General features: G+C 36.9%; 1 protein-coding gene across 1 annotated transcript; it reads right to left on the reverse strand.

The window, feature by feature from the left end:
- Nucleotides 1-16,829: 16,829 nt before the first annotated feature.
- ZPLD1 (zona pellucida like domain containing 1) lies at nucleotides 16,830-78,203 on the reverse strand. Its single transcript, XM_036243721.1, has 11 exons — nucleotides 78,056-78,203; nucleotides 55,336-55,449; nucleotides 40,625-40,845; nucleotides 37,930-38,111; nucleotides 35,700-35,772; nucleotides 31,593-31,690; nucleotides 30,110-30,190; nucleotides 25,191-25,362; nucleotides 23,881-23,989; nucleotides 17,582-17,611; nucleotides 16,830-17,064 (listed from the first exon to the last, which is right to left on the reverse strand). The coding sequence occupies exons 2-11, from the start codon at nucleotides 55,439-55,441 to the stop codon at nucleotides 16,889-16,891; spliced, it is 1,248 nt and encodes a 415-aa protein (XP_036099614.1). The 5' UTR covers nucleotides 55,442-55,449; nucleotides 78,056-78,203; the 3' UTR covers nucleotides 16,830-16,888.
- Between the last annotated feature and the right edge of the window lie 65,976 nt (nucleotides 78,204-144,179).

The following is a 144,179-nucleotide window of genomic DNA, read 5'->3' on the forward strand; positions in this document are numbered from 1 at the left end:
ATTTATGTAAGGCAAACTTAGAACAAATATAGAGGAGAACACCTTTCTGAAGTGTTGAAGAACAGGGTGTTGGTGGAAGATGAGGGCAAATATTGGAAGTTATGGTTATAAAGAGAGACAATGATCCACTTTTTAGAGTATTGTCCATCATGCTGAAGTGCACTGAAAAGCATTTGAGGAAAGGATTAATCTAAAGACATACTATGAAAGGCATCTCTGGTGGCATTGTTGAGAATGGACTGTGATGTGTAGTGACTAATGGCAGTTGCCAGTTAATTACTAGAGCTCTGGTAAATTTCAATAAAATGTTAAAAATAACTAATAATTCTATGGTGTGTTACAATTTACCAAGTTCTTTCACACATTTTTGCATTTAAATTCTTCCTGATATAATGCAGGAAGGCAGGAATAAAATACAGCTCAGATGTGAGGTGTTTTAGAGATATTTTAGATTCTGAGGGATCTGACCACTGCTTGAATGTAGACAATGTGAAAACTGTCAAAGGACTTCATCTGAGTTGAGAGTTACACACCATCATCACCACCACCAATATATGTCGGACAGGTGAAGTTTCAGGCCCTGTGCTGAGAATTTATATTAGATGACCTTATTTAATCCAGTCTACAACTGTCTGTAGTCACTCCATTTTATAGATGAGAAAACTGAGGCTATAGAGATATTAAGAAATCTGTCCAAGGTCATATAGCTAGCAAGTGACAGAATCAAGACTTATTCGAATCTGAAGCGGTCAATCAACATCAGCATGCAGTACCTTCTTTAATACTGGTTACTGACAGGCAGAGAAGCAAATTCTTTGTTTATATCTGCGTGTTTTATGTAAGATATGTAAATCTTATAAAAAATTTAATTTGCCTTTTTTAGGTTAGTCATGATTTGATTCAAGGATACACAATACTTTCTTTTAAAGTATGAACCAGGAACCTGTCAGATTTGATTATAATGGCAACAGATCCCATTTAAAGAAACCTGGCAATCTCTTGCTTCACTAGAATTTGATTAAAAGGGTGTACAAATAACGGGAAGGCTTTTCTGCCAAGATCATGTAGCATCTTTATAGAGTCACCTTCACTGTTAGACACCACTTCCTTCAAAAATCCTCAAGCCCCCGGTGAAAAAATTTGTTGCCTTTTACTGCCTAGTCACATATGACACTATTTGCATTCCCAAAGTTTTCATATGCAGTCACAAAGTTATTTCCAACACTCCTGACTTTTGGCTCACCTGTAGAAACTATTGTGGGTTTCTTCTGGAACCCAGTTTAAACCCTTCTGTCCAGTGGGGCCATTTAGAAAGTTATTGCTTCAATGCTCTAAGTGGGCCCTTGGTGGTATGAACCAATTAATGACTTGTCCAGAAATACTTCCTAATAGCTTACATCAAGAATAAGAACAAGGCTTTAAAATGCTAAATGTTGTACAGCAAACTTTTATATGTGTAAAGGTGTACACTTCTGATGGATTTTTTGTGATTTTTTACAGATGCCTTGCTTGATCTCACAGGCCACCTAGTGAGGAATTCTTTTTCTCTGTGTAGTTCAATTATATTCTTGAGAGAAATCGTCTACGCAAAAAAGTGTCTAAAGGCGCAGAGTCATACTATTATGAGCATTTCGTATTTCTAGTTAAAATGATAGTCAACAGTCACAAGTATTAAAGAAATACTGAGCATCTTTTTTCAAAAAGTAAATATTATTATGCTTCTAATTTCCTCTTTCCCTTGTATTGGTGTGTTACTCATTTTGTTCATAAATATGTTGTGGAGTAAGAGAGGAAATAAACAACAGTCTGTGTTAAAACTATTTCTTTCCAGAAAGAGTACAAGCAGCAGTGGTGGGGAGCCTATTTAAAAAGTATTGTCTCTTTGGTTAAGCAGGAAATGAATTTGCTACAAAGGGTTCGAACCCACTTTGATAGAATTGAAGGTAATTAAAATCTAATGGTAGAATCTAACCATTTAAATTGCAATTTAAATTGGTCAAATAGGATTGAAAGCAGAACACTTGACAACCTTAAAATGGGACTCTAAGAGATTCAGTGTGTGCACGTGAAATATTTGCTTACTCTAAATTGAAATGAACATTGCATGGATAAAATGAAATCGTTTCAAAATTTATATGACTTCTCATTTGTATAAAAAGATGGTTGTGAGGATTTGCATCTTACACTATGTAATGACAAAGAACAACTGGCATAAAATTAAAAGCTTTCAATAACAAACAAAAGATGATTAGGAATTTGCTGTTTATGAGCTCTTATTATTCCAGCATGTACAGTTTACTGTACAGAGTCTGGAGATGGGAGTTCTAAATGATCAGATTACATGTATTGCTGATTTACCCTAAGGCTGCATGGGTAAGCTTCCCAGTTCTTCTCTCCCTGAGTCTGGAAAAGGTGAAGTTGCAATGCATGTTTTTATATGCAATTATACTTTTTTAATTAAAATATTGATATAGTAGTTTGATGCATGAAGTAGAAGAAATGTTGTTTGCATTTTTTCAGGAAATTAACAAAGTGCAGCTATAAGAAATCTAATGGAAGTTTAGAGAGATTATGACTCACAGAAGTAAATGAAGGTCTCCCAACGTTTTTCCCACTGATCAGTAATTCCCACTGCTTTGCGGTACCTAAGGCCCTGGTATGATGTAATTTATGGCCAACCACCAGATGTCCCGTGCGGCTGACGCACACCTCTGCATCTGTCAGACTGCCTTTTGTTCCAGATGACCAGGGAGAGATTTCCAGGCCTCACTGGACAAATAAAATCTAAATGCCTGAACAAGGCCATGGATTGTAATTCACTGAAAGAATAAAGTACTACTAATAAAAGACAGATGGGGTAAAATCAATTTTTATTTCCTATTTCAGTAGTGTTCTTTTAAATTGGAGTTGTTTTCTAATTAAGGATTTTTTTTTATCCTCACCCGAGGACATTCTTCCATTTTTTTGTTTAGATAGCCTGGGAAGGAGAGAAAGGAAGAGAGAGAGAGAAAAACATTGATGTGAAAGGGACACATCGAGTGTCTCTCTGGACCACTGAGCCAAACTGGCCAGGGCAAGGATTTTTTGTTGTTGTTGTAATGCATTTATACATACAACCTTCCCCACCCCACACACATACCTGCACTTTTTAAGAACTTGAGCTTCTTGTGTTTCATTTATAATATAAGACTCGACCACTACATAACACAACCATATAACCTTGAGGGAAATAATTATCCCAAAATAGACACACAGGTAAAAAAAAAAAAGTTCCAATAGAAATGAAAAAAACCTGGTCTCTTTCCATTAGCTGTGTTGAAATCATAGACAAGCAGATGTTCATTAAAGATAGTGCATTTATATATTTTCCCATAGAAACAATATTTCCCATAGAAATATAAAACTTTGTTCTTGACAAGAGACTTGGCATAAAAGTAAACCTAGATTAGGCCAATGGTGTCATAAAAATAAGCATAAAATTTTTCCATATATTTAATAGTAAAATTATGCTCAGAGTCCAGTAAAATGAGTATAAATATCCTGTACACATTGATTATATAAGAGGGCACTTAATGTTGTAAAGTGCACATTCTACACATAAATAAGGTTGTGATATACTATAAATTAAAACTATTTAAAGTTAATATGCTAGCTATAATAATAATTAAATATTTAAATAACAACATTTTTGCTTGCCTTCTTAGAAATTTTGTGATTTAAATGGCCTGGATCTCAAATTTCTGTCTGGGAAAGTTTGAAATGACTCTTTTTCTCTTTGAGAGATTATATCTTAACCTAATGATCCAAGCTGTAAGATGCTAGATTGCTCAGCAGAATATATCATAAGAGAGGTAAGCTGAGAGTAGCATGGATAAGGACCCACATGCACTGGATCCCCTGAGGGTGGCCAACCATCTAAAATGGAAAATGAAACCTCAGACTGACTTAGACATGGTCTGCGCTGGTATAAAACTTCATGGGGGGAAAAGTGATGGACGAGGCCGAAAGAGGAAACTCCCAGCAACAGCTCATGATTCTAGTTTATAGTAGAATAGACCTGTAGCAAATGATAGGAATAGAGACAAAGAAAAGGGCTACGCAGGCTGTCAGAAAAGGGGAGAACAAGTCAGGAATGAAAATGAAAGTCCAGTCATGAGAGGTGACAAACTACAGGCAGGGGTGTAGCCTGATGAACTCACTGACATCCAGAGAATTCCCAATAGGTCTTAGAAGTAGCAAGACAAATTTAAGACCCTATCATCACTGCTGATGGAGAAGGGGCTCCTAACATTGGTGGGTTCATGTTCATTGTAATTTAACCTAGTTATAAATAACTAGAAAGGAGCAAAGGGAAGGCTCAATGATATAGGCATGCCATTTGTCCAGCTTTGCTAGGAAGCTGCAGTTTAGACCCATGCCCAGTAAGATCTGGGTGAAATGGGAAAGGTGCTGGCTTGTCACTCACACCTGGAAATAGGTCATTGGCCAGAGTAGGCACGCCACTGCAAGTAGGGGAAGATGTGAGATAGTTAAGCTCCCAAACAAAGGAATTTGCTCTCTCTGGGTTTGCACTCCTGGCTTGTGGGACTCACGCTCCTGCACTCCTGTATTTACCCACTTGGCTCATGACCATGTGGACCACACACAATGGGCTAATGGACTGTAACTAGCCTAATGCTGTACTGGACCCAGCTCCTCCATGGAATGGAAACTTTGGACACTGGCTTTGCTTCTAGCTCTACAAAATCCCCAGCTGCACATCTTCCAACACTGGATTAAGGGAAATGGGACTTTGGAAACCAAGATATATAATTCCATGCAAATAAAGCTTTCTACCACATCTCATCCTCCCGTGGGGGCCTCCAGAAATACTTATTTCAGTGGCACCCCAAGAATCCCATTTCCACTAGCAACAGACAAAGACCATCCACACATTTCTACTATAACAGTTCCAAACTGGATCCTCAGTGACCTGCAGTTCTACAGCAGGGAGCAGGTAGGGACCCACACTTCCCCCAACACAGACATTCAAATGTCATTCAATGCTCAAAAGCCAAGTTCTTGTTTCTAGAGATCAGTCTTGGTGGTAAATATTTTTTTTTCCAACAAATAACCTTGATAATAACAACATATTTAAAGCAGTATCTAGAGCTTTAATTTAAGCTTTTGCAGAAGAGAAAAACCTTGTGAATTTGGTCTTCTTATTCATTTCTTAGTTGTTAAATCGTTTGTTTTGCCCTGGCCAGTTTGGCTCAGCGGTTAGAGCGTCGGCCTGCGGTCCGGAGAGACCCGGGTTCGGTTCCCGCTAAGGGCACGTACTTCGGTTGCAGTTTGTCCCCGGCCCTGGTTGGTCGAGCGGGTGGCAGCCACTCGATGTGTCCCTTCACGTCGATGTTTCTCTCTCTCTCTCCCTTCCTCTCTCTCCCTCCCACTCTATCTGTACAAAAAAATGGAAAAATATCCTCGGGTGAGGATAAAAAAAAAAAAAAAAAAAAATCGTTTGTTTTTCTCCCTCTTCTCATCTAAGAGCACTGAGGCTGCCAAAGAAAACACGAATGCAAGGCTGGGGAGTGTGTTTGGAAAGGAGGAGCGGTAGCTAGCTGTGCTGCTCTACCTTGAGGCTATGCGATCTGGGAGGTGTTTATGGTCTGATGATAGGTATATGGCCTTGAAACTTTGCATTTCAGTTTTGGGAATCTCATTTATTATTTCATTGTATTTAAAACATTCTAACATAGATATGGAGGGAATTATTATCCTTGTTTTAGAGATTAGGAAACTAATGGGGAGAAGTAGTAAGTGGCAAATGCAATTCTCTGCGTTAAAACCTTCAGGCAGGATCTGTGCTCAATTTCACATAGTAGATTCTCAAAACTGTTTGCTCAATGAGTGAATTAAAAGATTTTCTCCACAAAATTTCTGTGTTTAAGGCACAAGGAAGAAAAGTAGGTTACAACAGGGAAGTTGAAGAATGAGAATAATAGTAATAGCTAACATTAATTGCATGCTTACTATATGTCAGTCATTGGATAAGTCATTCATACTCATTTATTCCTTGGAACAACTTGTAAAAGTAGGTTGTGTTACTTTAACTTTGTACACATGAGGAAACCACAGGATGGGTTTTGGCACTGGGATTCAAACCCAGATAGGCTGACACCACAACTCATGCTCTTAGTCTCCCACCATCCTATATAAAAACAAGTTAAGAAGATAGAAGGCATAATAAAGGCAAGGAGCAGCTGCAATAGTAAGGGGAAATCAGGCAAGGAGGGAGATCTAATATTACTGAGTGCCAGGACTTTACATGGATTATCGCGAGTCCTCAAATTAACCCGAAAGGTTGTTATGAGAATCTTCACTTCATAGATAAGGAAATTTAAGTTCAAAGAAGCTAAATGACTTTCTCCACGTCAAACAGTTAACAAATGACAGAACTGTGATTCAAATCAAGTCTGTCTGATTCCAATGCACATATTGTTTTTCTATTTCACAATATTGCCAGAGACAGGCTCAGTCTCTGTTCCTAAGGAATGTAATATAGAAGAGTGGAGGAATTCTGATATGTGTATGTCTTGACCAGAGAACAGTCTCCATCTGAAAAGTTCAATTAGTGCCTCCAGAGAATAAATAAGGAACCTTGACAGGAAGAGTACACACCTTCCCAGGCAGGTCAGCTGGATCTCTGATGATCAATAAGTGAAAGTATAATCAATCAGGTTAAAACACTGTACAGATTGATTTCATAATGGAGGTGTACATCCAGTTCTAAACACCAGATAGTCTGGCTCTTCCTTTCTATTTTAGGATAGAGAGGTGATGACACCTGTCTATGGGGATCTCTTTTCAGCTCTCTGGAATCATCATAAATTTATTCCAGAGCAGTGGTTCTCGAACTTTAATATGCAGCAGAATCAACCATAGCTCTTGCTAAATAGAAAATATGCTCCCTTCCTTAGAGTTTCTGATGGAGTAGTTCTGGATTGGCTTCTGAGAAATTTCATTTCTCAACAATTCCCAGGTAAGATTGATGGTGCTGGTCAGGGGACCTATATTTTTGTTATTGCCATAATTAGCTAGCTAATATTAAACAGGAAGAGAAGAAAGGGAATGCCAGACATTATAAGCATGGTCATCTAGGCAGCTTCACCAGAAAGCTGCAACATTACCCTCTACAGGGAACCACCATTCTATTTCCTGAAAGTTGCTGGGTGAAGGGGTCCAACAAAGGGGAAGATGGGTACATGTGCAGTGAAGTGGGGTTATGTAGGGAAGGAGCTTGCTTGTCAGTCTAACCTAGGAACAAAGATTATTGACTGGGAGGGTGGACCCCAAGGCAAGCCTGCAAAAATGTGGGAATACACAATCCCCAGACAAAGAATTCTCTCTCTCTTGCCCACTCTAGTGCTCCCTTGCACTCTCTTGCTCCGTGATTCCCACTCACTCATGTGCTAGCCCACCATGTAGCCTTAACAGCCCCCTGGTCCATGGCCATGCAGATACCACCTGCAATGGACTGCAGCTGGGGCCACAAGCTAAGCAGCCAGATGCTGGACTATTCTTTGATACGGAACTCTGGGCAGAGGCTTTAATTCTAGCTTTGCTGAAGACAAGGCTCACTGAGATGAAAGGAAATGGGATCTTGGAAGGGAACCGCCTTAATGTTACATCATCAATAAAGCTTTCCACTATACCTCATCCTTCCATTGGAGCCCTAGGATATTATTTACCCTGTGGCACCCCAAGAACTCCACTTTCACTGGTAACAGTTGGGGACACAGAGGGCACCACACTGATAACACTTTGAGAACTATATTGCAAGTTTCCAATTCCTTTTCTCTTTACTCCAGACCGGTGTTGGCTATAGTATGATTATGTTACCAGAGAGTTGAATTTTTCTGTCATTAGTGTGAGTGGGGTTCTTGGGGTGCCACTGGAATAAGCATTTCCAGAAGCCCCCACAGGGGAATAAGATGTGGTAAAAGGCTTTATTTTTGTGGAGTTATATTTCTTGGTTTGCAAAGTCCCAGTCTCTTAGTTCAGTCCTAGAAGAGGTATAGCTGGGGTTTCAGTAGCGCTAGAAACAGGGCCAGTATCCAGAGTTTATGTTCCGTTGTGGAATTAGGTCAGGCAGAACATCAGGCTAGATTCAGTTCATTAGTCCATTGTGTGCGTCTCACATGGCCATGAGCCTCGTGGGCAAATGCAGAGTGTGGGAGCCCCACAAGCTAGGAGTCAGACACTAGCAGCAAGATAAATTTCTTTGTTCAGGGGTTAAGTATCTCAGATTTTACACCTTTGCAGTGGCTATGCCTATTCTGGCTAGTTACCTCTTTTTAGGTGTGAATGACAGGCAAGCATCTTCCCATGTCATCCAAACCTTACTGGGCATGCATCTAACCTGCCTTTGTGCAGTCTCTCCTCCACCGATCTAGGGGGAGTAGACCTGGAGAGAGTTAACTGCAGCTTCCTGGCAAAGCTGCATAAATGGTATGCCTATATTTTCTGGTCTCCCTTTTACTTCTTTTCTGTTATTTCATAACTAGGTTATTAGAACAGTATCAATTCCAGCTCTCAAGAATGAGCAATCTGCTTTATAAGAAAAGTATTCAATTCCTTGACTTTAAGTAAGGTTCCAGGAAGCTCTAAGTACTGGTTTGCAGAGTTTATGCATTTCATAGTGAGTTCCATATTTTCCCTGAGCCTAGAAAACTTAGACATAAGTGAAAACTAAGATAAAAGTTAAAAACAATCATTCCTATACCTTTGCAATTTATGCACAGGTCCTCAAAACTCAATTCTGTCCTACACGGTTTAGATTCCTTGGGGTAGCCTTGCATAATCAATATAATGTAGAAAGGTTCACCTAATCAATAATGTAGGACTTGTTCACTTTTCTGCCAATAATCAGATAGAAATAAGGTTTTGCAAGTGACTTTTAAAAAGTAATTCTCATAGCTTCACGGTAAGCCTTAGACTTTCATAGTTGTCATATCTCAGCTGGGGAAAACTAAGAACGTCTGTCTCATCTTGACAGTTCCTTCAGAACAATTATTTAATGTAAGCATTATTTAAATGTGAGAGTGGAATAAATATATCTTGGTGTGGTTTTTAAAATTTAGTCTTAACATCTTATCTTGCATCTACATTTAAAACAGCACAGTATTCTCTTCTTCTTGACTTCCACTGAGAGCACAGAGTTTAGTTATTGGGGGGTGTCATTTAAACTGAAGAGCAAAAGATATACATTGAGGTGCTATTCTTGGCTTGGTTATTTCCTTAATCCTATGTGAAGAGAGAAAAATGTTGATTTTGAGGCAAAACGTGATTTCTTTTGAACTACACAGTTGACAATTTAGGAAAAACCGCATGCCTTTCAAGGCATTATTTCAAACCCTGTTGGTATGTATTTAGTTACTTTCACTGGTTGCCATTTTGAAGAAAGATCCATTTTTGAGGAAAAACTTAATTCAAAAAGGTAAATGAATTCATGGAGGAAGCTGCTGGAGCCTTTTCCCTCAGACCCTCAGGAATTCGGACCTGAGAGTTCTGTGTCCAGTGGAGTCCTGGATACCCAACCTAAGGAATACTTAACAGGTAAAGGAAGGAACATGAAGAGACAACAAAGCAATTGTCATGGTTCTGACAGGGAGATGGGGTGAGCTAAGAATGCCTGGAAAATAGTTACTTATTTACTTCAAAATATGGGAAGTGTTGGACTGAGGGGGTAATCTGAATCTTTTTTACATGCTATTTCTCTCAAGAATAGTCAGGCAATGGCATTATAGTCATTCTGAAAATTGCCTTTATGTACAAATAGCATTAATTACATGCAGCTTTTCTGAGCTCTAAAGAGCAAAAGAAAAACAGAGTATTTGTAAAATAAAAAAATAACACTGGCATGGATGTTTTTTCCCTCGGGGTGAGAAAAAAAAAAAGCCTGGATATTGTTTTCAAACATTCCAGCCATCAACCCCAGAGAGCATGGGCAAACATAATTTCATTGTTGGCATAAGAAGATGCTGATGCTTTTTAACCATTTCCCGGAGCATAAACTCATTTTCAGTGTGAGCCTGGCTGTGTGACCATAACAAAAGCTAGCGATGTGAGAAAAGCAAATGCACGAATGAAAAACAATGAATCAGATAGCTCATTTATTGCCGCCAATAGAAGCCAGAGTTTCCAAAACTGCTTAGTATTTGCCTTGTATAATCCAAAGTACATTGCCGACCATTTGCATGTTAGAATTGTTTAGGAATAAACAAAGCAGTTACATTTTCACTATCTTTGAGAAAAGTTTGGATTTTATTTTCTCTCTCTCTTTGCGTATATGCTTATTAGATTAGGAACAAAGGAATTTTTTCAGTAGATGAAATTACATAAAGTTGAGAATTGATGCAATTATCTCAATAATACAAATAAAACACTTCTCAACTTCTACATTGCCAGACCACTAAAATTGCTTTCTGGTTTAAATTATCTGGATTTTTTTTTTAAAAGGAGAAAATGCTAGGCAGTAGTATAAAAAGACTAATATTAAAATCAATTATTTTTCCGTGACCAAAGCTATTATTTCTATCAATTTTCCTCCTGGTCTTTTTTCTGTGTGTTCTCATATTGTACACTCATTTCTATATCCTGCATTTTTCTTTTCTTATTACAGTATAAGCCTTTTCTCATTTGGCAAAGGTTCTTAAAACTGATTTGCAGCATCTAAATATTATTATTATATCACAGAAAAATACCACAATACATCTAAGAAGTCTGCATTTGGGAACATTTAAGTGGCATTCAATACTTTTTTGTTAGAAAATAATTCAATGATAAGCATCCTTGTACATTAATCAACGTATCTAACATTTTAAGACTGTGATTAATGATGACACTACTTGAGATCATCTTCTCTGAGGATCGCTGGCCACATGGACACCCACAATGATCTTTCCCAGACACCCTTGCTGGTAGCATGACTATGTGACTAAGTTTTTGCCAGTAGAATATGAGACAGAGTGTCCTGGGCATCTTCCAGGGAAGTTCCTTAGACATTGATGGTCTGCACCCTTTACTTCTATTTTTAGAACTTTTTCCAGTTTGGACCACAGGACAAGGCTACAGTCCAGGGATGGTGGAGTGTGAAATAAGAGAAATTCTCTTTATGTGTCTATCGACAAACTGGAAAGAAAGCATTAAAGTCTTAATACACCTTTTCAAGAGACATAGTGAATCACCTTCGTTCCATTTGTATTTCGAGAGTGAGGGCTATGCAGAAAAAAAAAAAAAAAAATTGATTTATTTTCATTGGATTTAAGAAAGATTCCTGGGTCCAATTTCTCTCTCAATGGGCACTCTGCATCATTCCCTGCCATCTCATTTTAGCAACAACAAAACATATGTAGCTTTTAAAAAACAAATCAGTCCAATTCCCAAGTAGTAAATAACTTCTAAAAAGTACTATATTTCCTCTAGGGTCATTTTTCATTTTAGTCAATTGCTCACTACGGTAAAAAAAAAAAAAGTTACAAACTACAAACAAGAGGAGAAATAGCTTCAAGGCCTGTACGACTGTGAGTTGTGTGAAATTGTCAACACGGCTCCCCCAGGATGTCCTTTCAGGGTTAGAGGTTTACTCAGGAAGGATCCCGCTGTGGGCACTGCTAATACAGCTGTGCTCCCCATGAAAACGAACCTCCAAATTTAAGCCACGTTGCCTTTGAGTAAACCTTCGCATAATGATGACACTTCTCTTTTCAACATGGAAGATGAAAAGAAAAGCTTAGGTAATCATATTGGCGCTTATATTAAAACAGAGAATATCCAGATACAGAGGCAAAAAGGAATTGGAGGTTTGAATTGAGCAGATAACAATATGAGCTCTCAATTCCACCTTGCTGAGAATACAAAGCATTTTACAAATGAAGTTTACTGAGCAGGAATTTCCAAATATTATATCTAGTACGCATGAGTAGAAAACCCCCAAACCAGTTTCCTCCTTGCTATCTCAGTAAAAAGTGGCATTCATCCAGGCCATTTTAGTTCTCCTGTGTTCTTCAAATTTGCAGAGACTGATGTGTTTACCAATAAGCTACTAGGCAAGATATTTTCACAAACACGAAAATATAATTGATGTTTACTCAGTTTACACTTCTTTTGAGCTTCTGGGGGAGACAGACCACCATCATGAGAAGTATGGGCAACAGCTACCAAAGATTCTACTTTTGTCTCCGACCAGCGGGCGTGTTCCCATGCCTCTCCTCCCATGTCCAGCACTTGCCTTTTTGCATTTGCTCCCTATTATCTCTGCTTCGCTATTCCACCTTCTTTGCTGCTCTGGCCTGTTGTCACTGCTGATATCATCACTCATCTGCTCCAAAGGCTACCCTGCAGAATGCCAGATGCAGGACCATCGGCACTTGGATGCCAGTCTTCCTGCCCTGTTTCTCCTGACCATGTGCGATAATTTGGTGTCACTTGGGAGCTCATCACTGCACATGGGCTTATGCCCATCTTTTCTCTACTTGATCCATATTGTCTGCTAATATAAAAGAGGACCCTCTGCTCATAAGCCCCTACCTCCAGACCTTCCATATTTCAAAATCATTTTAATTGTAGACTGTCAAACTTTTAAGTTATTCTTTCCCTTACTATTATTACAGGTTGATTAGGACTTGGTTTTCAGCAGTGTGATCCATACTGATAGCATGTTTACAAGTTTACCAGCTGTGATGGTTCCTTTTGTGTCAGTTTGACTGGGCCATGGGCTGCCCAGACATTTGGTCAAACAATATTCTGGGTGCGTCCGTAGGGTTTTTCTGGATGACACTAACATTTGAATAAATGAGTAAAGTCGATCTCCCTCCCTAATGTGGGTGGAATCCCACGCCACTTAATCAGCTGAAAGCCTGAATAGAACAAAAAGGCTGACCCTCCCATGACTGAGAAGAAAATCCTCCTGCCTGACTGCCTCTCAGGCTGGGACCCAGGTTTATTCCGGTGCTGGACTCAGAAACAAGGGCTCTCTTTGGGTCTTGAGCCTGCTGGGTTTCTAATCAGAAATATACCAGCAGCTCTCCTGGGTCTTGATTACTGCAGAACATGAGACTTGTCAGCCTCTCTAATCATGTGAGCCAGTTCCTTAAAATAAATCTCTTTATGTACATCCTATTAGCTCTTTTTCTCTAGAAAATCCTGCCTAACATGCCAGCTAACTCCGCTATTTGTTTTGTTTACTACCCAAGTATGTTTCTTTTTTCTTCTAAATTACAAATTTGGATTGTTTTATATTAAATGCCTCCTCACTAGTAATCATTGAGGAATCTCATTCTCAAAAGTAATTGATCTCTGAACAGCTTGCCTTTTTTCTTATAAATATGGAATGAAAGCAAATGTGTGTTGCCCGACCAGCCCCCACTGTCATGATAGAAGGCTCTCCGTCTGGTTCCAATGCTCTCCGCCAAGTGCTCTGGGAACCCCTCAGACTGTGCCTCATGTGTTCACAAGCAAGTGTCGCCCCTGGACTTCTTCTCCTGCTCATTTCTCACTTCTAGAAGCTTACTGCCTTACATTTTCCACAGCTTGCAATGCCCCTTCAAGAACTACCGTGTCTATGGTGTTCCCAAAGCTAACTGCCAGTTCGTGAGGACCCAGAGTAGCACTCACGTCCGTAAGATTGCATTCTCCAAGTTAGAAAAAGGATTTCTCCTCAACTCCATGTCACATCCCAAAGAAGGATGAGAGCTCCGCCTCGATGAAACTGTCATGAGTGACTATGCCACTGTAGGTGGACGCTAAGCTCCTTGTATATTCAGATTTGACTTTCTCCTCAAATTTTTAAAAACCACAGTCTCAGTTTTAGTCGGAGCTCAGAGTCAAGGTAAAGTGTACTGTTTTCTCTGCCTCTGTTGATCTCACAGATATGTCTCCTAACCCAGGACCATAACCAGGTAGCTCAACATGGAGAGGATGAGTTTCATCAGCTGCATTCAGAGACCACTGGCCTTCCCTGCTGCGTTAGGCAGCTTATTTTTAATTTGATCTTCCTTAATGCTTGTGAAAGAATAAGGATAATTGTATTTTTTTTTAAAAGTCACTATTTTGCCCTGGCCAGTTTGGTTCATTGGTTAGAGTGTCAGCCTGAGGTCCAGAGACACCCGGGTTCGGTTCCCGCTAAGGGCACGTACTTCGGTTGTGGTTTGTCCCCAGTCCTGGTTTGGTTATGCGAGTGGCAGCCACTCCATGTGTCCCTTTCACATCAATGTTTTTCTCTCTCTCCCTCCCACTATATCTGAGCAAAAAAATGGAAAAATGTCCTCAAATGAGGATAAAAAATAAAATAAAAATAAAAAGTCACTATTTTAATGATATTTATTCACAGTTATTTTATTAAATAATCATCTTTTACATATCATCATACCTTACCCCTGAAGTGCAAAAAACAGTCTGAGGTATTAAAACTGAAGAAACATTTGCACATATTTTGTAAGGTTTTCACACTATACTAACCAGAATATTCAATATAACTAAATACTACATAGAACTGCAGATTTGTAAGAAGAAAACTATGTAGAACAAATCTGCTTTGTCTCATTATAGCTTTGATTCTCCCCTTATGCTGAAAGGGTGGCAAAAAATAATGAGATTTAAGTTGCTTGCAAAATGATATGTCTGTTATTCAGTTTTATAATATGGTAGATGTAAGTTAAAAGGTCAATAGTTGAAACAGCAGCCATCCCAAAAGCACAAAAATCAAATTGACAAACTAGTTTCAATAATATTATGTCCTATTCATAGGATTTAATCCTCGGATCAATGGCAATTCAATTGTCATAAAGTATCTGAAATAGATTTTCCAGAATATTTCAATATAGTCTACATATATGTAGGGACACATAGTAGCATGGTCCATATTTTTCTTTTTGTACAATTTTTCCCTTTAAATTAGAAAATGCATTTGTTAACACAGATAAAATTCAGAATGTTCACATCAAAGTTATTGTTAAGTAACACAGAGATTTGCTTTCTAAGTGGTAGGTCTTTTTGCAGTGAAGAAATCACCCAGAGACTTTCCAGATCCCAGGTCACTCTGACTGTGTCTACACTTTGAAAGAGAAAGTTGAGGCAATTATATAGCTAAATATTGTAACATAAACACTTCCTTCTGAACTATTCAGGCAAATTGGAGAAAAAGTGCTTTTTGATTTGATAATTGAACCAAATCTAAAATTGCATAGTGATTTGCATGCAGTATAGTAAGTTAAGTACTAAATAATGGGTCACAAATGTTAACTAGAAATTAGTTTTTACAACTATTTTTATAGTTACCACAGCGCTTCTAGGTCCTGGTGTTTGTCATTGAATTGTTTTGTATGTTCAATTATGTAGATAGCTTGAACAAATAAAAGGCTGTGTGTGTGCATGCGTGCGTGTGTGTGTGTAAGAACAGAGCTTGCTTAAAACTTGGCTTTTTAAACTTTTTTGCAAAATGGATAAAGGATCAAATGCTTCTTGCAGCTTATTATTAGAGGAAAATACTGTTTACTCCATGGCGATTATGACAGCTTCAAGAAGACACCTTAAAAAGAAAGCCTCCTCCACACTATTTGCTTTGCCTGCAACAGAAATTTGTAAGAAAAGAAACATTTTCTTCATGGAGACTCTAGCAAAGTTCTGCAAAACTCACTTAACCTGTTTCCTCTCTGTTCTTGGGGGAAGAAAAGGAACTTGGATGGTTAAAAACCCACACAGAAACACTATGCTTACATTAGCGGACTATGTCCTTTTCCCACAACTTCAGTTTGCTTTCCCATGTAATGACACTTGAATTAAGAATAATTTTTTCAATTGCCTCACTGCTGGAAGGCACAGCTGCTGGAGGAGAGTCCACTGTGCTGATTCGAACCAGAAGGAGAAACTGATCACAGCCCAAAGAAAATGATCGAGGGTCACTTAGTATCTTTCGGAGGTTAATAACTATTTTTACTGTTTGCTCAGAAATGGTTGCTCCAGGACATTTCCTCCCAATTAGGAGGACAAGATGAAGAAATTCAGCAAAGAACAAACAAAAAACAAAAAACGCATAGACACAGAGAAGAGTAGGTGATTACCAGAGGGAAGGGGCATGGGATGGAGGTAGAAGGGGGTAAAGGGTGGAATAAATGGTAATAGAAGAAGACTTGACTTGGGGCATTATTGACATAATACAATATACAGATGATGTATTATAGATTGTACACCTGAATCCTATATAATTTTATTAACCAATGTCACTCCAGTAAATTCAATACATTTTTTAAAAGATACATTTCCTAGGAGTTTATATATATATATAAAATGAATGTCATCAGACATGGAATTCAGCCCAAAATGCAGGAGGTCATAGAAAGAGTAGTTAAATCTCAGCTGTCTAAACCGGCCAATCCAATTAAAGCATATCCTTCGGTGAAATTAGCTGGAATAAAACAAAAAGCAACTTTCATTTTAGAACTGCAACTCTAAATGCATAGCATTGAGTTTTCATACTTATGGGAGGAAATGTAACAAAGTCTATTTTTTCTATTCCTATCTTTTATGTCTATAACCAATAATCGTAAGAAAATTGAAATAAAATAAAATATGACTTATCCTGCAGGATCTAAGTCCTGAAGAGTGTTTGCTTATTGTCAGTATAATCATTGATACCACACAAATAGGGCTGACCACATCCATAAGAGACAACAGCAATGTTATCAGAATTCTTTCTCTAGCATCATGCTGCAGAGCTACACTGTGAAATCTACCAAACCTACAAATATCAAGGGCTGGCTCACATTTGTTTCAGATGGAACACTGACTGCAGTCACACATGGTAGAGTCCGTCAGTGAGCCTTCTCTCCAAAGCAACGACCTGTTGCAGTCAGTCAAAGACTGGGTTTCTTACGCCATTCAACACCAAACTAGTGGATGCCTTCCTGTGTAGAAGGGCCAGTGAGCATAGGAGGAGGGAAAAGCTCATGACTCCCAGAATGACCATTCCTGAAATCAGTGCGCTGGTGACTGCATTTAGCTGGAAAGGAGGTTCATTCGGAGAACCTGCAAGTAAAAAAAAAAAAAAAAAAACAGTGGAAAGGTCCAATATCAGATTTATTTTACGTTACCCCAACATTATATATATACACACACATATATATGTATATATATATATATATGTGTGTGTGTGAGTGTATATATATATAAATATATATATATATATATACAAAACATCTGTCATCAGTATCTTATAGAATAACAGCATGACAATGGGCCATGCAACAATCTATATGACTATGTTTCAATCCAATAACCAAAGGAGTATATGTAGTTTAGAAGCCTGGTAGCTCTGAGGCAGCCACAAAATCAAAAGAGCCACCTATAAAATCCTATAAACATTGACCAACAGGTCACATATGAATTTAGAAATCCTCAGTGAACTGTTATTTAAAATATAACAAACTTGTAAAAGCAGAACTCGGTGCATTAAGCTGATTACAGATTTGCAACTGATCACCAATAATAACTTAAAAATTAAAAAATTTATACTTTTAGTTTCAATGTATGTTAATTATCTTACCAAGCTGTGAATTGTTGGTTGGAGTCTCATCTGGAAAAGGGAGAAAGGAAAAAAAAAAAAAAGAGCAATATTGTGTCTCCAAATATTTATCTCCGTTGATTATAATTCTATAACTACTTTTTACCAACATGTCTCCTCATCTTCACCCACAAGCTCCACCAGGAAAGCAATAATAAAAATCGTCCTAAACCATTCTGTTTTCCCATTTTCCATTCCACATGTGTGAAATTTCATCATCTATCTTTTCCCCAAGCCCAGACCCTGCCACTGCCCTGGGCATACAAATATGATCACAAAATATACCGAGCTGTATTTCCTTCTGCAGGCTTTGCTTCATCATTATCTCTTTAGTCCTGTTAGTGGGGACAGTGATTGTTAACAGCTTTTACATCTTTTATAACCCTATATGCGGCCATTTGTTATTCTGTTATAGAGAAATATTCATTATTTAGTGCCACTCTATTTTAAGTGTTGCCAATTTGCCCATTGTAATCAGCAAAAACATCCTTTTAAGTTCCAAGAAGATAAATCCACACTTAATAACTATGAAAGGGAAACATGATATCAGGAGCTCAAGTGTAGTTTTATTTGCATTTGAAAAGCAAAAGATTGAAGGTGTTGATTTTTCACTTTTTCCTGGCAAACATAATAATCAATGCAATGAACACATTCCCTTGGCTTCATGCTTTTTGTGACCCATTAAATAATTATATAGCAATTAACCCTTGAGCTTGTACAGTGAGTGAACTTCATATTTGTGTTTAAATATGTGGGTATGTACGCATCTGTGAATGTTTGCTATTTGAACCATAAAATGAGTGCAGTTGACTGATGTTGGAGAATAAATATTAGGACGATTAATGTGTATTAGTGCCTTACAGTTTACAAAGTGCTGTTTCATACGTTACCACATTTAATCCTCATAATAGCCATATGGTTTAGATATGATTTCTACCCCCACTTTACAGATGAAGAAACTTCCATCTGTCACAGCCTCTTTGATAATGTAAACATGTGTTTAAAGAAAAGCTCAGTTTCAGCATTCTTTTTCTAAAATAATATAAACTAGCCAAGTATGAAAAACATTTTTAGTTATAGAGATGAATCTCTCAAACTAAAAAACTCCAAGATAGGCATCTGAAACCGTTGATGGGAGAACTTGGTGAGATATTTATAAAACATCCAATGCCATTTCTTTTCGGACATGTGAGTTTTGGCAGGAATGATGGTTCTGCTGCTTGATCCCTGAAGTGCAATGCCCAGAATTAATAGGGTGTGCATTCACAGGAATCTTTAGAATGGCGTGGTGCATGGCTATAGGACAAAAAGAAAAACAGCTCCAATTTTCCTTTTAAGGCACCCTTAGGAAAATCCTAACCTCCAACCAGCACCATTTTATAGACACTTTCTTCTCATGGAAAGAGATGGGATGAAGGAACTGTGATTAATTCATCCGAAGGATCCGTGTGACCCTTTCCCAAGGCAAGCTACCTCCCTGGAACATGAGGAGAATATATTATACTCTGGAATTCTTTTCTAACAGTAATTCTTTGTTTAGACATCAAACTCATTGGCTTGAAATATGTTTCTATTAAAGAGTAGAAAGCTCTTTCTTCCTATGAGCCCCAAATTAGGCAAAGGTACCCCAACTATTTTCTGCATCCTGAGGTTAATAAAAAAAAGTCAGAATATCCCCTCCTCTCCCACGTTATCTTCAACACTTCTGTAAGAACAATATCCCAGGTGTCACCCATGAGGACTCGGCTGTGAACAAAATCTTGGTGTGGGGACACAGTGCCAAACAAGCCATACCAGCTCCAGGTTCCAGGACTCTGAAACTGAAAGCATCCCATCTTTGGCAGATGGCTGAACTCAAAGCATGTAATACTCAAATAGTGTTTGGAATTGTATTTGATAGTGGATAAAAATGGAGAGAATAAGTTTATCTGGTTGCTATTTCTGGTGTCCTATAATATTAGTATCATAACAATTTAAAAAATAAATAAATGCACTGTTGAGCTCCAAAAGAGGAGGTAGACATCTTCCAGGAGACTTTTTCACCACATATTTCTGTTTTTCTCTCACGCCCATTTGTTCTTAACAGAGATATAATGCCAAAAGAAACCTTCTAATTAGAATATTAAACTTCATGGGCCAAAACACCAACCAGAAAGAATATATGCACCCTTTTGTTCACAGCAGGACTATTTTTTTCCTTCCTTCCTTCCTTCCTTCCTTCCTTCCTTCCTTCCTTCCTTCCTTCCTTCCTTCCTTCCTTCCTTCCTTCCTTCCTTCCTTTCTTCTTTCATTTTATTTTTGTTACAAATGTTTCTCCATTTTTACCCCATTGACACCCTCCTCCCCATCTCCCGCCTGTCACGTCCCCGGCTTTGTTGTCCATGTCCATTTTTATGCATATATGCATATAAGTTCTGTGGTTTATCTCTTCCCACCCCCCACCACCCCCTCTTCTGAGGGTTGTCAGTCTGTACCCTACTTCCGTGTTTCTGGGTCTACCCTATTCCTCAGACTGTTATATTGATTATATTCCATATATAAGTGAGATCATGTGGTATTTGTCTTTTTCTCACAGCAGAACTATTTACAATAGCTAAGATCTAGAAACAGCCCAAGTGCCCATCAGTAGATGAATGGATAAAAAAGCTGTGGTACATGTACACAATGGAATACTATGCAGCTTAAAAAAAAAAGGGGAGGATCTAATACTCTTTGAGACAGCATGGAGGGAAGAGTATTATGCTAAGCGAAATAAGCCAGTCAGAAAAAGACAAATATCACATAATCTCACTTACACATAGAATAAAATGAACAAAATAAACTGATGAATAAAATAGAACCAGAGGCATGGATGCATGGAACAGACTGAAGAATCTCAAAGGGAAGAGGGGCAGGGTGGGGCAGGAAGAAATTAATCAAAGAACATGGACACAGACAATAGGGTGAAGGCCTGGGGCAGTACAGGAACCTGGAGGAGGAGGCAATGGAATACTCTCAATGATAAAGATATATATATATATATATATATATATATATATATATATAAAACCCACTAAGTTAGCTGAGTACCAATAGGAAAAAAGTGGTAGCAATACTACCATAGTTATTCCAAAGTCAGAAGTGGCAGATAAATTGTCATTCTCTGCTTTTCTCTTATATAAGTAGTCAAAATAAATGGGAAAAAAAGAACATTAGTACAAAGATATGTGCAAAATGAGTATTCTTCTTTCTTAGCACAAACTTTTTAAAAATCTTCAATTACCTATGTGATAAAATGAACCAAATATTTCAAGTTCAGATCCTCTAAACTTTTTACTTTCCACCCTCCTATGTTTGTTCAGTCTATCTCTACCTTTGAACTCTGAGATCTTTGATGGCAAAGACTGTGGCTTATTCTATCTTGCATTCCAAGTTTCTGCCAAGTGCCTGTCCCATGTAGAGGCTAAATAATGTCTCATAAAACTCAATGATGCTAGTTGAACAAGAGCTTGGCTTGGACCTCTCCATTGGAATTTTATGTGTAAACAAACGGTTAGTTACCATCATTTTTCAGTGTTGATACCTTTAAATTTTCAGAATTTTACCCCATGATGAGCAATGCCCTACCAAATAGTTTTAGTATTTAGGAATTCAAAAGAAGAACACTTCAGGAATGTTGTCGGTTTTGAATTTTGAGGATGTGAATATTTTCCTAAATCCACACAAAAATATGATTTGACAATGTTGGGTAAAAATAACGAGAATGGATTTGATCTAATTAAAACACAGAACAAAACATTTCTGAGGTTTAACATCTTATTAAACTTGACCTAAGCCAAAATATCTGGGGAAAGGAGTGGTTCAATGAATAAACAAAGCAAAATTTTCCAGTATCAGAGAGATCTGAACAGAGCAACTCAAGCCTGAAATTGGACTTCTCTCTATAAAATCAACCATAGGACCTGGAGAGATAAATTCTAGCTAACCTAAGGTAAAAATAAAGTAAGACTAAGGAAAGAAGGTAGCGTTGGTCATAAGCAGGACATTAAGTTTATATTGAATTTGCCTGTGGATAGATATGGCTTGATTTCTGAGTTCTGTGTTTATATGGAATTTAAAATATTATTTTGCATGGATATTATAGTAAACATTGTTATATATGATCCTCTACACAGTGAGGACACTGTGATCACCAAAAAACAAGAAACCTCATACTGCTACTTATCTAAATTATAAAAAATAAATCCACAGAGAGTGAGAGAGGACGGAAGGGGGTCTGTAAGGTTTGAACATGATTCTTTGTGGGCTTTGCCAGCGGAGAGGCCAAGGTGACTAAGAGATCACCTTAGTGTGCTGGGGGAATAAATGTCACCTTTGAGGTAGAAACAAGTTGAAATTGAAAAGGAAGAAATCCAGCCATCACATCAGTGACATTGTGATTAAAGGCATTAGCTCATTGAGATTTTAACATAGATATTTTGGGCGACTAAATATGATGTGGGTGAAAGCTACAAACCTGTATAGCTGGTTAGCTATTTAGAAAGTTCTACCTTGGTAATCTTTTTAGGATTTGGGAGATCTTAGACATTTTGGTCTTTTTAAAAATTGTCTTACACTAGAAAATTATGTAAAATGTATAATATTTAAATTCAAGAAATGAAAAATAAATAAATAAATTCCGTTTCATCCGGGTAAAGAAGAAAGCAAGGAGGATAATAGGAGGAAGAGCCATCTACTCAACATGAATAGAGAGATGTCTCTTTCAAGTTTCTTTTTCTACAGCAAACTGACACTAGACATGTTCTGTAGAAACCAAACCTTTCTATTGTGCCTACCCCAAAGCCTTCCTAATAACTGGCAACAAGAGCTGAGTTTCCATGCAGTGCGATGTTATAAGCTATTTCAAACAGCTGGTTAGAGATAAGACTCGAGCCTTTTACAAACCACAAACCAGTCATTTTCAAACCATTCAAAACATACCAAACCCTCTGGGATGTATGGACTAAGTTTGAAATTTTATATTTAATACATTTCTGCATTATTTAAAAGGCCTACTAGTTTGTTTTTAAATAATGCTTTCTCTATACAAACACAGAGGAGTGTATAATTAATTAAAATAATTGCCTGGATTTTTCAGACCCAAACCACTTAACACTTAATTACCTAATTCAGGAAAAACTTTCTTTTCACTGTGGGATGGAAGGCATAAAAGAAAAGGTAAAGATAATCTAATTAAAACACAACAATAGACTTATAACTAATATAAATTAGAGAAAAAATTATTAGAATGTAATTCAAATCAGAATTCTGCTTTTTAAGACAAATTTAGAACTATAGAGTTGGAAAGAACCTGTATGTCTTTTTCAAGACCTTTATTTTTAAAACGAAGAAACATTTGCCCAAAGAAGTGAAGTAAAATCTCAAGTCACAGAACTTGTTAGGACCAAAGCTGGAGCGACCCGGTTTTTGTTTTTGTTTTTTTAATTTGCTTTGTTTTATTCTGGATGTCTCTGGTTTCATGCTGATGTAAAGTAATATCACTTGAAAGAAAGAGAGAGAGATGGAGGGGCATGCATACACAAATACTGTATTTGTATACATGAGAGTATGTGTGTATGAACAGTTGTGTCCATTAGATTCATGAGTATGAATGAGTCCACTGAATGGTGGTATCTAATAATCAGGATCCTGGGCGGAAACAAATAGTACTCAAACTGGGCAATTTAAGGAGAATTTAATAGAACTGTTAATAAATATGCAGGAAATTCACAAAAGAAAGTTGAGTTATCTGGGCTACGGGTGAAGGTGAAGGGGAGGGTCCAGAGCTGAGAGACCAGCTCTATAGAGAGAGGTATCTGGCAGGAGCTGTGTAGACTTTACTTCTATTCTCTGACAGTGCCACCTGTTTATTGGCCAAGCCCAACCAGACACTAGATGTCAAGGCTGCCTATGGACCAAGTCCACATAGGCCAGTCTTCAGGGGCAGAGAGCGGAGTGGGGAAAGGTGGAGTGGATCAGGAGGGGCAAATGAAACTGTCTAGGATGGTATACTTGGGGTGTGTGTGTGTGTGTGTGTGTGTGTGTGTGTATCTAAAAAAGGGAAATGTGAGAAAGACAAAATTACCCTTTGTGTAAGTTGAGTAAACAGAAAACTACTGTGAAATTAAAGTTGTTTAGCAGTTTATCTTGTCTTACAGTTAATTAGTGCTCTTTAGGAACCACTTTGAGTTCTCCTTAGAAGCCAAGTAACAAGCCATTTTGGAACTGTCTATTACTACACCCAAAAGGAGGGGTGCTCTTACCACTCCGCGTAATGATGGGCCCCGCAGAGAGGATGGCATTTCCAGAGGTGCTCTGGGGGCTCCAAGTAGTCCTCCTCCCCACATCTCTCCTTTCTCTGTGGCTGCAAATCTGAGGAGTTAATGAAAACAAATGAAATTCCACACCGGCACAAAATTGTTTTTTTTTATGGCCATTTGGAAAGCAGATTCTTTTGGAAGAGATACCACATGTTTAATTTTATTCATTTACTTCTGTGCATTTATTTAATTACTTTACATATAACTGCTACTGTGTTTCTTATTCTGGCTTGAGCCACATTTCTTATTTCCTCCCATTATAATAGTGCATTGCCTCGTTAACTTACATAGCTCCGTGGCTCTCCTGAAAAAGAGCTGTGTTTATCAAACTTTTCCTCTTTTATTTCTCTCAAGCCTTCAATAAATCTTTCCCTGAAACGCTGGTCAGCACAGAGCCAAGGTAACGTGGACCTTCCCTTTAACCCCATCTGATACAGCCAGTTGGGACTCAACTAATCGATAACAATAAAGAAATGCATGAAATTAAACATAAATATAAACATAGTAAAGTCATTTCAAATTAAAAGAACGTGCCTGCATTTTCTTCAGGTTAATATTGATGTGACCCTAGAAGGTCTGTCAGCAATACCATTTTTTTTATTCACCAATATTTTATATGATGGCTTTAGGCACTTCAGAGTCACACCTTTTATTGCTTTTCATTTTTAACCCAAGGAGTTTCCGGGCGTCTGGCCCCATTCCCCCTTCCTGGTGCCGGCCTTGCCCTCTCCTCAGGTTCCCCACTATCTTAGCAAAGAGTGGAAGTTCCCTAGTTCCTCTGCTTAAGTGCCTGTGACTTCGACCGTCCTTTGGCACAGAGTGAGTCTCACACTCTTGATTTTGTCTTTTTGGGGTTCATCCATCTTTAGGCACAGCTCAAGGTTCATTTCTTCCACCAATCCTCCCAGCATCTCCTGCTTCAACTCTCTCACAATGACGAGCACTGCCCCTTACCACAGCCCCTATCTACGCCTGCCTTGGTGCCAGGCCATTTTTGTCGGGTTTCATTCTTTCCGTGACTATTCCCTGCTCCTAAAGGATGAGTTAACTGAATTCATGCATGCGTATCTGTTTCTCGTATAACGCTTGGCACAAAGTAGGCTTTCAGTAGATCTCTACTGGATGGATGAATAAGTCCTCCTTCATTGACCTGATGACAGCCACTCTCGCGATAGAAATTAGAGCCTAGCACTTGATAACCTTTCAGCTTAGATCTATTTGACATTTTAGAATCAAGTCGCTCAGAAACATACTGGCATCAGGAAGGGGCAGTCATCAGCTCTGCAGAGCTTGGTAACGCAGTGCAGGAAGACGGTGGACATTTTCTGATTCTTGTGTTTCACAAATCGGAATACTTCGAAGGAGAACCGGCCCTGCTGGCTTCTGCCATTTTCGATGACGGTGGTCTGAGGGTCTTTGTCACAGCTGCGTTTTAGGGAATGTGAAAACAGGATATTATTGGAAATGACCAGCCTGCTGGGGCTTGTAAATACATTTCTGTAGTATTAAGAGTACCCCGCTACCTTAAGAGCTAACCAAGTCACGCCATGGGACAGACATTTAGTAAGAGAATAAGCTAACTCAACAGATATGACGAGAATGACCTAGATCATAAAACCTAAATAGATCAGTTTCTGATTATAATATTACTGTCAAATTTTATAGGTGATTTTACGTGGTAAAAATCCAAAGAGTGTACATGTACAGAGTGAAATGTCTTCTCTGTTCTGTGCTCCTGTCCACACCTTTCCACATCCACATACAAACCTGCCAGAGGTGACCCCACTTGCATTGCATCCTCCCAGGGAATGTGCAAATAGAAGCATAAGCAATATATTCTTATTGCTCCCTCCTTCTTGAACTAATGATAGCAGAGCCTATATATTTTTGTACCTTGCCTTTTTAAAAATTGGCAATGTGTCATAAGAGATCTTTCCATATCAGTATTTCGAGAGCCTCTTCATTCTGTGTCCACAGCTGTGTGGCTTTCCATTGTGCACATGTGGCAGAGTTAATTTAGTTCCCTAGTTATGTACCTGTGAATACTTTGCTTTTTACAAACAAAGTAAATAATGGGTAGCCTTATAATACAGCATTTTGAACATGTGCAGGGTATCTATGCACTACATTTGTGAGATCATTTGATGGAGTTTGCCACATTGCTCTCTATAAATATTGTTACATTTCTTTTACTTCCTCAGTAATGTATGAAAAAAAGTCTTTATTTTCCTTCAGAGCTACATCAACAAAGCCTATGGAAAAATGTTTGGATTGTTCTCTATTTGATAGGAAAAACAATCACCATATAATTTTAATTTGCATTTTTATATACATTATAACAATTTGGTGTTTCTTAATCTGAAAACTGCTTATGTCCTTTGCCAGATTTCAATTGCTGGCCTTTCCTTTCTGATTTCTATGAGTTTTTTTTTTTTTTTTTTTTATTTTAGGAAGAGGAAAGCCTTGCTTGTTATATAAGTTGCATATTGTTGTACTTTGTTGTTTGTCTTTGGACATTCTTCAGTGTGTGTGTGTGTGTGTGTGTGTGTGTGTTTAATATTTTATTTTATGGTGTCTAGTATTTGGGCTGAGGACAGATATTCCTTACTCCAAAGGTTTAAAGATATTTTGTATATTAATATGTTTCTTCTACACTTTTAATGCTATAGTTTTTACACTGAAATTAATAATCTGTGTAAAGTTTATTATGGTGTATTGAGTGTGTTGAATGGTTATTGAGTAGACTATAGATCCAGTGCTATCTTTTCGTACGGTGATCTGTTATCCAGCATTATTTTAAGAATCTGTTTACCTCACTGGTTTGTGATAGCACAGTCTACCATACGGTAAATTCCCACATATTTTGGATCTATTTCTCAGCTTTTATTCTAAATTTTTGTCTATGTGTCTAGTCTTGCATGTGCCTAGTAACACATTTATTTAATAATTTTGGAGCTTTTATTAGCTATGGTATATAGTAGGCCCATACCTTCCTTATTTCCATATGTTGTTGTTTTTTATGAAGTTGTCCTTTACCCCTTTTTTCTTGATTTGAGTAGCTTGTGTTTCTCTATTTTGTTTTTTCAAAGAATTTACTTGTTCTATAATTTTTGCAAAATGTTGAGTCATATTTCCATTTCTAATCCAAGTGTTTTTTAAGAGTTTTAAACTTCCAGGTGGTGGTGACTTTCTGTTTTCTGATATTCTTTTAAACTACTAGCTATCAATATATGGCTTATTTTTATATCATTTAGATCTTCTATATCCTTACTTAATTCTTGTCCATTAGAACTAAGTTTCCAGAGAGAGGGTAGTTAATTTCTCATTTTTATTATATTTCTGACTATTTTTTTTTTTTAGTTCCCCTAGTTTCCACTTTACGTAAGATTTGATATTATCCAAGGCATCCTTTTACTATATTGATATAAGTTTCTTTTAATTTATGAAAGTATTCCTGAATTATAATTTAAAATATTTGTTCTATTCTGTTATTTTGGTTTCTTTTGGGGGGATCCTGATCATGCATATTATACATGTAGTAGATTCTTTCTGCCACCTTTTAATTTTATGGGTTCTATTCTAATCCTTTTTATCCTTGCCTTTATATTAATTTCTTTTTACTTGCATTTCTTATTTTTATCTTCTCTGCCACACACTGTGCTTTCTGCTGGTCTATTCTCCTTTGCATGCCTTCTAATCATGTTCTGTTTCATCTAAAATTCTTCTCATTCCCTTTTCACATTCTTATGGCCTTACCTTTTACTGTCCCAACATACCTGAGTTCTTATAATTGTATCTTCACAGCTATAATTACTTTTTTTTTTTTTTTTTGGTATGTGCCCTTAGCGGGAACCAATTCCCGGACTCTCTTCTGCAGGCTGACGCTCCAACCGCTGAGCCAAACCAGCCAGGGTTTACTTTTTAAATTGTAAAACAAAATTATGGTTGGGATGCTTAATTACAAATCTACGTTGTTTCATGGCAACATTTAAAAATATTTTTTACTTTAATCCTCACCCAGGATTTGTTGAAAAAGAGAAAGGGGTAGGGAGAGAGAGAAATGTGAGAAACACTGATTGGTTGCCTCCGGTATGCGCCTCGGCTGGGGATCCAACCCAAAACCTTTTGGTGTACGGGATGATGCTCCAACCAACTGAACCACCCGGCCAGGGCCTGGCAACATTTTCCCCGGTGGGTTTAATTCATCTTTAAAAAATTTTTCTGCCACTTTCCACATTTTTCTTGTAGTGTACAGGAATGCTACCAGAAATGCATTTATGCATTTATCTGTTCACTGTTAATATCTGAAAGAGTTGGATTTCCCTAGACTTGTTTTTTTCCAGAGACTCCTAGGGCAATGTGGAATGTTAATTACCTTCCTCAAGGGTTTCCTCAATTCAGGGGCTCCCTCCTGTTTTACAATTGCAGGCAAGATTTTTTGAAATAATGTAATTGTGCAGCTGAGTTTTCTCTGCCACTCTGAACTTACATGAGGCTATGAGCCCTGTGTTTCCCAGGTTCATTCACAAGCCTAGCCCACATTTTTATGTAGTCTTAACTGATTTTATCAACACTAACACATATTTGGGACTTTCTTTTCTCCTAGTTTTACTAAAAATGGCATTTGAGGGACTTCTTTTAGTTACACATTTCACTCTTCTATAGTTTCCAGAAAGAAACTCAGTGGCTCAGTGGTTGAGCGTCGGCCTGTGGAGCAGAGACTCCCGGGTTCGGTTCCCGCTAGGGGCATGTACCACCGGGGGGAAAAAAAGAAAACGGAAAAGATTGAGAACTATGCTGGAGCCATAGTCATACCAGATAGAAATCAGATAACTGTATTCTGCATTATCGATTTGTGATTCTTATAGACAATTTGGAAAAAGAAGAATGTCAAAAGAAAATTATCCACAATTTCATCATGCATAAATAACCACTGTGAACCTTTGTATGTAACACAAATGAGATCAGGTATATACGCAAGTATATATGCTGATTCTTTCACTTCATATTTAACACATTAAAAATTTAAGAACTATATATTTCCAGTATAGAACATTTGGAAGGGAGAAAATAAAATAGAGCCAACCATTTTTTTTTTTAATTTTGTAAATAATTACATGACTGCAGTGCCTGTGTGAGCCCCCAATTTATTGGTTCTCCATAATTCACCTAGCCATTGCCTTATTGCTGAACATCCAGTTTGTCCCCATGTTTTACTATTTTAAATAGTACTGATAGACCAGAAAATTCTAAATATTTTAGAATATTCATCCTAATTTATAAATATGGAATCAAAGAACATAAAATCTTTTAAGGCTTTTGATAGATTTTCTAAAAAATGTTGCCCAATTAACATTTCCAATGATACAATATGAGTATCAGTTTGACCATACCCTCTGAACATCATCTTAACCTTGATTAGACAATAAAACATATTCTTTTGGCTTCCCATCATGTTACTCCCATCACATGTCAATAAGCAGCAGTGATCTGAGCCAACTGCACTTTATAAGCATGATTAGAAGCCATTGCTTGACTCTCAAGTCTGTTCTACTGTCAGATAAAAATGCTGAAAGGGAACTGAGATGATTGAGTGTATTTATGATCAATGTCCCCTTTCCCCAAATGTAGATTATATTCACTCTATCACTGTCTATTGGGGAATGAAGTTGAAGTTATTGGCTCTAATAAAAAAGGAGTGGTAGGCTATTTTATACTTTCATATTAAATACTGACAAATGAAGAAAAGCATTTTGGGGTTTAAATTATCTGGACCATTACTTTAATTTTACTCTCCTTTTGACTTGCAATGAGACAGTCTAGCTGTGGATAGATACATAGTGCCCTCCCACTGCCTTTCTTATTGACAACAGCCTAGCCATGCTTTTGCTAAGACAGTGAACTATTCTCATATGTCCTAAACACGAATAAAACATCTTTGATGAACCTAACTTACTTGCAACTCTCAATCAACAATAGCCTTGTCAGCATTTTGTGTTGAAAACTGTTCTCAACTTTTATACCTCCAGCTTTATACAAACTAAAAGTTTAAAATGTAAAAATTTACATTTAAAACCATAAAAGTACCCTATAATTTATTTATCTGACTTATATTTTCCAATTCAGTTACTACTATTGAGTCTATGCTATCAATGCAGGACTAGACACCTACCTAAGGAAGAGATCATACCGAATATCATCATTTGGGTTCCCTGATGGGGTCGTGTAGCAATAATCCATTAAGACATTCCATCTGCGGGAAGAGGCAAGCATAATCTAGAGTCAGAACTCCTTTGGGGTATTCGTTACTAATCTAAGGCAAGTAAATAGTGACAAGTGTCTTACCCCATGGAATATAGTTTTTTATTAGTTATTTGCAGAGGGTTCTTGCTGATGAAAACATTCTACTAAACTCAAAGGTGTTTTAAAAGCTGCAATAAATTGTCATCTTACATTAAATGGCATTAAGGCTAATATAATACCACATACACACAGATTGTGTACAAGGCAACCGAACGGTCAAAGCCTGAGGAACCAAAACCCAAAACTCAGCCACATAGATGCTTCTAAGTTCACTGAGAAAAATGGCTTTTTGTTTCTAGAAGTTACTGTCTCTACCAGATGACAAAGGATGTTATACCACACACAGCAAAGGAGTTTGGTGCATAAATTATACACTCAATTATACCATAAATTATACAATCTAAATGAATAAGTGGGGGTGGGGTGGGAGTGGGAGCCCATATCGATACTGTGTTAGGTAGAAGGAAGCCATGAGGCAGAGACACAGCCCCCCTCCACAAGGCCAGATCGTGCCCATGTTCATACATTACTTCATTCCAACTCTGTGTCATAAAAATTACCAGTCCCTGGGAATGAATGCCAGTAAAATTGAATAAAAACCTGCATTTACTAATACTATTTTTTAAAAATCACATATATACAAGAATAGAAATACCAAAAAGCAGAGAGGGAGAAGCTAAAGTAGAACCAAACTTCTAGAGTATAATAATCTCTTCAGGATACAAAGTTTAAGTAACAATATGTGAGAAACCCAAAATAAACCATTTACATATATTTTAAGCCATATTACAATTTTTTTAGATCAGGATTAAGTCTTTAGTTTTTGAATTCCCTTTCAATTTTTATCATTCTGAATTTTACAAGTGTCATATGAAAATTGAATGATTTTGGTTTTTTGTGGGGTTTCTTGCAGACATGTTCCTGGGGTTGTTTTATATAAATTTGGCCCAGATTCTTGAAAGAGTTCTTTGGTTTTTTAAATAAACTTTTCACTGTATAGTAACAGACAAATAGAAAAGTGCACAAATAATGTGTTCACAAAATGACTACATCTGATTAATCATCTTTCTGAAGAAAACGTAGAACATTCTGGCATCCCAGATCCGCCACCCCCTCTTCCAGTCACCACCCCTCCTTCTTTATGAGAAGACTTGTTATTTTCCAATTAATGACATAGCATGAGTGTCACCCTTTAATCTTTGTAATTTGTTATTTCTGTTTATTAGCATGATTAAATGTCATGGCAAGGACAGTGGTTTTAACATTAAAAATGAATGAGCTAACTTTCTGATTCATGAGGTTTTAGGCAGCCAGAATGTTCTAACCAACAAAAGATACGAGTTGGAAAGTACCTGCCATCCAGATTGGTGGCTTGTACAGCTGCAAATACTTTGGTTTTTAAAGGTAATCCTATACTTGGGATAATTAACTGCTGACTGTAGGTTGAATCCTAATGATGAAAAAATAAACAGTCCATCATTGCCTTTCCAACAACAGCATATTTACCATTTAAAACAGTAATGTCATTAAAAAAAAAAAAAGAGGGGCAAATCAACATAAATACCAAACCAACTCCAAAAAGTACCTAATCTTCTAGATCTTGTCAAAACAGTTCTAAATCAAATCCAAGTAACAAATTCATTTCTATACATAAATCTTTTTTCCCAGTTTACCTTATATGATGGTGAATGTTCAGTGTAGTATTTGAATTATACTGAATTGTTAATAGTCAATGATTACTATTTTGTTTGTTTCATATTCAATTGTCAATATTCAGTTTACTTAAATTAATATTCCATTTATTTAAAAAGTTTATCTAAATATATTGATTTAAGTATATCTGTTTTATTGTAAGCCCTTTGCCATGAGAGTTGAATGTCTTTATATATACACTTGAAAATATTTACCCCAAAATCACATTTATGGCAATTTGAAATTATCAAATTTAATGAAAAACAGAGACCAACATGTTCTCTGAGTTGCCAAAATATATGCCATAGAGTTCCTGAACCAAACTCTTTGGTGGTTACTTATGGAAGGACACCTCAGGACTTCATGCTACTTTGTAGTCTTAGTTGAGGCCAGTTCTAGAGGACTATTTATATTCCTGATGCAAAATAAATTAAAGCAGCAGACTAACAATTGAGAAGTTACCTCTTTAACTTGTTAATAAAAGAGGAAAAATACTTGTGGAATGCAAAAAAATAAAAAATAAAAATAAAAATCTCCTACAAATGTAAGCTGTTAAATCATTTAGTCTGGAGGCAAATTGTTTTCCCCAAATTCAGTAACTCTGAAGATATTGCTATTTGGCAGCAAAGGGACATATTTAATATTCATTATGAAATCTCAAAGTCATCAAACAAGGTAAAATACAGAGCATATGTTTTGGAATGCTAGAAAGAAAGCAACTTTTAATTTTAAAAATTACAACACTAATAGTTTGTACGCTTCACTTTTGAAAAAATTGCAATCATGTAGAATATTTCATTCCCAAATAAGCCTGATAAATAAATAATTATGTGTTGTTCTTATTTTCCATATTTCCATAATAAATGACAATAGCCCCTTTAGCCATTTCTAATAGGTAGCATTTTTATTTAATTATATTTCTGATCCCTTTTCCAACTTCTTCAGGAAATCCACACTTCATTAACTATACAGCACTTTCCTCTTACACTTGAATCAATATTGTCGAGAAGAAACTTACTTCTCTGTAATTATTATACTTCAAAGTTATTTGCAAATGATGTGACTCAGTTGTGGTTTAACCATGAATCATCACATTTTTCCTCCTAAAATGGCTTCTAAAGGTAATTCTTTGACTTTATTTTAGATAGTTGCCTTTACTCTTGTTAGTACAATATTGTCCCTAACATAAGTTATATTTATTTTAGATTTTTTCTTCAATTTTTGAAAACATTTATAATGACCATAACTTTATTTCAGACTTGCTGTTTTTGTATCTGCTTGGAAGACACTGATTTGGGTACAATTCAAATTCACAGTATCCTTCTCACTTTTCATTTTTGCAGAGAAAACTGATATATTTATATTTCACAAAAATAAGGCCACAGTTCAATCAAAGTAAGCCACATATATGGGAATAGCATAGTCTATACAGTCATTACTTTTATAAATAAATTTTCCTAAGTACACTTACTGAATCCCAGAACACACAGAAATAAACAATTGCACTGAATCCAAATTGGGTAGGTACAACATTCCTCTCCAAATGACTATTCAGAGAATAAGAGCAGTAGGTACATAACACAACTGTTCATCATTCCTAAGGGTTAGAAGTGAGAAACTGCATGTGAAATAGGAAGACAAGGCCCCTCATGGTTGTGAAATAATATTTAATCTGAAATGCTACAATAAAATTATACTTGGGTAGCAAATATTAGTGATCCAAACAAATAAAACATATAATTTTGGTAAATTAGTGAAAGCATACCAAAAATTTTTTCTATTATAAGTACTAGCTTTTCTATGCCTTTTAATGTGGCCAAATACTATGATGGTACTGTGTTTACAAAAAAAAAGTAGTTTGGGGCAGTAAAATGCCTTTGTAATGATGGACATATGCCATAGACATTGGTCAAAACTCACAGAACATGCTATAGACATTTGTCAAAACCCACAAAACACAGAACATTAAGAATGAACCTAAATGTAAATGATGGACTGCCGTCAATAATATATAAATATTGGTTTATCAACTGTAACTAGTATACCCCCAAATAATTGAAGAACTTGGGTACAGGCAGAGGAGGTCTGGGGGAATTCTCTGTACTTTCAGATGAATTTTTCAGTAAACCTAAATCTGCTCTAAAAAATAAAGTCTATTAACTTTAAAAAAAATTAGTTTGTGTGGAAATGGTTGAATTATATTAAATAACTGGTGAGGAAATGACTTTTAAAATTCAATTGAATTTTCATTCTACCGTTAGCAATACTTTTATTGTACTCTGATTAAAAATGAAAAGTATTTGACACTACTTATTTCATTGATAGTCTGATGTCCAACAATTTGTTACCTTTTACCATAGAATTAAAATCTTAAGGTTATCATTAAACTATAAGTTTTTGTTTAGCGTTAAGTTTCTAGAACCTCTGAAGGATTATGTCTAGTTAGCAACAGGACAGTTACATTATTTCTAATGATAAAGGAAAGACCTTAACAGTAAAGTTCTCCTTAAATTATCACTTCTGAATTTTGATTTTTTGCTTTCCCAGTGAGATAACAGTTTAACTTTACAGAAAAATAACATCAGTAAACATCATGTGGGTATATTTTTCACTTTTTTTAAGGAATTGTCATCTTGTTTCACTCAGTTATAACGACATGGCACCCACACCAGTCACCTTGACTCAGGGAGCTTACACATATAAATCAACAAATAGAAACTTTTCAGTGTAAAAATATTGCTCAAAACAATGATAAACATCCAGTCATATTGGGGCAAGAATATTGGCACGTATTTGCTGAGGTTGTAGAACCAAGTAACTTGGCAGCTTCTTATGTAAGAAAGATTAGAAACGACAGAAATTCATAACAACAAAAGCGGTCTTCATTCCATAACATTTTAATTTGTTGTTTAGAACTCTGTAGTGTCAGACTACAAACTTATAAACATGATTTTTTAAAATGCCTTTCGAAAATGTCCTACTACAATATTTATAGCTCATTATTTTCAAAGCATAAAGCACTGACTTTTAAATCAGTTGCGTGAATTATAACTCAGTGCCATGATGACATGAATAATAATGTAAAAATCAGATTCATAATTTACAAAAATGTTGGTTGATAGATTAAAAAATTGATATTTAAATCAGGCATTTAAAATGTATGAATAAAAATTTTTAATCAACACAAAAATATCATTTAGAGGATTAATGTTAGAGCTATAAATAGAAATCCACATTTTTTTTCACATTTTGTTGCCACTGTTGATATTTACATGACAAAAGTTGAGAAAATACTATGCCGTCAACCCAAATTATTTCAAATCTGAGAGAACTGACATCCATCAAAAGCATATTAAAGAGATTAACACATTCATCAACAAACATGTCTTCAAGAGAATATTATTTAGACTTTTCCCACTTTTTAATCACAAAATTATTATTCTCCAAATCTTGACCCTGGCTATGGCTACACACACACATACACACATAAATAAACACATACATTCAAAAGTAGATAGACACTTGGAATAACTATTCACAATCACATTTATGAAATAAACTTAAGTCATTTATCAACTTTTAGGAAATAAAGTTTTTATTACACCTTTATCGCTAAGACATATGAAAATGGTAGAAAAGATGGATAAATGGTACCCAAGTATAACAAGGTTAACGTGGTTTTCAGTAGGTTTTTATATAAAAGCCATTCATATAAATGGTTTTTCAGAATGGTGAAAGAAAATCACATCCTTCACCCATCAACTTACGTTATAAAGAAGCAGGTTCAAAGTGCTGACAAATGTACCATTGTTTTCTCTCACAGAAATAGCAGCTGAGGACCTAAAACAGAGTTGGGGGGGCGTGGGTGGGGGAAAAGCATTGATGAGATTTTGAACAAAGTTTTAGCTATACCTTAATGTTAAATTTAAGGCACTAAAATTCTTGAGTAAGTCTAACATACTTTTTTTTATTAATTTTGTTTTTCTTTTATTGATTTTAGAGAGAGAGGGAGGGAGGGGGAGAGAGAGATAGAAACATCAATGAGAAAACAACGATTGGCCTCGTCCTGCATGCCCCTCACTGGGGATCGGGCCCACACCCTGGGCATGTGGCCTGACCAGGAATCAAACTGGCGACCTCTTGGTGCAGGATCGACGCTCAACCACTGAACCACACTGGCTGGGCAAACCTGACATACTTTTAAGTAGGCCTGGAGTGAGCATAGGGTTTAAGTTACTACAGATAGATAATCCAATAACAAGAGCAGCTAAGTAAAGACAAACTGTTTTTATGATACTTTATTTATAAAAGCATCCTTTTTCCATTTTGCATTACCTATCTGAGACTTTTTGCAGAAAAACACCATTCCAAAAGAATTTGAATCTGATACAAATACATTTTTATTAATTCTATTAAAATAAAACTTTCATGAGATTAGGGGTTTTGTTTTACTTTGTTCACTGCTAGAACATTGCACGGTACATATAGGCATATAATAAATATTTATAAAGTAATTCAATGACTGTCCATGCATAGTGGTGTGGATTCACTATTATTTGTTAAAACTGAGTGAAAGAAGAATGACAATTTCTGATCTTAAAGAAAGTGAAAAATATACCCACATGGCGTTTAATGATATCATTATTTTCTGTGAAATTATACTGTTCTCTCACTGGAAAAGCAGAAAATCAAAATTCAGAAGTAAGAATTTGAGGAAAACTTTTCTTTATCATTAGAAATAATGTAATCATCCTGTTGCTAACCAAACATAACTCTTCAAAGAGTTTCTGGAAGTTTAATGCTAAACAAAAGCTTGCAGTTTAATGATAACCTTAAGATTTTAATTCTACAGTAAAAGGTAACACATTGTTAGATACCAGACTATCAGTGAAATAGGTAGTGCCAAAATACTTTCCATTTTTAATCAGTTTGCAATAAAAGTATTACTAATGGTTGAATAAAAATTTAATTGAATATATTTTGATAACAAGATAAATTGAAGGTATATGTTTGGTGGGGAGATGTGGGGTATGTACAGTAAGAGAATGTGACATCCCAATGACCTGCTTTTCCCCCCACCTATATCCTTTAGACTCAAGGCCTTTTTTTTTTTAGTTTTTCATATTGAAAACTTGTTTTTGACTAAGGTGTTCATCATCACTGTGCAATTAAAATCAGCTGTAAAAATTTTTTATCTGAAGCAAAATGTGCTCTTCATGTTTCCCTGTAACTAAGATTAAACAACAATTATTCCTTTGTGATAGCTAACCCTGGAACTAGAGAGGGAAAGTTTTTACTTGATCACCCCATGTTGTCACAAGTATTTGACAAGTCCAGATGATTATGTCGTGATAAGGATACAATCCTGTTTTGGAATATGTGCTTTGGGAATAATGAATGAATATAACCATAAAAAAAGGCAATGACCTCAGTCTATGTCTGGAGCTCTTTTGCTTTGGGTAATGCACCTTTCTTTGGGTATCATCAGCACCGGGGCAGGTGACCCCTCAACAGGAGGCATCGAGACCCCAGATTCTGAGATAGCAGAATACAACGAGAGCGCATGGCAGAGACTGAAGCCAAGCAGGACCCAACAATGAAATGACTGAATGTTCTACACACTGGAAATAGGATGGGCCTTTCTGGACTGCATAAGCACCCAGAGTTTATAGGTTCCTGGGCAATGCTGAGGGGTGGAAGGTAATCCAAGGCAGATACCTTATTAGTTTGAGCCAGTTTAATTTGGGGGAAAATATATATAATAAATATATAAAATGTATAATATCTATCATATCTCATGAGCTGTTGATATGGTCATAACAATTTGGATAGATGCTAGATAGATAAGACTTTATAGGCTTCCCATTACATTAGTTTGGCTACTCTTAATAAATTCTTCTAAATAAATCCTTGTACATCTTTTATAAGTTCTTAAGGAAAAGAAATGACTCAAACATAAAGACAATCCAAGACAACAAGAATAAAATGAAAACTTACGAAGCAAGCTGTGTATTATTAACCAGGTATTCCAATGGATAACTACAACTAAATTTGTAAAGAAGCCCAGGCAGATAGCTGATGATTGTTGGTGGATCTGGAGTATCAATATATCCTGAAATATTTCCTATTTGCACTGAAGTTGTATTTCCATATGCACTGGCTCCGGGAACAGTGGATACCTGTGGAATGGTAGACTGAGTTCATTACAGAGCTATATATAAATCATGGCATTTCATGTGCAAAATGAAACATTAGACCAGATCATTTCTAGGGTCTGTTTCCACTATGACATATCATGATTTAGAGATTAAACCTATATAATGCTATCTTTCAGTGATTATATGTTTTGTCTAAATGAACCTTTATAGTTACCAAAGACAGTGTATCAACAAAAAAGAAGAGAGATTATATTTTCAGAGCACTATAACAAGTAATTAAAAATGTTCATGATAATTCCAAATTCTGTGGTGTGGTTTACAAGATGCCTATTAACCTTATCTTGTTTTCCATGTTAGTTTCCTCTCTCCAGGCTCCCAGCCCTAAGGCCCTAATTGCTCTGGCGGTGCCTGTCTCCATCATAGCACAGTGAGGGTGAGGCCCAAAATAAATTCTGAAGAAATGACTTAAGGTCATAAATTTTCTGAGAGCTGATCTTAGTTGGTTTTCTCTGTGGTGCAGGGAGTTTTCCATCTTCTTCCAGGGCAACAGTTCACACGTGGGTTTCAGAAGGATGATGAACTCCCAAAAGTTATGTAAAAGTATTGACCATGTGTGTATTTTCCTGGGACTGATGAGCTTTCACTAAATTGTATTCTCCAATCCCACTAAAAGTGAAGAGCTACCATTATAGGAATAATCAATAATGTTCTTGACCTTCATAATACCATAGAAGAATATAGCTTTTCTCACTATGTCAAATTCTCACATGACACTCAACAAATACTTTCAGCCGATATTATGGAGACCTGTAATACTTAATTTTGAGCAACAGAATAAAATGTATGCATGAACCTAGGAGTACATGGGCAAAGCTGAGGCAATTATCTAGCTAACTCATGAAGAGAGCCAGAAACATTATGAATGAAAATATTTTGATTCTAATTCAGTGATTTAGTAGTCTACTTAATTTTTCTCATGTAGGATTATCCTTCGAACAGACTCCAATGCTGGTGACATCTAAGACAAAAACAGAAAACAAGTAGATCTTCCTCTCCTCTCACCATTTACCTAACTGCTAGCTAAACATACCAGTTCTGTCTGTGAAACACACACACACACACACACACACACACACACACACACACACACACTTTGCCTGGCAATCTACCTGAACTGTTTTGTAGGTAGCAGAGCAAGACTTAAATCCAGAGTAGAAAGCTCAGTGAGGGAAAGGCCTTAGGGTGTGGTGGGAGGGGAGGAAGAGCTGTTGCCCTCCACATGCCCCCTCCCCCCCGAAAACAGACATGTAATAATCAACCTGCATTACTGCTCCCTAGGCCACTTCATAAATTCTCTGCACACAACTCAGAGAGATGACTAAGTGTTGTTAATAAAGAGTCAGCAATACTCAAGCTGCAGGCTTTGAATGGTCATGGACACAATATTCTAACTGAGCCCTGAAAAGAGATAAAGAAATCTCATTTTCCTGTAGCCCTCTCTCACTAAGTCTTAAAATCTCTGCCCTTAGAATAAGGAGGTCTACCTTCCCCTTATTCCCAAACAATGATTCATAAAGAGGAAAAACCAATTTCCCTTTCCTCACTAGGCTAAATAGCCATGCTCATTATAGGTCCTTTTTGTCTTTGATAGAATTTATCAATGAGATTTTACTTAAACAAGCAAAATGAAAAATAGTACTAAATGAATTTCGGTGTAACACTCCCCAGATCATAACATTTTTACTTCAGTTAATTTTAATTCCCAAGAGAGTCAATGGCTTATTCAATTCTATTTTTGGTGTTCAATGCTTAAATAAGTAAATGAATAGCATAGACTGGTAGTTCTCATTCAGGATGGAAATATTTGAAGAGATGTTTTGATATTCTCAATGACTAGAAAGAGTGCTACTGGGATTTCATGGGTAAGATTGGGAATGATAAGCATTTTGAAATTCAAAGGACAGTCCCAGACAATGAAGAATTTTACACTGGATATGCTGACAGCCCTCTTTTACAAAACACTGGTGTGAATTATTCAATGTTAAACATAAAACCTAGACAATTCTAAGTTTCCTCTTCTATATTTCATCTTTCTTTCTGAACGAGGTCACTAAGAGGCAATAGGCCAAGTGATTTATTGCTAAACTCACTGGAACAAACAATTTTTGTATGATAAGATGCTTCCATAAAAAACATGAAGAACGTAGCTAATGACAAACCGTAGAGAAATATTCATCAATGTCACTCACACAAAATAATGTTGCTTAGAGCAGCACAGCCCATCTCAGGCCCCTCAACTGCCCAGCTACAATAAAGAAAACCATTTCTGGAAAAATAAAATTGTATGTTTGGGAGCAGAAGCCTCAAGCAGGCAAAGGAAAATGATTTGTTCATTTTTATTGGAATTTTTTTCTTGAAAGATAGATTGAACTTCTGATTATTTCATGAAATTGGGAGTTTTTTTTTTTTTTTTCTTTTTTCTTTTTTTTCAGTTATGACCTCAAACGTAGCACACTATTTCACAAGAATCTTACCACCAAGTTATTGCCACAGCCCTCCAAGGTGCTGAGATTGATGATGAAAATAACCACCGCGGGGAAGGTGTTGTTATTGATGAACCCCCTGCAGTGGGAATCCCCGTGCCTTCCGTTCAGGGCAAGATCTGTTTCAGAATAACCGGAGAAAAGTACTGTGCAAAAATTAATCTTCATTGTAATGGCCTGCACCCCACAGTAGACACTGATGTCTCTTTCAGCTAAAATAAAAATACATTAAAAAAACAAATGTAAGTCACAAAAGCACAAGAGGAAATAAGAATTACTTTAACATCCCTCATGTATTTATTTGCCCCCTCACTCTGTTTAACTCATTCTTGTATTTGAATACACCATAATCCAATGCAAAAGGCATTAAGAAAAATAATTGGGAAAAAGAGTCTTTGATTTAGTTATTTAGATCTTTAGGTATAGAGATTATAGTTCATCTCTTTTACCTATATAGTAGATATGCATTAAATGTTAATGAAGTATTATCAAATGATTAGAGACTTGAGGAGAAAAAAATCAGATTACTGAGGAAATTCAGAACTAAAGTAAATGAATTATTCAGATCTCCTGTCTAGAGGCTCACCACAAATGATGCATGTTCCCAGGGTAAGGAAAAAGTGGTTAAAATCCGCCCTAAGCCAAAATTGTTGGGCACTTTGCTATTTTGTAACTTAGCTTATCCGGGATGTAGAAACAAAAGCCATCCATTAGAATTCCATTTTGTTTTACCTATATTAAATCACACTGGAGAAAGAAAATGAAAAACAGTATGCTGATATGGCACACACACAAAAAAGAAAAATGCGTAGACTACTCTAAGAAAAGTTTGCCAATCACTCTGCCTCAATAAGAGGAACTAGGAATGGAAATATTAAACACCATTTGCACGATTTCCATGACTGTGGGTTAACAGTGACAGGACCCATTCTAGGTCTGTAGAAGTAAGTGTGTACACGCGTGTGCACACACACACAAGCAAATTAAAAAATATTTTTGGTAAATGATAGGATGTTCACCTAAGCAAATGTAAATGTTATTCAGGGCTTTTTGGCATATAATTAATTTTCATAGATACTTCAATTCTAATATGAGGGTAGAAGTATCCAAAGGCATAGTTCTTTGGCGTATTCATTCTCTACACTGTTTTCATTTATTTATTTTTCTACTCACTGGCAAAGTGCATACTATTTGAAGTATCTGAATAAGTTAGTATGGAGACTTCTATGTTTGATTATGATTTTAAACTCATTGCAAAACAAAATATTTTTCATGGCCAAGAGGCAATATTAGGCTAGTTATTATGGGAAATTCCAAGCAATATTCCCCTTTAGGTAGAGAAATAAAATGAATTCATTAAGAAATACACTTTACTAACAAAGAAAATAATGAGTACCATTCTCAGTTGAGAGAGCGCCTCTATTAGCTTTCAGTAACATTAACTGTTTAAATGCAGCCACGGCTTTTAAATAATGCTCTTGACTAGAAGAGCAGAATTAATTTTAACAAAGGTTTATTGGGTGCCTACCAACTTCAAAAAGTATCTTAAATCTATTGGTTTTTCTCCATCCTCATGCTATTCCTTAGTGCATGCTACCACCACCCTTTCTCCTGGAATATTAACTCCCTAGCTGCTGCCTTTATTTCCATTTCTTGACCCTTCTTGTTAGGACAGCTGTTAATACATGACTCCAATCAAGTCACCTCTCTGTTCAGATCTTCAGTAATTACTCACTTGGGCCAAAAGTCCAAGTCTTGCACCAGGTCCTCAAGCCTCTCCGGGATCTGCCCCCTGTGGGCCTCTGCATCCTCACCTCTCTCACTATCCCCTTGCTCCCTATGTTCATTTCGCTGAACTCCTTCCAATTGTTTAAAAGCATCACTCTAGTGATAGAAGCCAGAATAATGGTTACCTCCTGGGGTGGAACTGTCTAGAACAAAAGAAAAATGTATGGGGTAATAAAAATATTCTCTATCTTAACCTGGGTAGCAATATGTGTGTGTGTGTGTGTGTGTGTGTGTGTGTGTGTTAAAATTTCCAGATGTACATCTTATTGTATGTAAAGTATTCCTCAACACTCCATAGTGAGCATTTTTAAAAGCCTAATAATACAGGTTTTACGCACAAGGTCATCAGTCGGTGCTCTTTCGTCTGCTTGGGACTCTCCTGTCCCCAGTCTTTGTCTAAGAAAATTCTATTCTTCCTTCAGGCCTCAGATTTCATTATCCTTTTCCCATTGGCTTCCATTATTTCCAACTATATTATGCCCTTATGTTGTAATCAGTTATATTGCCTTTGAATCATATATGTATTTGTACATTTGTCTTTTCATTAAACTGGAAGTGCTGGGAAGCAGGAAGCTATGATATTCATCAATGTACTCCGGGCGGTGTTTAATTAGTTAATTAGACTGCACTGAGGGTTTACAGTGTAGTGGTCCTTGCTGTCAAGTAGATCATAGTCCATAAGGGGAGAGAGACGTGACCCACGTCATCAGAACGACTGGGCAGAGAACTAGGGGTGGCACAGAAAGTGAACCTCACCCAGACCTGCTGGTTAGAAAGAGCTTTCTAGAGAAGAAGGGCATTGAGCTGAATTTTGAAGTATCAATAGGAGTTAGCTACACAGAGTAAACATTTTATAACATGGAGGGGACAGTGTAAATAAACACACACGTATGATATATGCTCAGACTGGTTGGGAGCTGGACAGTTCCGATTTCATTAGGATGTAAAATGCAAAAGAAGAAATGGCAGGAAATGAGGGCAAGTGGTAATCACACATGTAAGAACACAGGAAACCTCTGTGTATAAAACGATCTCTGTAAAGTAACAAAATATCTTCCTGAATGTCACATCAAATTCTCAGCTACTAGAGGGTTCATTAAGAACTCTCTTTATGCTCTGCGAAGTAGAGAACAGTATTATTATTATTTGGCATATCATAAATGTTTCGAAGTGAATACATTTCATTCAATGTATTATGAAAGAGAACTATCATTCTTCTTAGCTTAAAGCAGATGAAGACTGTAGTTTCCTCACCTTTGTTTGAGAGGAATTCATTGATGTTTACAAGAGCTTTACAAATGGCAGTGATCACTTTGTCCAGATGTACAGCTCCCTTCTCTTGTCTGGTTTATAACTGAAGACTTGTAAGCCCTGCAGTGGAACTGGATTTGCTACAAGCTGATCTCACTCTGAGATTTGACAACAAATGAAAGGCTTTTTGCAGTGTAAGAAAAGAGATCTGTTCAAATCCATCCAAACCCAGTTTTCTAAAGACTTTTGACTGTCCCTTCCAAGGAACACATTTTTTTCCTGGTCGTTTCATTCAACACAATATTTTTATTTGTGAGGCTCTGAGGGGGAAATAAATGTTACTTCAGGTTGCCAATGGGCAATTTCTGACAAAGGTAGAAGATATAGATATAGATATAAATATAGATATAGATGATATAGATATAGATATAGATATAGATATAGATAGATATAGATATAGATATAGATACTGAATAACAGTTGCTCTCGATAACACTTTTTTTGAGACTTCTTATTATTCAATCCCTGGTCAGAGTTTGTCTCAGATTTCCTGAAATTATCAAATTTTTAATATCCTGTCACACTGCCAACCACCTATCTGTGTATAAAAGTGTGTTCTGGTTTGGGGTTCATAGAAAATGGTTACCATTTAAACAGGAGTCAAGAGAGGATGGATCCAATTTTTAAAAAGATCACCTGCTTCTTTATCCACAATAGAATTCCATTCCTAAAACACCTAATTACACCTTTCCTCCTACACGCAATTACTGACAATATATTTGCAGCTTATCATTCACATATCCAACAAGTATGTCTCACTTTGTTCTTTTTCTCAACAACTGTATATTCAACTGGCTGAAAGCTAATGGCATCGAAATGAGGCTGAGTCTGCCCAGCTTGTGACAGACTGAGTGACTTTCACCTCATGTCAAACTGTTACGTTTGAGAACACGTACTTTCACTAGTGTCAGAATATGTATTTTAACATCTTTTCATCATTACCTGGAATAACAAGGGCACAGATCAATGCTATTATTTAAATAATTTGCACACACAAATTCTGCAACACAAAGAAACATGGCAACACTCTGGAATTGGGCTGTTGGCTTATACTTAGCCTTGCAATGCAGGGGCTCAAAACATCCTTCACCCATGATATAATAAAGTAAAAAACTGAATGATAGCAATTCTGAAGGTCAGCATACAACATAAAAGAGAAAAAAGGTGGGTTGCACAGGAACACATAAAGTCAGTGCCATCAGCTTTATACAAACTGGAGGTTTTTGGCTCTATTTATTATCAAGATCTAAACTACATGCTACTTCATGTCAACAACACATTCAAACAAAGTATGTATCACATACACATTATGCATCAGTCTCTGTGCCAGACTCTGAAGGTAAAGACATTAACAAGACTCCTTTCCTTTAAGGACCTTATGGTTGAATAGAGGAGACAGAAGAAAACCAGACAAGTATAATGCAGCCTGATAGTGATGAGAACAGAAGTTTGCACACCGTGTTATATACAACCATGTCTTGGTAGGGCCGAGGTGCTTGTAAAGAATTGTTGGGAAAAAATAAAATACTTCTAACTGGCTAAATTTTGTAAGAAATTGAATAAATGCTGGCATAGAGAGAAAGGAATGTTAAAGTGATACTCAGGTTTCTAGTCTTAGTGACTGAGTGAATTATTCCCTGAAATAAGGAATACAGGAAGGAAAAAGATGAGCTCAATGTTTGAGAGGCTGAGGTACATATGGGACATTCAAGCAGAAATATACAGCAGGTAGTGGGAAATAGAAGCCTAATATTTGGAGGATAGAAAAGAGTAAAAAATATAAATTTGAGAATTGCCAAATACTTAACATGTCAATAATAAGCAATAATAACAGGTGAACTACCCATGAGAGCATTCAGATGAGAAGAGAAATAGGCTGAGAACAAAATAATAATATCTACGTTGTTCTTTAGTGAGACTTTCCCTCATTTCCTCGATGGAATTAGTTAGTTCTCTCATGTTCTTTCCCTCATCACTTTAGGTGCGAATCTGCTATATTGCTTACATTATATATCTAGGAATGGATATTTACTTTCTCACTAAATTATGAACTCACTGAAAGCTCTGGGTTTCCCCAGAGTGACAAAGAAATACTCAGCAAATGTTTATTAAAATATACTCGATTCATTTATTTCCCAAACAGCATGCATGGTTTCTAACTTTTTAATATTAAATTCCAAGATTTACAATTAATAGGGATTTGTCTGGACTGTTCATCCAGAGCTTGTATTTCCTGTCTGTACTCTGCCAACTGCCTGAGATGGTTCCTGTTTTCAGAGTTCTAGATGAAAATTAAATTTTTCATGTCAGGTATTTTCTGACTTCTAATTTAAAAAAAAAATTAATCCATTAAATTATATGCATGTAACAGATTTTCATTATTTGTTTAGGTACTTAACATTTCTAAATATATTAGTCTTAGAGAGTAATCTCTAAGAGTCTTCCCTTATTATTAATGAGTTTTTTTAAAAAGAAAATCAGCCCTGGCTGGTTTGACTCAGCGGTTAGAGCATCGGCCTGCGGTCCAGAGAGACTCGAGTTAAGTTCCCGCTAAGGGCACGTACCTCGGTTGCAGTTTGTCCTCAGCCCTGGTTGGTCGAGCAGGTGGCAGCCACTCAATGTGTACCTTTCACATCAATGTTTCTCTCTCTTTCTCTCTCTCTCTCCCCCACTCTATCTGAACAAAAAATGGAAAAATGTCCTCTGGTGAGGAAAAAAAGAAAGAAAATCATTTCCCTTTAATAGTGATAGATTTGCTAATTCTTATTGACATTAATAGGAAGCAAGTACACGACAGTCCCTGAGGCTGGCATATGCACTGCGACTAGGTAGTGACACAGAGTTAGCGAATGGTCAGGAGTAGCATGTCTAACTAGCACTTATTCCACTGTACTGTGCACGTGTTTGACCAGAGAGTCTTATTAAAATGCAGATTCTGATTCAGCAGATCTGTGTGGGGCCTGGTTTGTGCATTCCTCACAGGCTCCCAGGCGATACCAATGTTGCAAGTCTTCTATTTAACCAGTTGAGCTCCTTAATCACAACTATATATTTTGACTGGGCGGAAGCTTACCCTTAGGTAGATTGTGTCTGGTGGGATGAAACACTCCCACCAAATATCATGCTTGCAAGAGGAAGAACTTTGCATGAATAAGGGACAGGAGGGAGAGGGAGAGAATGAATGAATCGTGAAGTAGACGGACTTGGGTCATCCGACTTCCTTCCTTGTCTGAGAACTAACTGGTGTTTGAATCTCAGTAAAAAAAGATTCATGTGAAAAAAACCGTTGTGAAACTGAGCCCAGATGAGTCTAACCTGGAGCTCAGGTGGCGATGTGTGAAACAAAATTGGGAATAGGATTGGTCTTCTCCCACCCTCACCCTTACACCATTCCACAAACCATAGCAGTTTAATAACTGTCGGAACAAGACAGTCCACCTCGAATGGCAGCTGTGCCCTGGGAACTCTGAAACTACAGCAGGAAAATCTGGGGAGGGGACGGGTGAGTCTATTGTGAGCAGATGAAGGCTCTGTGTGTACAGATGTAGGTGTTCCCATTAAAATGATTGCATCTATATCCATGGTTCAGACCTTCAAAGTGGCATTGGTTTAAAACTGACAACATGAACCAAAATCTCTTCAATATAATAGAAAAAGCCTTTTCTGTATACTGAAGAGTGCATTGCTTTGTATTGCCGTAGAAACCTCACCTGGAGATCATTTACTTCCCGGTAGATATTACAAAACTAATTTATACCATTTATGCAGATTATAAGAGTAATTGATACACCATTTCTGTTTCTATATCTATAAAATGAGAGCAGCAATATTTGGCTCTACATAAACAGAACTGTTTGGAGGACAGATGCTATACATATCGCTTTAACTCATTTTTTTTTTACAGTTACTATCCTCTTTAAGTTTTTATATAATATTGAGCTTTTGTTGCTATAAGAGCGAGAAGTCCTGAAGGGATATTGATATTTTATTTACACGAAATGCCAGCAGCTGACGAAGAATTTAAAGTAGATTAGAAATTCAAGTTTCCTCTCTAGATGGAACAGGTTTCCCGCCACCTCCGTTTTCCACATCTGTTTCTCATGAGCAATTCAAGCTGTTGTGTTCAGGCTGCGGGAACAGAGGCGAATTCTGCGGACTTCTAGTCACACTGGCTTCTCCAAGCCCGAGGAGTATGGCCACCTTTCTCAGGAGGAAACAAGCATATGGGTTTTACTTCTGCAAGGAGAGGAAGTAAAAATTTCATCCAATTAAGAACTTTATTATTAAAGTACAGAAGGGTAGCCCTGGCCAGTTTGGCTCAGCGGTTAGAGCGTCGGCCTGTTGTCCAGGGAGACCCAGGTTCGGTTCCCGCTAAGGGCATGTACCTCCGTTGCAGTTCGTCCCCAGCCCTGGTTGGTCATGTGGGTGGCAGCCACTCGATGTGTCCCTTTCACATTGATGTTTTTCTCTCTCTCTCTCTTCCTCCCACTCTATCTGAACAAAAAATAGAAAAATGTCCTCAGGTGAGGATAAAAAATAAATAAATAAAGTACAGAAGGGTAGATACTCTAAATTATTCAGTCACTGAACTTGCTGACTAATTGCTCTTTCCACTACACTTGATCACTGCAGATTAATCAGGATGAGATCAGCAATCGCTGCCTGGATCAGTTCTGCCTCACCAGGCGCAGTAATTGCAGTCACAGGTACAAAGCGGGAAGCAGGCATCCTCTTCACAACTTGACAGGCCAAAATACTACCAGGAGGAGGGAGGCAGGAGAACTGGCCTTTCTTATCCATGCAGAGGGCCAGAACATATTCCCTAGGGCAATGATTCCGTTATGGGCTCTGACTTTGTCTTCGGGCACAGAACCACACGATGGTTAAGCAAACCCTAACACAAAAATTAGATGTCTCATTTTGCTTGACCCACTCATGAATTATATTGATGAAATATGTGATTTTCTATTTTATTTCCTGTGGAACACTAGTGTTCATTTAAATCTTTTTTTTTCCCCTTGTGATCTTGTGATGAGAACTTTTATGATTTACTCTAATCAGTTTTCAAATATATCATACAGCAATGTTAGCCATCATCACTGTGTTGTACATCGCATCCCCAGTACTTATTTATTTCTATTTTTGCTTGCTTGTTTGATTTTAAGATTCTACACATAAGTGAAACCATGTAACATTTGTCTGTCTTTCTCTGACTTATTTCACCTAGCATAATGCTCTCAAGGTCTATTCATGTTGTTACAAATGGCAGAATTTTATTCTTTCTTTTATGGCTGAACAGTATTCAGCCATTTATTTTATATATATATATATATATATATATATATATATATATATATATATATATATATCTCACAGCTTTTCTATCCATTCATCTGTTGATAGACACTTAGGTTGTTTTCATGCCTTGGTTATTTTAAATAATGCTGCAATAAACATGGGGGTGCAGATATCTCTTTGCCATAGTGATTTTGTTTGCTTCAAATATATACCCAGAAGTAGAATTGCTACATAATATGGTTGTTCTATTTTTAGTTTTTTGAGGAGCCTCCATACTGCTTTCCATAGCAGCCGCACCAATCTGCACTCCCAACCACGCGAGGGTTCTCCTTCCGCCACGTCCTCGCCAGCTCTGCTGTCTGTTGTCTTTTTGATGGCAGCCATCCTGACAGGTGTAAAATGGTATCTCATGGTGGTTTTGGTGTGCATGTCCCTAAAGATTAGTAATGTTCAACATATTTTCACGTATCTGTTCACCATTCGTATGTCTTCTTGGGAAAAAAAATGTTTAAGTTTCCACTCCGTTTTTAATTGGATTGTTTGGTAGTTTGTATACATCATTGTTTAAACTTAGTATTCCAAGTTCACTTTGAGGCATCATGGGTTGATGGAAAGAGTCCTAGTTTTTGTTTTGTTTTTGTTTTTTGTTTTGTTTCTGTTTTTGTTTTTGGTACGTGACACTAGAGGGAACCGAACCCAGGACTCTCTAGTCCACAGGCCGATGCTCCAACCGCTGAGCCAAACCGGCCAGGGCTGTTTTTTTTTTTTTTTTTCTCAATTGCTAATTTTGCAGCATTAGACAAATTCTATCCTTCAATTTTTTTATTATAAAATAAGGAATAAAAAATGGTTTTGCTTTCCTGACATTTCCTCAATTTCAAATGCAGAAAAGAAACTGCGAAACTATAATTCTCTGGAGCATTTGAGATCTTGCTCCCTGGCATATGTCATTAGTTTGGCTCAAATAAGCTCTTAAAAAAATTCTCAAAAAAATGGTGTTGTGTGCTTGTTGTAAGAAATAAGAATCATGCAGTGTGCCCAGCATCTAATATGTGGAACCTTTTATTTTCTTCCTTATTAAAGATAAGTCATGCACTGGCCAGTTTCGCTCAGTTGTTAGAGTGTTGGCCCACTAGCCAATGAGTCTCGGGTTTGATTCTAGTCAAGGGCACATACCTTGGTTGCAGTTCATCCCTGGTCTGGTCAGGGTAGTGCAGGAGGCAACCAGTCGATGTCTTCCTCTCAGGTAGATGTTTCCTCTCTCCCTTCCTCCCAGTGTATCAAAGATAAATGGAAAAATATCCTAGGGTGAGGATTAAAAAAAATGATAAGTCATGTAACACTGACATACATTCAGTTTCCTGTAACTGGTTAGTTCACCATAAAATGGTGTCAAGCCATAAAGTTTCTGGTGCCAAAAACCTAATCTCTCCTTGATCGTGCCTTTATCATTAAAGACTTTTTTAAAGGTCTGAAAGTTTAGTTTAAGCCTTATCAACTATCATCTTTCCTCCAAAAGCATCTAGTTTCAGAAGGTACTCATCACTCACAGAGGTCAAATGCATTGTATGTTTTACTCTGGCCAAACAATTCATTGGTCCCCTAAAAGTCAACTGTGGTTTGAGTTTTGTTCTGGGAAGAACACAGCTATAATGTTAGTGGGGCATGTGTCTATTCCTTGCTATTGGCTTGGGAAGCCAAGAGTTAACTGCCTTAAAATGAAATGTTATCCCTTTAAATTTGAAATGAATTAGACCATGGTGTTTCCCTTGGCTCAAGGATAAATGCCATGGAAATGAAAGAAAATAGTTTTAACATCATGAAACACAAAGGTCAGAAAGGGTGAGATGATTAGCCTCATCATTATTAACATTACTTTGCATTTAGATAGCCCCTCTCCTCTGCCAGACTTATTCTCATTCTAGCCCGTGCTCAGTAGCTGGGCAGCTAGTGAAGTTCCTGGCTGATGTCTAGGGTGATCCTGGTGTGGGAGAGGAGGCAGAGTCAAGAGGGGAGCCGGCAAGTCACCTCGAGGCTTTATTTGCTCACCCTGGTCTTCTTTAGTAAACAACCTGTAAAATGGACTTCCTTGAAAATAATATCCATATAAACTTAAAGTCTCTCCTGGAACTTCTGATTTATCTGGATTTTAGACTTATTAATGTAAATTTTAAATTGCAACAGTGTGTGTGTGTGGGGGGGGGGTAGGTGTAGAAAGTGTGGATATCCTGTTGTCAGACAGAACTAAAAGTGATAAGCTATATAAAGACAAATACAAATTAAAAATAAGAGGCTTAATTCTCCCTGTTGAAAATAAAGGAAAAGACTTCTTTTCCCTTTTTTATATCATTTACATCAGAAAACTTATAATTGTAAGTACTTTCTCCTTTTCTTGAAAAGCATATAAACCCTGTGGAAAATTAGACAGGTCTTTTGTCAGTCTATGACCTAGAAATATCTTTTCAAGGACATGGGAAGCATCTCTCAGAAATGTAAACATCAAGGAAGAAAGCACCCCAGTGGGAGGGTGGGAGCTTAACTCAGTGGAATCCTTGCTCCAAACTGCAAAAGTATCTTTTCACAAAGATATGAGAATTTTATTTTTCTTCTGGATAAAGCCAATATGCTAACACAATTACCAAGTGATTTTAGAATAAACTATATGTGACAAATGGTGCTGTCAAGTCCTCTTACTTCAGGACTAGTTATTGTTTATCTTGAAAACATCCGTAATGGGCTGCATCTGCTTGGCTATATAAAAGAGTGAGATTTCTTTCTGCCTTTGAAACCTCTTAGTGGATTGCCTGTGATGAGCACCACATTCTGGTTTAATGCTTATTCAATGACAAAAGTGTTTTCATCGCTACCGTCTTTGTGGAGAGGATTTCTGGATTGAAAGATTTTGTTTTTAATTGTTTCCCCAATGCACGACTGAGCATTTGATTGGAATAATGGACTCGAATGTATATTTGACTCATCTGCAGGATTTAATGTACAGACTCCTAGCACTGGATGCAGATTCTGCCACCACATATTTGGGGGTGAAGTCGTGAAATCCACCCTTGAACAACTAGCCCAGGTGATTCTGATGCAGGTGGTCTGTGGGCACCATTGAAAATAGGTGTTTTAACACAAGTTTTAAAATTTACCATATGAAAAATTCTTCCTTTTACTGTCCTAATTACTCCCTGGCTCATTTACATATTTTATTTACCTTTACAAACATATAACTACGACATCAATCAGAGCCTCTCTGCTAAGCAATCTTTTTACATTTCGGCTTTCTCTTTCATCCATAGCCCAGTAAGGCTTGACCACCCTTCTCAGGCCCCGGCCAATGGCTCTGGCTCCTCACTGTCCTGAGAGCCTCTGTTTCTCACCTCACTACGAAGGTAAGCCCACCGGCATCTCAACTTCCCTGCCTGTTTCTTTTATTTCTCCTTCTCTCTTAAATCAAAGGAACAGCTACCACTTTTTCAAGGTTAACTCCTCCACCTGTACCTTAAATCTCTTCTATACTTTATTTCCTCACGACCTCAGTTATTTCATTATTTGTCTCTCAAATCTCTGAACACTTTACCTGGACTCATGTCTACTCAGTTGTCTCCGGTCTTCCAATTTGATTGGAATAATGGACTCGAATGTATATTTAAATAGCTGAGGCAGGTTACACCTTCCTTTCCTTCACCAGCAAAGTTACCTAGCTAGGAGTCTATTTTCATACCTTTCGTTTTCCTGTTTCTTTCTCACTTACTGCACAGGGATTCAACTCTCATCTAGCTATTTTCAGTTTCAACCTCTCTCCTCAGACCCAAGTCCATATTTCCTATCACTGGACAGAGGCGGCCACTCCAAGTTCTAAAAGCAACTCAAGCCCAGCCGGGGTGGCTCAGTGGTTGAGCATGGACCCAGGCACCAAAAGGTTGCTGGTTCAATTTCTGGTTGGGCACATGCCCAGGTTGTGGGCTTAATCCCCAGTGGGGACACAGGAGGTGGCCAATCAATTCTCTCTCATCAATGCTTCTGTCTCTCTTTCCTTCTCTCTTCCTCTCTCTAAAATTCAATGAAGAAAAAAAAATTTTTTAAATAAAAACACCTCAAATTCATTATTTTCCAAACCGAGACTTTCTTTCTGAAACATGCAAGTGCTCTATACTTTTGGGGTCCGTTAACAGTATCAACACCCAGTTATCCAAGTTCAAAACATTCTGTAGCCTTCTCTTTTCCTCTCCTCCCAAACTGAAACCATCCTTCAGGGCTGGTGAGTCCGCCACCAAGTACTTCCAAATAGCGCCCCTTCTCAAGTCCTACTGCCACTGCCTTCCTCTGCCTCTAGTCCTCCTCATGTGCTTCTATACTTTTCCCAAAGTCTACTTTCTAAAGCAAAATGTGACCTCCTCAAGCCCTTAAAGAGGCATGTTTAAAAAGACTCAAAGGCTCTTCATTGCCTATAAAATAAAGACAAAACACTTTTATTAAACAAATATCACCAAGTATTCTTGTCAAAACAATGGTACCAAAATGTACTCAAATCTCTAGCCCTAATTAATTTATAGATAATAAGGAAAAAGAGGAGCGTGTTAAATGACACCTCAGAGTCACAGTCAACCAGATCAAGAATGTCAGAGTTGTACAAATGACCAAATTACTTAGAGATAGATAGCATTTTAGAAAAGCAAAGGACAGAGGAAGTATTTAAATTAAAATAGACTTAAGATTCACATTAACAAATGTGGATGTTTTAGAAGCAAAATATCTGAGTGTTAGATTATATTAAAGAATTATTGTTGTTTATTACATGTGCACATTGCCCAGCCAGTGTGGCTCAGTAGTTGAGCATTGATTGACCCATGCACCAAGAGGTCACCGATTCAATTCCAGGCCAGGGCACATGCCCAAGTTATGGTAGGGGGCATGCAGGAGGTGACTATTGTACCCTGGGCATGTGCCCTGGCTAAGAATCAAACTGGAGACCTTTTGGTACATGGGTCAATGCTCAACCACTGAGCCACACCGGTCAGGCAAATGTAGTGATTTTTAAATTATTTTTCATTATGAATATTTTATATATATATATATATATATATATATATATATGCTTATGAGTTTATTTAAAAATATTCCGGTGATGGGGGTAGTAAGAAGGACAGAAAGATAAAACAAAATTTATAAATTCTGATAATTGATGAAGCTGATAATGCATATAAGTGCTCTTTTTATTCATTTCTGCTTTTGTATATGCTTGAAATTTCCAGAATAAAAAAATGTAAAACACAATCAAAGAAACAGAAAATCATTTCTGGTTTTCAAAACCATTAGCAACCCTACCTTTGCATACTTTTCTGGATTTACCTTCAGACATTCTCTATCTCGACCTCCATATTTTCTTAATCTGCCAAGTACCTGCATCCCAGGTCTGGGCTCATGAAGACATTCCTACACACTTTGGTCTTTACTCTGGAACATGCCCCATTACCTCTTTGCAGATCAGCTAGAAATCTCACACCAACTATGGAACAACCTACGACCACTCTGTACATGTGTGTTGTTGCCTGGTGTGCTCTGGAAAAAGGAGTGCGGGCAGCTTTGGAGAATGTAAAATGTGGCAGGAGGTATTTCAGTTTGCGTGGCAGACTCGAAAAAGTAGTTTCAGATTGTCTGTTATTTTGAAAATGTTCAACTGTGGTTCTATAACTTTATTGGATATGAAATGATGAAGACTTAAAGGAATTGTTGAATTTACTTCTCAGTGAGTGCAGATTTTTGGAACCTGAGAGACGTGACTATCTATATGGTCAAAATCTCTCATCTGGCACCATCATGATCGGTTGCTGTGAAATGCACTCTGAAGCTGGTCTTGTACTTTAGTGGTGACCAACATTTTATTGAAATAGTATTTTTTGAGTATTGCATAAAATCTCACAATCATTTTATTAAGCGTTATTCCTAATAAGTCTATTAACACATATGAGTAGTTTTGAGAGTCTGAATTAACATATGAAGAAAAAAGGCATAAATTAGTCAGATTTTGAATGAAATTAGCCTCTCCCAATTTTATCACCCACTAGCCAATATTTTTCACATCTGTGAGCGGCCATTATAATGATATTAACTGTGATGAACACTTTGTATGTTAATGTGGATGTAATTTATGTCTCCAGAAAAATGTCTTTTGTCATTTGTTAATATCCACTTAATATAGAGGGGTACCCACCCCATTTTTCATATGTATTTAAATGATTTACTTTTCAAACATAATCACTCTTTCCAGATATAATTAGAGAAAAGATTAGGCTGAGACTTACCAGGAAATCTACTGTGGAGGTTGGCATCACAGTTGTAGCCATTGAACTGAGCAGACCCCGGAAGCACTCTAGTTGTTAGAAGCAACAGCAACCATATCCCTTCCATTGCCAAACCTAGAAAAGAGTTACTTATGTGGACATCACCAGCCTTCAATCCTACTTAGAAAAACTGAGGCAGATCTCAACTCACTGCAGGATAGACAAGCAGTCTACATTCACACAGTCAAAGCTCAATAAAGGCCCAAGGATCATGGGAAATAATTATTAGCAACAAGGCAGAGATTTGGGTCACAACATTTCAAAATTATTTTCATCCTTTGACTTCAGTTTGTGAAGGGTGACAAAGCCAGGCTTTTGTACTAGAAGAGATAAGATAGAAGTTGTAACATTTGTACAAGAAAAATTGTTTGTTATAAATGGTAAAAACTCAAACCCAGTATTTGGCTGATTAGAACAACATAGTTAGGCAGGCTGACCAATTTGGAGATAATTCTGCACTTGAATATACCAATATACATAAAGGCAGAGAAATTTAACACTCTATACTTGATTCTCAGAGAATTCCAATACTCCCAGTGACCAAATAATGTCAGGAAAATTTTCCCCTCGACAAAGAAATCCAAAATGACTTCTCCAAATCAATGGTTTGTATATCACCTTGTCAGGAAACCCAGGAATAAAGTTAAGGGAGTACAGAAAAGCGCTACCTGCGGCATGACATCGTGGTTCCTCTGATGATTGTTCATTGGTGGGCAAGACTGATGCAGACATATAAACACCTTGAATTTTTTAGAAAGAAGTAATGGAAGGTAATTTTTTAAGTTCCCAATGTGGGTTGAATAAACAAATATAAATTCACTTTAATACTTAAGCACCAGTCACAGAAGTGCTTACATTTTTTCCCCTCAATGCCTTTTTATTGGTTTGATCAAGTTAAACATCTTCCAGGAGTACCCAACTTATTCTTAGAGTATAGTCTGTTCACACAAGAAAAGAAAAATCTTTTGGTTGGTGGTTTTGGTTTATGCATAAAAAGAAAAAAGAAAATATAATTGTAAATGGTTGGCTCATATAGTTTAGTGCACTTTAAAAGCTTGAGGTTTGGGGTAGAAAACGATGTTTTCGATGTCCTTAAAGATCTGCCCTTGGATAATTAATCAAGTCTTTAGCAAAAGGAAGGAAATACATTTTGCCTTTGAATCATCATTTGAGTATAACAGGTTCATGGTGAACGACGTCGCTTTGGTGAGGATGTGGGAAAGGCGGGCATGAGTTACACTCAAAAATAGTCTGAAAAAAATATCCACTCAGCAGGCACTTCCTTCCTTCAGCATTATGACATACTACTCAGGCACAAACCTAGTGACTTTGGAGAGAATAGCCACTTGTCTGGTTAGTTCTGCTCCCCTAGGACAGTCCCTAAGCAAAAGGCTCACACAAATGGGCTCTCTTGGCCTCACCTACAACTTCATGGTCTAGCTCTGCAAGATACTTCAGATAGATTAGGTCAGCCCTGCTCTTCTGAAGTTTGGAAGACTACCAGGAAAGGAGCGACTTGTTTCTGATGAGCACAGTCCACCTCACACCACCTATCTCAGCCGGGACACTCCCTTCTCACCGTGCGTGCTCTTGAGACCCTACCTACCCTGTTGTCTTCTCTCTAGAGATGTCTCCCACCCCTAGGAATTTCCAATGGTGGGATATTGTATTATTCTAAAATGCTTTCTAGCTTTTATATTCTCACATAGGAGGAAAATAACACTTATTGAGTATATACTGTACACATGGGAGGCACTGTATGCTAGACCATTTATCTATAGTCTCTCATTCATATACCTTATCATAATTGGATGGTCCTGGAATTATTACTTCAGAAAAAGAAAAAGAAGTCTTAGGAAGTTTAAGTGACATTGGAAGAAAATAGAGAAACTAAAATTCAACTTCAGGTCTTTCTGATAACAGAGTGTGCTACACAAATGACCTAAATATCTGTCACTAAATAAATTCAGTGTTTTGGTTTTTTTTTTGGTTGCCATTTATCATCTGTTGTTTTCTTTAGATTTTAAAATTATTACTCTTTAATAGATCTTTTCAAGTGAAAATGAATAAACAAATTCTTATGTAGTGAATATAATACATGTAATAGATATACTTTATAACATGGGCATAAGGGGGGAAAATGATCATTTTCATAAGGGAAAGGAAGCCCTCATTGTGAAAAGAGTGAGAATTATTACTATAGACTAAACTAAATACAACTGTGTTTACCAAAAATGGATGAGAAACTCAAGGGATTTGAAAGAGCCTGCTGACAGCAATAGTAAGTCTTAGTGTTACACTTTAGATCCGATCTGAGGCTGTCCAAAAGAGGTATGCCTCTCCCCTTCCCACGATGAACAGAACTTTCAGCCCTGTCATGGAGATTAAAACGCTTAATAAATATTTTTAAGGAAAAGAAGGTAGCAGTAGAAGGCAGCTTGCTTTAACAGAAAATACATTGATTTTGAAATCAACAGATATGGATTCAAATCCCCCCTCAGTCAATCTCTAAAGTTGTCATTTAAAGATCAAGATGATCATCTAAACACAAAATTGCATGGACATACAAGGTATTAAACTTAAGTTTCAGGGCCACCACACTTTGATGTGCATTTGTACTCTGCACAGGGCATCCAGTGGAGAGGGATGGTGACAGAGCCTGTGCTCCATTGGCAAAGCCTCATGCTCTGGAGCAGGACTGCTTGACACAAACGTGTCTCATGGACTGAGGGCAGTTCTGATTAGCTGAATCACATTATTGTATTTATAATGTTATCTGTACTGATCTGTATTTTAGTATTAAGATACACTGAGCCCTGGCCGGGTGGTTCAGTTTGTTGGAGCATCATTCCATACACCAGAAAGGTTGCCAGTTTGATTCCCAATCAGGGGGCACATACCGCATACCTAAGGTATAGATTCAGTCCCCGGTCCAGGCAACTGATCCATGTTCTCTCTCACATGGATGTTTCTCTCTCTCTCTCATCTTTCTTCCTCTCTCTTTAAAATCAATAAGCATATCCTCAGGTGAGAAGGAAAAAAAAAGATATGTTGAGCAGGGCATTTTTAAAGGATGCCCACAGGTCTTGTATAGGCAGTACCCACATTTTGGTTCCTTATAACATTGCTATTGTTTGTGGCATTTTCAAGATTTTGGGAGGCTCTTTATATTGCATCTGTAAGTTAAAGCAAAATGATGAACTATTAACTTGCAAACTTCTTCTTCCCAATCCTATCTCCATCATTTCCCCTGCACATAGAAAATCTTAGCATCAACTCACAGTAGCAGACTTGCAGATGCTAACTTGCCACAGTTCCTGAAGTTTTTTTCTGAAATAGGACTACTTGGGAAGTGGGGACTAGGCTGAGACTCTTTACACTCTTCAAAGCATAATGTCCTCTTTGCATAGACTCTCTAGCTCCTGGGTGGGTGCAGTTTTAGACATACATACCCCAGTCCTGACCTGGCTCAAAAAAGTTAGTTGAGCTTTATGTCACAATTAGAATCTGATTTCTGTGGTCCACTGTGGAGTGACCTGAGGTGCACGCTGTTCCACTGCAGCTCCAGAAAACTCTGGTTCAGAATCATTTTCCATCTCCTGCACTGGAGCTGAGAGCAGGAACCGACACCTCCACTTTGGTACAAGACTGCCTACTGCAGCCAAATCCCAACATTTTAATAATAGATAATTGAATAATAATGACCTTAAAATATGTGTGCACCAAGTTTTTGTACATGTTTCTTAACTTAGTATTTTCATCAGTTAAAATTGATGAAGATAGCCCAGCTATCGGTGTGTGTGGCTCAGTGGTTGAGCATTGACACATGCACCAAGAGGTCGGCAGTTTGATTCCTGGTCAGGGCACACGCGCAGGTTGTGGGCCAAATCCCCAGTATGGGGCATGCAAGAGGCGGCCAATCGATGTTCTCTCTCATCGATGTTTCTATCTCTCTGTCTTTCTCCCTTTCTCTCTAAAAATTAATAAAGAAAAAAAAAATTAAAATTGCTGCGGATAGGGCAGGAGGAGGACCGTTTATACCATACCGAGTTTTAAGGAATTTAGAAGTGTGGATGTTAAAAGAGACATGCACATATCTTAATCTGGTACTAAGGCTCTGTGTTGTATACTCAGCAATACAAAGGAGACACTAAGTAATTTGCTGTCAAATATCTCAATGTTTCTCATATAAAACTTAATTTTCAAAATAACTTCTTCCAAAATATAAATTTCTTATTTATTTACCTTCAAATAGAGTGGGAGAAAGAAAGGGAGGAAGAGAGAGAGAGAAACATTGACGTGAGAGAGGCACATCGACTGGTTGCCACCCAAACAACCCCAACTGGGGCCAGGGACGAACTGCAACTAAGGTATGTGCCCTTAGCGGAACCTGAACCCGGGTCTCTCTGGTCCACGGGCCAACGCTCTAACCGCTGAGCCAAACCAGCCAGGGCTCTAATTTATTTTTTTAAGACTGAACTTGGAGCCAGAAAAATACAAATTCACTCCCAATTCTCACTCGGTTTTACGTAAAACAAAACGGTTCTGTCACAAAGACAGTTCTCTAGATTTTATATATCCGATCTTTTTTAATCTTCTTTTTATTGATATCTGCTATGTGCCAGGCACTGTGCTATGTTCAGTATTCAACTGTTAACAGATTTAATTTTTACCCATGTTACGAATGAGGAAACAGAAGCCTAAAGGTGTTTATTGACTCACGAAGGGCCACATACCTCAGAAATGGCAGAGCAGACTTTAAAGCCAAGCCTGATCTTTGGAATTGTTACACTACTGCTTGACTTAATTAGAACTTGTCAGATAAATAAAATTAACGTCCTGCTAATTTTCAGAAAGTAAATCATTTTAATAATGTATGCTTAAATATGCTGTGAATGAAATGATTTAGATGGTTGAGACAAAATATTTTTAATTTCTACATAATTCTCATGGCTCTATTTCATTTATTCTTTTCACAAAGTGATTTAATGGCAGTACCAGTGAATGTTAAGGGCTGACAATTTACCAGAATGTCCCTTTTTTTTTTTTTTTTTATGAAGCACTTTAGACATGAGATAGGTGAATTACTATCCTAATCCTGGGAATGAGAAAGCTAAGGCACAGAAATGTGGAGTAACTTGTCCAAGGTTCAACAGGCAACCAGTGTTAGATTCAAGATTCAATGCACAATGACTCCAGAAACCACCCTCAACTGTTAAGTGGCACTGTCTTCCAGAAAATGATTCTTATAACAGGAAGTCAAATGCAATTTGGCAATTACTTAGTAAATTCGATCAATAGCAATTTATCTCTACATTTATTTATCAATTATTATTGAATGCTTACATGTGCCTGGTACTGACCAGGGAAGCTGAGGAAGTACCATTAGAAAAATTTTATCTGCATAGAACTTACATTCTAGCAGAGGCATCAAATAAAAACAAACTCTATAAACAAAGTACAGAGTATATTCGTGACAAGGGCTATGGAAAAGAATAAAATAAAAAGAATGATAGGAAGTTCCAGGGTAAAGGGGAGGAAGCAGTGAAAATTTGAACAGGATGGCCAGAGATATAAATCAGTCCATATAAGTAAAACTCAAGGAGAAAAAAACAGTTACAAACTACCACATCTACTTGCCTTTAACTCGTACTTCACTTTTTTCTATTTAGACATTTAAAAAAAAATAGGCTTTTAGTGCATAAATTATTTTCTGGGAATATCTTGGATACTTTAAGCAGCTACATTAACCTTTTCAAATGAATAAAGGTGGCTCTTAGTGCCCAAGAAATGTAATTCATTAAATAGCACCCCTGTGACCTGAGAAAAAAGGAGAATGTGTTCAAAGTGCCTTTATCTACTCTTGAGGAATAACTTTTGGAAAAACAACTGGGCTCAACAATTTATCAAATTTCACACTTCTTTAATTTTATTGCTTTCATATAGGCCAGTCTGTATCATACTGTTCCAGATAGGATAAAAAATAGAACACTCAAACCCAATAGCATTTCTTCAAGTGTCTAATCATCAATCTAAGATTTATGCATTTTTCCACTAACTTAAATCTGCTTGTCTTGTCATGCAGATTCAGAGAAATGTGGAATGGGCTGTTCGGCTTCGGTGAGAGCCCCAATCCGCTCATTCTCAGCCTTCCTCTGCATTTATTGACCAGCTAGCTACAGCCTTGCCTGCCCTACAGGGGGCGCAACCTCATTTCTGGTGCTTTTGAATCACCCGCCCAAGCCTGCTCTTCAGGAAAGATCAGAAACAGCTTATGAGGCTTTCAATGACTAAAATTAGATTTAAAAGTTCCCAGGAAAGGGGAGGAGAAGAAATGTATTTTAGTGAAGATCAAAATTCACATGAAAGGAATAAAGCCCTACTCTAGCCTGCAAGGCAACCAACAGGACCCAGGTAAGGTCTGGGGCAAAAAGGCATTCAAATTATACAGGTAGGCAACTGTCTTGCATAGTTAAGTCTCATGGCACTACATGATCTTGCCTCTAGAAAAAAGACATATTAGCTCACCCTCCAAAATCACCAGTTTTAAAGTGCGGCAAACCCCTGACTGAACACGTTTAATGAAGAAACGTTTTCTGATGGGGTGTGTACACCGAAGCTTTATATTCTTTATTTCCGTGTTGCACTTGAACATTAGAGGCAGCATATATCTTCAAAGGAAAATGGAAACATAAAACTTTCATCAGAAATATCCATTATAATGTACATATACATCCTTTAACATAGCATGTCCTTGTCTTGCTAGAATAAAACATGCCTGTACTGTTCAGAATAATGCCTCAAACAAAGAAAAAAAATACGTTTAGCCATCAAGAAGACATTCAGAAGTTTTATAACTCTAAAGATGCTGATGTATACCAAAAGGAAATATGAATGCTAAAGGCTGTTCCTAAGAGAAAAACCTACTCCAATTTTCTCTGACACAAAGTGAATGTTCATTTATTTCCCTTTGCCTGCCTTTCTCATTTGTTTGTCTGTTCAGGGCTTTCTTGAGTAATCTATAGCATTTAAATGATCTACAGTGTTTAGTTTAACATTTATTCTAGCACCTTAGTTTTGGGGCTACTGAGAGATTGAACTAAATCACTCTAAAAGCTTTTATATAATAATTCACCAGGTTCATTTTCAAGATACATGTATATTTTATCCTTCTGAAGCAGCTTTGAAGACGTTAGTATGTTGACTTCCTCCTTTCATGAAATACAATAACAAATTAATAATAAATTAATGATTTAACTATTTATCTTAAGTACCCACTTCCTTTTAGTTAATTTAACAGTTAACTATTGCTATGATTATCTCAGAATTCTTTCTCAATAGAGGTGATATACAAAATATTTATGAGCCACCACACACAGGAATCAGCAATGGAAGGGATGCCATGCTGATATATTCTGGCTGAAGATCAGCCCACTTCCAAAACATCAAAGGTATTTGTATGGGTACCAATAATGATCATGGAAAAGTAAGTTCATATCTTGGTGACTCTTTCTTAAAAATAAAAGAGCACCTATCTATTAATACTCCACTATTTTATATTGTTCTGTTAATTCATTCAATTATTTATTCATTCCACATTTTTTACTGGGCAGTTTTTAAGTATCAAACTCAGGGCACTAGCATTCCAGTAATGAGCAAACAAACATGATCATTACTCTTACAGAGTTTACAAACTAGAGAGAGAAATAGTCATTAAACTAGTAAGTACAGATATAAAAATATACTTACAAAATTTATTTGCTAAGTGCTATGAAAGAAAAGTAAACATTGCTTCAAGGAAGTAAACTGTAGAATCTTATTTAGATGGGAGGTGTCATGAGAGACCTTCTGAGAAGTGCCACAGTTGACAAGAATGAAAGGATTAATTTGAGTTAGATGAAGTCTGGAAGTTAGTATTCCAGGCAGAGCTCATTGCATAACCATGGGTCCTAAAATGTAAGAACAGTTACTTTGTGTGTGTGTGAAATCTGAGAGGATGTTCATGATGCACAGCAAGGAGGAGAGGGCCAGGACAAAAACCTGAAGGTCAGATAAGGAGCCTGTCTGTGCTACACTGTTTTTCCTCAATGGAATTGAAGGCCTTTATGTGAAGGACTAGGAGTGTAATATCATGAGTGGGGTAAAGTAATTTAGAATGTTATTTTTAACAGAAAATAAGAAGACTTGGTGTTGAATTCTAAGTGCAGAGTGAGTAAGAGAAAGGACTCTAGGGTGCCTCTCAAGGTTGTCTTGGTCAACTAGGTAAACAGCGGATTAGGGCCAAATTCAAGGGGCCTAATTTTTCTGTATAGAAACTGAAATATTATAAAAGATGAAACACATAGTAAGAGGCAGTATAGCAATCTTATTTTAAGTCACAAGGACAAGCCCCTGTTGCTTATCACAGAGAGTCTTATATAAATGTAATATGCCCCGGACAGTTTTCTCAGTGGTTAGAGCATCAGCCCATGGACCAGAGAGTCCTGGATTTGGTTCCCGCTAAGGGCACGTACCTCAGTTGCAGTTCATCCCCAGCCCTGGTTGGGGTCATGTGGGTGGCAACCAGTCGATGTGTCTCTCTCACGTCAATGTTTCTCTCTCTCTCTTCCTCCCTCTCTCCCTCCCACTCTGTCTAAAGATAAATGCAAAAATGTCCTTGAGTGAGGATAATAAATAAATAAATAAATAAATAAATAAATAAATGTAATATGTACCGACAAGTGAACATGTCTAACACAATCAGGTGTATAGCATCTTATTAAACAGTTAGGATCTACAGCTAACTCATATACTCAAAATTAGCCAAATTTCTTAAATTTCCTACCTTTATGTGAGATGCATGAATAAGAGAATAATATTTTCACTGTTTTCCCCTGATCATTTCTGTTGCCCCACCCCTTAAGGAAGATAAGAATAGAATCCATGTGGAAAAAAAATATCGCCTAATTTTGTCTTCCAAATATCTTTATTTTAAACTCAAAGTACAGAAAATAGCATTAAAAAATTCTTGGTTTTTGCCTGCTGGACACAAAATAGATATTTGGCTCTACAATACCTGGGCTTTAACTTGAAGAGCCAGGCTTGGAGATCTGAGCACTGAGTCTGCACTAAAACCCACTGAGAAGATGTGAGACAGGATATGTCATAAATGAAATGCTCAACTCCATGGGAAGGAGCTTGGAGAGGAGACGGAAAAGCAAGAGTGTTTAGATTTTGATGTGGGGTTTTCTTTCTGCTCCCCACTTCAGATAAAAATATCTAGGCAGATACATGGAGTATAAAAGCAAAGGGAACACATGCCTGGCTTCTTGTCTGCAATCTGGCGGGATGTGTTGGTCAGAGTGACTGTGACAACATTTGGAATTCAGAACTGAGTGCCTATGGTGATAGGTCAAATCTTGAAAAATGGAAGGCTTGAAAGAGTTTTCTTACAGTCACTTGTCTGGCTTGGAGATACCTTAAAAAGCTTTTGGAATCCTTCAAGAGAGATAGAGAAGATAGTTAAAACTCAAGATGTGTCATACCTTTTTGGGAAGCCAGTAGGTGGTGGAGAGCTGCAAGGTGGATGGCCCAGAGCCAGGGACAGTAGGGACACGTATCAGAAACTCTGGGTTCCACAGCACCAGTAAGAGATTACAATCATAAAGGAAAAGATATCGTCACTGGCAAAAGATAGAACAAATCACTGTGCCTTCATCAATTTTGAGGAAAAAAGTCATAAATGATGCCAACTATGGTAGATACAGCAAGGGCAGTGATGCTACTAAAAGACTGATCAGATAAGAGTTATCCCAGTTAGGACCACAAGATAATAAATGAACCAAATACCCTCACCAATGCCAGGACAATCACTTTTTTGAAGTAGCTAATATATAAAATGATTAGTACAATTTTTTATTTCATTTACATACATTTTATAATCTATTATTTATGTAATTATTATTGATAACTATTAAAAATAGTTATCAATGTTACCTTTTAGTTATCATTATAAAATAGGTACTATAATTGTTCCTGTTTTACATGTGAGGAAATTGAAGCACAGAGAAGTTAAGTGGTTGACTCTATGTACCTCACCTATGAAGAGGCAGAGGTAACATCTGAACCCAGGTAATCTGGCTCTTAAACTCACACTATACTATCTCTCTACCCTCCCTTTTCACACAGGGAACATGAAGAGGTGAGAAGAAGGGGGATGGTGAATTTTGACTATGACTGAATATTTAACACCAAAGAAATTAAATTTCAAACTCGCAGTGACTAAATTCTAAACCAGAATTACCTTAAAATGGCAAGATTGGATGTTTGCTGCCATGGGCACAAAGCAGTCTCTTGCATAATTGGAGTTCATTTAATGAGAAATAATAAAAACTTCATTTGGGTGCATCCATGATACAAATAAACTTCATGTACAAAACCCTGTCCTGAGATATCCATGATCAGTGAGCTCTTCACAGATAGTTTTTCCTCTCACTGTTGAATAGATCGCTATCTTTGGAGATGAGATCTGTATTATCAGGGTTGCATTCTCAGAAGCCGAGGCCACCACAGCATCTAACACAGCCTTGAAATGTGGAGATTCCAATCAGATGTTATTTTTCTCATATTTTTGTCTTATTTTTTTTTTATCCATCCATCCATCTGTGGTTGTGGTGATGATCATTTTCAAATCATTTGGTGTTAAGTTTTAGATATTTTGATCCTTAATATTTTAGCACACATCTCATAAAAAGGATGTTCTCTACATAACTACAATACCATTACCAAATTCAAGATTATAATCAATTCATAATATCTAATATATTTTGCATATTCAGATTTCCTCAATTTACTTAAAAATATATATGATACCTGTTTGTTTATTTTTTCCCACAATCCAGGATCCAAAAAAAGAGACCAAGATGATAATATGATTAAATGCGAAGATTTATTCATTGCATTTGGAATGTTATATCTCTTCAGTCTTTCATAACATAGGAAATCTCACTGCTCTGATATCATTTTACATCCATAAGAATTTTTTGGTCCTACCAGACCAAAAGAATGTGAAAAAATATAAGATTTTGTCAAAACAAGAAATATTTAAAGCTGGATAAAATTCATTTAAATATCTTAAGAGTCAATAAAATGCAAAACGTAATCAAATATTAAAACCTTCATGGTTGGGATCATAGAGAAAAGAACCGGTCATGTATAACATGAATCAAAAGAACGTTAGAACTGTAGGTTTTATGGGCTGGATGAATTCTGTGGGGTAACAACAATAGGACCAACCTCTTCTCTAATTCACCTCGTTCTTGTATAGGCGATAAATCAAGTGATATTGCATGATGCTTAAAAACAAGAATCTACCCATTGTCCCAGTCAAAAGATCTGGCTAAGTAATTGAGTTAGCTTAGAAGATAACTGTTTTTCAAGTGTGTTAGCAACTCTTTACCTCAGAAATAGAGGCATTTAAGATAATAAAAAATTAGAGAATCATTTGTTTTTAGTGCTAAAGAATCTATGTGTATTGGTATTTTCAGTAATTCAAGTATGTTAGAGAATTTGACTAACAGGTTAAACTTTTTATTCTTATTTAAGATGTGTGAAATCTAGACTTTTAATGCCAGGAAGATTACATGTAATATTGAGATATTTATAAAAATATAGATTAAACAAATTTAAAATCTATTTTTTATTTGTAAGCAGTACTTGAGATGGCTTATTATAACAGATCATTAAACTCATTCAAACATATTAAACTTTCCTTAATAAAATTTTAGTATATTTGATTTCCTTTCAGAACATTAACTACTTCTACATATAAAATCAAATATTATTCAAAGACCCATTAAAAATAATTGTTAAAGTTTACTAGACTTATAGACAAAAAGTAAGAATTTAAACTTAAAATCTTTAAAAATAGCTAGGATTGGTTACTTACAGCTTTCATTGAATATTAATCCTTAAAAACATTAGAATGAATTTTTCAATTATTCAATATAGAGCATCAAGAAAAGTGCACATTAATCACAGAATGTGCAGTTGTTATGCCTCAGAAGCGATGTTAGCCACAGAATTCACATCTGTACACACTAAAATCATCCACCATGTGCTGAGATGCTTACACTCAGAGGTACAGGGGAACCAAGATCAGCTGAAGGGTAGCCGTTTGATGTGGTCTATCTCACATTTACATGGAGTCATCAATCAATTCATTGACTGGAATAACAGGAACACTACACATAATGCTTAATTAATTGCATTTCTACTCCCCTTCCCCCAAGATTATATAGTTGAATTTGTTGATGATAAATGCCAGTTTGGTATGACTTCACTAAATACACAGAATATACATTTCTGAATACAAGTTTCTATTCTTAAAAAGTTGTTTGTCAAAAGGGAAACACTTTAGTTTCATAATAACTACATTAACAACATTAAAACTTCCAGAAGTTAATGTAGGAGAGTATCTTTATGACCTCCGGGTAATGAAAGATATCATAGGAAAAAACACTGCTTTACCATCATAAACTTTAGGCTGGGCCTCCCAACACCTTCTTAGAGGCTCACTGAGATATTTTTGTTTTCATGTGGTCTATTAATTCATACAACATGACATTTTTGCAATGTAAATGAGTATATCCTTGAATAAATGAAATCAGAGGCTTGGGCCCAGTCGGTTCTCGTTCCATCACGAATTATCTGTGTGGTCCTGGGGAAGTCACATGAGGTGCCTCACTCACAGTTACCTCATGTGTGAAATGAACTGTTTGACTAGAAGATGACTAAGATGACTTCCAGCTATAAAAAGCCAATGAAACCATGACGTTTTAATAACTGCAGGAGAAAATAGTGATAAATTCCCCAAGGTCCTCTTTCTAAAATCACCTCCATTTCAGAATTTAGGCTTTACTGTATCAGGAGGCTTTAGAGATCCTCTACCGTTTTCTTGCCCTATCCTTGACGATCGATGAGGTGGCAAATGGTGCACCTGGACCATCCTCGTATCGTCTCTCATCATTTAGTAAGAAATAAAATCAGTAAGCCGGCCCACAGCCTAATCTCGGTGGTGGTAAAGGAGGTCTATAACGCTTCCACTTCTGGATGGCTTTGTCCTTCCACAGACAAAACTGACAAAGTTAAAATTAGATGAAAGAAACAGATATAAGTTATTATTGGTTTTATACTTTTATTTTTTCCCCCTTGCATCTACATTTTTGTTTGTTTCTCAAAGGTTTCAAAGGCCTTTAGGAAGCAATAATCACAGAATAAAATAGGCTGCTAGTAATTTAAAACAGCACTTTGTTCTGCCTCAAATACATTTCCACTTCTGTTCTCATTAGTGTGCATGTCTTTATTATTATTACTTGTTGAGCTGTTTGGTGGGTATGATATTAGCCTTCATGGTACCACTCTGAGAAACACACTGAAGCCAACAAGGCTGCCTTTGCTTTTAGGTGTGTGAATTTACTCCAAGCAGCTAAATATTTTCCCAATTAGTGCAAACTTGTTATAAATAATATGAAAAATATAACCAAAAGCAGGTCCTGAAATAATTTCTAATATCTCCAACTTAGCTTTTGCTGAACAACAAAATTACATACACAAAATAGGATACTCTGGGGCATGATGAAATCAGTTCCACAAAAGTCTTAGCCATTTGGGTCAAGTAGCATACATATAAATGCATTACCTAAGAACTGCTGTTCAAATCAGGGAGAAAATAAAATTTAAATACTTTTATTTAAACATTTCAATTAGCACCATAATAATTGTTTCTATTTTACGAAATAAATTGACCATTTATAGATCACCAGAAGTGTTCATTACATCAAATCTTTACTCTGAAAATCAATAATTAAAAGGAAAGAATTAAACATTAATTCAAATAGCAGCAATATTTTTGTTTTAAAATAATCCATCAAAAGTATATGTTTGTGTGTGTGTGTGTGTGTGTGTATGTGTGTGTGCATGTGTGTGTAGGAACTATGGCAAAATATCAAAGCTCATGTTACTATTATAACATGTATATTTGAAATTTACCATTATAAAAACTCTAAATCAAGTGACACATAGGTGACTTATTCTAACTGGTACCTAAAATAACTCACTCTGCCTCTCTAAGATCCTCTTGTTATCCATAAAATAGCATACATATCTAAATTACTAAAGAATCTACATGATCTAAATGACTTAATAACTGTAACAAAGTAGACTTAGTTGTAGAACCTTTTTAAAAGACATTTCATCCTTTATCTAGTAGAGTTAGGGGAAAAGAAGCAGAAATCAGGCTTGCTTATTTATAGGATCAAAGCCAATGGTTCAAGACATTGGAGAATGAGAGTTATAGAGGAGAGGAAAGTTACCATGTCCTAAAAGATAGCTTATGAGCTTTTATGTCTTGGGTAAGATGAACATAATTCTAACAAAATCATAACCCTGCAATAGCCAGAGTTAGGAATATAAAATGTAACTCCAGACACAACTTTTTAGCTCCTGTGTCATAAGCCAAATGATCTCTGGGATGCAAAGCACCAGGCGAGCTCTAGAGATGGCTATAGGCCACAGTAGGCAAGGTAAGCTGTCCTTACAGTGGATCTCAGTCAAGGTAAGTGCCCAAGGGAAAGAGGCAAGTAGGGAAAGAAGTGAGCAGAAGGACACACTATTGTGGGTGAGATTGCAGACAACGCTGTATCATAACTAGTGCATCAAAGCCTTTAGAAAATTTGAACATTGATGTTTATAGGCATTGGGGAATCCCATCTTTTCTAGAGAGTTTATTTTATTTGATTTTGATAAGGGCATGAGGATGACTTGTTAAATAAGGTGGAGATATTAGCTAAAGAACATGTATGCACACCCCATGGACATAGACAAATTTTAGTGAAGGCCAGGGGAGTGGGAGGGGGTGGGTAGAGGTGGGCAAAGGGTTAGAAAAAGGGGGACACCTGCAGTAATGTTAACATTAGTTTTTTAATATAAAAAGAACAGTATAAAAACCAAGGCTTATCTTGACAAAAAATAAAATGTCTCTGACCCACAGATTTATATAAAAGTGTCACCCAGCAATATATAATTAACTGCTGAGTGAATTTCAGTGGGTGTTTAGTTAGGTTCATTCATGAGATGACTCCATGAAAATATATATATATATATATATATATATATATATATATATATATATGACTTAAAGAGTAGGGATTAGGTCTTTGAAATAAACAAAACAATCTCATTTTCTCCTATATATTATATTTTAAAATATAACTAAATTAACTCTCTTTACTAAACACAACTCAAAGCAATGGAATAAAGAACAGCTTTGTTTTCAAACGATCTGCACACCCCTGAGAATTTTACTGAGCCCCTTGGGAGGATGCTACACCCAATAGACCCTGCTGAAAATCATGGGTTTAGATTAGAATACTTTCTTTGAAATAATTATTGTGCTAGGATAATAGTGTAGTAGGTCAAGAACAGCATCTCTCATGAAATAGAATAGGATGGTATATTTAGAATGAATGGAATATTTTTGTAAAATGTAATAGTGCTGTGTGTGCATATTTGGGATATGTATACTAGATCACAGTGTAAAATATGAGACTGTGAGTTATAGTAAAAAAATTAATAAATAAAACCTTGTTTAGAATATGATGGCAGCATGGTACCCATGGGCTCAATGTCCCTACCCACAAACATGTTTTGGGAGGAAGCAAGGAAAAGAAAAATAGCATTCCCAGACTGAACTACCCACAAGTATAACGTTGAGAGAAAAAATATTTCTAATGTTCTGAGGAATGACTCAAAGTTAGATCACAGTGTCTACTGGATTATTTATTTGTTTATGTCTGAGGTGGATGTTTATTATAAATTTATGTCAAGGAATTAGAAGCAAAAGATACTTGTTCAAGGAAGTTTGTGAATTGCAGGAGAAAATTAAGAAGAAAATTTTTGTTTCACAAAGATTACACTGATGGCAGAAAGAGAGATGCAAAGGAAAATATTCAAGAGGCCACGGAGAAGACAATTTGTAACCATAGTGTATTCTCTTTTGCTTGCTGGTACAATGTTATGAACAACCACAGAGAATTGCAACAGAACTTCCTTTTCCTTTCTGTTTTCTGACAGATGAAAAAAAAAAAAAAAATCCATCTCTTTGTATAAAAAAGATAGTAACTATTTGTTGAATAAACAAAGGGTTAGAACCCTGTCCAGTCTGGCTCAGCAATTGAGCATTGGCCTGTGGACCAGAGAGTCCCAGGTTTAGTTCCCGCTAGGGGCACGTACCACACACACACACACACACACACACACACACACACACACACAAAAGGGTTAGAGCTGGTAATTTTAGTTATTCTTTTACAAGAATGAATTAGTATTGATAAAATCACAGTAGCACAGTACAATCTTGTGTGGCACATTAAGAAGAAAACAGCACATTTCCAAGGCAGCTGGCTAGAATGGGGATGTGATTCACAGCTAAAGAGCAGGGAATGGACTACAGGAAGATCAGCCTCCTAGGCTTTCCTTCAGTGCACCCCTCTTACTAGCCACATTAACCAACCAATCACAGAGCTGGGCCATACAAAATACGACGTTTTAAAAGTATAAATATCACTGTTCAAAACTCTATGTTCAAATCTTTAATTATTTCTCTGTTATCTGAGTGAGACTCACCCAACTTGTAAATTTGTAAGAAATTTACAAGTAAGAAATCATATACTAGTTCCCTCTTGGTTTATAACACTGTCAGAAAGTCACCATTTGAAGGTTGGTATATGCTCAAAGAAATGAAAATGCGATTTAACTCTTAATGAAAATAAGGTGGTACATTTTCTGGTAAAAATTTTTAAATAGAAATCATTGTAAAGCCGAATAAAAATGTGAGGTTAATATTTTGTATCCATAGCCTAGTTCCTGAGTTAACCTGGGAAGCTTTAAAAAATAGATACCCAAATCTCTCCCCTCAAGATTCTTAGGAGCATTTGGGGCTGAGAACCACTGAGACAGAGGAACAGTGTTCTGCTATAATTAAGATTCCATTTCTAATTGGCTTTTTCTTTATTGATTATAGATTCCTTCCTTCCTTCCTTCCTTCCTTCCTTCCTTCCTTCCTTCCTTCCTTCCTTCCTTCCTTCCTTCCTTCATCTTTCTTTCTATTTTTTCTTTTTCTTTTTTTCTTCATCAGGGCTCCACAACAAGAATCTGAAAATAGGTTCAAGAATAAAGAATCAAGAAAGGGCAATGACCCCTGATGCTGCAACATAGCAGCTTAAGCACACGGGAGTCAGCCAATCAGCAAAATAATGCATTTATGAAACTACTAAAAATGAATTCAGGTTAAGTTTTTACTGCTTTGATATGGTTCTGCAAAGTGAAAGCATTGAATCAGAAGCAAAACACTTATGGAAAAAGAAGGAGGGATTCTTAAATAATCATGATACTTCTACTTCACAAAGCCTGTAGGTAGACTGCCTGATCTTATGTACCTGCTCAAAATCCTTTATCATTTCCAACACCTTCAGGAGAAAACCCACCTCTATGACACAGCAAGAAAAGCTCCCAATATAAGATTCCTACTTACCTGCCAGCCCACCTACTTTATACTCCCATACCCAGGCTACTCACCCTAGACTTCTTACAGTTCCCAAGATAACAAGTTATTTTACACATACACGCCTTTGCTCACTTTGCTGCCTCAGTTTGAACAGTTCCTCTTCCCAATTTCCACCCCTCCACAGGAACATCTCTCCATTCAGGTGTTCAAGATTCAACTCAGACATGCTTTTCTTTCAAACGATTCCTCTACTAAGGCAACTCTGCTTGCATTGTTAAATTGTCACATTGACCACTTACTCGTCTGTGTTCCCATCAGTTTGTACATCATTCTAAAAATAGTAGTTCCAAAAATGCGTTACACTTAGATCAAGCACTCTTGACATTTTAGATCGGATAATTCTTTGTTGTAGAATGCTTTAACATTATTAAGGATGTTTAATTGCATCCTTGGTTTCTACCCACTACAGGCTAGGAGAGCCTTCCTCAAGTCATGTCACCCAAAAAGATCTCCGCACACTGTCAAATGCTCCTAGGGTCAAAATCACCCCAGTTGACCAAAATGTACATCTTTGGTCTCTCATGATTAACCTGCCAAATAAAGCTTCATGAGGGCAAGAATATTACATTAACCTTTGTATTTAGGATCTAGCAGTGTGACAGGTCCACTGTAGATTCTCAAGATATGTTTATTATATGAATGGTTCTCATGATACAAAGGGGTAGTGCCATACCATCACAATGCAAAAAACCAAGTGTATCAATATCTAGTCCTTATCAGAAAAATGTTTCTCTTTTTAAAAATTGTTATTGATATAATTAAAATTTCTAATTTTATCTAAATAGTTAAGTTAAAATACTCAAATTAACCTAGTCATTATTCAAAATAATTTACATTGATTTTTACATGGTTTTAATACAAAATAAAATAAATCTGGGGTCTAGAACTTGATTTGAAATTATAGCCACAGATGTAAAACTTGAATTAAAAATTGTGTAAATTTAGTTGGTTTATTCTGTTTTTTTTTTTTTAATGCTCAGCTAGTATTTTTATGTTCTCTAAATAGCTTTAATTAATTGCTTCACTTAAAAACAATGTTCAGTGAGTGTTTTTAATGCCCTGTAAATAATATTTTTAGTTTTTAAAATGTTTATAAACTAAAAAGAATCAAACTTAAATAATACAATCCTTTGCTAAGTTTCCTTTTCACTCTACTAACATAGATAGCTCTCATTTCTGTGATAGAATTGATAAAACAAGACATTTTGGAAACCAGAAATATATTACTTTAATTTTAAATGTTTATTTAAAATAATTTTCTAAATAGAATTGCTGTGCCAGAATTTAAATATGTGAGCACAGATATACACAATACACAAATACACATAAGTTCTTGAAATATATACATTCTATGGATAATAATTTAAAATCTCTATAAGACGTATTTTTAAAATTATGCAATTATTTTAATTTCTTTAATCAAAATTATTATAAATTATATTTGAAACAGAAAGAAAAAATAGCCATGAATTCCAATTCCACAATATATCTTATCTAAAGAAAAATGGTTTAGTTTGAAAGTACAATTCATGTATGTACAGAAGACTTGTGCAGTGGTTTAATGATGGTGTGTTCAACTGAGAGACAGTGTAGTTCCATGAACTCTGGCTATTTATTAGATAAGCATATTTGAGCAGATATGTTTTGGATACTAATATATGACATGGTCTTCCTTCTTTCCTACACTAATGATGCAATTTCACATTGTGTGTATGCGCCGTTGAGAAAGCTCTGACTCCCGACAGCCCTATGAATGAGTGGCACCCACAGTGTCCTGTGCTAAGTCGCCCTGCTCAGCCCTGTAGACTCATGCCTATGGCTTCCTTTATGAAGTCAACCCATCTCATATTTGCTCTCCCTCTTTTCCTGCGGCCTTCTATTTTTCCCAGAATTATTGTCTTTTCCGAAGAACCCTGCCTTCTCATCATGTGCCTGAGGTAAAAAAGCTTCAGTTTGGTCATTTTTGTCTCCAGTGATATGTTAGGCTTAATTTGCTCTAGGACCCACTTGCTCATCTTTCTAGCAGTACAAGGTATCATGGAGCCTCCTCCAACACCACATTAAGAAATTTTTTTTTCTTTATTGATTTTAGAGAGAAAGAGAGTGAGAGGGAGAGAGAGATAGCAACATCAATGACAGCAAACTTCGATTGGCCACCTTCTGCATGTCCCCCAATGAGGATCTGGCCCACAACCGGGACATGTGTCTTGACTGGGAATTAAACTGGCGATTTCTTGGTGCATGGGTCATGCTCAACCACTGAGCCACACCGGCTGGACTACATTTTAAATGAATCGATTTTTTCCTATCCATCTTCTTCACTGTCCAACTTTTGCATCCATACATAGTCATTGGGAATATGATTACTAACTATAATGTTATTGAATGTTTCAAGTTAATCTCAGTTTATAATCTTAACTTTGTAAACAAATAAAGCCATTCACATTTTTAATTGGCCTTAACTACCTTTTAACCAAGCTAAAAATATTTTTCATATTTAGCATTTGGATTTTTCACATATATAGCAATAGAAGTAACAAAATGGTCATATTAATCTGACTTTAAATTTTGTTGTTCTTGAAGTTTAGCAACTGTTTTTTCAAAGTTTAACTCTATTTTTTCTAAATCCGTGCATATAATTGTGGTGTTTTATAGTGTTTGGGGCATTAGTATATCTTCTTGTGAGTTCTAGAAAATTAATGCTTTAAACAAGGGGTCAGTAACCATGGCCTGCAGGCTGAATTCTACCCGTCACTTATTTTTGTATAGAGTTATAGCAGAAGCAACTTTTACATTTCTTAAATAGCTAAAAAAAAATCAAAAGAAGAAAACATTTTATGAAAAGCAAAAACTATGTGAAATTCAAATTTCAATGTCTATAAATAAAATCTGACTGGAACACAGCTGTGCTCACTTGTGGATGTATTTTCCATGGCTGCTTTTGAGCTATAATGACAGATTTGAGTAGTCATCACAGAGATCCACAAAGACTAAAATATTTACTCTTCGGCTTTTTATAGAAAAGTTTCCCAACCCTGTTTTAAACAATTAGTGTATGGCTATACACACACGCAACATGTATATCTGGTGAACAGGACACAATGTATTTCTAAGAAGATTTCTTTCAGCCAATATCATTTTTTTTTATTGTCTCATTTCTGGTAAGCTTCAGTAAAGACCAATGGCCAGCAGCAATAAAATTCTTTCCATGATGTTCATTCAATATTTGGACAACCATCAGTAAGCTGGTCAGATCAAGTATTTAATTTTGAGGTGTAGCTTTCTTCACCTCATCATTGAAGTCTTGAGAGTCTGGAATCCCTATAATTCCCCTCTTGAAATCAGTATAGACATCTAATAATCAGCAATGAGTCTGAATGTGTAAAACAGCCTAATGTTTACTTTAGCATGTCCTAGAGAGGCTGTTAGGCCAGACCTCCAACCTACACCATTTTGTACTAAAGACAAAATAGGGCAAACCATTTCTGACCTAGTTTACATTCCAGCTTAAATACAGAAAAAAGGGAAAATTCCTTGAAAGCAAACATTGCTAATAGGTATTAAAATGATACAAAAGATTACCATTCTCTACCAATGAACTTAATGCCATTCAAGCTATTGAAAAAGCTACAAAAATATAAATCTTTAGTAATTCACTATATAATGCCATAACTAAATAGATTATAGTGTAAGCATCTGCTCATGCTTCAAAAGTTACCTTTACAATAATATTTCCTAGCAGAAAATTTAATTGTTTATTACCTCTGCATCATTATTATAAGCCTTCTTGAAACAGGTGGGGGGAAGCTTTAAATGTCTTAAAATGAATGTAGAATTTTCCATGATCTAGCATGATCTTGTTACTACATTACGTGGCTGTTAACAATGATTACTATATTTTATTTTGAGGCTGTTTTGAAAAATCTCTAAAATGAAAGTATAGATTTTTTATATTTATCTAGGTATTATAACAGTCAGTGAAGAAAACAAAAAAAATCACTTAGAAACTTTAAAAATGTATAACCAGAAGCAATGGTTCAAATAATAGTTCTTATGTGTCTCATACTATAAAGCTAGTGACTATAAAATAAAATAATAGGTATTTTTTCTGTGGCGTATTAAAAGAAATACTAGGTTTTAACTAAATTCAAGCCTTTTATGTTGCTACCAATTTTATTTAAACTGACAGTTTAGAACTTTTTCTGTGTCTCCTAAAATGAAGTATAAGAGACCAGTTCAAAGTAGCAAAATAAATAATGTCATACTCCTGAGAACCAAAAATGTTATCATCTCAAATACATGAACCCAAGAAGGGAGGTCTCTTCCTCACATCCAGAACAACTGATTTTACCAAGGGCAATCTTGAGATGAAAGGAGCCTTAGCGATCCCCCAAGAAGTGGAAATCACAATGTTTCCTCTGAGTCATGAATGGCTTCCCCCAGATTAGGTGAGATTCCATGTCACTTCTAACAATACCAGGTTAATCATTAAAGTGATTTTCATTTTTTAAAAATCAGACCATTAGTTTCAATGATCATATCATCTTTGTAATTAGAGATGATGCCTCACACATTCAGCCAGCTATTCTGGTATGATGGGACCTCGATAGAAATCTCAAATATAAACCATTTGCTTCCATTAACGGAACATCTATGGGCTGTAGCTGACTGGTGGTGGACTGTGGAAGAGACTTAAGTCCAAAATACAATGGTGTGGTGAATCCTGCACGTATTCTGACCTCAAGCTCTAACCTCAGAATTGAAGAAGCTTCCCAAAGAGTCATCCTTTCTCCATATCTAATCAAGACAGACGGAATGGTGCTGCAGCTTACAAAATCAAATTTTGTTTCTACCTTTTTACACCAAAATATGGGAAGATGCCTTTCTCTTCCTTTCACTATATTTCATTATTTCCCAGCCCATCCCTTACCCATCACTAGAACCATACCAGCAGAAGAGTTTTACTGGAGGTTGCCTTGTGTTGTAAAACCATTATTAAATTAAAATGAATTTTCTGTGCTTACTGAAAATAGACAGCATTTACAATCACTTTAGGTGGCTTCAGTGCTGGGCACTTACCCAAGTCCCTGGTTCCGTGGAGTCAGCTGTCCTCCATGTGCCTGGCTCTGCCGCATGTGACTGAGTGTTCGAATGCCTGGCCTTACCAAACTTTTTCAGAAGAGATTCAACCCTTCCAATGAGAGAATAATTGCTCATTATTAGAAGTCTTTAAAAAAGAAGTCTTTAAAAAAAACTTGATTTTAGACAGGCAAATGTTTCCACAGGTCTCAGAAGGTTTTGCAAGACTAATCATCACCAACATGAAACTTGAGCTCATCTTTTATAGACCTTTGTTTTCTTCCAACAACATTTCTTTCCATTTTCATCTCATTCCCTTACTCTTTTTCCTACCTGTTTTTGATCTTCTGTTTTATACTGTACAGAAGTCTTGAGTGGTATGTGTGAAGCAAGCCACCGTTAGCCTGATAAGGGAAAGCCTGCTGGTCTAAAAAATAAATAAATAAAATAAAATAAAGTAAGAAATAAGGCCTGAGATTGGATGGAGAGTTAATCTGCACAGCTATCAATGTCCTGTTGTGCTTCGTGAAAGATGCCTGGTCCTTTCAACACGACATTTCATGTAGCGATGAAAATGGGATATGGAATATCATCGTGAATACTGGTTTAATTGAGAAAATAATGACTAAGAGGCTGTCAATGCAAAAAAAAAAAAAAACCAACAGGACCCAATTGTGAAGAATGGGCCAGACACTGACCCTGCTTCATAAGCTCTTCTTTTGTCTTGAGGCCTCCAAACAACAGTCACCCCACCAGCCTTTGGAGCCTTGGACCCAGTTTGGATGTCATCTAAAGATTCCACTCCAATAGCTATTATAATCTCTCATTGGGAAGAAAAGTGGGAAGCTGGGATTCAGGTGCCACAGGGAAAGCTTTCTGACATACTCTGACCCTGATAAAGCTTCACTTTATGCACTCGAGTGCTGAGGGAGGACCGGGGAAGCCTGCAGCCTGCTGTATAGGGTTATATTACTCTATCGGCTGTGTCATAAGAATGGCTCTCTTGGAAAGGCACAGTCCTCTATTAATAATACCACTAGAATATACCTACATAAAATTTTATTTTTTTCAATCAGCTCAAGATACTTGAACAACATTTACGTTCTCAATTGCTTCCATCATAGAGGCAAATTGCCTATGGCTACTGTGAATGGAGATTAAAATTACAAGAGTTTTCTGCCTTTTAAGATTTCTAGTTAATCCCCTGAACCAAATTCTTTTCTAAAGGGTAAGTGAATTTAAAGCTGATATAATAGCTAAAATAATAATAGCCAGAAGCTATTCACATTGCCTTCGACCTCTTGTTTAGTGTTGAGTGATTTTGGTGCTTTCTACAATTCCAGGTTCATGTTTCTCAGGGGCATGTCAGCTCCATAAACAAGCATAGTATATAACACCATGCTATTCATGAGTAAATATGAGACACATGATTTTACCAATTTTTTTAACACCTTTAATAAAAAATCTTGTATTTTTGTGGTTAAGCGCTCATTAAAAACATAAAAGTGATTCTAGGAAGCCTCTTCCTAATTATGTTGGTAGAAATTGCAGCTTTCGGCCTCCTCCAGAGGCTCTCTGACTCTATAATGAAGCTTTTGAGCAAGACGTTTTCAAGATATGTTCCAGGTTTTACTTTCAAAGCACGACCACCATGTCCTCTACCACTTTAAAATTCTAATGAAAATGTAACAGGTTCAAGTAGCAATTAATATATTCTTTCATTTATAGGGGAAAGAATCAGTAGCTTCTACCCTGTGAGAAAATGGACATTTCATAAATATTGAATACCACTGCCCACATACTCTACAAGTTGGTTAGCTCAAAAGACAGTAATTCCATTAGAGGCTTTCAGCAAGGAAAAGAGAAAATAGTTGCCATAAAGTAACTGACATTATGTGTTACTATTTCTTTTTTAAAATGTAGTGAACAGCAATGTGGTACATTCCGCAAACTTTCCAGAGAAAATTTTACCAGCTTTCTGGAAACTCGGAGTCCTTTATTAGTGGATTTCGTATCTCCCAGGCTGTGTGACTCGGCTGAATGTTTGATTAGTGGTACATGCAGCAAAGGCTTGTATCAGGAAATAATTTTAGCCATATAAAATATTCATCAGTATCTGATACAACCAGAAGTGGAAATCTAAGCAGTTATCTTGTCCAGAAAAGGACGTACTCTTTCATAATAGGAGGAAAGTGACCAATGACCTTTAGTTCCTAAAAAACTCTGAATTTAGTCTAGGAAGGCACCTGGATTAGTAACCATTTTCTCAAACTAGATGGCTCATTCCCAACTTCCTTTAGAAGCCATATAACTAAATCCTCAATGATCGAATTGCCCCAGCTAGAAAATGAAAGTAAAAAGCCCTCCTGGTCAGATGGAGTCAAAATAAAGCATAGTTAATGAGTCCGTATTTTTGGATCTTGCTTACAGGAAAGTTACATCCTTTCTACCATTCAATATAAGTATCTTTTCAATACGGGACATAAAGTTGAGTTTTTTTTTTTTTTTTTTTAAGGGTCAAACCTAGAATGATGAAATGGACAGTCACCAGCAGTCTGAAAAACAGGATAAGGAATAAAGGTTGATTTCCACCATAGTTTCACTACGTTACCTCTCAGTGACAGCTCAGAGCTCAGTGTTTGCCCTCTTCACCTCGCTATAAGCTAGGTATCTGATCTGAATTACTTCCTGGCTGGTCCTATCTCATCCAATTTTATAGCACTTACCATTTTCTCACGTACTAGATGATGTACTTATTTATAGGTCTTCTCCCTCCAGACATATACCTGAATGTAATCCCCCCATGGGTTCTCCTTGCTCCCTAATGTTTTCCTGGTAGTCAGAAGGCTGTGTGGTATCTGAGGCACTCAGTAATATTTGAACAAATAAATGAATGAAAAAAGAGAGTAAGGGATTACAGAAGAATTATATATAATTCTTTATAACAATATAAAAGTGGTGAAATATGTTTCTCTCAAAGTTAAAGGAAAAGGTAGGTTGGACCAGTTTTAGCATAATTTCTATTTAAACAAAGTTTTAGCTTCACACTAATAATTGCATTATAAAATAAATGTAAAAATGTATCTCTAAACCTTCCGACTTGAAGTTTGTACCATCCAAATGTTTAGCCTCACTCACAAAGTTCCTTTTTGTGTTAAAATAGACCTAAATCCAATTATGTAAAGAAACTCAGAAATTATATAGATGCTGATTTTTTATTTTGATTGCAACAATCAATTAATCCAGCAGCCAGAAAATAGTTTGGAGCTCATAAATCTTCCCCCACCAACTTGCTTTACATTTCATTCTCAATAGCATGTGGCCATATTGTGGATACAGCCTAATGGCTTTCGGACAGCAGAGCTGAACTGTAGAAGACACACAGGTTTCTTAGGTACTTACAAAATCAGCTGCTGCCCATGTCCTCTTACACACAAATGAATGGGCTCTATGTCCTAATGGGATCCCAAGACACACAGCATTGTAGACAAATTATAAACATAGATTTAGACACACTTGAAAGAGGACCCAAACAAGCTTTATACATAAGTGCAATCAATTTCCTAGCACAACAAGCAATTTCACCAAATATTTCTAATCTCCAGAGCCTAAAAACGGAATAAATTGGCCTTGCTTCTTGATCAGCATAAATTGTTAGTTGGTAAGGTAGCAAGCAGATATAAGGCTAAAGCTTTTTGTATTGAGGTATTATTGAACCACAAAAGAGGAAAATGTTATTCAAGGAATGTTGAATTTATTATTTTACAACATCCTTGGAAATACTGATACACTGTTGTGCGTATGTCACATGATACATAAGCCTTTGTTTGATTTCTCAGGTATTTTTAGAGATTTCCCCTCACATACAAGATTTACAGATGTATGCAAGATGCTTTCAATGAAGAATTCATGGTTATTACAGTACTTATAGTGCATAATTTCTTGGTACTTATTTATTTACAGATGATCAATTTCAGGAACTAACTTTACTAGGTATCTGATATTGAATAACGTTAAGAAGGCTTTTAAATCATCCCTACATTTATAACGCATTTCCTTGTTTCTTGGTTTACATAAGCACATTCATTTCTGGAAATGCCTAGTCAAAAGCATTAAATTTCAAATAATTGTAAGTTGGAGTGTTGATGGTTATAAGAGTGCAATTACTGTATCAGTTCACCAATACAGCCCTATTTACCAATAAAAATACTGAAATTGTGGTTTGTGTTTCCAGCAAATCTTTGTTGAAAACCACAAACTGGATAATGGTAGGAAAAATTGTTCTAATCATATCGCTATTGTCATAAGATGGGCCTATTCCTTTATAAACTAAGGATTCTAAGAAATTTCGAAGACAGAAACTCAGGCTACCGCAATAGTTTCAATATACATTCTAGAACAATGGGGATTTGTCCTGAACTCCTTATTTAAATTGAGCATCACCTCTTTTCTAGAACAGGGAATGAACTTCAAGAGCTGCAAGGGCTGGAACTCAGTATGAGTGAGTGAGGTGAGCTCCTGGTGAACGGCATGTGGGCACATGAGGTGAGTAGCTGGCCTCATGGGCAATCACAGAGCACAGAGCTCGCATGAACGTGGCAATGGCCACTTCTTTCAGAAGCTTGTTGTCATGCAGAAACACACCACCCAACATTGCCAGAAATTCCAGTTTTTTTTAAAGAGCAGATTAAGGTTTTTATTGGCAATCACCTGAATTTTATATCCCGTTTCAGGTTTTAAAATCATTTGCACATATTGGACTGAATTAAAATGTTGAGCAACCCATTTGCCACCTTGTCTAGAAGTCTGAAACATCAATGGTATTTTATTACTAAAGAAAAATGAGATCATTTCTTGCTAAAATCTTATTCTTTGGGGGGCAGTACTATCCAATTAGCCATTAGTAGCTTTTTCCAAAGTTAGAGTGAATTTCCAATCCCCACTTATTCATTCATTATACTGAATGCCTATGAGGCCCAACATTATAGTTTCATTATCTATCTATCTATCTATCTATCTATCTATCTATCTATCAATCAATTTTTTTTTTTTTTTTTTTTTATAGAGCAGGAGGGAGAGGGAGGAAGAGAGAAAGAGAAACATTGATGTGAGAGGGAAACATCGAGTGTTTGCCAACCACACGGCCCCAACCAGAGCTGGGGACAAACTGCAACTGAGGTACATGCCCTTAGTGGGAACTGAACCTGGGCCTCTCTGGTCTGCGGGCTGATGTTCTAACTGCTGAGCCAAACCGGCCAGGGTTCATGTATATATTTTTATCATATTAAAAGTACAACATCTTGAAGGGAAAAAGCATTAAGTCCAAATGTATCATCTTGATTAGTTTTATTATAATTATTTCAAAGTAGATTGACCATACCATCATAGTTACTTATTGACACATTCAAGAAGGTATTTGGTGGTATTATCCTAACAAAACAGAAGATAGGTAATAAAGAACAAAATGAATCTTTCCTACTTTTTGAAATGTATGGTTTTGAACTGTAGAAATGTGTTAGTTGAAAAAGTATTCATTTCCTATACTTTTCTTCAAGAATAGAACAGTATTAATCAATTTTTATGATTTATCATCTAAAAGTTGTTTCTACCTTGCCCTGACCAGGTGGCTCGATTTGTTAAAGCCATATACCAAAAGGTTGTGGGTTTGATTCCCAGTCAGTGCACACACCTAGGTTTTGGTTTTGATTCCTGGTAGGGGCACGTACGACAGGCAACTGATTGATGTTTCTCACATCACATCCATGTTTCTCTCTCTCCTTCTCTCCCTTCCTCTCTCTCTAAAAATCAATTTTAAAAAAAGAAAAACACATATCTTTAGGTGGGGATGAAAAAAAATATTTCTACCTCCTAACCCTCTCCATACAGCTAACAGTGAAAGAGAGAAAGATCCTATTGGTTCTGTTTCTTTGGAAACTAACACAGCAAGCTAATCTTATACATGTTGCTGCTAAACTCCATCTCCCCTATCTTATAACTTTATACATATTTTTCTTTTTAGTTTTTATTTGTCTGCACTTGAAACAAAGGTATTTATATGTATTCACAGTAAAGTTTATTATATTAGAGTCAACTCATTATTCTTGGATAAATGATTCTTTTGGAGACTAAATTCTGGTTTCCTACATACGCTCTGTCTGACCGGGTTCATTTCAAATACAGAGGACAGAATCATACTTACCTCATCCAGGCTACTTTTTGAAATTAGATCAATGTAAGTTACTTGGCATTCATAAAAAATGGTCTCCACCGGACATAGCTAATGTTGCATGTTGGATGTTGTTACTGTTTTCCTCAAGCTTAAAAAGCTACCTTAACAACTCTTTTGAATCATACTAGACGATGAATAATGGTCAAATTGAATGGCACAGTTTATTCTTACTTAGCTTATTAAATTCTCAGAAGAGACGAAACCTTTTAAATGAATAATTCCAAATAATTTCAAGTATTGAAAAGGGCCCGTATACCCCAAGGGAGTTCAGACCATCTGCTAATTCTGCTGGGCAAAAGCTTTCACATCACTCAGCTTTGGAGAAGTAGAATCCAATTTCCCTCCAGCTCCCGTCTTCCCATCCCACGGTGAATCACTTTGTCTATGTAAAACAAACTTCTGCGACCACCTTGTGTTATTTGAACCCCATGTATTTCTTCCCCATGGGTAACACAGATGGATATATTAAGGACACTGAGGAGTGTCGTTCAAATAGACACAATTCTTTCATAGAATCTGATGTCCTTTAAAAGTATTTCCTGAAACATGTTTTAACTTTTATATAAACAATTATTAGGTCAAATAATTCTTTCCATTTTGCCTAATAACTATCTGAAGTGTGAACATTGTTATATTTTGAAATGTCACAGAGATCTGTGGGGTAGTCTTATCTGACTGCCCTTCCCATCCCCCCTGCCCTCTTTCTGGGCTCAGGCATGTGTAGCAAGCCTTTCGGGAACAAGGAATCCATTCAGGAAGTAGATGCCTGAGCCAATTTCTACTCAACAGGTTTCCTATGCACGTCTAGGTGCCAAACAGCAATTCTTATGTTTTTCTAAAAGAATTCTTAATAGAGAGGAGATTAAACTCTAAGTGGCTTCCCAATTTCACCATTTCTGAAGTCCAGTGTTAGGTTGCTGAAAGTTTACCTCATTTGTACCATCAGGAGCCTAAGAGGCTTTAGAAATTGAGTGAGTGATGTAATGATTTCTGTGTGTGTATGGATAAAATATTGGAGTAGCCAGAAATCTATTGTGTTAAAGGCACATATATACTTCTGAGTATCTCTTTTTCTTTTGAAAACAATTTTTATGTGATGTTCTGAATCTCGGGTTTTAAGGAAGAATGTAAGAAAACATGTATTGTAACTTAAGTAATAATAAGTATAGTGACAGGAAGACAAAATCAAAGAAATACATGTATTTGCCCAATATGGATTCTTAACTCTACTCTAAGCAAATATTTACTAATTATCTGAATATAAAAAGTACAAGGTCCTCAGGGTGGGAATGCACCAATGAATGTTCAGTCTACAAATGCCCAAAGCCAGATTGTGGGAATGATTCCACATATTTGCGTTCAATCACATAAATCTAGTGTCAAGATAAAAAAAAGGAAACATAACTCACACTAAATGGGAGACTTGCTTTTATGAATATGATCAGTCACTTGGAAAATGAGTTTTATACAGATATAACGAATCCCTAAGAATAATTTGTACAAAATCCCACCGACGGTGTTAGGCTTTGCAAACCTTGACTAGCACCATCTTCATAGCGGTTTCTCTCCCAAGCATCGCCCAGCATCCCCTGTGCGCTCTGAGACATGGGACTGCTGAAGAGCCACACCTGAGCCACGTGATCATACAAGATTATGAGTAAACGTTTTTTGGACATGGATCCACATTTGAGCTCTCACCTCGAAATCAAGAAGGGACATTGCTGGAACCAACTTTTGAAGAGTCGGTTTACAATCACTACTTCAGTAAGATGGAAAAATTCCATAGGCAAGAATTATTGACTGATATTTATCCTAAGTCATGCTCCTTTTCAAGTTTAAAAAAATTCAAGCTAGAAAGATTAAGATGCACAGAGAAACAAATACTCCATATAATCCAAAATGAATGGATATGATGAATATCTTACATAGTTTAGCATGTTTTTAAATTTATTTTATTTTGCATGGTTCCTATATTACAAAGACTGTATCTTGGGCAATGATACATGTGGGTCTATTTTTGTTAATAGCCATGTATTCTGTTTACTGAGGACCAATACAAAGTTCATTATTCTAAATATTTGGTTAAGAAAATCTTTTAAAGTTCAAATGCTTTTTCCCCTCAAGCTCGCTATGTTATCATATTTGTTATTTCTTTTCAGTCATAGCTGAAGCAAGTGGTTTTCACCTACTTCTAAACTGATTTAAGGGATAGTATAGGTAACAGGAATAGATAATAATAAAGCTATTAAAAGTTTAAAGGACAGTAAAAGAAAAATTTAGTTTAACAGTCCAAAAGATCAATGACTAAAATTGAATAGTATCTTTACAGAAAATTAAGAATACAGACATTTATTTATATACTGTTTCTTATCACTGCTCTTTAAAAAAGAGTTGAGAAGAAAGGTTAAGTGACAGGAATTTTTTTTCTTATCAATCTCTCAATGGCCTTCTGAGAGTTTTTCTTCCTTTCAAGTCTTAGTTCTCACTTTCTTCATAAATCATTCCTATGCCAGTCATTTTTTATTGCCCTACTGCCCCTCTTTCTAATTGCATACAAATTAATTTAATGGGTAATGCTTCTTCTTTAAAATACTGAGCTTTCCACATTCCCATGAATCTGAAGATGGGCCTGTGACCAGCCCTGGGCAAAGAGGTGTAAGGGGCAGTTAGGTTTGGGCTTTTCAGAGTATTATTATCATTCTGAAAAACTGGGCAGACCTACTCTATATGCCCTGCACACTTTATTTTTCATTTCCTCCTTCCTAGAATTGAAAAGTGATGTCTAGAAGGCCAACCACTTTTTTTGTAAATGTGAGAATGGACTTGTACTAAGGAAGACAATGCTGCGAATGAGGGGAGGTCTGGGAACTCAGTGTCATCACGTCACCATAACAACTCTGAACCACTGTCTGCCTCTAGACTCTATGTTACAAGAAAAATAAGATAAAATAGAATGAAGAACTTTGAACTCCTGTGAAACAGCTGAATACAACTTGAACTTAGACTTCCTCTATGTGTGTTAGCTCTACTCTGTTTCAGGTGCTCCTCCTTGTTTTCACGGCAACTCTTACAACCCCAAACACATAAGTTCTGTCCCTCACTATATCATACATTTTAGGAAGACATATATCTTGTCAATCTTTCCATTAATCATGTCCCTAGAACTTTGCCCATGTCTACATAGCACATTGTAGGTTCCCAAAACATTTGTTGAATGAGGGAATGATAAAGGGATTTCTGAATAAGTACAATGCCCACTTCTGTCTATAACTATTACTAACAACATAGTCCAAAACTCTGTTTTTTTTTTTTTAACCTAGACTACTGAAGTAGCTTAAAAATCCTTCCATTTGCATGAAATATAATTTTCCATTCCTTTTTTCAGTCTGTGTGTCTCTTTCAATCTGAAGTGGGACTCTTGTAGGCATATGTATGGTTCTTATTTTATTTCAGTATTATTTATAACAGTCAATATACAGAAGCAACCTAAGTGTCTTTCAATAGACAAATGGATAAAGAAGAGGTGGTACATATATACAATGGACTATTACTTAGCCATAAAAACGAATGAAATCTTGCCATCTGCAAAAACATAGATAAAACTAGAGCGTATTATGCTAAGTAAAATGGGTCATACAGAGAAATACAAATGCCATGTGATTTCTCTTATATGTGGAATCTAAAAAACAAAAATAAACAAATAAACAAAACAGAAACAAACTTAAAGATACAGAGAACATTTGATAGTTGCCAGATGGGAGGGTTTGGGGAGATGGGTAAAAAATGGGACATGATTAATATGTGCAAATTGCCAGTTATAAAAACAGTCATAGGGATACAAAGTACAACATACAGAATATATAGTCAATAATATTGGTATAAATACATATATGGTGTCAGATAGTAGAGTTATCAGGTGATTACTTTGTAAGTGATCACATATATAAATGTATAATCACTATGTTGTACACCTGAAACTAATATAATATTGTATGTCAGCTGTAACTGAAAAAAATTTTTTAATCTTTCCATTGCACTTAAAATAAAATTTAATCCTTTTAATGTCCTGGGAAGCTTGACATGATCTGTCTACCCTCTACTTCTTTGAATATACCTCCTTCTCTTCTCTTCATTACACTCCAGTCACAGAGGCTTTTGTTCAGTTACTGAAACATTCCAAGTTCATTTTTACCTATGATCTTTACGCCAGATGTTCCAGTTCCACAGATTTCACATGGCTGGTTCCTTTTTGCCTCAGTCTAAAGGATCTCATCAAACACTCCATCCCATAACCCTCCTGTGGAGCAGAAGAGAAAATAGTTTTGTTTCTGCATAACTAGGGCTTTCTGAAAAATTTTTCCTAAACCTTAAAACTTGGGCTAAACCACAATCCTTAGGAGGCAATTTATGACTGAATACATAATGTGAACTCCAGATGTGCCTGTTTACATTTCAAGGGGAGATGAGACCAAGGACCAAGGAGATATTTCGAAAGATGGGATCCCAGTATCCTTCCCATTACTTTTCCAAAGAAACTCTAAAAATGCAAGGGAAAACAGCTACCTCTCACTCCTGTATAAATGTTCAGATTTATGTTTAGGGGCTTTTGGGGGGTTGTAGGATGAAGATTGCTCACTTGTGATACAGACACAGTGTATGTGGAGTGACCTCCGGCTCTCCTTGCATGGCCCTGGAAGGAGGACGTTGTAGTACAAGGAAACCAGCACATTATTTGCTATAAATAAATAATAATAAATGTGCTCTACTCCGGAAACATATTGGCATCCAGAATAACATTAATAAATATAACATTAAAAACCTAACACCTCCTTTATTTTTTATAGTTCTTGTCGTTATCTGATGCTGGGTATTGCACATCACTCTGTGGTCTAGGGGTTCAGAGTCTTTGCTAGGTTTAAAACTAGTACCAAAAAGAGCTTATCGTAGGAAGTGAATGAATAAATGAATCAATCCCTAAAATACTTTTTTTTTTTGAGAACTGGATTGTATAGCTTTCTACCAATTTGGCTTATAGTGGAGGGGAGCTTCTTTTTTAGAAAAAAAAAAATTGTTTATCTCAGCCTCTGAAAAAATAGTAAACGCAACATATATTTGAAAATTAAGTTTTTAAAATGCCTGAAATGATGATATTTTGTCTTTTTTGATGCAGTGACTTCCTTGACTTAGTTACCAGCTGCATAGTTAATGATATTTATATTTTTATATAAGTATTGAATAATTTATCTGTATTCCTGCCTAGCTGAAGAGAAACTAAATTGAGCAGAAGCAAGACTTCTTTCAAAAAGTAGTTTTAGTTTTTCTGAAGTCCCGAACTAGAACACAATTAAATCCTCAGAATTCTGTATCATGCATTAACTGGAAAACTTTAAAAGAGGATATTTTAATAATTCTCGATCTCTATTATGTGAGTACTGACAATTTAAATTTGTGGATAACTACACCTTAATGGAATTTCAAAATTAGTTACAACCAAAATACACTTTGCAAGACCTGCAGAGTGGACTTGTTAAGCATCATCTACTTGGATATTGAAAAAAATATCATCAAAAATTATAATTTTTGTCTTTGTGGAGTTGATATTGATCACTTACTTCTCATATTATTTGCATAATTTGTTCAAGCTGACCATTACATTGTAGAAATAAAATAAACATGTTGACCTGTAAATATTTAGAAAATGTAATTCTTAAATATTTTACTCAAAGAGAAAAATAGGCTTTGAATTATGTTGGTGGTTATGAAATGGCTAGAATTAACTAACCATTCTCTTTAAACTTTAAATATCTTAAACTAGTTCTTATAGGAGAAGTCATATATTCTTTAAGAAGTGCTAAACATAGCAGATTTTTTAACTTCTATTATAAGAAGCTCGTCAACATTACCTAGAATTTGAGGAGGTAGCAAGCAAAATGTACATTTCAGAAAGTGAGGCTAATCATAACCTCCATATTTAACCAACCACTGAGAAAGTTATCCATCCTAAAAAATTATTTACAAATGTGTTGCAAGTATGAATAATGGTATATAGACTAAAATCCCATTGGGAGGATACCCACCAAATATAACTGATAGAAAAACTGTATGATTGATTGGACATTGTAAAGTTGCAATATTCAATGCCTTTAGAGGGGTCAATTCTGGATAAAGAAGAACTGAGAACAAAATATTGCATAGTTGTATCTCTAGCATACTCCATAGAGGAGAGCACCCAGATTGGCCTCTAACTTTCTCAGCAGTTTCATCCCTGTAGTAAAGAAGGGTGCATACCAATCTATTAACATTGTTTCTAAAGATCAGCTAAATCCTGTTTGAGTTTTCTTAAAATCATTTGATTTTCCAAATAAATATCCGTTCTGAGAAGAAAAGGTGCTGTTTCCTCAATATCAGCATTTTCAACCATTTATCAATTCAAAATGAATTAATTCATGAGATTCTTGTAGATTGGTAGACATGAATTAGTCTTCCAGAGGCTAATAACCACAGAGAAAGATAAAATCAAGTTCCTGAACTTACAAAACTGAGAAATAAGATTTGGAACCACAGTGGTCCCATAAATAGCACTGCATTATACATTATACATATAAGTATCCATTATATAATTTATATATTGTACAGTATACAAAGCAATATTGAAAGAGTTATGCTCTTGCTAATTTGCTAATTCCTAATCCTTTCAAAAAATGTTTATGAAGGCCTGAGACAAAGGCTGTACACATAATTGGCAGGGCTTTGTGCAAAATTAAAATATGGACTCCTTGTTCAAAAGGTAAGAATAAAGCATTTTCTATTTATTTAGAGAAATGTACAGATTGTGAGATGCACTCAGTATGACTCTTAATTTGGGATCATCATAATGCCAAATGTTTTTCTCACAAGTCTACTCCAGTTTACAGAATTTGTTATAACAGAAAATAAGAATCTATAATCATTATTATTTTCAGGTAAAGAAATATTAGTGCAGCTGTTGCTGGCTTAAAAAAATGTCTTCCTAATATACCTAAAAATATTTTGCTGTTTCAAGGACTAGGAAAAATATATACTACTCAGCGAAGTGGCCCTTGGGTAAAGAACCTGAGGATATTACAGCTTTGACATGGGATTTTCTGTTATACTAAATGTAACCTCATGTCTCAGAAGAGCACTTGGCTGATAGAGTTCTTCCCATTGGCACAGCACTATACTGGGTGCTGTCTCTTGGCAGAAAAGAAGGAAACAGAAACTTTCTTCTATCAAAGCATTTAGAGTTAAACTGGAAATGCAGACCATGTAAGAGACAGCTGAAGTACATCCCACTTCATCTTGGTTCTGGTCTTCATGTAGATCTGTGTCACTGCTTAGATCTAGATCAGACGAATTTCATTGATGCTGGCAGGGAGAAATTCGCCATCATATGTCATATTGAATCCTAACAGACACACCTGGAGCACAAAAGCAAAAGCAGGTTTACTATCAACTCACTCTACCTGACACTTTATCTCAGTTCTAACTTTAGTTAACATATAGTACTTGGAGTTATTCTCTGAGACAGATCCTACCCTCTCTAGAGTTTAGAATTTTTAAATAAATACCTCAGTGCAGGCAGAGTACCCAGACAGCCTGTGCTTCAAAGGCTCAAAATGAAAAAGATACAACAACATAAATCACTTAGGTTTCCTAGTGGTAAATGCCTCATTTCTTACTGTGTTTACCCTTCTGACCCAATAGAACAGTAATGTATATCTTCTAGCTGCATTCTTGATCTGGTTATTTACACTGGATATTCAATGAGTGTGTACCCCATGCAATAAATCCTCAGTTCTGAAATGTGTGTGAGGGTGTAGACATTGTTATTGGAAGAATTAACCTTGTAAATGAGGAGCACCCTTATTGAAGCTCTGGGTTTTGATTATTCAAGAGTGAGAGGAATATAGGCAGTTTTCTGCAGAATTATAATGATCAGCCTTGCAAATAGCCACTGACTATGAATAAGTAACAGTATCTTGACAACAAAAGAAGAATTTTGACTTCATTTTAACAATATCCCTGTGTTGGTTGGTATTTCAATGCCAACAGAGAATATACTGTGAATATCTCTCATAGAGAGAATAAGGGCTTATTTATCAATAGTGATCTATATTTTGAACTGGCTGAACTGAGCAAAACCAGAAGGAGGAAATATATGCAGAGTAGAACCTTTTCAGGCCACACCTTGTGCTATCCATAGACCCCCAACAAGCCCTAGAGATTCTATGTCCCCACCTCCACTCAACCTCAATGATACATTTTTAACAATCACAACTAAGACATACCAGGATAAACCAGAATGTTATCAGTTCCTGATTCATTAAGAGGTTTTAGAAATCTAAGGGTATGATCAAACTACTAAGTTGTAGCTCAAAAACAAGTTACTAGGAATCAAAGAAGGAGCAAATATGTTCTCACTTAGGTAAAAGCCTTAGATCGATCATTTGAGTTTAATTCCAACCATTTTCTAACAAAGGAGACATCTTGAAAATTAACATAGATTTTGGAGATTTTTCCTCTGCTTCCTCCTTCTCTAATTCATGATAACTACCTCCTCTTCCTTGTACCTTGAAGAAGCACAAGAGATGATATTAAAAAGCTTGAAAGCAAAAGCTCATCCATTGAATGTCCTTGAAGCTTTTTGTAAGACCCAACTGCCAGGGCTGAGCATCAGGGAGTAGATGAAGGGGGAACTTCCCTCTCTTCCATATGAATACTACAGAATTCATAGCATCAGAGTAATAAATATAAATCCCACTGCTGATTATGGTATAGGTGGAGCTACAGGGGTGTATTTATTTGAGAAAATTTAACAGATAAGATTTGTGCATTTTAATATCTTTAATTTATATCTCAAAAAAGAAATGTCAACATTAATAATAATAATAACCACTAGGCGTGGGGAGTAGGTGGAAGCGAAGATAAAGCAAGAATAACTGACTATTGACAATATTTTAAGCTGAGTGATAGCACATAGTTCATTATATTATTCTATTTATTTTGTATATGTTTGAAATTTCCCATAATAAAAGGTTAAAAAATATAATTGTTTCACTTTTATCACCAACCCACAGCCACAACTTTTATTGATATGAAGATCATGATAAATATATCCACTCATATGTTTGACATTTAACAATGCAGGCTGAAGATGTCACCTTCACATAACCCAACCTAAAGGAAACAGCTTGACATTTGTTAATTTCTGGGTCTTTGCTTGAATAAATACGGGGCATTAAAGAAGCTTGCCCATAATCATCAAATATTATTCTATTGCCTCAGAAAGTCAAGGGCACCAAGTGAACAACCCTGCACAGTTAGGATTTTCTTGATCTACAGTGTTGCATGTATTGCTACACCTCAAATAGACTGAGCACATCTGGATTATCAAAGTCCTTTCACTACTGATTTAGCCTGTATTTATTCTTTAATTTCCAACATTCCCAGATTAGGAATTCTCAGGTTTTGTACCCTACACGGTATCCTATTTAAAGTACCAATACATAGAATCTAAAGTCTTTCTATAAATGTTTACTTGATGTTCAAGCCTTGGTATGAACCCAAGCAAAGATAAAACTGCTTTATGAGTGGGAATATTTTCATATTAAACAAGAAAGAATTAGTGCTCAATAAACATGTATTGAATGAATGGTAGACAGACATATTTAAATGAATATAAGTATTTTATAATGAACTTCAGAGACAGAAATAAAGAAAAGCAGTAAAATACTTACACACGTACACACAAACGAGCACTTGAAAAGATCTTTAAATTAAAGTCATTAGAAAGCATTTATGGAGACATTTGGGCAAAGAAATGCCACAATATATTGAGGCTTTAAAAAATTACGTATAATACTCTTTACTTCTGAAAAAGACTATTGGTTTAAGAGCTGCTAAGAGAAGCAGTCAAATCTCTAGGAAAAACTTGTTTTTGCCCTACAACACATCTATTATGGGCATAACCACAGTTTAAGTTTAATTTTTGTTAAAACTGGTTTCAAGAGATCTAAACTTTGAAACCTAAAATGAGACAAAACAGTTTGTGGAGCCTAAATTACCTGAATAATTTCTTTTATCCCTCTTTCACTTTTTATCTCCCCTTTCCTACAGCTCGTGTATCAAATATTTGAGTAGCAATAGCATGAGAACTCAGATCATCCTATCCACTCACAAAGCAGGGCAGTGTCAAATCTGTGCTAAGCATTCTACACAGTAGTGTTTTTTAAAACTTATTTTTATTGTTAAATGTATTATAGATGTCTCCCCTTTTTTTCCCCCATTAACCTCCTCCTCCCCATCCCGCCCCACTCCTGCCTTCCCCACACTGTTGTCAGTGCCCATTGGTTATGCAAATATGCATAGAAGTTCTTTGTTTTATCTCATCTCGCCCTTCCTCCCCCCCTTCCCTTTGAGGTGCATCCGTCTAACAACCAATTTGTACTTCTTAATTCCTTCATCTTTTTCATCCATCTCCCCAGCCCCCACCCATCTGGCAATCAACAAAAAGTTCTCTGTATCGATGAGTCTGTTTCTGTTCTGCTTGCTCATTTTGTTTGTTGACAGAATTGTTGATAGATATGTATTAATTGCCATTTTATTTTTCATATTTTTGTTCTTCTTCTCCTTCAAGAAGACCCTTCAACATTTCATATAATACTGGTATAGTGGTGATGAACTCTTTTAGTTTTTTCTTGTCTGGAAAACTCTTGATATGTCCATTGATTCTAAATGATAACTTTGCAGGATAGAGGAATCTTGGTTGTAGGTTCTTGCTTTTCATCACTCTGAATATCTCTTGCCACTCCTTCTGGCTTGCAAAGTTTCTTTTGAGAAATCAGCTGACAGTCTTATGGGAGGTACTTAGTTGGTAACAAACTGCTTTTCTCTTGCTGCTTTTAAGATTTTCTCTTTATATTTAACCTTTGGCATTTTCATGATGATGGTGTGGACCTCTTTGGGTTCATCTTGTTTGGGACTCTGTGCTCCCTGGACTTGTATGCCTGTTTCCTTCACCAAGTTAAGAAAGTTTTCTGTCATTATTTTTTCAAGTAGGTTTTTAATTTCTTGTCCTCTCCTGAAGTTGTCCCACAGGCTCCTTACACTACCCTCATTTTTTTTTTTTTTATTCTTTTTTCTTTTTGCTGTTCTGACTGGGTGTTTTTTGCTTCCTTATATTCCAAATCCATGGTTTGCTTCTTGGCTTTACCTACTGTTTTCATAACAAAGAGGAGCAACCCCATAATTATTGGTGTCAAAGGCCAACCTTAACAAATTAAAATTTAGGCAAAGATAGCTGGTTTGAGCCCTATCTTGACTCATGGTGCCTAAATAGTGCCCATTCTCTCATTTCAGAACACTAGATATAGTCAGTGCTGTCTTTCAAGGAACAGGAGAAAGAAATACCCAGCCTTTTAAAGTATATTATGAAGAAAATCTGCCAATCAAATGACTGAGTGCCTATAGTACATAAAACATTCAGAAAAGATTAGAACAAAAGCTTCCTTGCATTGTACACACTTCATATGCAACTCTTTTTTTTTTTTTTTAATCCTCACCCGAGGATATTTTTCCATTTTTTGTATAGATAGAGTGGGAGGGAGAGAGAGGAAGGGAGAGAGCGAGAAACATCGACGTGAAGGGACACATCGAGTGGCTGCCACCCGCACAACCAACCAGGGCCGGGGACAAACTGCAACCGAAGTACGTGCCCTTAGCGGGAACCGAACCCGGGTCTCTCCGGACCGCAGGCGGATGCTCTAACCGCTGAGCCAAACTGGCCAGGGCATATGCAACTCTTAAGACACTTAGCTTTGCTGCAGCAAAAGCATAAAATAGTGCAAGCTTGTCATGTGTTACTATGTTACTATGCCAGGACATAAAAATATCAATAATGACTGCATCTGGAAATTTGATTTCACCAGTATATATATCTCACTGCATAGCTCATTACTGAGGAAGCATCCTGTAGCTGACACGGCATGCACACTGACCGGATCACCTCAATTTTCTCTCACTGGCAACTTTTTGATGCTTTTTTTTTCCCTCCAGGGTTTTAGTGTGCGTGTGTGTGTGTGTGTGTGTGTGTGTGTGTGTGTTTTTCTTAGAGTCAGTTTAACAATAAGTTGTAATGGAAATTTTGCCCTAAAAATTTTCCGTCATGAGTTCAGTTGGTTGGAAAGCATCTAATGAAGTCAAGGTCAAATCCATATGAAAAAGTATTTCACACCTGAAATCAGCTCTTGCTTGGGGGCAGTAGCCCTCTGCTGGATATCATAGGCCAAAGGGACATTGGTGGGAAAAGGGGTGAGAGGCCAGACCTATTAGTTGTAGTGGACAGTCAGTGACATGATCATCCTTACTGTTTGGGTGAGAGTGTGTGAGTGACTGAATTAGGTCTGGAAAGAAGAGCGGTGCAGAAACAGCTCTGCCTTTGAGCACCACATAACCCAAGAAAGGGAAGGAAGACACAGAAAGAGATAAATAATAAATGATGAACTATAGCATATTTTTAGGACCAAGTAAATAGTATACCCAGTAAGCATGGAAAGTGTGAAGAAAAAAGAAAGATGGAAATTTTGGGTGTAGTAAGGGGAAACTTCTGCAAGAGGTGACCTTGGTGCTAGCCCTCTGAGCATGGAGCGGGCAGAAGGTGGGCCTTCAGTAAAGGCTCATCCCACAGAGAAGCTTGGGACCCTCCATCCGGGCAAAACTGCAGCTCAGGCTTTCTAGTGTGCATAGCAGGAGGTCAACTCTTGTTTTCACTCCAGCACCACTAAGCCTGTGGCTCATCCTTTAGTTCAGAAAACATTTCCTATCCGAAACCTGCAAATCATGGAAACTCATTAAAGCCATCCACTCCTGCAGGCATTCTAAACTCTATCTTGGATCGAGTTAGAGTTTCATAAACTACATTTCATGACTCCTTAGCTTAGCCTCTACAATGTCCTTCACTGAATTATGCTTTAAAATTAAGCTCTCTGAGTAGAACAGTGGTTACCAACAACTAAAGAGTGTGGGAAATGTGGAGATGTTAGTCAAAGATACAAACTTTCACTCACAAAATAAAGTTCTGAGGATCTAACATACAGCAAGGTGACTATGGTTAATATAATACAGATTGTATACTGGAAATGTGCTAAGAGAATAGATCTTAAGCATTCACAACCCCCCCAAAATAATAACAATGTGGGGTTACATGAGGTGATGGTTGTGTTAATTAACTTAATTGAGGTAATTATTTCACAATGTATACCTATTTGGAACCATCATATAGTACACCTTAAATACATACAATTTCTATTTGTTAAATTTACCTCAATAAAACTATAAGAAATAAAATTAAACTTTCTGTGCTCTGCAAAATCTATCAAAAACAATCATCTTGTACCCTTTGATCCAATTGTTCCAATTCAGGCAATTATTCCTATAAATAACCTCCTTTAAGTGTGTAAATATGTGTATGTGATCATTTATATTGCAGCATTTCTTCTTTCTTGTAGTTTCGAAACACTGTGCAGAACCTAAATGCCGAGCGGCAGAAGACAAGTTGAGTGAATCAGTTGTATCCAAACGAAAAATACCATGCAGCCAATAAGAAAAGGACAGCATATGCCTATGTCATACTGATATGAACCTAGCCAAGGAGGAGCTGACACCTGCATCCTGAGAAAGAGATTCACCTGGTTAGAATGTGCCAGCATGGGTGACAGCTAAAGACAAACACCGAGGATGAAGTGGGATGGACGAGGAAGGGGAGGAGGTGAAGACAGAGATCTGAGGGTGAAATAGATCACAGACAGCCCTGGAGGAGATGGTACAGAGTGGCACTATATCCTAATTATAATGGAAGCCAGTAGAATATTTTAAGCCGAAGCCATGGTTTATGCTTTAAAAGAGTCCCTTTACCCTCTGTGTGGAGTGTGACTTGTACAGGGCTGACAGGGGACACAGAAAGGGGGTGACTGCCGCCAGGCATGCACGACACTCGGAGTGGTAGCAGGGCAATTGGGAAGTGAACGGCTTGGGGAAATATAGAGATAAGATGCTTATTTCCTCTCCCTTCTTAAAAATTTCTAACCTCATGGTATCCTTATATACCTGAATTTTATGCTCACCTTTGAAAGCAGATGGGACAGAAATGTAAACTTTTAAGTAAAAGAGCATGTATGTCTGTGTGTGTGTGTGTGTGTGTGTGTGTCTGTGTGCCTGTGTGTAAATGTAAGAGCTAAGTAGCAGCAGCATGAATATGCCTATGGGAGAAGCAAAAGCCAAGAATCCAACAGACCTGCCTTCAAATGTGTGCTTTTATTTATTTATTTTTTAATTTTTTTATTAGAGTGGGAGGGAGAGAGAGGAAGAGAGAGAGAGAGGGAAACATCGACGTGAAAGAGACACACTGAGTGGCTGTCACCCACATAACCCAACCAGGGCCGAGGACAAACTGCATCCGAGGTACGAACCCTTAGCACAAACCGAACCAGGTCTCTCCAGACCACAGGCCGATGCTCTAACCGCTGAGCCAAACTGGCCAGGGCTCAAATGTGTGCTTTTAAAGATTCTATTTTCTTTATATGTAACAGGGTGTGAGCTTTAGTAGCTACACTCATGGTGGTATGAAGACAGAGTTAATATTAAGAGTGCACAGTACAATGCCTAGCACATTGATGATGGTCAGAGATTGCTTGGGATTAAAATGGGGAGGACCTTGGATACTATACCTGGGGGAAGATCTAGGGATTTATGAGAAGTGGGCAAGGGTGCCAAGCAGTGTTTTAGGATAGTGGTAAATAGGTGGTTCTGGGAGGTAGTATATAAAGTAGAAAGGCAAGTTATGAGGTTATTGCATTCTTCGCAACATCTCTATTAGGAAGGGAAAGGAGATATCTCATTATCACCAGTGACAGACAAGAAGAGAATGACTCACCTCAGGTCAAACAACAAACCGGGGCAGAAATGAGAATGGGCTGAAAAAATCACACTTCCTAGTCTAAGCACACTAATGCACTAGACCTCTGCTGCCTACATTATTCAAATACAGTACGTCAATCTGGCTATTCATATGACCTTTTCTAAATATTAATGTTCTCCCAAGTCTAAAATGTTTTTTCTTCTTTGAGAGTTGTCTCTGATTTCTGGCTTTTTTCTAAAATCAAAGGTTCTCTTTAAATGGCATCAAACTTTCCCTCCTTGCTCTACTGAATCTCTATATCTATGTGTCTATGTAGTACATCTGTGTGTTCACACACACATTTATCTTCAGAGTAGAAGTAATCTGTCACCATTAACTCAACAGCAGAACATGCTTCTAAAGAGAAATTATCTTGTAGTTTACCATATCTTTACAACAAGTAAAGTTTTCTACAAATACCTAAGAGGAAGTAGGGTAACCAATACATGTGAGAATTTAAAAGCCATGGTGATTAGTGAAAGAAACAGTCTATCCTATGGAAACAAAACATAAAGTCATGTAAGGTGCTTTAGTAAAATATTGCTATAATGTCCTTGAACTCCAGTACACATTCAAACAAGGGAAATGCGAGCGAGGTGGTGTCTGGAACAGGTGGTGTATGTCATTCTCCAGATTCACCAGCAGGAAGAAGCAGTAACTCCCATGAACGTCCTACATTTTCACTGCACCAAACCTAGAGATATGCCTTTTGGGACAGAATAGACGGAACCCATATAACAAAGTCTAAATATCCCTGCTTTTCAAAGTGTGAGACGTCAGTCCTTAAAATACCTTATTAGAACTCTCCTACTCACTTCCAACTATGACTGAGGGAGGCACCTAACCCATTTTTTATTATCACAGCAAAACTGACGGACACATTGATCAGAGAGCCTCCTGTCAACCCTCCTTCAAGCCACATTCACTGGCAAAGAGGACCCTTACTGAAGTCCACCAGTGAAGGTCTGCTGTCAGCCACTACAGCAAATAAAGCAGTTAGAGGAAAGAGATGGTGGAAAGGAAAAGAGGACCTTCTCCTTCAAATTCTCTTTGACAAAGACTCTCCCTGAGCAAACTTCAGTTAGGCTGCTCTGAGCCTTCTTTTCAACTAGCCTCAACCTTGACCTTCCATGTCCATCCCTGTTGAATCTAGTTTCACAAAAATTTTGCTTCATCACCTCTGTATCCTCAATATTTGATCACTTTTTATATTTGATCAAGTTCTTCATCTCCCACTTTGATATCTGATCACCTTGCCATCATCAAAAGTCTCATTAAATTAGTTTAGCAAGGCCCTGGCCGGTTTGGCTCAGCGGTTAGAGCGGCGGCCTGCAGTCCGGAGAGACCCGGGTTCGGTTCCCGCTAAGGGCATGTACCTCGGTTGCAGTTTGTCCCCGGCCCTGGTCGGTCATGCGGGTGGCAGCTACTCGATGTGTTCCTTTGACATCGATGTTTCTCTCTCTCTCTGTTCCTCTCTCTCCCTCCCGCTCTACCTGAACAAAAAATGGAAAAATGTCCTCGGGTGAGGATAAAAAAAATTAGTTTAGCAAGAACCCTCCCTACCCTTGGTATCTTCTCTTAGTAATTTTTTACCCACTGACGCCCTCACTCTGCTTCTTGTTATAAATCCCCACTTGCTCCTGTGTTAGGCGTGAAGCTCAGTTCCATACTAAAGTCTCTTTTCCCTCCACTGCAATAATACGAAGTAAAGTCTGTCTTTACCACCTTTAACTAGTATCCTTCTCTATTTTTCTTTGATTCTAGATAGGAGCTCCTCTTATATTTCTCATGACATTATTATTTCCCCTGATGATAGTAACACTAGCACTGGGCATGCACAGGGTTGATGGTCAAGAAAGGTTTTCTGCCTGTAATTTAATTGAAGAGTATGAAAAATACACTGTGCGTATGATTGGAAAGAAAGGAAGAAATGTTTCATTTTTATTTTCTTCCTCTCCTCCTCCTACTCATTAAGTATAATTTCTACACACCTGTCATTGTTGCTAAACACTCGACCTGTATTGGTTTACTCAATCTTTATGCAAACCTATAAGATATGAACTAAGTCATCTGTGTTTTGGAAATGAGGCCACTGGAGCTTAGATAGCAGTGGTGAGGCCAGCACTCTAGTCATTGAGTCCAGAGCATTTTCCCTCGGCCACTCTGCTTAGAAAAGTTGCCAGATGGGGGAAATGAAGACCATGTGCCCACCACATGGAGGCTGTAAAGAGAATAGTATGTTCATGGATCAGAGAGAAGATTAGTACAGGTTGTAGGAACAGGAAAGGGGGTAGGCGCTATAGTGGTTAGAAGCCAGGATTTAAATTGATTTTTTAAATTAGTTTTAGAGAGAAAGGAAGGGAGAGGGAGAGAGAAATAGAAACAACAATGAGAGAGAACATTGATTGGCTGCCTCCTGCATGTCCCCCACTGGGCCTACAACCTGGGCATGTGCCCTGACTGGGAATCACACCAGTGACCTCTTGGAGCATGGGCTGATGCTCAACCACCGAGCCACACCAGCCAGACTAGAAGCCAGGCTTTAGAGAGATAGCCAGCACCACTCCACCTGAATGCTGTCTCTGCTAACCCTGTGATTTTAGGGAAGTGAAGCATCTCCTTCCAGCCTCAGTTTCCTCATCTGGACTGTGCTATATTAGCTATTATTCATGTCATTACCATATCTCTAGGATCCCCAAAGGGCAAGTTTTTTCATTTTGATGTTTCCAAAAATACAGATGCCATATAATCAATATAAAATAATCTTTTCATCTGAGCGGCAGAGGAGTAAGATGCAACCCAGCTGTTTTGGTCCTGAGTAGAGAAAACTTATCTGCCTAAAAAGTTTTTTTTTTCATTAACTCATTTGAATTCTTTGTATTGAAAGCATCACAAGCAACTTAATTTTCACCAAAATATGGCCCTCTAATTGTCATGTAAATGTCTTCAAAAAAGATTACACTTTGAAGGCAATGAGGCAGCTTGAGTATGCAGAAGACTGTCACATCCAGGTAATGCATTTAGAGAGAGAAGACATTGTCAGTGTTTCCGAATAAATCATAAGACTTTTAAAGGTAGTGAGGCATGGCATGGCTGATTCATGCATCCTGAAGGACTATCACTGGGCACCAACATCTGCTTGACAAATGCTTCGACTAGGTTTTTAAGAGAAGTCATTCAACTTCCAACAACATGTAATTCAATTAAAGAAAAAACAGCACTATGAATTAACAAGAAGCAAAACATCTCAAACTGACAATGTCTCTCTGTCAGGAAATTGTGACATGGGTTATGAAAAGCAGCATGTCAAAATCAAACTGTTCTCAATAGCCTAAAGAAAATTAGAAGTATCATTGGATTCTGATTTTAAGGAAAACTTGAGTTCCAAGTTTGACGGTCACATTTAAAAAGATTAAAATCTGTCATTACTTTAATTAAGATAAACTACTGTTAACTCATAAAACAAGTGTTTGTGTTTTTACCAAGACTTTTATCAAATTAGTTTTGTGTCTTACAATAGATGCATCTCCAAGACAAAGTAATATGATGCTATCATTATGAGGGTGTAGAGGTATATTAGTTTCCTTATTGCTGTTGTAACAAATTATCACAAAATTAGTGGCTTAAAACAACACAAATTTATTATCTCATAGTTCTGAAGGCCAGAAGTCCAAAATAGGTCTTACGGAGCTACAATCAAAGTGTCAGAGGGCTGCCTTTGCTCTGGAGGCCCTAGGAGAGAATCCATCCCTTGCTCTTCCAGTTTCTAGAAGCTGTCCGCATTCCTTGTCATGTGGCCACTGTCCATCTCCAAAGGCAGCAATTGCCTAATTCTGACCTCTGCTTCCACCATTGAGTCTCCTCCCCTGACTTTCCTGCCTACTTCTGTCTCTTGTAAGGACCCATGTAACTACACTGGGCCCATTTGGATATTCCAGCATAATCTCCCCATCTCAAAATCCTTAATTTAATCACATTGGCATATACTTTCTTTGCTATGAAAATAACAATAGGCACAGAATCTGGGGATTAGGACCTAGACATCTTTGGGTGCCCGCGATTCTTCGATCACAAAATGTGAGCTGGAGAGAACGTGGTATATTGTGTCAGACATTTGTTATCAGTGGGGTGCCCTCTGTGTTTCTGTTATTGGTGGAAGTGGAATTCTTGGGTGCCACTGGGAAAACAATTTCCCGAGGCCCCCACAGGAGGATGAGGTACCATGGAAAGCTTTGTTGTTGGTGTAAAATCAAGGGGGTTCCCTTCCGAGTTCCCATCTCCTTCCATCTCGCCATGGAAACATTCCAATCTTTTCAGCAGTGCTAGAATTAAAGCCACTGCCCAGAGCTTCTGCTCCACATCAAAGGACAGTCTAGTTCAGCCTATTCTAGCTTAGCTTGTGTTCCCAGCTGCAGTCCATTGTGTGTGGGGTCCACATGGCCCTGGGCCACATGGCTATGGGGGTCCATGGGCGAGTGTGGGCCACAGAGCAAGAGAGTGCAAGGGAGAGACAGTTTCTTTGTCGGGATTTTAGCATTCCAAGATTTCGCTCACTGGCAGAGGCTCCACCTCCTAGCCAATTATCTTTTTTCCAGGTTAGAGTGACAGGCAAGCACTTCACTACGTCACCCCAACTTCACTGCATGTCCACCCATCTTCCCCCTTGTTTAACCCTTTCTGCAGTGATCTGCAGGGAATGGGCCTGGGGTTCCCTGGGGAACATGAAGCTGTAGCTTCCTGGTGAAGCTGCCCAGATGACCCTGCTTATGATGTCTGACTGTCTCTTTGCTATCTTCCTATTATTAATATCAACTAGCTAGTTATGATGGTAACATTTGCACTTCTGACCATAAGCAGTAGAGTATTCACAAAGGCTATTATCTACCTCCTGAGTCTTTCTTCTACCCCACTAAAGTCTTTGCCATCATCTATTCTCTGATCTAAATGGATATTCAGTTTCTAATCTCAGAACTTGTATTTTTTCTGCTGCTGTGTTCCACCTCTTTAATTCTTCTCTCCCTTTTCATTGTCCATATTGAGTAGTCTTTTGAAAGGGAGACACTGCCCTCTTTAAAAGCTTATCCCAAGTCAAAATCTATCAGACATGGGCATATCACCACCTCTTATTCCCTTTCAAATTGTACTTCATAAAATTTACAAATCTACATATGTGGCACCAAGTCGATTTGTTTAGGGAAGACAGCTCCATATTTAAATGAAAGGGTCAAACCACAAAACCAGGTTCATGCTCTCAGACATGGATGACCACATCCTGAGGACTGTGGCCATGATTCTGGTTAATTTTACCTCTCCAATATTAAAATCACTTTAGTAAGCTCTATGGAGACTGAAGGTAACTCTTAACTCTGTTAACAACATCAGTGATCAATGGACAACATTTTTTTCACTTTCTTCAAAAATAGAGGAAGGAAATAAAAAACAAAAATCTATGTCAATGAAACTTTTAAACTTTCCAATTTAAACATAAAAGCCAGGAAATGCAAGTTAAGTATCTCAAGAGAACATTAGCTTGTTCATATTTCATGTGCTTCATTTTAAGGTATAACACTTAACAGTATAATTAGCAATCAAAAATATTTTATCTGTGCACTGTGGGTGTTTGATGTTATTATGAGATCCTTGATTTTTGCATTTCCTGACTTTTGTGTTTAAATGTATAACCTTAATGCTGCATTATTGTCATGTCTTACATTAGTTATTGATGGCTTGTAAATGAAATAGATGCCCTAGCAGGTCTTTCTACCTCCAACTTCCGTAGATAATTTCTGCAGACACACATTTTATGAACCAACATTATAGAAGCTCTATAAAAACCATAATGGAAACAACACAATTCTAACTGAAATGTATGGGGGTTCTAAAAGGTTTTTCACTTTGTAACAATTATGTTGAATCTCTTTGAAAGGTTGTTACTTGTTATGCTTCTTTATGTCATCACATCCATTTTACCTTGCGCTGAAAACATATTTCAAAAAATTAAAGCTCCACAGCAATTTCTAGCTTATCAAGGGCTTGTTAAGTGTAGGCTTCTAAAGCCTGCATTATGTTGTTTTCTCTAAAAATCACCAAGACCCCAGGTAGAGGTCAGTGAGACAGTACTTAAAGATTGCTAATCTTGTAAATCATTCCTTTGATATTCATTTTCCATGAACACATTTTCAGTGTCAAATGGCAAAGGAATAGTAGTTTAAATATCAAAGATGTTTCTAATTAAAAATTTTACTAACTCAAAACTCTAGCTTTCAAACATAATAAGTAGCTTTATAAAAAGTAGAAGAGAAAAAAAAAAAAAGAAAAAAATCCCACAGAACAGAGAACAGATGCAAGGTGTGAGTATAAATCCATCTGCTCATGAGTCGGGTAAGGAAGATTTCTGCCACATCTCTTTGTCCTAGTCAGCTCCCAAACTCACAACCCCCAAGTCAACAGAAAAAGAAAACAGGATCCAAATCGCCAAACTTACATTGTTTCCTGTCTAAACCCAAACACTATCACACTAAAATACTATTATTACTCATAGTACACTGAGAAAAGTTGTGTATAGGCAATTGTTGAATCGATAGATAGATGATGAAAATACCTGTTCATTATAGGAGCAACTATGACGAAATGACCTTTGGGCCAGATCCTGTGATTTTACTGACACACTGAGAACATGGAACAGCACCAGCTGCTTAGCACAATCCTGGGCTGGTAGTTGATTGACATGGTGTCTTAATTGATCAATTCAGTCACCTAAGAAAGAAATGCTGACATTTTTGGTGTTATGTGTTCACATGTTCTAGTTCAGATTTGATCCTAGAAAACTTTAGTTCCGATATATAATCATAATATAAAATGAAAACGTATACAAATATTCTCCCTCTTAAATTCATATTACTTCAGTCTCAAATAAGAAATTATAAATGTACCATGTATGTGTGTGTGTGTTTTAAAGGGAGAGAAAAGAGGCTAGTATGTTTCTTTCCAGATCTCAAGCAAATGTTTTTTCAAAATTTTCCTGCTCAATAATTAATAATTCCAAGGTGTATAACAACCCAAATATATTATCTTGAACTATGGTCTATTGTATACTTTATTTATTTTTATTTTTTAAATTTATTGAATTTATTGGGGTGACATGGATTAATATAATTATATAGGCAGCAGTGGTACAGTTCTATAATATATCATCTGTATATTGTATTGTGTGTTGACTACCTCAAGTCAAGTCTCTTTCCATCACCATTTATCCCCCCTTAACCCTCTTCTACCTGCCCCCCCTCCCTTTTCTCTTTGGTAATCACCATACTGTTGGCCTGTGTGTATGAGGGGTTTTTTGTTTTTATTTGCTTAATCCTTTCAAATTTTTTACCCAACCCTCCAACACACCTCTTCTCTGACAGCTGTCAATCTGTTCTCTGTATCTATGAGTCTGCTTTGTTTTGTTTGTTAGTTTATTTTGTTCATTAGATTCCACATGTAAGTGAAAGCATAAGGTTCTTGTCTTTCTTGCACCACCTTATTTCACTCAGCATACTACTCTTCATCAAGTCCATCTATGCTGTCAAAAGGGTAAGAGTTCCTTCTTTTTTAGGACTGAATACTATTTCACTGTGTAAATGTACCACAGCTTTTTTTTATCCACTCATCTAATGGATACTTGGACTGCTTTCAAATCTTGGCTATTATGAAAGATGCTGTAATGAAAATAGAGGTGCGTTATTCTTTCAATTTAGTGTTTTGGGTTTCTTCAGATATATTCTCAGAAGTGGAATCACTGGCTCATGAAGCAGTTTTATTTTATTTTATTTTTTAGGTAATTCCATACTGCTTTCCACAGTGGTTGCACTAATCTGCATTCCCATGAAAAGTACATGAGGGTTTGTTCCCTTTTCTGAGCATCCTCACCAACACTTGTTGTTGATTTATTGATGATAGTTATTCTGACAAATGTGAGGTGATATCCCGTTGTGGTTTTAATTTGCATTTCCCTAATGATTAGTGACATTGAGAATCTTTTCATGTATATATTCTAGCCATTTATATTTTCTCTTCAGAGAAGTGTCTATTCAGGTCTTTTGCCTTGTTTTTATTTGGATTGTTTGTTTTCTTGGTATTGAGTTGTGTAAGTTCTTTATAAATTTTGAATATTAATCCCTTATCAGACATATCATTGGCAAATATGTTCTCCCATTCAGTGGGTTGTCTTTGCATTTTGTTGAGGGTTTCCTTTGCTGTGCAAACACTTTTTAGTTTGATGTAGTCCCATTTGTTTATTTGTTCTTTTGTTTCCCTTTTCTGAAGCAAAATATCAGAAAAAAAATATTGTTACAAGAAATGTTGAAGATGTTATTGTCTATGTTTGCTTCTAGGATTTTTATGGTTTTAAGTCAAACATTTTAATCTTTATTCCATTTTGAATTTATTCTTCTGTATGGTGTAGGAAGGTGGTCTAGTGTAATTTTTTTGTATGTATTTGTCCAATTTTTTCAACACCATTTATTGAATAGACTATCTTTACCCCATTGTATGTTCTTGCCTCCTTTGTCAAATATTAATTGACTGGACTATATGTGTGTGGGTTTATTTCCAGACTCCCTATTCTGTTCCATTGATCTATATGTCTGTTTTTATGTGAGTATCATGCTGTTTTGGTTACTATAGATTTATTATTTGGTATCAGGTAGTGTGATTCCTCCAACTTTGTTGTCCTTTCTCAAGACTCTGTGGCTATTTGGGGTCTTTTGTTGTTCCATACATATTTTTGGAATATTTGTTTTAGTTCTATGAGATAGGTCATTGGTATCCTGATAAAAATTGTGTTGAATCTATAGATTGCTTTGGGTAGTATGGACATTTTAATGATGTTGAACATAACATGGTATATGCTTCCACTTATTTGTATCTTCTTCAATTTCTTTTTTTGTCTTATAATTTTCTGAGCACAGATCTTTTAGATCCTTGGTTTCATTTATTTTCAGGTTGTTGTTTATTTATCCAATTGTAAATGAAATTATTTTCTTAGTTTTCTTTTCTGGTAGTTCTCTATTGGTGTATAAAAATGTAACTGATTTCTGGATATTTATTTTGCATCCTGCTACTTTATTATATTCATTTATAAGTTTTTCTTTTTCTTAAAAAAAAAGCCCGTTAACATTTTTTTTTAATACTGGTTTAGTGGTAACAAACTCCTTTGGCTTTTTCTTGTCTGGGAAACTCTTTATTTCTCCTTCAATTTTAAGTGATAGCCTTGCTGGGTAAAGTAGTCTTGTTTGTAGGTCCTTGCTTTTCATTAATTTGAATATTTTATACCAATCCTTTCTAACCTGAAATGTTTCTGTTGAAAAATCAAATGTCAGCTTTATGGTAGCTCCTTTGTAGGTAACAGTCTTTCTCTTGCTGCCATTAAGATCCTCTCTTTATCTTTAAGCTTTGCCATTTTAATTATAATGCACTTTGGTGTGGGCCTCTTTGGGTTTATCTTGTTTGGAACTGTCTGTGCTTCTTGGACTTGTGTGTCTTTTTCCTTCTCCAGGTTGGGAAGTTTTAGGTCATTATTTCTTCAAATAGGTTCTTGATCCCTTACTCACTCTGTTCTCCTTCTGGTACCCCAATGATGTGGATATGGTTACACTTTATATTGTCCCAAAGGTCTCTTAAACTAGTGTCATTTTTAAAAATTATTTTTTCTTAATGCTGCTCTGATTGGGTATCGTCAAAATCAATGATTTTATCCTCTGCTTCATATAACCTATTGTTTATTCCTTCCAGTGTATTCTTTATTTCAAATATTGTATTCTTCATTTCTGACTAGTTTTTTTTTTTTTTTTTTTTATGGTTTCTATGTCATTTTTCATGCTGTCGTAGTTTTCATTAACTTTCTTGTAGTTCTCACTAAGTTCCTTGAGCATTTTCATAACAATTTTTAAACTCTATATTTGATAAATTGCTTACCTCCATTTCATTTAGCTCTAATCCTAGAGATTTCTTCTGTTCTTTCATTTGGAGCATATTTATTTTTCTCTCTATTTTGACTGCTTCTTTGTGCTTGTTTCTATGTATTAGGTAGATCTGTTATGACTTCTAGTCTTGGTAGGGTGGCTTTTTGTGGTAAGTGTTCTGTGGGACCCATTGGTACAGTCTCCTAGATTACCTGAGCTAGGTGCTCTAGAAATGTCCCTTGTGTGGATTATGTGGGCCCTACTGTTGTAACTGAGTCTTGATTACTATCAACCCCCAGGCTGGCTGACTGTGAGGATCAGACTCAACCACAGTGTACAAGTTTTTGTGCAGATGCTGACCACTTAGAGCTGAATTTGCCTCAGCAGGGTCTGGTGCCTGCCATGATCCCTCTTTGGAAATGCCACTTAAGAAGTTAATTGGATCCTGCTCTGATGTTGTTTGTTGGTTTTGGGACCTCTTGGAAGAGACTCTGGTGCAGGTCAATGCCAGACACTGCCTGTGACTGTCCCTGGGCAACCTGTTTAGAACTACAAAGCTAGCCACAGTTTGTAACTGCCTCTTCTGTATCTGACTATGCACAGGAAGGATCAAGCTGCTCACCAAGGCTGGCCTTTACTAGCACCAAGCAAGGGGGCAGGTAAGTCAGAGTCTCAAGGCACTCCAAGATCTGCCTCTACCTGCCAGTTGTCTGTTAGGTTCAGTCATTGAAAGAGTGGTACTCAAGTTACATAGTAGGTTTTCAGTGAATCACCAGGTAGGGGCATGTGGTGTTCGTCAGATTGGTACAGGTTCTAACTCAGTCCCAGTGTTGGGTCTGAGGCCACTCAGAAAATATCCCAAGGTACACCAAGTCTAGCTGCCACCTGCTGGGTGCACACACAGCTTTGTGGTGTGTGTTGCGGGGGGTGGGGGGGGGGGTGTCTCAGAGTTGTGAGGGTAAAGCCTGCAGAGTTTATCAGGCCCAAACAGACCCAGATTTAGCCATGCAAAGGGAGGGCTCTGTACTAATCAGGCACATGAGGGGAAAATGTCACCTGTCTTAGAGCCACACAACTCAGTTTGTCCTAGATTCTATGCAGAGCCTGATCTCAGTAGGGCAGGGCAGCCAGGGATCAGAAGGGTAGGGTTACTGGATCTCCCTGGAAGAGGAGGTGCTGGTCAGGCCCGGGAGAAGATGGCAGAGTGGCCCCTGCCCCAGAGCCATACAACTCAGTTTGTCTTGGATTCTTCCCAGACCTCAGAAGGTCAGAGCTACAAGGAGTCAAGAAGGTGGGACCACAAGTCTGGATAGTGGGGACAGCTGATCTCCTGTGAGAGGGGTAGCCCTCAGGTTCATGGGAATGTGGTGGAATGCCATACCACTAAGTCACTGATACCCCCTGAGTGTGGTCAGACCTCTATACTCAGGCTCAGGTGGCTGTAGTTGATTCCTCAGCAGGATGCAAGCTCCACAGGGTGGTGTGACAGGAAATTCAGAGGTTGGGGCTATTGCATTCCCATAAGCTGATGCTGTATGGAGGGGAGAGCTCCACCCCCAAATAATGGCATCTGTAGTGTAGGCAAACAACTCAGCTTAAGGATCCTGGCATCTGTCCCTTCAGCTCTCTCCCCAGAGCCAGAAACATTCGTCTGTCCTCACAAGACTAGAGGCTTTATGCTCTGTCCTCCCTCTGCAGAGCCCAGGGTGAGTGACCTCAAATGAGATTTTGTGGGTTGGCCCTTGAAGAGGGCTTTTGTGTCTCTAGTGAACTCTCTCTCTGTCTCTGGTGCACAATCTCAGTAATTTTCACATTCAGATGTTATATGGGCACCTCTTCCCGGTTCTGATGCTCTGGGCTTGGAAGCCTAGTTTGGGCTTGAGAAGCCGCACTGCTCATGGAGAGCCTTTGTAGCTGAAATATCACTCTAGAATCTCAACCACTGCATTTTGGGAGCAGGGGACCCTTCCTATCAGTCTTTATGTGTCTTCTGTAAATCCTTGGTTATAAGTCTTCTATTCAGCTAATCTTCAGTTGGTTATTCAGGTTGATTGTTCTATAATTTACTTGTAATTCCAGTTTGATCCTGATAGGAGATGAATGCAGCTTCCACCTGCTCTGCCAACATCTTGGATCCCTCTGGTCTATTGTATCTTAATCAAGAAATCAATACATTTGCTTGAAGGTACTCAATAAAATGTGTGACTGCTCTTAAAGTTTAAGTTAGTTGTAAGAATATGGTTATGGTAAGGTCCTTAGAGAAAGATTTCTCACAGTTCCTCTTGTTGCCAAGTTTTTCTTCCAGCACCAAACCAGTAGGACTATTCATAAAAAGCACCTGAGAGAAGATGGTTATAGAGCAGAGGTCAGCAAACTTATTCCGTAAGGTTTAGATAGCAAATATTTTTGCCTTTGCAGGTCATATATAACCTCTTTTGTGCTTCCCTTTATCTGTTATTAGTTTTAGATTTTTCTATTCACAAACATTTTCAAAATGTAGAAACCATTCCAAGCTATGGGTCATAATTTGCCTGAAGACTGTAGTCTGCCAACTCCTATTATGGAGGGAGTAAAATAACCAGCCAGTTTAATTCCCTGAAAGGTTAAGTATGAGTTCCTGATACAGGGATTCTCTGCTGCCTAACAAAGCACTCCAAAATTCAAAAGTATAGTGGCAATTTCTTATTTTGCTCACACATCTGCAATGTGTGCTGAGCTTAGTGGGGACAGTCCTGCTGCCCCACAGAACTCTGAGCTGGGTCTCAGCTGGGACTGCAGGATCATTGTCCACAATTGCTCACTCAGGGCTGGTGAGAAGGCTCAGGCTGTTGGCTCCTTTCTGCTTGGCTTTTCTGTGGAGGTGTTGTTTTATCCAGCATGATGATTATTCTAAGAGTGAGTGCCCCAGAGAGCTAAGCAGAGCTGTATCACCTTTTACAACTAGCTTCACTACACCATTTCTGTTGTGGTCACGTGTCCACCCAGAGTCGAGGAGCTGTCACACAGACATGTGCTCAATGGGAGGAACATCAAAGAAGGGAATGTGAGATGGGAGACCCTGCTGTGGCCCTTTTGGGAATGTACAACCTCACGGTACCAAAGCAAATTTTTCAAAAAGATATGCTTTTCCCTTGGCACCTGCTGATCACATTTCCTTTCCTTATTTCTCGTGTGGGGCAGCCTTGAGCAGAGGTAAGTAAATAAAATATACCTATATTTTCTAGTCCTAGATAAGTCTTTGATGTATTTTAATTTTTTTCTTTATTGATTTGAGAGAGAGAAGACGAGAGAGGGAGAAAGAGATAGAAAAATCATTGAGAGAGAACATTGAATGGCCACTTCCTGCACAACCCCCCCCCCACTGGGGATTGGGCCCACAACCTAGGTATGTACCCTAACCGGGAATCGAACCAGTGACTGTTTGGTGCATGGGTCGATGCTCAACCACTGAGCCATGCTGGCCAGGCTAAAGTACTTTATAAAACTTTCTGCAAGTATAATGCATTTATTTGCAGTATTTAAGTATGGAGAGTAGACTCCACACACTTCTTTCATCATAAACAAACAAACAAACAAACAAAAAAAGGCAAAGGGTTGGCTCTTCAGCTTGTGTAAAATGAGTTAAGAAAGTCAGATTGGTGCAGCCACTATGGAAAGCAGTATGGAGTTACCTCAAAAGATTAAAAATGAAATTGTCTTATGACCTAGCAATTTCATTTATAGCAATATATCTGAAGTAATCCAAAACACTAATTTCAAAGAATATATGTAGCCCTATTTTCATTGCAGCATTTTTTACAATATCCAAAATTTGGAAGCAGCCCAAGGGCTCATCAGTAGATGAACAAATAAAAAAAGCTGTAGTACATGTACACAATGGAATAGTACTCAGCTGGAAACAAGAAGGGAATCTTATCTTTAGAGACAGCATAGATAGACCTAGAGAGTATTATGCTAAGTAAAATAAGCCAGTCAGAAAAAGACAAATACCATATGATTTCACTTATATGTGGAACAAAATAAACTAAGAAACGTAATAGTAACAGACTCATAGATACAGAGAACAGACTGACAGCTGTCAGAGAGACAAAGTTGGGGGACTGGGTGAAAAAAGTGAAGAGATTAAGCAGAAAAAAAAATGCATAGACAACATCGATTACCAGAGGGAAAGAGGCATGGGGTGGGGGGCTAGAAGAGGGAATAGAGGAATAAATGGTGATGGAAAGAGATCTGACTTGGGGTTCTGAACACCCAATATAAAATACATATGTATTATAGAATTGTACCCCAAAACATATAATTTTATTATTAACCGATCAAAAGAGAAGCTTGTGCTAATTGGAGTTTTTCCCTTTCTGGGTGTCTTTCCAAGGAAATAAAAAATTTACTTGATCTGTAACTTAAAAAGGACATGAGATCCCTTTCTAAGATTTTTATTTGAGAGCATAGAATATCATTGGGCTTACACCTTTATTATTTGAGCTGCTTTTCCATTTTAACAGCTTAAACCTGCCTTTAAATTGCCTCACTTTGCAACATTCCAATAAGCTCTTATAGGTTGGGATATTGATCTAGACACATGGCTATGAGTGACAAGTTAAGCAATGTGTGGCAAGGATAAGACAGGCTGTGGTGTGCACCACTGCCCATCTGAGCCATCAATTTAGAACACCACAGCTTTATCAATTGTCGAGAGATCTGTATCCACCATGAAGACCCATAGCAGCAAACCATGCATTTCGTGTTTGCTGAGCTTTGATTTGATTTTCTCCTGCTAAAAGGAGGGAGCTGACAGGCAGCCGTATGGAGACATCTGCATCACACTGAATTGCTAGGGTAATGCACACAATTTAAAAACCTGTTGTTTGCTCTAAATATCTAAGCACGCCAGACTTAACTGAATTAAAACTTTCCAGACATGTTTTTATGGATTTCAAAACACATGCGCCCTATTTCTCAGCAGATTGTGAGTATAGATATGATTATAAACTGTGGTTACATGCTGTTATAATATTTCCTTTGATAATATGATAGTGTTAACACATTTTCTAAATAGGAGAGACTTAAAGGTAGAAATCAGGTTTAGGGTGGAAGTTGGGAATGTGCTTTGAAGCTATTTAGAATAGAAAGCACACTGTTCTTACGTTATGTGTTTATTGCTGGGGCTGAAAATTACCTTTGTGGGAAAAGCACATGGTTTTAATACAGATTGTATATTTATTTGGGGTCACTTGTCAAAGTCTCAAGGAGACTATTGGCACCTAATTTCCTCCTTCATCAGGCCATGCCTTGTCATTGTGGGGAGGAAAAATAATTTTCCTATTACTCTTCTAAGTTCTCACTGGGGTCCCTAGAACTAAACCAGGTTAACAAAAGAAAAACAAGTTTATTAACATGTATAACTCATGTATACATAGAAGATCCCCGGGGGGGAAAAAAAGAGTAACTCTTTAAGGTGACTTAGAATTCAGGCTTAAATACTATTTTAATAGGGAAAAGAAAGAGGTGATGTAGGTCTCTGAAGGTACAGGAAATGATTTTTAGGAAAGATGATAATTTGTGACAAAGGCTGCCTGGGTGTGGTGTCAACTTCTAGTCTCCTCTCCTGTGATGAGTCAATCCTCCCTGAATAATGTAATCTCCCTGGAGGAGTTTGCTGAAGACTGCTTTCCTCTCTTTAAGCAGATAAGGGAAATTCAAAGAAAGCCTCTCTTTGCATTGCTGTTAGTGCCTATGATAATATACTAGAGCAGAACATTTTGGAATGGCACATTCTGCCACCCTTCAGCATTAACTCTGAAAACTGACAAACTTGCCAATATAACAAAGAGGGTATGAAAAATTAGATATCCCTTTTGGCCTCATTTACAAGCAACCCTTCTGAGGCCTTCCTCAAATCCAAAATACATTTACATTTTTTCAATATCCAATATGCTATCAACCCTACCATTTTCATATAATGCAAATAATTCTCAATAATTCTTTCTTCAGTCAGCATCAGAAAACCATGACACTCAAGATTTCATTTTAGAATATAATCGTTAACTTTCTGTTGCACTATCTAAAGGCCTGGCAAGAGAAAAGATATTAAAAGTGACCGTCTAAGAATATGTAATCCATCTAATTCTTGGATTATAAATTGAACTCAGCCCTATCTTTGGATGAAGTTATAGAACCAGCAAGCTATATAAATGAGCCACATTAACCTAGACCCATGCAAAATCACTTTCCTTGAGTTATGTCTTAATATTCAGCCCTAAATTTATACCTAAGGTCCAAATGAGAAACATGAAGCGTGCTGCCATGGTACCATAAAATCAAGCTAGAATGACTGCCTTTAGATTACTCAGAACTTCCTACATTGAAATTTGTCGAATAGGAAATACAATGTTTTCTTTTTGGTGTGGCTTAAAGTTGCTTGGGCATGGCAAGGGCATGGTTTAACCTAGAGCCTGTGTTCATTTCAGGTAGCCTGGAAGAGTCTGATGGAAAGTAATAGACCTAAAGCGCCCCCACCAAAAATAAACTAACAAGATAGAAATAGACTCATAGATACAGAGAACAGACTGACAGTTCTCAGATGGGAGGGGAGAGGGGGCTAGGTGGAAGGACAAAGCAAAAAACAATAAACAAAACTTATAAACAGGCAAGAGTATAGTAATTACCAGAGGGAAGGAGAGGTGGGGGAACATAAGAAAGGATAAAGGGGGGATAAATAGTGATGGAAGGAGACCTGACTTGGGATGATGAACACAAAATACAATATACAGGTGATGTATTACAGAATTGTACACCTGAAACACATAATTTTATTAACTAATGTCATCTGAATAAATTCAATAATAATAATAATAAACTAAGACACACACACATAAAAAATATACATATATTTGAGAGTTTAGTGCCTAGGGGGATCTCTGAGTCAAGATAACAGTCCAACTATATACATTTATCATTTTTGCCTCTGGAAAATTCACTAAGTTAATTGTAAAGGAATAAAACATAGTATCTGAAGCTGAGAAGCGGTGGTCTCTCCCACACCAAGGCCTATCCGCCCCATTCTTATTTCCTAAGGACTAGCCCTCTTCATGCACTAAATTAACCTACCTGAGCCATGGGGCACGTGGGTGGGCAGCCTGAGCCCACAACAAGGGAAGAGTCACAAAGGGAAGTTGTGCAACAGGAATGGTAGGTGGGGAAACAAAGCCGTTGCCAGGGAAAGCTTGAAGAGAGATGCAGCTGGGCGTGGAGGTTTGGATTTCTAAACCCCAACCCAAAGGTAAGACCTGGGGGTAAAAATGGAAGGAAGCATTAACTAAAAGTCAACCTCTCAGCTCTCTTCATCATCATCTGGCATTAAAGTGTCTATTGCTTGGACCCAAACTTCTTGTCTATAAAGGATTTCCCAAGTGTCAAAAAAAAGTCTCAAATTCTGACATTTTTAAACAGTTGTAACAGTCACACACTTGCCCAACTGTTTTAAAGTATACCTATCAAAAGTCCCAACCATGCACTAAATTATGATGTACTTTATATTGTTTTATGTTTAAATATAAATGGGCAGCAAGCAGGAAATATTTGAAGCAAGCCTGCAACATAGAGAAACTGGTATTAAAGAGAAAAATGTCTCCCTGGCCAGTGCTCAGGGTTAGAGCGTCTGCCTGTGTATTGAAGGGTTGCAGGTTCGATCATCACCCTGGTCCGGGGTAGTGTGGGAGGCAACCGATCGATGTGTCTCTCTCACAATAATGTTTCTCTCCCTCTCTCTCTCTCTCTCTCTTTCTTTCCCTCCCTCCCTCCGTCCTTTCCTTCTATGCTCTATGGAAAAAAAAAAAAAAAAAGAGAGAGAGAGAAATGTCATTCCAGAGGAAATGGACATAATGTAGGGCTTAGACTACAACATCAAAATAATGGAAATAACATCCTCAGAAATAAATTAGTATATATGGAAATAAAAGTGATATGTAGGTAGCAGATACATAGATAGACTATGGCAGGGGAAAAACAAATAACATCTATTTAAATTTTTAAAAAGATAGCTTAAAAAAGTAAAGTAAAATCATAGAGAGAGAAAAATTGTTAAGTATTTCCAAAATCCTAAAAAAGTGGACAGAAAATGAGAGAAAATATAGAAGATATAGAAAACATAGCAATGTATTATATAAGAAATTCAACATCTAACTAGAGTTCAGATGATCAAACCGGAGTAGACAGAGATAAGAAAATCGTAAAAGGAAAAATGAGCGAGAATATCTTAAAACAAAAGGACATGATCTCAAGATTGAAATAGCAGACTTAGTGTTCATCATAATCAATAAAAAAAATATCCACATCTGGCCCTGGCCAGTTTGGCTCAGCAGTTAGAGCATCAGCCTGCAGTCCAGAGAGACTCCGGTTCGGTTCCTGCTACGGGCATGTACCTGGGTTGCAGTTTGTCCCTGGTCCTGGTTGGGTTGTGTGAGTGGCAGCCACTCGATATGTCCCTTTCACATCGATGTTTCTCTTCCTCTCTCTCCCTTCTACTCTATCTGAACAAAAAATGGGTCCTCAGGTGAGGATAAAAAAAAAAATACCCACATTTGAACATTGTATTGAGAAAACCTGTAGTGCCAAAGTTAAAGAGAAAATTAAAAATGCTTTGGGAAGATTAAAATTTACCTACAAGTGAAGGAAAATGACCATAAGAAGATATCGTCAATACTGGATAATAGAAAATGATATAGTGATGCCTTCAAAACAGGAGAGGAAATGATTCTTAACTCAGAAGAATGTCCCAGAACGACAGCTTTCAGTCAAGAACCAGTGTAGATTGTTAAAGCAGGAAAACCAGCTAGTGTTAAGGATAATGGTCTCTTAAGAAAAGGGCTCAAGAAAAAAATCTAATATAAAAAAAATTTTTCATGATGACAACATACCAAAGAAAATAGTGAAGAAATTGCAGCAGGGCATTTCAATGTCCAAAAGTCTACATTCAGGGTAATGTGAAAATGTGTATTAGTTATCAAAACTTAAAACAGCTATAGGAAATAAAATTGAATATGTTTTCTTCCAGGTTGATCATGCAAAAGTAGAAATGACAGCTCAGCCAGTGTGGCTCAGTGGTTGAGCGTCGACCCATGCACCAAGAGGTCACCGGTTTGATTCCCGGTCAGGGCACATGCCCTGGTTGTGAGCCAGATCCCCAGTGGGGGGCTTGCAGGAGGCAACCAGTTGTTGTTTTCTCTCATCAATGCATTGATGTCTCTCTCTCTAAAAATCAATAAAGAAAAAAATTGTTTTATGTAAAAATGACAGAAGCTGGAAGATACAGGAGAGCGGAAGAGAAGGGCATGGGTGCTGATATGCTTGTCTTATAAAGTGAGGACTCAAGAGATACAGCTCTTAGGTAATATGTGAGGAAAATGAAAGAAATACATAAATTAAAATCATAAAAGTAACCAGAAAACCACTGAAAAATGATAATGTGATTTAATGGAAGGATGAAGAAAATGTTGGGTGAGAATAGATGGCTAAATCGTTGCTATCGTAGCAGAAAATAAATAGATGTGAAAAAATAATTTATCAAGATATAACAGGATAATCATATTATTTAGAAATGCTGAGAAAACAATTAGGACAAACAGCTGAAAGAATTAAAAATGATATTTCCGGAGAGGAAGACTGAAGTAAGTCTTTATATTATGAATAATTATCCATTTCTTTAATCAAGTGTATGTATTTCTTTGAAAACTAAAAAATAAGATCAATTAAATATTTACAACTGCCAAAATGTAATAATAAAAACACTAACATTTACTATATTAACTTCTTAAGTATTACGGTTTCTATGTGTTTTTTATATCCCCATTTACTTGTAAAGCCCAGCTTTGGGGCAATGAAACCTACACACTATTTTTCAGATATCATTTTATTCAATTTACTTCTAAAATATATAGGAAGATGCAAACAACCTTTTAGATTCTAAAATTGCTCATAAAAATAAGCTTCCAACAGTAAATATATCTTTCCTGAAGATTTTTACAAATGATTTCAGAGAATACAGAAATAAATTCATATACAAGGAATGAATGAAAAATACTTGAAAGTATATTCATAGAATTACAAAATGGGAGGTAACCTTTTGGGTAGTTGCTGGAGGAGGAGTTCTCAAGCTTGGCTACCTGTATTTGAAATAAAAATTAACCCCATTAAATCAACTCCCTGGGGTCCACTGCCCAGGCATGGCTATGTCAAAAATAGCATCCAAGTGAATTTCAAGTGCCACCAAGGTGGAGAACCATGGTCTTAAAAAGAAGAGCTATATTTTAGTGTGTCTACAAAGAATCCCTTCCTAGAATTTCTGGGTGATATATATGTTTCTTTGGAATCAGGAGAAATATCAGTTGAGAAATGAAGAAAACAGAAAAAAAGTGTTATTCTCTCATAAGAATTAAAATGTAACAAATAGCATAGAGACAACACTGGAACACTGGATCAAAGAATTCTGCTGGTTAACTGGATGGGAGCAGAAAACTCTGACAGGAAGCTTAGAAGTTCTGGAAACTGAATAGGAGCAGGAGAGGAGCTTCTGTATGATGTGTGGCTATTGCCACATTATAAGTGTGTGTTCATAGCCCCATTTGCTTCTAACAGTGAGTCATGCTTGCAAGTAAAATAAATATTAATAAATTCATATGCATGTGTTATATAAATTTAAACAAATCCTATGAGTAATATCATAAGAAATAACAAGTTAGGAAACAAAATAAGTCCTTATGTTGGGAATTGTGGTACATGATCACATGTAGTAAGTGATGTTAGCTTTGGATTCAGAATGTTCCATTACTTGAATATAACCCAGTATTTTTCACTGGTGTTTAGCAGAGGTTGGAGTATATCAATCAAATAAAGTTCTTTGTAAATACTACTAACTTAAATATTCCATTTGTATTTGTAATAATGTGTTTACATATCATAAGAACTATGAAGAATGCTGGAAATATTTTAAGGATCATTTATGATCTGTAGAATTCTCCAAATTCCCAAGAATTCCAATTTCTCATCAGCAGATCCCAAAGATTAATACCTTTCAGGAATTTGAAAAGATTATACCTTTCCTTTATACTAAAAATCATTGTAGTGCCACTTGTGGATAAGTGCTTTGAAAATCAAGTCTTCATACTTCTTTCAAATGAGGAGGACTTCTTGACTGAGGACTGCAGTGGACTTTGTGGAGAGGCAAGTATGTGTGGTGTTGGGGGGTGGGCGGGGAGCAGTGACATTAGACCAAGGGGGAAACAACTGGGCAATCGTGGAGAGAGACTGAAGGGAAAGGTTTATATGGGTGCTAATGAAGAAACTGAGGCAGGAATACACAAGTTCATCTTCCTGAATTTATAGAAATACAAGAAAAAATATATATCAGCCATTTATCTCACTAGTCCTTCATTTAGTCAGCTTCCTTTTTCCATAAATTCTTCAACAGAATAACCTACAGTTTCAACCTGGCAAGAGTGTTCTAACAAGATTCCACTTACCTATTAGGAAAGAGATGGCCAAACCTGATCAGAGACATAGCCACCCCGTGTGTTGATAGTGCTCCCTCTTCTCTATTAAATTTGTAATTAACTTCTAATGAAAATTGTAATGAAATAGATAAAGGTACTTAATATTTAATATTAGAAACATTGGTACAGAAAATATTGGTAAGTGTTACTTTCTTTTCTCAAATATTGATAACAATATAACCTACTATGTTTCTTTGCCCCCTTGCTAATCAGGACAAAGAGAACCTGAAAGCTAAGTACTACTTTTAGTTGCAATATAAACATTAGGCATTTGTTTAGCCTAATTATTTTACCCTCTTCTTTATTATCCATATTTTGATAGTTCTGCTTCAGATATTTCTGTGTTTGATGCTAAGCCATCTCAGTGGAGTACTAAGGAGCAGAAGAGAACACACATTTATTAAAAGCATATAATGTCCCATACCATTTCTCTACTTTACTTAATACTCGAAATCACCCTATAAGCTTTGTATTATTATTTCTATTTTACAGATGAGAAAATAGACTCAGGTGGGTTTAATTAACTGGCAAAGAAAATTAAAGCTAACTATGAACCCAGAGCTGAAATTTAAACCTGGATGTTTCTTACTAAAAAGCCTATATTCTCTCTACTGTCCTACAACACCATTTTTCTTTTCACAGGAACTGCAGTTTCTATTAGGGAATAAACAATAGGTATCTTACCTGGTTGAGATTATGGTATCATTAGAGTACATATAAGCATTCTCCTTCTCTTTCCTTCTCTCTCTCTCTCTCTCTCTCTCTCTCTCTCTCTCTCTTTTTCTCTCTCTCTTACACACACACACACACACACACACACACACACACACACCTAAACTTCAAAAGATGCATGAGCAAACAAGGCACAGGAAAAGCAAAACATTCACAAGCTGGTTCTGAGCCTCTGCTTGACTCCTGCACAAAGATATTTTTGTTCACTCTCAAATCAACCTAGGGCACATGCAAAGCAACAGAGAGGTGAGGGTTCTCCCACGGATAACCTCTTAAATCAGAGCTGGAGGACTAGGGTGCAAGGGAGACCAGAGGTTTCACCAAAGTTCTGGCATATGAGAAAATTGAATTTTTGAAACATTTTCTCTACAGTGTTGTGGATCAACCCCCTCCCCCCCCCAAATAAAAACATAAAGGGGAAAATTTATTTCTCTGCTTTAATACTGCCAAACTGAATAGGATTATTAAAATTTGTGAGGGTGTGATTAGTATGGATGAGTGTATAAAATTAAACTGTTCAATAAATTTAAAATGTTCTAAGAGAGTAAGGCCCCATGAAATAAATTTTCTACAAATATAAAGCTTCAGATTTTGAGCATTATGGTCTTATCCTAGGGACAGAAGAGAAAAGCACATTCATAGCTTCAGTTATCCTTCGCATCACTGGAGAGATACCGTAAGGTAGATATTAGAGCCCTTTGCTAACTATGATTATGATACAATAAAAGCAAATGGTATTAAACAAAATGAAACATTATAAGCTCTTGTAGTCAGAGAAGCACAATTTAAATATTCCACAAAAGTTTTGCAAAATAATAAAACTATTCTTAGAGGATTTATTACTCCATTTTTTCTCCCCCCACCCCCAACAGCTGGTAAATGCATCTATCTACCTATCTATCTATTTCAGTGCTTTAATCAAGGGAACTGCCTCGCCGCCACTTTTCATTAAAGGGGATGTTGAGCTGAGCACCACAGAGGAGGTCATGACTGTGCTGCGAGGCTCCCTACTAGACACTCACTAAAATGAAATGAGTCCATCACTGATTGAATAGATTTTTATGATTAAGTGGGCAAAAAATGCATTCTTCTGCCTTATTCAACATTAGCAAGCCCTGCTTGCACCCTGGATTTTTTTAACTAGCTATTTTTAAACATTTAAAAAATGATGATTAGTTTTCCCCTAAATCTAGATCTTAATTATTTTTAAAGTACTTTATAGGGAAGCTAAAACAAACAAACAAACAAACAAACAAAAATTATTTTTATTGCCTCCTTTGAAAAAGTGGGTCAAGACTCATTTCATTTGCAAATGGAGAAGAGGGTACACCAAGTTTAAGTGATTTGATCAAGGTCCAATCATAACAATAATTTATGAATGGATGTTTGTCAATTGCAGGATGCTATCAAGGAGTTTAAAAGAAAGCATGGCATGAAGTGAGGCAATCTCATTATTCCTTTAATGAAGATGGCCAGCATCTTCTCAGAATCAAGAAATTGAAGATGGCTGAACGGTTAATGTTAGGATTGATAATCAAATACACTTTTAGCACTACAAAGACCTAAAGAACTAAAATGCACTTCCCTCCACATGGCCATGGTTTGGTTCATAAGCCACATACTCACGTAACCCCTGTATGTACTACTTATTAAGTAGCTTTGTACGTCAACTTATAGACTCATTACGTATAACTTACTTAGCTCTATCAGCATTTTCAGCTATGGCACATGCAACCAGAGATTATTTTAAAAAATATTTTACTGCCAGAAAGAGGTCACAAAATAGATACAGTAAAGGATCTCACAGAAGCAGTGAGAGCTGGGTTCACCATCTAGGTATGAACTCCACATTTCAGTATGCTCCTCAGGCTTCTCCAAGAACCTTGTTGCTGGTATCCTGCAAGGGAAACATGCTCTTAATTGATTCATCTCCCAAACCAGCCTCGATTCTTCTGTTACCAATGACAGCCAACAGAAAGCTGTGTAAATTATTCACAAAGAGTGTTGAATTACTTTAATCCAGCCATTGTTCAGTAATTCTTTAGTGGAGATTAAAACAAGCACAGAAATGGGAAAGACAAGAAAGAGAATGAAGGTCATATAAGAAAAAAAATGAACTGAAAGTTTTTAGATCATTCATTCATTTGTGCCATGAATATGTATGATCCATTTTGTACTAGACACAGACAAGGTGCAGGAGACACCATGGACACAGAAAACAGACATGACTCCTGCTTTGGTGAGAAAAATAGTCTTTAATTCTACTTAATGTAAAATTAAGAATAGAGAACAAAATATCACAACGGCAAAATTTTACTCCGCTTCCTTTCCCTTTCTTTTTTTTTTTTTTTTTAATCCTCATCCAAGGACATTTTTCCATTTTTTGTTCAGATAGAGTGGGAGGGAAAGAGAAGAAGAGAGAGAGAGAGAGAAACATCAACGTGAAAGGGACACATCTAGTGGCTGCCTCGCACACGACCCAACCAGAGCCAGAGTCAAACTGCAACCAAGGTACATGCCCTTAGTGGAAACCGAACCCGGGTTTCTCTGGACCACAGGCCAATGCTCTAACCACTGAGCCAAACTGGCCAGGGCCCTTTCCCTTTCTTTGTAGTCATCAGATGCTGAGGCTGGAATCCAACAGCCATGACCTCGGGCAAGTTACTGTTCTCACAGTAAAATGGGAGATATAATAGCCCCTACTTAAAGGGTTATTGTGAAGATTAAATGAGTTAATCAATGTAAAACACAGTGTAGAACAATCTGTGGCATATAGTAGGACTTAATTAATGCTAGCAACTTGCTGCTATAATAGTTATGATTTTTATTACAATGTTTCCCACTTGAATCTTTTAGTAGTTAAAGCAAAATTCATAAGAGATAGTGACAATCTCAATGTTGCAGTAACAACCTTTGTGTTATAAGTGCTGGTAAGTAAAGAGCTGGCTCATTTATAGAAACACTGTATCAGGGGTCTTAGCAAGTGCAAATTAAGTTTTACTCATCACAGGATTGGGTTAGTCTGCTCTGGATAACTGGTAACACATACAAGACCTGGGCGGACACTACAGACAGTGAACAGGCCCTTAGCACACTGCGCTGGTCCAGATGCTGCTTTTGCTTCCAGAGCCCACACGAGCTCCTCCAGGATAAGCCAGAGCTGAACAGGGTACCTACAGGAAGTACCACAGGATCAAGAGCACTAGTCCCCAGAGGTCATATGAGACATCAACCCAATACATTTGGATGAAGAATCTGAGTATTTCTAGACTTTCTGCAGAGTAGGCATTAGTTTATCCACAAAAATACTGATTTGTGTCCATAACTTTGATGCTGTTGTTACCTTTCAATTTATGTGATTGAGAATATTACAATTCTACTACTCCTTAATAGACACTTTAGAAATCTTTTAATGGATAGACATTTTTAAGATGTATTACTTTAAGTGTTTCCATTCCTACCTATAGTTTGGAAACAGCAGTGTTTTTCTCATTTATTTTCAACAGAGAATAAACCTTACTTCCTTTCCTGGAAAGTGTAAAGTGCTTAGTATCACTTTTATGAAAGCTCGGGTTTACTGTCACGAAGCAGTTCCCCACCCTGCATCATTTTTGGCACACTGATAATACTACTTTTAATTCAAGCTGTGGCTTAGTAACTATGAGAACAAAGAATATTGCTTTCTAATACTTGTCTCCAGGGTAATATACATCAATCCAGGAAATAGACTCCTTCCTTGAGTAAAAGATGGCTACTTTGGCTAGGGGAAGGTTTGAAAGTTAAAATCAGATACTCTGAGCTCAGTGCCTACCTTTTGGTCTCCCTCTAAACTGACTGATTTTAAGTAAGTGAATTTTTAATAATAATACTAAAGTGTGATTCTCAGTGTGCACTCTTCTTCAAAAAAGTTTATATAGGAAGAGATAAGCCAAAGAGCTTATATGCAAATAATTATAACCAATGGACACAAACAATACTCTGAAGACAATATTGTGGGGGGCAGGGGGGGGAAACCACCTGTAACAAAATTAATTAATTAGAAAAATAAAGTGATGTGGAGAAAAGGGGACCCTGTTGAACTGTTGATAGGAATGTGAATTGGTGCAGCCACTAGGGAAAACAATATTGAAGGTCCTCAAAAGAACAAAAATAAAAATATCATATGATCTAACAATTACACTTCTAGGTATATATCCAAAGTAAATAAAAATTTTCTTATCAAAAAGATTTTTGTATCCCTATGTTTATTACACCATTATGCATAATAGCCAAGACACAGAAACAACCTAAATGTCCATCAATAGATGAATAGATAAAGAAAATATGGTATATAGTTATACAATGGAATATTATTCAACCACAAACAAAGTAGAAAACCCTGCCATTTGCAACAGTTTGGATAAGCTTAGAGGGCATTAAGCTAAGTAAAATAAGTCCAACAGAGAAATAAATTTATCACACAATCTCATTTAATGTTAATCTAAAAAAAATTAAACTCATATAAACAGAGATTAGATAAATGATCACCAGTGGTCAGAAAGTTGGGGGGTTGGGTATATGGATAAAGATGGCCAATGTGCACAAACTTCCAACTAATACATGAGTAAGTTCTGGGGATGTAAAATATATAATGGTGACTATAGTTAACAATGCTGTGTTATATACTTGGAAGTTGCTAAGAAAGTACATCTTAAAAATTCTCACCATGGCATTCCAAAATGGTGGCAGAGAGAATGGAAGCTACACAAACCATCTCCCAGGACCAAACTGAAATTACAATGAAAATAAAGACAAATCATCAGGAAAAAGCCACAGAAAAGCAACTTGTGAGGACCATATAACCAGGAACACTGAGTCATCCTGGAAGGATTTCAGAGGTACGAGATGGGGGCTGGGAGCCCAAAGATAGCAGCAGGCTTAGCTGTGAGCAGCATCCTCAGGGTTAAGTTCCCAAGCCCACTCTACAACTCGGAGGGCCAGGATGGAGCACTAAAATAGCCACAGTCACTCACCTTGGGCTCCAGCAGAGGGAGGGTGAACTGGACTGGAACTGTGTGGGGACACTTGGGATTTAGAGGGTGCTCAGAGCTTTTGCTGAGTAGTGGCAATACAGGATGGTGGTCATCTTACTCCTTCCCAGGGATCTGGGGAGAGGTAGTAGCTCCTCCTTCAGAGATTCAACCCCACCCAGTGTGTCATTGAAATGCAAATTGAGGCACATAAACAACCAGCACCTGCCCCACCCTCAGAAAATCCCCTTAACCTGAACACCTGAGGGAGTTTTTCATTCAGCTGAGAACCCAAGGCTCTTCAAGTAAGCACAACTAATAGCCTTCAGGCAAAGAGCTAGAGGATAACTGAACTATTCCTGGGCTTGCAACTCTACCCAAGAAAGTAAGACTTGACAGTAGTGTTTAACGTGGGTCCTTCTATGCTCATCCAAACTTAGTAGAGGGAGCCACAAATAACAGAACAGCAAAACACCCACAGGGAAAATTTGACAGGCTCCAAAACCCACTGAGATTCCAAAATGGTGAAACAAAGAAACAAATAACAAATGTAAGAACTAGACACCTCTACCAAAGATGAGATAAATAAAATGCAGTTAAGCAAGTTAACATAGCTAGAATTCATAGCCATAATCTTGAGGAGGTTCAACAGCATGAGTAAGGACATCAGCACCATGAGTAAAGACATAGAAACATTGAAAATCAACCAATTGGAAACCAAAACCACCAAGAAGAAATGAAGAATGACATAGCAGAAAAAAGAACACATTGGAAGGACAAGAGAACTTTATTGAACATGAGATAAATGAAATGCAGTTAAGCAAATTATCAGAGGTAGAGTTCAGAGCCATGATCTTGAGGAAGCTCAACAGCATGAGTAAGAACACATTGGAGGGACTAACCAGCAGAGTAGAGGAAGCTGAGAACTAGATCAGTGAATTAGAAGACAGGGTAGAAAAAAATCAACCAATCAGAAAACCAAAAGGAAAAAACAATTAAAAAACAGGAAGACAGCTTAAGAGAACAGTGTGACAACTGGAAACGTAATAATATTCGCATGATAGGATTTCCCAAAGAGGAAGAAAATGGGCAAGGGTTAGAGAATATATTTGAAGAAATAGTCACAGAAATATTTCCTAACTTGGTGAAGGAAGCAGGCATTCAGTTTCAAGAAGCACAGAAAGCCCCAAGTAAGAAGAACCCAAACAGGTACACACCAAGACACATAGTAATAAAAATGCCAAAAATGAAAGACAAAAAGAGAATCCTAAAGGCAGCAAGAGATAAGCAACAGGTTACCTACAAAGGAAACCCCATAAGGCTTTCAGCTGACTTCTCACAAGAAACACTACAGGCCAGATGGGAATGGCATGAAGTAATCAAGGTCATGAGAAACAAGGATCTGAATCCAAGACTACTCTATCCAGTAAGGCGATCATTCAAAATAGAAGGGCAAATAAAGAACTTCACAGACAAAAAAAGGCTATGGAAATATATTAACACCAAACCAGCACTGCAAGATATGCTAAAAAGACTGCTGAATTAGTAGAAGAATTAGGAAGAAAAATATAACCACACTAAACAAAAATGGCAATAAATAAGTACATATCCATTTTCACCTTAAATGTGAATGGTTTGAATGCTCCGATAAAAAGATACAGAGTAGCTGACTGGATAAGAAAGCAGGACTCACATATATGTTGTTTACAAGAGACCCAATTAACAAAAAAAAAAAGACAGACTCACGTAAGGTGAAAGTAAAGGGATGGAAAAAATCTTACAAGTAATCAGAAAGGGAAAAAAGGATGGGGTATCAATACTCATATCTGATAAAGTAGATTTCAAAATGAAGGCCATAATTAGAGACAAAGAAGGCCACTACATAATATTGAAAGGATCTATCCAACAGGAAGATATAACTTTGGTAAACATACATGCACCCAATATTGGAGCACCAACATATATTAAAAATCTTCCAGAGGACTTCAAAGGAGAAATCGACAGCAATACAATCATAGCAGGGGACTTCAACACCCTACTCACATCACTGGATAGATCATCTAGGCAAAAAAATTTACAAGAAAACAGAGATTCTAAATGAGGGACTAGATCAAATGGATTTTATAGATATCTACAGAGAATTACCCCCCAAAACTGCAGAATTCACATTCTTCTCAAGTGCACTTGGGATATTCTCAAAGATATATCACATGCTAGAACACAAACTAATTCTCTACAAGTTCAAGAAGATTGAAATCATATCAAGCATCTTCTCAGATCACAATGGCATGAAACTAGAAATCAATTAAACAAGAACATGCAAAGACATTGGAAAACATTGAGACTAAATAGCATGTTATTAAACAGTAAATTGGTTACCATGGAGATCAAGGAAGAAACTAAAAACTCCTGGAAACCAATGAAAATGAACACAGAACAACACAAAATCTGTGGGATGCAGCAAAAGCAGTTCTGAGAGGAAAGCTCATAGCACTACAGGCCTACCTCAAGAAATAAGACAAATCTCTAATAGACTATCTAATTTCACAAATTAAAGAACTAGAAAGCAAACAAAAAGAAAACCCCAGAGCAAGTAGAAGGAAGGAAATTGTAAAGATCAGAGCAGAAATAAATGACATGGAAAGCAAAAAAACAATTCAAAGGATCAATGAAACAAAAAGCTGGTTTTTAGAAAAGATAAATGAAATTGATGGACCTTTAGCTAGACTCACCAAGAAATAAAGAGAGAGAACCCAAATACACAAAATCAGGAAAGAAAGAGGAAAAGTAACAACTGACACCACAGGAATACTAAAGATTGTTAACAACTACTATGAACAATTATATGGCAACAAATTTGACAATCTAAGCAAAATGGACAAATTCTAGAAACACATAGTTTCCCAAAACTGGACTGGGAAGAGATAGAAAACTTGAACAGACCAATAACAACTAAGGAAATTGAAGAGATAATCAAGACTCTCCAAGCAAACAAAAGCCCAGGCCCAGATGGCTTCATGGGGGAGTTTTACCAAACATTCACAGAAAAACAACACCCATTCTCCTCGAACTATTTCAAAAAATTCAAGAAGAAAGACTTCCAACCTCGTTTTATGAGGCCAGGATAATTCTAATTCCAAAACCAGAAAAAGACACTACAAAGAATGAAAACTACAAACCAATATCCTTGATGAACATAGATGCCAAAATTCTGAACTAAATACTAGCAAATCAAGTACAGCAATACATCAAAAAAATTATTCACATGACCAAGTGGGATTCATCCCAGGGATGCAAGGCTAGTACAATATTCACAAATCAACAAATGTGATATACCACATAAACAAAATGAAGAATAAAAACCACATGATCATATCAATAAATGCTGGAAAAGCATTTGACAAAATCCAGCACCCATTTCTGATCAAAATGCTCAGCAATGTGGGAATAGGGGGATCATATCTCACCAAAATAAAGACCATTTATGAAAGACCTACAGACAACATCATACGCAATGAGCAAAAACTGAAAGCATTTCCCTTAAGAATAGGAACAAGACATTGATGCCCACTTTCACCACACTTATTTAACATAGTACTGAAAGTCTTAGCCACAGCAATCAGACAGGGAGAAAAAATAAAAGGAATCCAAATTGGAAAGGAGGAAGTGAAACTGTCATTATTCACAGATGACATATTATACATAGAAAACCCTAAAGATTCCATCAAAAATCTACTAGACTTAATAAATGAATTTGGCAATGTAGCATGATACAAAATTAACATCAAGAAATTGGCCACATTCTTATACACCAATGATGAAGTCACAGAAAGAGAAACTAAAAAAACAATCCCATTTACAAGTGTGGCAAAAAACATTAAGATACCTAGGAATAAACTTAACCAAAGAAGTAAAGGACCTATTTGTGGAAAGCTTCAGGACTTTGAAAAAAGAAATAGAGAAAGATATAAAAAAAGTGGAAGCACATACTTTGTTCATGGATTGAAGAATTAACATTATTAAAATGTCCATATTACCCAAAGCAATCTATAGATTAAACGCAATCTCCATCAAAATACCAATGACATTTCACAGAACTAGAACAAATATTCAAATGTCCATATGAAACCAAAAAAGAGCCTGAATAGCCACAGCAATCTTGAAAAAGAAGAATAAAGTAGGTGGGATCACAATATCGAATATCAGGTTCTACTACAAAGCTACTGTAATCGAAACAGCCTGATACTGGCACAAGAACAGGCATATAGACCAGTGGAACAGAATAGAGAACCCAGAAATGGACCCAAGACATTATACTCAATTAATATTTGACAAAGGAGGCAAGAGCATACAGTGGAGTAAAGACAGCCTCTTTAATAAATGATGTTGGGAAAATTGGACAGCTACATGCGGAAAAATGAAACTAGACCATCAACTTACACCATACACAAAAATAAACTCAAAATTAATAAAAGACTTAAATGCGACCCGTGATTCCATAAAAATTCTAGAAGAAAATGTAGGCAACAAAATTTCAGACATTATACACTGCAGAATTTTCACTGATACATCACCTAAGGCAACAGAAACAAAGGAAAAAATGAACACATGGAACCACATCAAACTCAAAAGCTTCTGCACAGCAAAAGAAACAGTCATCAAAATGGAAAGGCAACCCACTGTATGGGAGAACATCATTACCAATGATACATCAGATAAGGGATTAATTTCCAAAATATATAGAGTACTCATACAACTTAATAAAAAGAATACAAAGAACCCAATTAAAAAATGACACCTGTCAGAATGGCCGCCATCAACAAATCATCAAACAACAAGTGTTGGCGAGGGTGTGGAGAAAAGGGGACTCTAATACACTGCTGGTGGGAATGCAGACTGGTGCAGCCGCTATGGAAAACAATATGGTGCTACCTCAAAAAATTAAAAATTGAACTTCCATTTGACCCAGTGATCCCACTGCTGGGAATATACCCTAAGAAGCCTGAAACACCAATCAGGAAGAATATATGTACCCCCATGTTCATAGCAGCACTATTTACAATAGCTAAGATCTGGAAACAGCCCAAGTGTCCACCAGTAGACGAATGGATAAAAACGCTGTGGTACATATACACAATGGAGTACTATGCAGCGGTAAGAAAGAAAGATCTCTTATCCTTTGGGATGACATGGAGGGACCTGGAAAGTATTATCCTAAGTGAAAGAAGCCAAGCAGAAAATGACAAATACCACATGATCTCACTTATATACGGAATATAATGAACATAACAGTCAGAGGAATACAGTAGACCCAGACACATGGAAGTAGGGCACAGACTGACATCCCTCAGAAGAGGGGATGGGGGGTGGGGGGGTGGGAAGAGATAAACCACAGAACTTATATGCATGTATGCATGACCAATGGACATGGACAACTAAGCCGGGGACAGGGTGGAGGGGGGGTGGGGTGGGGGGTGCCAATGGGGTAAAAAGGTAAAATATCTGTAACAAAAAAATAAATAAAAATTCATTAAAAAAAAAAAAAATGGACAGAGGACCTAAATAGACACCTCTTCAAACAGGACATACAAATGGCCAAGAGACATATGAAGAAATGCCCAACATCACTCATCATCAAAGAGATACAAATTAAAACAACTATGAGGTATCACCTCACACCTGTCAGAATTGCCACCATCAACAAATCATCAAACAAGTGTTGGCGAGGGTGTGGAGAAAAGGGGACTCTAGTACACTGCTAGTGGGAATGCAGACTGGGGTGCAGCCACTATGGAAAACAATATGGTGTTACTGCAAAAAATTAAAAATTGAACTTTCATTTGACCCAGTGATACCACTTCTAGAAATATACCCTAAGAAGCTGAAACACCATTCAGAAAGAATATATGTACCCCCATGTTCGTAGCAGCACTATTTATAATAGCTAAGGTCTGGAAACAGCCCTAGTGTTCATCAGTAGATGAATGGATAAAAAAGCAGTGGTACATATACACAATGGAGTACTATACAGCTATAAGAAAGAAAGATCTCATATGCTCAATTATGGAGGGACCTAGAAAGTATTATCCTAAGCCAAACAAGCCAAGTAGAGAAAGACATATATTACATAATCTCACTTATTTGTGAAATATAATGAACATAACAGTCTGAGGAATAGGGTGACCTAGAGACATGGAAGTAGGGTATAGGCTGACAACCCTCAGAAGAAGGGGTGGTGGGGTGAGGGAAGATATAAAACACAGAACTTATATGCATATATGCATGACCGATGGACATAAACAACAAAGCTGGTGACGGGGTCGAGGAAAAGGGAGGAGCGTGTCAATGGGGAAAAAAGGAGAAACATCTTAACAAAAATAAATTAATAAAAAAGAAATTCTCACCATGGAAAAAAATTATAACTATGTAAGGTGCTTGATGTGTTAACTAATGCCATTGTAGTATTCATCTGGCAACATGTATGTATAGCAAATAACACCTTAAACTTATACAATATTATATGTCAGTTATATCTCAAAAAGGCTGGAAAAAATATGAAAAAAAGAAAGGGGCCCATTTATATATAATAGGGGAAAATAATTGTTTGGGTATCTATCACAGTCCTTGGATCAGACTGTTTGGCCCAGAGGTGTGAGGCATTATTGCTTTATCACAAATACAAAACTCACCACTGTTTGCCCATGAAAGTCAGTGGATCTAGCTGCACACAAGAAAGCTGACAATGCCCAGCCGGTGTGGCTCAGTGGTTGACCATCTACCCATGCACCAAGAGGTCGCTGGCTGGATCTCTGTCAGGGCACATGCCCAGGTTGTGGGCCCAATCCCCGGGGGGGAGGGGGCGTGCAAGAGGCAGCCAATCAATGTTCTCTATCATCGGTGTCTCTATCTCCTCTCTCTCCCTTCCTCTCTAAAAATCAATAAAAGAAAAAAAGAAAGAAAGCTGACAATAGCCATGTCAGAGCTAATCTACTATAGACATATGGAAGATACATGAATTTAGCCCCTTGATTATAAAGAAGGAAGCAGGAGCTGGAAGATTACCAAAAGCAAACAGCTTTCCTTCTCTCTGCAGGCCTGCATACAAAATAAATCATCCCTGAGATAGTGATTAATGTTTTATATTTTCCTACTTCTCCTTCCAATAAAATTAAATTAACGTACATCTACTGACTTATGAGACTGACTTCTTACTGCCTTCTCAAAGGCTGGTTTACTATTTATGAATGTGGGTAGCTGCTGTGCTTTTTATATCTCTTTAATGGCCTTGATAATGGTGAAGACATTAGAAGTTATTGTGTTTTCTCCATTTAATGGGCTTTCTGTTAGACTCCCCTGGGTTGGGGGGCATGGGGATCTGACAAATAAACCCATTCCTGTGTTTCTCACTCTGTTCTCTTCCAAAGTCTGGTAGTGGTGTGGCCCCTGCTGCTTAGAATGCGGCAGCACCCTGTGAACAATGCTGCCCATCGCGAACACGTTGACTTGGAGAGACACAGTGATGAGATCCAGTGCAGAGTGCAGCTGGCTATTCTGCCTCATACCTTATGTGGCTTCATACACTGTCACTTGAGCTACTTGATATTGGTAATGAACCATATAAATAATTTTCACTGAATACTTAACCAAGATTGGACCCTATTTGCACAAAATGGTGATATGTAGATGTCCTCAATGATAATAAGTTGTCAATGAGCCTTATTCCGTAGGTCTGTGTTTGAAACGCTTGAGGTAATGATGTAAAAAACATGGGAGTTGGGCAAAGTCCCAGTCTCCTCTTTATGATCTGATAAAGAACTTTAATCTCTAAATCTCGGTTTCCTTATCTGTAAAATAATTAAAGTAATTATCTGTATCATTGTGTGATTGTGGGATGAACATTTATATAATTATAACATATGACCAACACTTAACAAATGGTAGCCATAATTAAATATTTTAAAATTTACAACTACTAATAAATCAATAAATGGACAATTCTATAGAACTAATTTCACAATTACTAAAATATTGGAAAACTAATAAACTCTATAACTTTAACTTATTACAAATATGACATATAAATGTATTATATATTTCCTCAATAGCCACCTAACTCAAGATTTCATTTTCTTGAATGTGCTTTTGGAAGATTGCTGGTAATTGGTATGATTTAGCAAAGCATAGAAATAATTTAGAATAGAAAGTAATACACAGGTTTGGCCGGTGTGGCTCAGTGGTTGAATGTCAACCCATGCACCAAGAGGTTGCTATTTCAATTCCCGGTCAGGACACATGCCCAGGTTGTGGGCCCGATCCCTGTGGGGCATGCTTCTATTTCTCTCTTCCTCTCACTTCCTCTCTCTCTAAAATCAATAAAGAAAAAAAATGTTTTGAAGACAGTAATGCATAGATATTATCAACACATAAATCCCACAAATGCTCAGTTTTATAAAAAGTAGCTATAGCCTAGAACTTATTATAATGGCAATACATATATAGTCATTGTAAACAGGTGATCAAACTTCTAATTCTAGAATATAAATTTCCTTCTACATCATCTTAAGTATGACATACTTCAATATTTTCAGGTGCCAGATTTTAAAGATAATAGGTTTTACTGGTTTTCTAATTTTTAATCTTTCTAATTTTAAAAACTAAAACAATGGACTTGAATTTTTAAAAATGACAGCCGAGTAACAAGACAGACTAGGACAATGTTCAGGAAGACCGACAGTTCTGTTTTAAATGACGGATGAAATTCCTTCTGAACCAACTTTTATTCCAGGAAGAGCACAAGGCCTTGCCCAACCCAAATTACACAGCTCTGCTGACGAAGGGGACGACTGGAACTCTGGCACTGGGCGTTATCAGAGAAGCGGCGAAGCACAGCTGCAGGTCAGACAGCAGCCGCAGGACAGAACAAAGTGGGCTTCCTTGACAATTCTATTATTTGGTAAGTTTCATAAAAAAAAATTGTCGCTATCTCAGTAATGTATTCAAACTGCTATAAAATATGATCAGTGTGTCAGCCTCGGAACTGAGATGTATGTTCTCACATCTCAGACCTGATTGGCATGGTAGAGTTGTTTACTCACAGTAAGACCGTCAAGTGGCAGATGATGGCGATGAGGCCTGACATGAAACCTACACAGCAGGGCAGCATGGGGCCAGGTCTGAGGATGCATAGTCTGGGAAAGCAAAGTGTAGAGCAGCCAAGAGATCATAAAATCTCAGCCACAATTGAGGTAATTTATAAGTTCGGAATTTCCAAGGAGTATGAAATATGCCACTAAGTGGTGAAAAGGATTGGTGAGAGAATCCAGGGGATAGTGATATTTTACAACTCATATTGGCAACAGGCATCAGGAAGGGCTACCAGATGGTAAGAACTGGCCTCCATCTCCGGGAAGAAAGCAAGGCTCCAGGCTTTACAGGAATTCTGGAGAGACGTAGGATTTCAGTAAAAGCATGAAATGGCGGTCAGTGCAGAAGCCCGGAGTACACAGAGTAGTCAGCGAATCAGTGTGACACATGTAGAGGAAACTGTGATGTGAGAGCCATGTGAAAGTCCTGGTGGTCAGAAAAAGCACAGATGTTCCAGGTGAGTTTTGCTGCAAGAATGTCTCAATGACTGTATCCTCAGTCAGAACAAAACGGATGGTGACCCTATGCAAAGACCCGGCCAAAATGGAATGAATAGATTGGAGCTCCTAAAATTCTTTCCTAATGACAATGAATGTTTTTATATTAAATTTATTGGGGTGATGTGGGTTAATAAAATTATATAGGTTCCAGGTGTAGATTCTATAATACATTATCTGTATCAATATACAGATAATGGTGTGTGTTCACCACCAAAAGTCAAGTCCCCTTTCATCACCATTTATCCCCCATACTCTCTTCTACCTTTCGCTACCCTCCTTTCTCTCTTATAATCACCATGTTGTTGTCTATTTCTATTAAGTGTGTGTGTATTTATTCCCCACCTGAGGATATTTTTCTACTTATTATCAGATAGAGTGGGAGGGAGGGAGAAAGAGAGACAGAGAGAAACATTGATATGATAGAGCCTCCTGCAAAACCTGACCAGGGTCGGGGCCAAACCACAACTGAATTATGTGCCCTTGACTGAAATCGAACCCATGACTCATTGGTCCATGGGCCAATGCTCTAACTGCTGAGCCCAACTGGCCAGGGCTGTCTGTGTGTGTTTTGCTTTATCGCTTTGCCTTTTTAACCTAGCTCCACAACCTTCCTCACCACTGGCAGCTGCCAATCTGTTCTCTATCTATGAATCTGTCTCTATTTTGCTTGTTATTTCATTTGCTTACAAGCTGTGGCATGCAGATCCTGTCCCTCCCCTTCTAGGAGCATCTTACTAACCTTCCAAAGCCTGCTTCTTGTTATAATCAGGTGATCACCTCCCTATCTTATAGTGAACTTGAAGCTTTACCACATTCCTAGGGTCTCCTTGGTATGGTGTGTGTGTGTGTGTGTGTGTGTGTGTGTGTGTGTGTGTGTGTGTTGTAAAGCTGAAGAGAGAAGCAGAGGAAGTAAGTCTGGGTAAACTGAATTGAATGCCATTATATGTAGCATTTTATCTTCCATAATTTTTGACAATGCATTAATCCATTTATAAAAGCAATCTTGTGTATTGATGGCTGTATGTCAATATTAATGATCGGAGTAACAAAACCATGCCTGAGGGTAGAGACTGAGAGACTGCAATGAAATCAAAGTGGGCCCACAGAAACATTTCGGAAGGAAGAGAACTTTATTGTATTTCAATGGAGTGTTTATTTGACACTCCTAATTAAAGCACTGAGAAAGAAGGGAAAATTTTCCCCAAATTTTCTGAGCTCTCATAACCAGTAGTGCCATGTTAATCATGTAAGAAGGCAATACAAAGTTTAAACTGTGATTTTTTTTTCTAACTGAAATGTGTTTCTTTGTCCAATGGCATCTTTATGTTTATCTACACTTATATTCATCTTTGATATTATATGCCCCTCCTTATAATACAAATATTATGGGTTTTATCATTATTATTGTGTTATTTACCATCAAGAAATTATTCAAGTTCATCTACTTATAGAGGCCACTCTGTCTTCAGAATATACAGTGTGTCATCAAAAATTATTTTAAAAAAATAATTGATTTGTACAAGTGTAACAAAGAGGAAACCAAATAAAGTATAGAAAAAGAAGAGCTCATTTATTTTAAGACGAAATGTGAAAGAAGATAAGAAAAATAATGAATGAAGTGGTAATGTACAGGAACTTGCTATATTCTTTTAAAGTAAACAAATATGGCCCTGGATGGTGGGGCTCAGTTGATTGGGCATGGGTTTGATTCCTAGGTGGGGCACATGCCTGGGTTGTGGGTTTGATCCTCAGTAGGGGGTGTGCAAGAGGCAGCCGATCGATGTTTCTCATATCAATGTTTCTCTCTCTCCCTCTCCTTTCCTCTCTGTCTAAAAATCAATAAAAATATTTTAAAATAAATAAATATGCATTTAGCCACAGTGTAATTTGTAATGAGAAGAAGATATTAGAAGAGAAAGTGAAGCTAATACTATAAATTTCTTTCAAAGAAAATAAAGGTTAAAATTAATAATAAAATATATCGAGTGGAACTATATAACATACTATATCAGGATCCCTATATTTCCTGGAATTGGAGGCAAAATCTCCAATAACATCTGCAGAGAGAGGAATCAAAATAAAAATATATCAGAAAAGGTATATAAGAACTTAATTCACGCTAAAGTATAAAGACAAATGAATGAGCAGAGATTAAAGGAGTAATTAGAACAGCAGCCCTACTAAGAGCAAGAGAAGAAAAAAATTGTTTTCAAGGCAAATTTTACCTACTTTATTATTTTGTTCTGAACTGGACCAGATGACCCAGAACTCAGGGGTCTGGAGGAACGATTTATAATGAGGGTGGACACTCTTGGCAATTTGATTTCTTAAAAGCAAATAAGTAATGTCTGCCCACATATTTATTTATTGTTACATAATCATAAACAAGTGTAAAATATTCTGACATGAAAATGTGTTTTGTTTACTTTACTCTTTAGTCAATACCTCGAACTATAAAGTTCCCAATAGGAAGTCTAGCATTAGTAATTACTGTGTTAGAACTTGTAGCAATACAGAATTCGAATATATAGTAATTGTGATTTTGTAAGCAATTTTAATGTCAAGAGAAGTTTATGATGGTTTTTTAATATACATTAGAATTGCCCCATAGCACAAGGGTAAATAAGGTTGAACAAAGAAATCGGTGGAAGAAAAAATGGAATGCAAGTGACTATGGAAAATATAATTTATAAAAGTATTTATCTTCTTTTCCAAGATGTATGGCAACTGTTTTACTTATTGGAATATTGGCCAAAAGTTTTGTAAGATGATATATTTTATTTTAAACTAACAAGTAGTTAGAATTATATGGAATTTTATAATAGTTCACATTTTGTTGGCATATATAAGCAACAAAGTCAATGTGGGCCTTTATTTCTTTAGATTACCCTGAGGAATTCATTCTGCTTGAGCCTCTTTGCTGCAGAATGCTTCCACAGAATTAACTAAAGACAGGTCACAGATTCCACCCAATCATTTTACTAATGGGTATTGACTGGGATGATGCCTGGGTTTCTGTGTCCTTAGAGAAATCTTCTGAGATTCAGAAGCTTATTCTGATTTCTGACTATAAGCACAGTGATCTACTCGAACGGTGTATAGACTCAATTCCAGCAAACAATCTCTTAGAGGGTAGTCAGGATTTTGCATTCTTTGCTAGGTATGGGTTCTACAGAGCCTGAGGACATTAAGACAACTTGTTACTCAAGCTTACTAATTTGGTTTTCTAATGTAAGATATGACTCTTGATTGAAAAGGAGAAATTATGTTAGGCCACCAAAGAGGAGTGACATAAAAAGTGGTCCTCCAATGATATCTAAATCACCATTCGGATAAAATGGCCCACTGTCCCTGAGGAGCTTGGAGGCAGTAAGGCTGGTGAGTGGATGAACAAAGATAATCACATTGGCAGTGTCAATTCAGGCAAAATTTTCTGACATAAAGAGTATTTGGAAAAAAAAAAAATAATTTTTCTTATGAAACTAGATGACTTTCTTTTCAACTTTGAACCTAAATATCTTTTTTTTTTTTTTTTTGTTAATCCTCACCAGAGGACATTTTTCCATTTTTGTTCAGGTAGGGTGGGAGAGAGAGAGAGGAACAGAGAGAGAGAGAGAAACATCGATGCAAAAGGAACACATTGAGTGGCTGCCACCCGCACAACCGACCAGGGCTGGGGACAAACTGCAACCGAGGTACATGCCCTTAGCGGGAACCGAACCCGGGTCTCTCAGAACCGCAGTCCGACGCTCTAACTGCTGAGCCAAACCGGCCAGGGCAAACCTAAATATCTTATCTGGGAAATGAAAGTAATGATAGTACTATTGTGAGACTTAGAAAGATTCCAGTCACGATAGTTACATATTTGAGAACCAACACAAATGTAACACAGATAGTGGCAGAAAGGAAAAAAAAATATTAGGTAAAATTTTATTAGGCAATAAAATGTATACATCTAAAGATTTGATAATATCAATAAAATATAGATTGGTGGTTAAGGAGAACTTTAAAAGTCTTAAAATGCTTGTTTCCATGTTAGAATAAAATTTTCTTTATTTCTATCTCAAGCCAGGTTCACAGGATACTTTAGATTGGAAGGTACATAGTAGTGTAAAACTAAGTGGCATAAATTCATGTGGCAGAGCCAAAGATAAAATCAGGATGATGTATTGCTTGTCTCTTACCCCAGTTGTAAAGATAGAGGTCAATTAATCAAACACTAAACAAATATTTAATGAGTACCCACCATGTGTTCAGCAGTGCAAATTAGCAAATCAGTAATGGCTCTAACTTTAACTCATATTCTTTTGGGAGACAAATAAGATTATTTTTGTTGACTTTGGATTAATTTATATAGTTATACCTACTAGAAGAATGAAATCAGAAATTGTATTCTTCATCCCGCACCTAATGTGATTTCACATGTGTGTTGTCTCTTTCATTTGGAATCCCAGTTACATGGCCTGCCTTAACATATGGTTGGTGGAAAGAGTGCATTTGTGTTTCAGTAATCTATTCAATAAAGAAAAGTCCATTTATGCCTCAAAGATGAATCTAACACTGGAATGCAGTGTGTTGGCTTTTAGCTTTGCTATGGCAACTACTCTTCATTGTGAAAAGGAAAGAAAAACTCAAAACATTCTCTTGATGAATAATAAATGAGAATGATTCACTTCCAGTTATTTCCTTTATGAATATAGGGGCTTATGGATAGAACAAAAAGTATCCACTTGGCTTACATTAGCTTTTGATAAAATTAAATAGAACCATTTCAAAGCAGATTTTCCCACGATACTGGTTAGAGACAATGCATATCATCCTGCTAAGTGGTCGCCAAGATTGTGAGATTGAAAAAGAAGAAAAAAAAAATTATACACAGCATGAAATAATGGTTCTTAAAATGCAAAAGTTGAAACTAATTTCTAAGAATGTTTTGGAGACAAAGCAAAATTGAAGAATATAGTGTTTTGTTAAACAAAAGCAAAAATTATCAGTTGTTTGAATGGATGTTTCCACTGGAATACTGTTAATGGAGAGAAATGAAGACAGATTAGAAAGAAAGAAAAAAAATGTTTCCTTTGCAGATTTAGAGCATGTATCGGTTACTACAAGGCAAATAAAAGGAGGAAAGAAGAATTTCAAATGTGTGCCCATGACAAATGTTTATAATATCTCACTCTTCTTTGAGCTTCTTATTTACCCACATTTAAACCAGTGTTCTCCAATTCAAATAAAGCTTCATATTGAGGGAATTCACAGAAAATTCAAACTCCAAACATATTTTTCATTAGAAATATTTGGGAAAAACTAAGGACAAAGTAGAATTTTTGACCACTATAAACAGTACTCAGCTTAGTACTGTTAAACTTTGACCCAGCCTCAATCTACAGAAATATAATAAAGAAGATAGATAAACTAGATATCAAACTTGGTAACTCCTTCACCATTTATCAGTCTCTCCAAATATCACCTTCACTACAAGGCCAATGATGATCACTTAATTTAATACTGTAACTTGCTCACTCCCTGGCATCTCAATCACTTTATCTTGATGTTCTCTCTTTCCTTTCTTCCATAGCATTTGAGAATTAAGAACATCTGTATCCACAGAGCTTGCCCATAGCACCGAGACCTGAGGCCGAATATAAACATGACACAGGACATTTTTGCTCCAGAAGATAAGGCTGTATCTAATCCAATAAATAACTTCACCCTTTCCTTCAGGAGATGCAAACTAATTAAGCTAGGCAGTTTAGTTATTTGGACAATTACCCCTCCTATTAGGCAATAGTTGTTTACACATATAAAACAGGAGTTTACTTTTCAAGAATTTCTACTGACCCTAACTATTTTATTACAAACTCTGTTCAATTCCATGGATTCCCCACCCTGAAAGGCACATATTGAGCCACTTGATCCGAGGCCCCAAACATTACAAACACCTTTCACTGATCTGTTGCTTCTTGAGATACTACCAAAACTCTGTCACGGTGATGTTCCCCATTTTACAGTAGGTCAAATAAACTTAACTTCACTTAATCAAGAGATTTGCTGGTAGTCTTTTGAATAGTCAAGAGTCAACATATTTATCACTTTCAGAATACTATACTTTACTTTTCATGTTTATTGCTTATTTTAAGTCTCTTCCAACAAGCAAGTTCCATGAAGGCAGGGATCTTTGTTTTGTTCATTGACATCTGAATACCTATGACGGTGCCTACAACTTGGAAAATACTTGACATATACAGAACACTCAACCCAATAGCAGCAGAATGCTCATTCTTCTCAAGCACACATAGACTATTCTTTAAGATAGATCACCTGTTAGGTTACAAAACAAGACTTAACAAATTTAAGAAGATTAAAATAATATCAAGTATGTTTTCCCACTACAAGGGAGTAAAAGTAAAAGTCAATAGCAGAAGGAAAACTGGAAAATTCACACTTACATGGAAATTCAACAAATGCTTTCAAACAACTAATAGATAAAAGAAAAAGAAAAAATTAGAAAATACCTTGAGACAAATGGAAACAAAAACACAATTTAACCAAAATGTATGTGATGCAGCAAGAGTAGTACTAAGAGGGAAGTTTATAGTTGTAAGTCCCTACATTAAACAAGAAGGAAGACCTCAAATAAATAACAACTTTACCCCTCAAAGCACTATAAAAAGAAACTGTGCAGAAAGAAGGAAATAATAAAAATTAGAAGAGAAGTAAATGAAATAAAGAATGCAAAACATAAAAACATTGGTAAAACTAAGAGTTGGTTTTTTGAAAAGATAAACTTGTCTAGCTAGACTCAATAAAAGAGAGGATTCAAATAAATAAAATCAGAAAGGAAAGAGGAGATGTTACAAACAATGCCACAGAAATAAAAAGGATCATAAGAGACTACTATGAGAAATTATACTCCAAAAAGCAGGATAACCTAGTAAATTGATAAATTCCTAGACATATAATCTACCAAGACTGAATTATGACAAAACAGAAAGTCTAAACAGATCTCTAATTAACATGAAATTAAACCACTAATTAAAGATCTCCCAACAAAGAAAAGCCCAGAACCAGACAGCTTCACTGGTGAATTATACCAAACATTTAAAGAAGAAACAATATCCATCTTTCTCAAACTCTTACACAAAAAATTGAAGAGGAGGAAACACTTTCCAATTTATTTTATGAGACCAACATTACCCTGATACCAAAGCCAAAGAAAGATGCCACAAGAAAACTATAGGCCAAGATCCCTGATGAACACAGATGAAAAAAATCTTCAATAAAATACTAGTGAACCGAATTCAACAGCACATTAAAAGGATCATATGCTATGACCAGGTGAAATTTATCCCTGCAAAGGATGTTTCAACATTTGAAAATCAATTAATATCATATACCACATTAACAGAATGAAGGATAAAAATCATATAATCCTATCTCAATAAATGCAGAAAAAGCATTTGATAAATCCAACACCTTTTTGTAATAAAACTTCTCAAAAAAAAAAAAAAAAAAAACTATCTCAATAAAACAGAGGCCATTTATGGAAAGCCCACATCCAGTATCATATTCAACAGTGAAGATTTAAAGCTTTTCCTCCAAGATCAGGAACAAGGTAAGGGTAGCTATTCTTGCCACTTATGTTAAACATAGTACTGGAAGTCTTAGCCAAAGCAATTGGGCAAGAACAAAAAGGTATCAATATTAGAAAGAAAGATATAAAATTGTTTCTGCAGATGACATGATCTTATATGTATATAATTCTAAAATCTCTATAAAAACTGTTAGAATAAATTCAATAAAGTTAGAGAATACAAAATCAGTATGAAAAAATTAGTTGCATTTCTGTACACCATCAATGAATTATCTGAAAAAGAAGTTAAGAAAAAAAGCCCATTTACACCAGCCTCAAAAACAAAACAAAACAAAAAACACACTTAGGAATAAACTTAACTAAAGAGATGAAATACTTATACAGTGAAAACTACAAAACATTGCTGAAAATTTAAAGACACAAATAAATGGAAACACATCTGTGTTTATGGA

Source organism: Molossus molossus, unplaced genomic scaffold (genome assembly GCF_014108415.1).
Source record: "Molossus molossus isolate mMolMol1 unplaced genomic scaffold, mMolMol1.p scaffold_m16_p_5, whole genome shotgun sequence".
NCBI classification, from domain to species: Eukaryota; Metazoa; Chordata; class Mammalia; order Chiroptera; family Molossidae; genus Molossus; species Molossus molossus.

Excerpts from the sequence above, each read along its gene's own strand:
- ZPLD1 (XM_036243721.1), bottom strand. The coding sequence starts at position 55,441 with ATGGAAGGGATATGGTTGCTGTTGCTTCTAACAACTAGAGTGCTTCCG. Across the intron at positions 40,846-55,335 it reads CCTCCACAGTAGATTTCCTG|CTGAAAGAGACATCAGTGTC; the intron begins GTAAGTCTCAGC and ends TTTTTATTTTAG. Across the intron at positions 17,065-17,581 it reads AACCAACAATTCACAGCTTG|GTTCTCCGAATGAACCTCCT; the intron begins GTAAGATAATTA and ends TTTTACTTGCAG.